Source organism: Lontra canadensis, unplaced genomic scaffold (genome assembly GCF_010015895.1).
Source record: "Lontra canadensis isolate GAN:19392208 unplaced genomic scaffold, GSC_riverotter_1.0 scaffold41, whole genome shotgun sequence".
Taxonomy (NCBI): Eukaryota; Metazoa; Chordata; class Mammalia; order Carnivora; family Mustelidae; genus Lontra; species Lontra canadensis.
In genome coordinates, this window is record NW_022631035.1 from 10,820,143 (window position 1) to 10,929,593 (window position 109,451).

Below are 109,451 nucleotides of genomic sequence, written 5' to 3' on the forward strand. Positions count from 1 at the left end.
TATATGTTTTCCTCTCCAGTTATTCTAAGAACAATATGCTTGGATTAACTTACTTATTTTTCTTCCCTGTACTCAGTTGTGAAGTATTTTGGGATTTAAGTTTGGGGCTTCTCTGCCATCTTGTTCCTCTTTTCCCCAAGTATGATGATTCTTGGTAAGATGTTCATCTTTAAATCAGGGAATCCCTGTTTGCCTAAGGGAATGTGGGTAACCATGAAGGTTTCCTACCTTTCCATCTGTGGAGATGGAGAGTGGATGCACGGAAAGCTTATTTCCTATGTATACGTTCCTTTCCCACCTGGTGGGAATGCTGATTCATCTGGGGCTTGGTCCTGTCTTATGATCCCAGAACCCCTTCTGAATGTCCCCAGTATGAATTCCATTTCAAAGTCCAAATGACCAAAAAATGAGAGTCCTCTTTTTTTTTTTTTTCCCATTCCATCCTGTCCTTGTAACTGTCAAGGTTACTCTAGATCTTGCCCTGCTCTTTTCCGCAAATAGTATCTCTTAAAAAGTAAATCTGGGGATCTGTGTTCTGGGGATAACGGCCCCTGCTGCCTGTTCCATGTGGACCACGGGGAAAGAACAGTGGTCACTTTGTTTCAGGCACGGTTAACCAGTTAATGAGTATAGCTGTGGCTTTGGAGCCCACTTTGCCCCTTGAATTTGTCCACTCTGAGTTTCCATTTCTTGGACATTGGTTTTAACTTTGTCGTTGTTAGCTCTTGTGTGCTCTAGGCTGTGGGTTTTCTTAGCTCTTATTTCTCTGTCAAACAATCACCTGCTTTCTCCTTTAGGGGCATATCAAAAACTTTGGTCTGATAGTGGCACTTTTTCCATTTTTTACTATATATATTTCATTTCTTGCTAAATATATATATTTCATTTCATTTCTTACTATATTTATACTTTATATATTCATATATCTTACTAAATATATATTTCATATATTCATATATCTTATTAAATACATATTTCTTTTCATTTCTTACTACATATATTTCATTTCTCACTAAATATATACATATACTTAGGTAATATGTATGTAAAAATTTTTTTTCCTAAATATTTATTTATTTGTTTAGTTTTAAAGATTTTATTTATTTATTGGTCAGAGAGAGAGAGAGAGAGCACAAGCAGGGGGAACTGCAGGCAGAGGGAAAAGGAGAAACAGGTTCCCCACTGAGCAGAAAGCCAGACGTGGAGATTTATTCCAGGACCCTGGGATCATGACCTGACCCAAAGGCAGATGCTTAACTGACTGAGCCATCCAGATAACCCTAGAATTATTTTAACAGTCACATGGTAACTTGCACTAAACAGAATCATAAAACTAATTCCTCACAGCTTAGGATTTGATAAACAGAAGATGGTAGAATGAGCCAATATTATTATTGTGATGCCCAAAGACACATGCCGTCACATAATATTCTATAAATATTGACTTCAAATTGTGTATGTGATTTATTTTTAAAAATTTGACATATATCTTCTTGTTTTTCATGGCCTTCTATTACTGATTTCGTGCTAGGATCAAATATTGAAGATTTTATACAGTCGGTGAAGCATCAAAACATACTTCTGGAAGTAGATGATTTTGCAAACAGAAACGGCACTGATGACCTGTCATACAATGGAGCTATCGTAGTTTCTGGCAAACAAAAGGTATGTTTGCGTCTTGGTTTTGCTTTCATTTTTAACTGTTTTTAACTAGCAGTCAACCCAGCTAGTATATAGCAATTTGATTTAGAATATTTGGGGTCATTATTGAATAAGCTGTGACGTTTAAATAAGCTTTTATAAAACATTTTCAATCTTAACTTTGAGATGAAATGATTTTTACATTTGAAAGGAGCTAAGTGTAATTGCATTATTCAGATTCAATAAAATATTAGACCTTATAAGTACCAACCATGAATTTAAAGAATTTTCTTCAATGGCTAACTACTCAAAAGACATTTTGGTATAGAGTTGACCTTTAAACAACACAGGGGTTGGGGTGCTGGACCCCTGCACAGTTGAAAATCCACATATAGCTTTTAACTCCCTAAAAACTTACCTGCTAAGAGCCTACTGTTGACTGAAAGCCTTACCAATAACATAAGCAATTGATTAACACATACTTTGTGTGTTATACATATTGTATACTGTATTCTTGCAATAAGGTAAGCTAGAGAAAAAACAATGTTATTAAAAACATTAGGTAGAGAAACGCATTTACACTACTGTATTGTGTTTATCAGAAAAGAGTCACATATAAGTGAACAGTGTAGCTTCAAACCGTGTTGTTCAAGGGTCAACTGTATGGAGAATATACATTAAGTACTATAAAAGTCACAAGAAATCTCTGAGAGAAAAGTGTCCTCAATCTCCTGTTAACATGTTTCAATTTGAGTAAAAGAGTCCAAGGGCTAAAGATTATTCCAGGTACAAGGCTGTTGAAAAATACATTTTAATTGTAAGTAAAATTCTGAGTCTTACTTAAAAGCTTGTGAAAAGCAGGAAGCCACGTTAAAGGAAGCTACCTCATTATTTCTTGCTATAAGGAAAATAGAAACCAAAACAAAAGTCTTAAAAGATACAGCACCAAATTCAGTTCCATTTAAACTAAGGACACCATAAAAACCACAGTCTTACTCTGTTGTATGTCAGAAACTAACGTAGCATTGTTTAAAAAAAAAGTAATCCCTTTGTGCCAACTGTAGGAAACCGCATTGCTTGGCAATTGCCTTGTTTTTTATCTAATGTATTTATTACATGAACCCATAGAATATATAAACACTACTGAGCCTCTTGATACATGCATAAACATTTTCATAAACATGAAGAGTGTAAATATTGTCTTAGCATAAAAATGGATCACTGGCAGTGTAACCATGAATATTTTATGCACGCTCTGCTTATCTCCTATCAAGAAAATCAGAGTTCCTTTGCTTACTCACTGTAAGCTGACTGTGTCTCCTTATCAGGGCTACATTTTTATTCCGTTATTTGGAATTTCCTCAACAGCAAGAGGACAAAATGATCTAAAATTAGTAATACTAAGAAAAATCCATATTGCTGGCTATCCAGGCAATTAATTATCTCCTTTCACAGATAAGGAAGCAGAAGCTCAGAAAGGTCACGAACTTAAGGATGGCCACACAGAGTGGGACACTACTGGGATTTTAATATAAAAACTTTTTCTTTGTTCTTTAATGACAGAATTAACCTCATTTTATTTGTCTTTATTTTATTCAAAGGATTACAGATTTTCAGTTGCTTGCAATACTTTGAGACTGCACTGTTTTCCTATTCTTGTGAATATTATTAGCAATGGGTTACTTCGAATGTTTAATTGCACACAAAATATTCGAATTGAGAGAAGCCCATATCCTTTTGTAAGTATTGGATTTCTCACTCTGAACAATTAAGAATATGGCAAGCACCCTGTGTTTTCCCTCTTTAGCTTTTAAATATTCATCATTGGTCGCTAATCCTAAAAATTTTTTGTCCTGATATTTTAAACATTATATCTAACAGAATATGGTTCTTTTCCCCCTTGGTATTATCAAGTGCTCATGGGAGAATACTTTTCAATATTATGTCATCGTCTTCTAGAGCAGCTTCTGGAAAGATACACTCTTGATGGTGGATGTGTATTGGACAGCGTGTGAGTGAGCTTGTGGGGGGGCGTGTAAACTGAATTGGAAATCAAGAATACTTGTAAAACAGCTTTAGACTTGTAAATCTAATCTAATTTGTTGGTGGACCATTCATTGACTAAATGGGTAGTAGACTGATACGAAGGAGAATTTGCCAGTCCTTGGCTATATGCCTTCTGATTATCTCCTTCACCTGCCTGTAGTTGTGTGCATTGTGGGGGTGTCTGACGCACACAGGCTGCATCTTCGGGGTTTTGTCAGCTGGCTACAGCCTGGGTTTAGATGACAGGAAGCAGTAGTGGGAGCCAGGAGAGCAGGAGCACTCTGCAGCCTGGGCTCCAGTCACCGTGCTTCCTCCCTTTGCCCCCCACCCCCACCCCAGCCCAGTCTCCTTGCTTCATCTTCATTGGCTTCTCCCATCTTTCCACAACCTGACATGAGTATTTTCTCTCTATTTGAAGGCCTGAAGGTAGTAGTGGTTTTCTGGTTAGACCCTGATACTCAAGAGGGATCTCTTAAAGGTGACTCAAATGGTTTCAAACCAGAAGATTGGAAGAACAATACATAGGATTAGAAATGGAGCCATCGGAAAAGGAAACCCATTTTGTGACAAAGGGGTTGAATTCAGTTTTGGCTTCATTGCATTCATGGTGCTGGGGGTACATGCATGAGCAGATGGACAGTAATACGTGAACGGCCAGCGATGGACACAGGCACCTATGAGTTGAAGCCACCACTGACCATGCGAGCTGGGACAGTGCTAGGGTCGGGGTAGAGGGGGAGCTCTGAAGGGAACTCTCCAGAAAGTAGAACCAACCAGCAGTAGAAAGGCATAGATGGTATCTACTCTTGGTCTTTTAGTGTCCTCATATCATTACTTGTTTATTGAGGATCAAATCGTAGACATCCCCAGAGGCACACACCCTTCTTCTCTCAGCCATTTTTATGAAGACAGTAATGAATTTTCGTCCCTGATGAAACATTCGAATTTATCCTTGGAGCCTCTAAAGTCTTAAGTAAAGCTTGAGAGCTATAGAATTATTTTGAGACAGGCTATGGCACTGCTGAACTGTGATTAGGTACAAGCAGTCCTATACCAAAGCAGGGGCCCAACCTCAGGCAGACGCTGAGTTGGGGATGGTGATTCAAAGTTGGTCTCCTTGCCCACAGGCTGAGGGGCATCAGGTTTTCTTTTTAGCTTTGGATTCCTTCCAAGCACATTCGACCAGCTGCTGATGGCTTCACATATCCATCGCTATGTCAGCTGAGAAAGACCTGCTGTTACTAGGCCTGAATGATCTGTTTCTCCAGGATCATAAGTCCCAAATTATTACTTTTTGCATTGTGACAGAAACACATGACATAAAATTCACCATCTTGACCATTTTTAAGTGTGCAGTTAGTAGTGTCAGACATGTTCAATTATTGTGAAACAGATCTCTAAAATTTTCTTATCTTGTAAAACTAAAACCTTGTACCAGTTATACAAGAATGTCCCATTGTCCCCTTTGCCCAGCCCCTGGCAATCATCATCCTACTTTCTGTTTCTATTAATTTAACTACTTTGGATACCTCATATAAGGGCAATCATATTGTATTTGGTTTTTGAATAATGTCCTTGAAATTCATCCGTGCTGTAACACTTGACAAGATTTCCTTCCTTTTAAAGGCTGAATAATATTCCACTGTATGTATATACCATGTTTTGTTTATCCCTTTATCTGTTGGTGGACACTTGGATTGTTTCCACCTCTTGTCTATTATAAATAGTGCTGCTAGGAACATGGGTGGGAAGATATCTTTGGAACTCTGATTTCAGTTCTCTTCAGTGTACACCCTGAAGTGGGTCCTGAGTTACAGTTTACTCTTTCTTTTTTTTTTTTGCTAGGAGTTAAAGCCTCATGTTAAATGATCAGAAATCATTTCCCCTCCCAAATTCATGCATAGATGTTACTGAATTAAGGCATGCATTTTTATTTTATTTTTCAGTATTTCAAAAAGTACATTTTATGATAATTAGTATTTGTTTCATTTTTTAATTTTAATTTTTATTAGTTTCAGAGGTAGAATTTAATGATTTGTCACTTGTATATGACACCCAGTGCTCATTACATTCAGCACCGCCTTAATGTCCATCACCCAGTTACCCGTCTCCCCACTTACCTTCCCTCCAGCAACCTTCAGTTTGTTTCCTTTAGTTAAGAGTCTCTTACAATTTGACTCCCTCTCTGTTTTTCTCTTATTTATTTTTCCTCCACCTTTCCTATGCTTGTCTATTTTGTTTCTTAAATTCTGCATATGAGTAAAATCATATGGTATTTGTCTTTCTCTGACTAGCTTATTTCGCTTAATGTAATACCCTCTCGTTTCATCCACGTCATTGCACATGGCAAGATTTCATTCTTTTTGATGGCTGTGTAATATTCCATTGTATATGTGTGCACGTGTGTATATGTATGCACATATGTATACATATATATACATATGTATACATATATATATACACACACACACATACACATACATATATATCTACCACATCCTGTTTATCCATTCATCTATTGATGGACATCTGGGCTCTTTCCATAGTTTGGCTGTTGTAGACATGGCTGTCGTAAACACTGTGGTGCATGTACCTTTTCAAATCACTATGTGTGTATCCTTTGGATAAATACCTAGTAGTGCAATTGCTGGGTCACAGGACAGCTCTATTTTTAACTTTTTGAGGAACTTCCACACTGTTTTCCAGAGTGGCTGCACCAGCTTACATTCCCACCAAGAACGTAAGAGGGTTCCCCTTTCTCCACATCCTCTCCAACATCTGTTGTTGCCTCAGTTGTTAATTTTAGCCACACTGACTGGTATGAGGTGGTATCTCACTGTGGTTTTGATTTGTATTTCCCTGATGCCGAGTGATGTGGGGCATTTTTTCACATATCTGTTATAAGAAGAATTAATACCTATTCTTCTGAGACGGTTTCAAAAAAATAGAAATGGAAGGAAGGAAGGAAGGAAGGCAGGCAGGCAGACTCCTTCTAGGAGACCAGCATTACCTTGATCCACAAAAACCAGACAAAAACCCCACCAAAAAGGAGAATTACAGGTCAATATTCCTGATGAACATGGATGCAAAAATTCTCACCAATATAGCTAAGAGTGCATTAGAGGGATTATTCCCCAGGGGTCCCATGGGATTTATTCCTGGGCTACCAGGGTTGCTTGACATCCTCCAATCAGTCAATGTGATAGAGCACATTACTATTTGTTTCATTTTTTAGAATAGTCACAAGTTTAAAATACCTTTTATATTTGCAGAACTTTATGATCTACTGGACTGGACTGCCAGAAGGTTCTATGTTTTTGTTTTGGGTTGTGTGCAGCATTTCACCTTACATCTCCATGAGCAGTATCAGCGATTACAAAGTAAGAGAAGGGGAAAAAAATGAGAAACTTCAGGGACTCCAGTAATTGTGATTTAAATGCTATGTGTTCAAAATGTTTTCCTGTAAGAACAACATATAAGCATATGTCTGATTTAGATAATGTAGTTAAGCATTATTTCTGTCATGTCAGAAACTTTACTTCTAAGAACACAAAATATTTTTTACTTCGAAATTGCAGAAAACTTGCAGTAATTTTACAGGGACTCAAATTAATCTGTACTTGTAAAGGGGACTATTACACAACTTTTGATGACATTATTTCCCAGTGAAAAGGAAGAAATCATTGATAATTAAATTGAGGACAAGATGTAAGACTAAAATACCCTTTCTACTGTGGCAAATAACCTTTTTGGTTATATTTGCATTTGGTCATGTCTATAATCCAAAGCAAAACCGTTAAATCAGATTTAGAGAGGTCATCCTTCACTATTCTGAGCCAGCAACCCTCATAACATATTTGGATAATGGATAATTTATTGTCCTTCAGGTCGCAAAATAATATCTCTTTTGAAGGAAGTTTATGCTTTGATTATTATGAGATCTGCTTTTCTACTCATTATGCATGAGTTAAAGTGGTGCTGGGAATCAAACTTATAAAATAAAACAATATTCATTTTCACAGTGACCATCCTTATGGAATTGCTGTTTAGACCTCGAATTCCAAATAGTATATATATCATTAAATTGTTAGAAGATTTAAACTGATTTGGTTATATTTATCTTAAAATCTCTCTCAGTGTGTTTGTTTTGAATTTGGATTTCAACTGAATCTGTGTATATCCTGTGTTTTTCTCATCAGAAGAGAGCTAAGTCCCAGCTGTGGATTTCAGGCCTCTACCCTTCTGCCTACTGGTGTGGGCAGGCACTAGTGGATATCAGCTTCTTCGTTTTCCTTCTCCTTTTGATGTATTTAATTTTTTACATAGCCAACATAACAGAGATTTATATCACAAGTCGAATTGTGTTCAGTCTGGTAAGAAACACATTATATAGACAATCTCTTATAAAGTAATTCCATGATAAATTATAACATTTGATATTTTCTATAAGTAAGACATTTTCATTTTTATTTTGTCATAAACTAAAACAAAAAAATTTCAAAGTGCATGCGCAATAACTTTTTTAAAGATTTTTATTTATTTTTTTGAGAGAGAGAGAGAGCACAAATAGAGGGAAGGGGCAGAGGGAGAGGGAGAAGCAGGCTCCCTGCTGATCAGGAAGCCCAATGCAAGACTCCATCCCAGGGTCGCAAGATCAGGACCTGAGCCAAAGTCAGACACTTAACCAAGAGAGCCAGCTAGGTACCCCTGAAAGAAGATATTTAAAAATATGTGTAATTTAATGTTTCCTTCTGTTACTACTTCAGTGTTTGACTTTGATATTATTTATATTATTTTCAGGTTGTATTTGGGCTCGGTTATGCAACATCACTTGTCTTCTTGACATATGTGATATCATTTATTTCTCGCAAGTGGAAAAAAAATAGTGGCCTTTGGTCATTTTGCTTCTATATCGTAAGTACATATACAAACATATAAACAGAGAGATAGAGTAACTTTCAGGGGAACAGAAAAATAATCATCTTTTCCTTGAGAAATATTACAGTATAATACACATTTACAATTTCTAATTATTTTCCCTTTTTCTTTTACATGTATATCTATTTCACTGTCCTTGTCTATTGTACTTTTATACCACTGAAAAGCTACATGCTTATGGAATATTTGATGTCAGATTTGAAAAAAAAATATGCAACATCATCTGGTATAATTCCCCTCATTTTATAGAGGGAAAAAAGTTGAGTACTTGTTTAAGGCCACATAAAAATCAGGGACAACTCAAGAATAAAATTGAAGTCTCAGACCTTATGTTCATTCCTGATGTCAAAAAATATGAGGTAGTAGGATGGTTAACAATCCATTTTAAAGTTTATGTTGATCAACATCTTGATTTGAGGGGGCTGAATCATACATCTTCACGGAGACCTCAACCAGTGTGCGATAATTTTATGCCTGATACAAAGAACTTAAAATTTCATTTAAAATAGATTTTGAGGATGCGTAATGTGGTAATTGATCTTTCATTATGCAGTTTGTATAAATTTAAACTATGCTAGTCTTAGGACTCACAGAGCCTATATGAAAATGTAATAGATGATGGTAAGTGCAATTGTTCTTTTGTGATCTTGGATATATTTGGAAGGAAAGTATAGGCAAGGTCCCCTCATTATTGAGTGAAGCCACACTCAGCTGTTAATTTGTTTGGACTGTTAATTTGTTGGACTCTCCTGGCCCGCAGGATGTGGTCCCTCATGGGTATCTTAGGCCCCTGTCTGGTAAAGAAGTGCCTTTCAGCCCATGGTGAAGGGATAATACTGCATCTTCTTAGTAACTGTGAGCGATACTATATTTCCTTTGATGTAGTTTGCAGTTCTCTCTTGTTCTAGTGAATGAGAAAAGAGGAAAAAACAACTCGCAAAAGAAGAAACTTGGAAGCTTAGTAGAATAAGAGCTGTTAGCTAAGTCAACCAATAGAATTGTAGTTATCAAAAATAAGGAACTGGGAGAAAAAACTAGATACATGTGATGTCATGGAAACCAAGAGGAGAGAAATAATGTCAACGTAAATAATCACGTGACACCTTTGCAGAGAGATCGTGGTGGTTGCAAAATTAGAAAGGTTTTTTGGATTTGCCATCTAAAATGCTTATTGTGCTCTGACTGAACACTTGATTGTAAGTTACTGGATTTTATTCACAATTGCTTTTTATTTGTAGATTACATTCCCCCGAAACTGTAAGTTTATTTGTAGATTACATTCCCCCCAAACTGTAAGTTCACTTAGTAGTCACTCAACATTCCCCTACATAACAGTCCCACAAAACAGTATAGTCTTCTGACCTAAAGACTTAGGAATTAGACCCACATAGGGTTTTGAATTTCTGCTTTGTCACTCACTAACTGTGTGGTGTGAGGATGTTATTTCTTTCTCTGAACCTTGAATTTCCCATATATAAGAAGGGGATAGTAAGAATGACCACATTATGGAGTTGTTGTGAGGATTAAAGCAAACAGTGCATGCTAAATTCTTTTTATTTTTTAAGATTTTATTTATTTATTTGACAGAGAGAGACACAATGAGAGAGAGGGAACACAAGCAGGGGGAGTGGGAGATGGAGAAGCAGGCTTCCCGCTGAGCAGGGAGTCCAATGCGGGGCTCGATCCCAGGACCCTGGGATCATGACCTGAGCTGAAGGCAGACGCTTAATGACTGAGCCACCCAGGCACCCCAACATGCTAGATTCTTAATGCCTGGTGTTTGTTTAATATTCAGCAAATTTAGTAGTTACAATTCTTCGTGTTTTTATTGTAATTCATACAGAATAAGATCCAGCAAAAGTTCAGTACAGTGCTCAACACACACTTGTTGACTGATAAACTGATCCTTAAAACAGAACAACGAAAAATTATCTTTATCCCCCGTCCACATTTACCAGTATTTTAAGAGAAAACAGGTCCATTGCAATCAAAATGCACACTCTCATTAAAATTATTTGTTTGGAATGGGGAAGACATGGACCAGAGAGGACAATTTTTTTTTATTATTTATTTTCAGCATAACAGTATTCATTGTTTTTGTACCACACCCAGTGCTCCATGCAGTCCATGCCCTCTCTAATACCCACCACCTGGTTCCCCCAACCTCCCACCCCCTCACCTCTTCAAACCCTTCAGATTGTTTTTCAGAGTCCATAGTCTCTCATTGTTCACCTCCCCTTCCAATTTCCCCCAACTCCCTTCTCCTAACTCCCCATGTCCTCCATGCAATTTGTTATGATCCACAAATAAGTGAAACCATATGATAATTGACTCTCTCTGCTTGACTTATTTCACTCAGCATAATCTCTTCCAGTCCCATCCATGTTGCTACAAAAGTTGGGTATTCATCCTTTCTGATGGAGGCATAATACTCCATAGTGTATATGGACCACATCTTCCTTATCCATTCGTCCGTTGAAGGGCATCTTGGTTCTTTCCACAGTTTGGTAACCGTGGCCATTGCTGCTATAAACATTGGGGTACAGATGGCCCTTCTTTTCACTCCATCTGTATCTTTGGGGTAAATACCCAGTAGTGCAATTGCAGGGTCATAGGGAAGTTCTATTTTTAATTTCTTGAGGAATCTCCACACTGTTCTCCAAAGAGGCTGCACCAACTTGCATTCCCACCAACAGTGCAAGAGGGTTCCCCTTTCTCCACATCCCCTCCAACACACGTTGTTTCCTGTCTTGCTAATTTTGGCCATTCTAACATTTTTTCATGTGTCTGATAGCCATTTGTATGTCTTCATTGGAGAAGTGTCTGTTCATATCTTCTGCCCATTTTTTGATATGATTATCTGTTTTGTGTGTGTTGAGTTTGAGGGGTTCTTTATAGATCCTGGATATCAATCTTTTGTCTGTACTGTCATTTGCAAATATCTTCTCCCATTCCGTGGGTTGCCTCTGTTTTCTTGACTGTTTCCTTTGCTGTGCAGAAGCTTTTGATTTTGATGAAGTCCCCAAAGTTTATTTTGGCTTTTGTTTCCTTTGCCTTTGGAGACATATCTTGAAAGAAGTTGCTGTGGCTGATATCGAAGAGATTACTGCCTATGTTCTCCTCTAGGATTCTGATGTATTCCTGTCTCACGTTGAGGTCTTTTATCCATTTTGAGTTTATCTTTGTGTACGGTGTAAGAGAATGGTTGAGTTTCATTCTTCTACATATAGCTACCCAGTTTTCCCAGCACCATTTATTGAAGAGACAGTCTTTTTTCCACTGTATATTTTTTCCTGTTTTGTCGAAGATAAACTGACCATAGAGTTGAGGGTCCATATCTGGGCTCTCTACTCTGTTCCACTGGTCTATATGTCTGTTCTTATGCCAGTACCATGCTGTCTTGGTGATCACACTAACAATGAAAATACAGAAAGGGAAATTAGAGAATCGATTCCATTTACTATAACACCAAGAACCGTAAGATACCTGGGAATAAACCTAACCAAAGAAGTAAAGGATCTGTATTCGAGGAACTACAGAACACTCATGAAAGAAATTGAAGAAGACACAAAAAGATGGAAGACCATTCCATGCTCTTGGATCGGAAGAATAAACATTGTTAAAATGTCTATACTGCCTAGAGCAATCTATACTTTTAATGCCATTCCAATCAAAATTCCACCGGTATTCTTCAAAGAGCTGGAGAAAATAATCCAATAATTTGTATGGAACCAGAAGAGACCCCGAATCGCTAAGGAAATGTTGAAAAACAAAAATAAAACTGGGAGCATCACGTTACCTGATTTCAAGCTTTATTACAAAGCTGTTCATCATCACTAGCCATCAGGGAGATTCAAATTAAAACTACATTGAGATATCACCTTACACCAGTTAGAATGGCCAAAATTAGCAAGACAGGAAACAACATGTGTTGGAGGGGATGTGGAGAAAGGGGAACCCTCTTGCACTGTTGGTGGGAATGCAAGTTGGTGCAGCCTCTTTGGAGAACAGTGTGGAGATTCCTCAAGAAATTAAAAATAGAACTTCCCTATGACCCTGCAATTGCATTACTTTGGTATTTACCCCAAAGATACAGAGAGGATATTTAGAAAGCTTTAGTCTAGTTGGGAGGTAGCATGGACTTTTTAATACAACTACCTGTTTAGCTTTCCATCCAATATGGTTTTTATACATTCACAATATTGTTACCTTAGGAATAGAAAGTTAATTTCTCTTTTATCTTATTGTCTTAGATGACTCTTAATGCACTGTCAGAAAGCCTACCTGGTTACTTTAGCGTTCACCTTAATCTCCAGATTTTTATAGTTTACCTGGTTACTTTAGCATTCACCTTCATCTCTGGATTTTTATTGAAAATTTTTCTGTTGGGTAGCTGAAAGTTGCATTTATTCTCATTAACAAAAACCCCTCTCTCCCTTTCTCCCTCTGAAAGGGGTGAATCTGTATGCAGGAAAATTCTGATGTATATGATGAGAACACTTACATCTTAAATATTTTCCCTAATATGAATGGACTGCATATGTCTGACTTGCAATGTATTTTAACTTGCCTTGTAGACCTCAATCATTATGTTTGACATTATGCTGCTTCATTTCAACTTGCCTACCTTGATTTCTAGCATGGTATTTGTTCCCTCAACTACCATGGGTGGATTTCTAGCCTTTCTGGCACAGGTAAGAAATACTACCAACAGTGTCATTAACTTTGAACATGCAGCCTTTTAAAGTGCTTCACCCCAAATCTATGAAGACAGAATGCAGGCTAGTGGTTTCCTGGGGTTGGAGTGGGAATGGGGATTGGCCAGAAATGCTTGTGAGGTATCTCTTTGGGGTGATGGAAATGTTATTAAGTTGAATTGTGGTGGTGCTCTCCCAACTCTATAAATTTACTAAAAATCCTGGAATTGTATACTTAAAATGAATGAATTCGATAGCATAAAAAATTAACCTCAATAAAGCTGTTTAAAAAGCTTTGCCATATGCTCTATTGCAAAACACGAGCATTGTCAAATGCTATTCAAAACTAATGGCAGATTGAAAAAATGTTGGCTCGTTTAATGGGTATTCATTATCCACTGCAAGGATAAAATCTTATACAATACCATTTATTTATTCAAAAATATATATTAAACAGGATTCTATATTAGGCACTGTGCTGGTCATTGGGGACACCTAATGAACAAGACAGCACGTCCCTCCTTTCAGAGAGCTTGGTGGAGATGAAGACAGACCTCAAACAAGTCAATGCAAAGGGCTTAAAGGATCCAAAGAAGAAGGGTAAAGTGGCAAGCACAGGATACATAGCACAGCTGACACAATCTAGAGAGTCAGAGAATTCTTCTGGGGAAGCAATGCTTAAACAGAATCCTGAAGAATGAGTTAGAATTAATTAGCAAGAGAGTAGGGCAGAAGGTAAGCATGTTCTGTGGAGAGAAGCAAAGGCATTGAAGGAGGAGATACCAGGAGGCATTAAAGTAGCCTTGATTTAACTGGAAATAAGTGTACAATGGGATGACCCCAAGAACTCAGTCAGGAACATTCCCTTTAGAGACCTGCACCATTCTGGATGAAACTTCAGTGAAAGTAGAGAAAGCTGCCCTCATCACTTGTGTTCTTGGGATCCTGGGAAAGACTTCTGTCTACAAAAGCACTTTTCATAACATAATAAAAAAAAAAGAGAGAGAGAGAGAGAGAGAAAGAATAAAACTTCTGAATTTCCAATAATAAAAAAGCACTTTTCCATTAATTGAGCAACACTTAGAATTCTCAACTAGAAATTCATTCCTTTGCTTAAAGCATTTCCTTCCTAAGATGTAAGCAGACCTATGAAGTGAGCTACATTAACCTAGATCTGTCATACATTGTTTAGGAGGAATGAGTTACTTTCTGAAGGCATTGATTGATGAAGAAAGAATGACATTATGGGACTAATTATTTTCATGGGCAAGTCACCACAGGGGTAGGAAGGGGCCCAGAAAACGCTCTTGAGGGACGTTTAGGACAAATACAGTCATCCCCTGTTACTTTTCACAATGCAGGCTCCTCTCTCTGTTATGCTTTCAGTGGACTTGAGGCAAACCCTAAACCTAAACATTAAAGAAAAAAATCGGAAAAGAGGAACAGACATATGTTACCTGTTCACCGAGAGATAGTGTTGAGTGGGGGTCCACTTTCTTTTCTGCAGGGAATTGCTTGTCACCAGTGCACACAGGGGAATCATGCTTAATGAAGGAAAAATGCAATATGTCGAATTCCATATTATTGAAATGCAAATCATGAAGTGATGAACTTGCGTTTAGGTGTTTTTCCTTTTGTCTTTGCAGAGAGCTTACGAGCACCAACCAAAATACCCAGACCACAAATATGACCCGAGTGGAGTTGATCTTCTAGTATGCCTAATAGTAAGGCGGACAATTTTTTTTTTTTTTTTTTGGAGTGGGTTAGTTAGCATTTGGTATCATAACCATTTGGTTTGTCTAATGTGTGCCAACTTTAAATATGTTTTTAATATAGTCTCAGAATAAGACTCAGAATAAGACCATTCAGACATGATTCCAAATCATGAGTTATTTTTATGTGCCTGTGTGGACTGTGTAGGTCCAGAATGTAATATCAGATTAATTTTTCACATTTATTTATTGCCATCTCCAAATTTGAGAGACCTTGTAAGAAATACAAGTGCAATGTAACTGAAATTCTTTGAATTAGAGATAAAAAGGGCAAAGTTGTATAATAAAAATGAAAGGGGAAAATGATTATATTGGTGTATTTAAGCTGACACTGACAATGTGTCACTACTTTTCTAGGCATAGGAGCAAATATGGACAAAAGTGCCTGCTCTCATTTATATTGTGGTGGAAGGAGACAGATAATATATATGGTGTCAGATGGTCAGTCAGGAAAAGCCTGATTGAGAAGCAAAGATATGTGGGGGACAAGGAGGCAATCTACAGGGATAGCTTGGGAAAGAACATTCTAGTAGGAAGGCATAGGTGATGCTGGCTTGTTCCAGGGTCAGCCAGGAGGCCAGGGTGATTGTGGCCAAATGCCCAAGGGGAGAGCAGCACAAGAGAAGGTCATGGAAGTCACAGGAGGAAGTACAGGGTGGATGGAAGGGGCTGTACAGAGCAGTCTAGGTCACTATAAAGACTTTTTATATTTTCTTTGAGTAACCGAGGAATCACTGGAGTGTTTTAAGCAAAGCAATATGATCAGACTTACTTTTTTAAAAGAGTACTTCTAGTGACTGGGTTGAGAACAGATGTTTGGGGCACAGGGAGAAGAGAAAGGAGGCTAGGTAACAAGGGAATGGGAAATCATGATGGCCTGGACCTGGGCGGGAGCGGCACAGGCAGGGGCGAGAAGTTGGGTTCTGGGTAATTTTGAAGGTAGAGCAGATAGAATTGGTTGACAGACAGGATGTGGATTGTGAGACAAAAAGAGGCAGGTGCCACCAAGCTGCATTTTCCCTCTGATTTGTAAAAATGGTTCTCATATGTATTTTACCTGAAGACAAAGGCCACCAATTTAATTCAGATGTTTAAGTAATATTTGTGAACTTGTGCCTATATATAACTGTTTTTCTTTTGTTCCTAGCCTTACTTGCAGGCTTTGTTATTTGTTTTTATCCTAAGATGCATGGAGACAAAATGTGGAAAGAAAATAATGCGAAAGGATCCTGTTTTCAGGTTGGGATAAAATTTAATTTCGAGCTTAATATCATATTTTAATGTTCCTCAGTAGTGGGCCGCACTACTGACCTGTGAATGTGGATTGATATTTGCAACGTAAGCAGGATGCCGGTTTTCATGATGTCCATGGATTCCTGGCTGATTGCCTGGTAGTAGGACTCTCAGTCAGAGATCTGCCACTAACCAGCAGAGGGAGGTTTTCTGTTCCTCAGAAATTTGATGAGTACTCAGATATGCCACTTTTTCATCTGAGATGATCACACGTCCTTGAAAAGAGGAGATGGGATGGATGTGGTTGAGCAACCTACTGTAGGTCAGAGCATTCCGTAAGATGGACATTGTACAGGGGCACCTGGGTGGCTCAGTGGGTTAAGCCTCTGCCTTCAGCTCAGGTCATGATCTCAGGGTCCTGGGATCGAGTCCCGCACTGGGCTCCTTGCTGAGTGGGGAGCCTGCTTCCTCCTCTCCCTCTGCTCTTTCCCCTGCTTGTGCTCTCTTTCCTCTCATTCTCTGTCAAATAAATTCTTAAAAAAAAAAAAAAAAAGATGGACATTGTAAAGGGGCTCTAGGAAAGGTGAACAGAGAAAGATGCTGAGGGCAAATATCCGTGTGACTCAGATGGGCTCAGAGTCAACAGAAACAATGTAGGTGACCTGATTTTTAAAGAAGGAGCAGTCATTGCCAGCACATTGGCAAGGGTCAAAGATTCCAACTGGAAGAATGACAGCAATGAGAAGGGGATTCTGGCAACTGGAATGGGAATTCTTGGTTAAAGCAGAAGCAGTATTCACAGGGCCATGACCATTACCAGCGTATTGAGAGAAAGGATGGCAAAACCACAGAGAAGCTGATTTGAGCGATGTCCTGACTAATGAGAAAACCCTATGTCCTACGTTTCATTTCTCTACAGAATTTCCCCCCAAAGTAGAGGTGCTCGACCTAAACCTGAAGAACCTGTCGATGAGGATGAAGATGTTAAAGCAGAAAGGCAAAGAGCAGCAACTGCCCTGACCACTTTGCAGGCAGGCGAGGTAGAAAAGCAAGTGACGGGGCACCTGGGGGGCTCAGCTGGTTGGGTGTTTGACATCGCGGCAGGTTATGGTCCCAGGGTCCTGGGATTGAACCCCATACGGGGTTTCCTACTAGCAGGGAATCTGCTTCTCCCTCTCCCTCCGCTCCTCCTCCCCCCTGCTTGTTCTCTCTCTCTCTCTCTCTCTCATAAATGAATAGAAAATTCTTTTTTAAAATATTTTATTTATTTATTTGACAGACAGAGATCACTAGTAGGCAGAGAGGCAGGCAGAGAGAGATGGGGAAGCAGGTTCCCCGTGGAGCAGAGAGCCCGATGTGGGGCTCGATCCCAGGACCCTGGGATCATGACCTGCGCCAAAGGCAGAGGCTTTAACCCACTGAGCCACCCAGACACCCCATAAATAAAAAAATTCTTTAAAAAAAAGAGAGAAAAGCAAGTGACAGAGTGGATGTTAATGGACCCACATTCAAGAACTATCAAGAAGAGAGGTCAATATGCTGGTTTCCATTTAGAACGTTGGGAGCTTGGTATATTATCATTGTTCTTAAATATGTAGGTCCTTCTTAAGAGTATCCCAGAAGCTCAAAGGAGCACACAGAACATAATGGTTTTATTGTTCTTTAGAGGAAAATATGCTTTGATAAGTAGAGCTGTAATTTCAAAACCAAAAAATTTCGTGAGTTGGAGAATTTGTGTGAGATTTGTTATAAAATACTGAATAGGGATTAGGATTTGAAGAGTTATTCTTTTGTCTGACTTAGATGTTGTGATATGTCCATGAGCCTAGACTCTTCTGGGAAGGCAATGAGCCAGTTTCTCTGAAGCTATACTATTATTTCATTTTTAAAACATATTTTATTTATTTATTTATTTGCAAGAGAAAGAGTGAATAAGCAGGAGCAGGAGGTAGGGACAGAGGCAGAGAGTGGAAACAGACTCCCCACTGAACAGGGAGCCCGATGCGGGGCTCCATCCCAGGACCCTGCGATCATGACCTGAGCCAAAGGCAGACACGTAACCGACCGAGCCACCCGGGCTCCCCTATATTGTTTTATTTTAGAAGATAGATTTAAGAGATTTAGAGATATTGTTGGCATCAATGAATGCAGGTTACATTTGAAACAAGCAATATAGATTACTGTCAGTTTAACATATACTCCGTTTGGGGGCACCTGGGTGGCTCAGTCCTTTAAGCTTCTGACTCTTGATTTTTGGCTCAGGTCATGATCTTAGGGTCGTGGGATCAAGTCCTGTGTTGGGCTCCATGCTCAGCGGGGAGTCTGCTCCAGATTCTCTCTCCCCCTCTCCCTCTGCCCCTCCAGGCTGTGCTTTCTTTCTGTCTCAAAATCAATGCATATATCTTTTTTTAAACATTTAAAAAATGAAAATAAAATATACTTCGTTTTATGACGTAGAGTAAGAAAATTTACAATAATGAGAACATAGGAATGTAAAGTCTCTGAAGGTTAATAAGAAAAATCACACTGTCCTCTATTCCAGAAACCTGTCATAATTGCCAGCTGTCTGCACAAAGAGTACGCAGGTCAGAAGAAAAGTTGCTTCTCAAAGAGGAGGAAGAAAATAGCAGCAAGAAATATCTCCTTCTGTGTTAAAAAAGGTTCGGAAGAATCACCTAACCTGATTCACCATTATTTCAGAAATGCCCACTGAACATCTCTGGTATAGGTACCATTGTACTTGCTAGAGCATGCATGCAAGCATTCATTCGTTCAACATATATTTCTTGAGCATGCTAGGGACCTTTGGGCTCTGGAATAGAATCATGAAGGAAATAAGGAAGTCCCTGTTTTCATAGATTTTACATCCCGAGAGGGCTGAAAACCAAAAACAGCTTATCAAGAGAAGTGTCGGTCATCACAGAAGCAAGTTCTGTATGGAGCATTCAACTGTGTGAAATGATATGAGTGACTTGGGGTTGCATTCACTTAGGGTTCAGGCAGAGAGAAGAGTGAGGGCAGGAACTCAGAGCTGGAGCTGCCTTTGGAATGATCAAGGCATGAAGAGGCAGTGGACACAGGTACAGATGCAAGGGAGGAAGTCTAAGAGGGGAGCAGGGCCAGATTGGGTCCCACTTTGTGAAATACGGTGAAGGCTTTAGATTTTTATAGCAAATCAGTGGAATGCCACTGGAGGGTTTTTAACTAGCTTTTTGTTACCCCTTAAGTTTTGAAAAAAATTAACACGTTGGCTATTGTTTGTAAATCTGGGTGGCAGACAAGAGGCTAAATTTATATTAGTTCAGATGAAAGATGGTGGTGGCTTAGACACAGGTGGGGGAATTAGGGATGGAGAAAATGTCCCTGACTTCCCAAGTTTAGGAATCACTTAAACATGTACTCAGCACATCAGCCATCTACTACCGAAAATAATCTGGCTCATTTTTCACTGCAAATGTAATCTGGGGAAAAAAAGACTTATTGACATCAAATCCATAAGCTTTTCACTAATATTTCTTATAATTATAGGAGTTAGAGAACATGGTTTGGTAACCTGAATTACATATATGTTAAAAATCTCAAAACAGTACTGGGGGGTATACATATCTCAAAAGGTTTGAATAAACAGGTTTATGATAATTCACTTTCGAGACTGATAATCAGTGATTCTCTTTCAGGTGAAATTTTGGGATTGTTAGGACCTAACGGTGCTGGTAAAAGCTCATCTATTAGAATGATTTCTGGGATCACGAAGCCAACAGCTGGAGAGGTAGTAAGAAATGACACAATGATTTTCATTCCCAAAATAGACATTTCATGATAAATGTAGGTTATATCTTTATAAGACTCTACTTTTAATAATTTAAATAGTTTTCCATAATAAATGTGTGAATTTCTATAATGTGTATTGTTTTAGCTTTTTAATTTTTATGTAGTTATTTATCTTTCTAATTAAACATTTTCTTATTGAAGTATAATTAGCATACAGTGTTATATTACTTTTAGGTGTACAATATAATGATTTCAATATTTCTATCACTTACAACAATGTAGATTATAAAGGGTATAGTGCTAAGTGAAATAAGTCAGAGTAAGACAAATACCATAAGATTTCACGGATATATTTCTTTGATGCTCAAAAAATTTAGGTATTTATTAGCTACATGTCAGTTTCTTGAGTGTGAGATTGGAGAAAAGGCTACATGTGTTTCTAAAACCAGTTTACTTTCTTAGGTAGAACTGAAAGGTTGTGGTTTGGTTTGGGATCATCAGGGAGACAACACAGTCAGCTTACCGGGATACTGTCCTCAGGAGAATGTGCTCTGGCCCAGCCTGACAATGAGGGAACATCTGGAAATCTTTGCCGCCATCAAAGGGCTGAGGAAAGGGGACGCCACAATTGCCATTTCACGGTAAAGAGAAGTCACGGGATTCTTTTGTGTCCAGAGCCAGGAAAGCTTGTTGCACTGATGGTGAATTCACTGATGAAGAATGGAGAGTAGAAATGATGTCTGCACCTTGTCCGAGAGTATCAGCAGTAGAGCAAGGATGGAGGGACAGGAGCTGTTTCCAACATCCTCGATTGAGGGATCTTAAAAAAAAAAAAATCGCATAAAATAATTGACAGTGTTCAATGAATGAATAACCACAAATAATCATCCACTTCAGTTCCAAATTCAAAATTCTAGCTGTTCTTTAGAACTTTTTATGAGATGAAAAATCTTTCCTGTTCCAAAACAAACTCTTTCTCTCTAGGATCATGAGTTTCCAAGTAGTAGTGCCTAGCTTCCTTCCAATGCTGTTGTAATCTTCTGCAGAATTACAGTTTCCAAAGATCCTCTTTTGAATGGATATTCTCCTGTTTTCCAATAGATTGGTGGATACTTTCAAACTGCATGGACAGCTAGATGTTCAGACGCAGAAATTAACGGCAGGAGCCGCCAGAAAGGTATGTGGGATGCGGGATGGTATTCTGAAGGCTGATGTGGTGGCAGCAAAAAAGGTGCTTCTCTGCTTTTCAGTTGTGTTTTGTGCTGAGCGTCCTGGGAAATTCGCCTGTCCTGCTCCTGGATGAACCCTCGACAGGCATGGACCCAGCAGGGCAGCAGCAAATGTGGTAAGAATAACACATGAGTGTAAACCTCATGTTGAAGTTGTGTTTTTAAACCAAGCTTAGATGGGGCACCCAGCCAGCTTAATTGGTAGAGCAAACAACTCTTGATCTAAAGGTTGTGAGTTCAAGCCCCATGATGGGTGTTTAGCTTACTTTAAAAATTTTTTTCTAGACTAAATAAAACCCTGATCTTGGAAAAATCTAAATCCACTGATTTCTAATTTAGTGGAGATAATCCATATCATTAGGAAAATAAATATGTCATAAATAGATTCTCTTTTGTATCATATTTATGTGGTATTAATGTTAAAAAAAAAACAACAACAACCCTTTAAGTATTTTGTTGGAATTTTAGGTCTTGTAATTTGGAGTTAATTTTTTTTTAATTATTGAGGTATATGTAACTGTTTCTTTTTTTAGAGGCTATTAACTTACATATTTTCTCCATTTCCTTTTCTCCCCCCCTTTACCAAATCTGTTAAATTTGCTTATCGTTTTTCTTAGTTTTTAAATTATTTTTACTTTCCTTTCTAGGATGTACCATTTGGATTAATAAAATCATCCAATCTAATTTCATATTTGTGACTGTCCAATAGTTTCCCTATCTCTTTAAAGAATTTCATTGTGGAAATTTTATACAAATGTAAAGAGAATCATTTATGAACCCAATATTCCCATGACTTATTTCAACAGTTACCCATATAAGGCCTATCTTTTTTCATTATACTTCTACCCACTTCCTTTTCTCCACTCCTATCAGTTTGAAGCAAATATTAGGCAGCCTTTCCTTTATTTATAAATATATCAATTAATTTATTCAAAAGATATAAAGATCTTTTTAAAAAACTTAACCAGAATACCACTAGCCTACCTAAAAATATTAAACACTTCTCTTTATCATTTATGCTATCAAAAAACCTAATCAGTATTCAAATTTCTGGTTTTTTAATTAGAAATATGATTCATTTTATCCATACAGTTTCTCCTCCATTTCTTTTTTGTCTACCCTCTTTTTTAACAGTGATATTTTTGGGCTCTTTTCAGGCAGGTGATCCAGGCAGCCATTAAAAACACAGAGAAAGGAGCGCTCCTGACCACCCATTACCTGGCCGAAGCTGAGGCCATATGTGACCGCATCGCTATCATGGTGTCTGGAAGGTTGAGGTGGGTGTCTTTCTGGAGGCTGTGCTTGACCCTCAAAATGAAAGTCCCGTGGAAAAGGAAAGATCGCCATGAACATCTGGAGTTCTTCCCATCAGTTTCTCAGAGATGCCCTTTCCCCTACATTTGAAATTGAAGACGGTAAAAAATGTAAGGGGCAGTATTTTTTCTGACATGTTTTCCTTCTTGCCCATAGGTGCATCGGCTCCATCCAACACCTAAAAGACAAACTCGGCAAGGATTACATTCTAGAACTGAGAGTGAAGGAAGCTGCCCAAGTCACCTGTGTTCATACCGAGATTCTGAAGCTTTTCCCACAGGTTGCACCACAGGAAAGGTGAAGGATTATGGAGAAATTTGTTGGCATTACCCACTTTACCCACTCAGTGGTTTCTTTCCTGCTCTGTGAGAACTTCAGGGTGATTTGACTTCATAATAAAAGTTAGGGACCTCAAAAACTGATTTACTGACTCCTCCAGATTGTAAGAGATTTGGGACCCACCCAGGAAGCTGTGTCCTCCTGCCCCAAGGAAAGCTTGGGGACACCTTACATGGGCCCCCTCAGCAATCCAAGGCTGGTCTCCAGCTCAGAGGAGGATGTAGAAAAACTGGGGGAAAGGAACTTCTCATGCCCAGAACCCTTCATGGGACAAGATTTGGACCCATGGCGCCCTCCACAGACCTCCCTGAAAATATTTAAAAGATGTAAATATTTACAATCTAAAAGATGTAACTATTTAAGGTGAATTCCCCTCTTGGAAACAAACAGCCATCGAGATACTCAAATAATCTCCCTCTAATTAGTTTTCATGCCTCAAAATGGAGAATAGAAATGTGTGTGTACACCTATATGTGTGTGTGTTTTTGTATGTCTGTGTGTTGGGGGAGTGGGGGGCAAGGAGGTGGAACTAGAACAGAATTTGGAATTCCTTGGAGGCATAAGCACACCAAAGAAGCAAGTGGCATTTCCATTTTAGCACAGCGTAAATATAATGCAATTATCAGAGACTATGCCAGGGAAAGCAACTCAGTCCTGCTACCGCACTCTTGGTGTCACGAAGTAAGTGGGAAGACCATGAGTGGCAAGCCTGAAAGAGCAGGTGCTGGGCTGAAGAGGGCCAAGCCTGGAGGTCTGGGCAGCTCTAGGGCCTCCTGGGGGCATCACACTACTAGGGAATGAGCTGAGAATGGGCATGAGGTCATCCACCTGAAAGTGGCACATGGAAGCAAGAGGCCACAGACCCCCTCTGGCTCCTCCTTTCCTCACAGGTTGGGGAAGTTTATAGTTAAAGACTTTTGAACCCTTCCCATCAGGTCCTTCTCTCTTAACCCCACATCTCCCTTTCCTTAGCTTTCTGGTCACAAGGATGAAATATTAAGTGAATGAATTAATTGCAAACTAATTTAAGCTAAGCAAAGGGGATAGTCCAGATGGTCTGCGTTCAATCACAAAAACAAAAGGTTTGCATACAATGAGCATAAATGCAATTATGCTGGTTTATTTCTAGAAGAATTATCTCTAACAGCCAGCCACCAAAGACATTTTAAGAATTTTGCATTGGTTGTTTTACTCACTTTTTATGTAAGCTGTATATTTATTTGTATTACTTTTCTTTTCATCAAAGGAAATTGATGTTAATATCAGCATTTATTTTGATGGCCATTTTCTCCCCCTTGAAACTCAAGGTCAGATATGACATTTTCATATCCCCAGGTACTTCTCCTTCTTGATCTATAAACTACCTCTGGCGGATGTCTACCCTCTATCTCAGACCTTCCGCAAATTAGAGGCAGGTAAGAGTTGCCATTGTGGGGTGCCTGGGTGGCTCAGTGGGTTAAGCCTCTGCCTTCAGCTCGGGTCATGATCTCAGGGTGCTGGGATCGAGCCCTGCATCGGGCTTTCTGCTCAGCGAGGAGTCTGCTTCCCCCCTCTCTCTCTGCCTCCCTCTCTGCCTACTTGTAATCTCCATCTGTCAAATAAATAAATAAAATCTTTAAAAAAAAAAGAGTTACCATTATAAAAGAAAACTTTTGAAGAATCAGTTCAGCGTCAGGTAATAATTTCATGGTAGGTAATTGCGTAATCCATTTTAAAAATGTGCAAATGCTTAATGGTTTTAAGAATTCTAATGGTGGGATTTAACTCCAACTGTGCTTAATCCAGTTCTCTGGAAAGAGGTTAATCTCTGTGGCAGGGACGGAAGGTACAGAAAACACACAACTAAGCTTGGCTGGGTTTACTGTGAATTCATAACTTTAACCTGACAAAGCCCCTTAGTGGGCGCTGCATTGCCTGTGTGTGCACAACCCATTCACACCAAGTGTCCTAAATTATTCCTTGCACACCCATCTCCTTCTTGCTTTTCTCCCTCGGTTGATGCCCTTGCTTTATATTTCACTAATAAAATAAAAGCCACAGAAAACCTTCCACCCATGCATTCACTTCTCTGCGTCTGGGCTGCGCGTTCTGCCTTCCCACTAAGTCCGTCCCCTCCATCGTGCATGACTCATCTTGCCATTTGAAATTGTTGTGGTTCTCTCTTCACCATCATTTTTCTGCTTCCGTCGGGGGAAGTCCCAGCAGCAGACTGTCCTGGAGTAATTTCTTATGCAGCCTAGTGGTGAAGAGAGACAAGTTCAGCATCAGCCTCTCTACCAGCTGAGAGGCACTGGGTAAAGCTACTGAAACCCTGCCCATCTAGGTGATCTGTCTCTGAGAGGGAGGTGATATCAGTGCCCACTTGGGCAGGGTCATTAAGAAAATTAAATGAAGTCATTTACAGAGTGTTTAGACTCGTGCCAGGTTCATTGTGTTTGAGAGAATATGAATTGCCAGTTTACTCCCTCCAGTCCAGACACCCTGACTTCTAGCTCTTCCTAAAGGCTACCAGACATGCGTACTCCTGCCTTAGGACTTTGCACTTGCTGATCCTTCTTCTTGAAATTCTACTACTTCCAAATACCCAGCTTGTTCTCTCACTTCCTTCAAGTTTCTGCTCAATTCTTACCTTCTAACTATGGCCAACCCCAGCCATCCTGTTAAAAACGAGTGCCTGGCACTTCCTGTTTCCTCTGCTTGATTTATTTTTCCTGTGTAGTAGCAATCATCGTTTCCTTTATTTTATATTTAAGTCCTTATTTATTTAATGCCCATATTCCTGCCACTAGAATGCAGGGGTTTATACACAAAGGCAGGGTTTTGTTTTCACTGCTACTCGGTCCCTGGTACCAAGTGTGGACACACACAGAAGATCTCAGTGTATGAGTGGAGCACTGTGAATATGTGAATACGTACATCTGGCTTCCTGGCAGGGATGCCCAGCTTCAAGCTGGGTATAGCAGATAAACTGGCTGAAGCCAGTTACACAGAAGCATTGGGTCCTTTCACAGGGAAAGGAATGGGATTGAAATCTTCCTTGTGTGTAAGAATGTGTCAATCAATTATGTAATTCCTCAAGGAACTTGTTTCCCAGGACACATATACTATGTAATAAAATGTATCAAAATGTAATATGAGAAAATTCTCACATCAGAGTTAATTTAATTTGTATTTATATTAACTCTATGACTTTTGACATCTCCCTTCTTTCTCCAAGTGTTTGTTTATTCAGCTTTATATTCTATTTATACTAATTGTGTGTATTTTTATTTTGTATAACTTTGAAAAAATTCTTGGTAATAAGCATCTTGTAAGCATCTACTAGTAATCTTTTTTTCTCCCCCAGTGAAACATAACTTTAACCTGGAAGAGTACAGCCTCTCTCAGTGCACACTGGAAAAGGTGGGTCAGCTTTTATGGTTTGTATCATTCCTATAAATTTCACATGAAAGTAATTATGCATATATTCTATTTATTTTACAACAATATCCAACTTGTTCATTCCTTTTCTTTCTGCGTTGTCTCCATTTAGGTATTCTTAGAGCTTTCTAAGGAGCAGGAGCTGGGAAATTTTGAAGAAGAAATTGATACAACCATGAGATTGGAACTCCTCTCTCCTTCAGATGACTTTTAAAAGCTCAAGCCTGTTAATACTTTGTGTCATATAAGCTTATGTTCTATGTAATAATTGGCAGTATGTATAATTTTAAAAATCACTAACATCAATATCAGGGTATATTTTGTACATTTGGTTAACAAATGAATACGTGTCAGAATTATTCCTCCCCTTAAATTTAGGAATGATAGAAAATCTGTGATAAAGGCAATATAAAGTATTAATAAATTTACCTGAAGACCAGGTAGCAGGTATTGTGGAAATAAAACCACAAGCTTGGGATTTTTTTTGAAGTTATAACTTCAAACATGGCGTATCACTTCGAAAAATGACACTTACTGAGAAATTCCCTAGCAGAGCCATACGAGGGATCTGTTCAACAGCCAGAAGCTATAGGATTGCAGCATGCATTTGGGAAGCTCGGGTTTATGAGTTTGTTTTGAAACACAAGTAAAACCTAGAAGTCTTCCTCTGAAGTCTTTTCAGAAACTGTTTTGAAATTCAGAGCGAGGAGTGCATTGGACTCACCCATGAACGAGCACGTGCATTAGATAAGCATTCAGACATACCTTGTGGAAATGAGGGACGTCACAGCAACATTCGTTCAGTTTTCTAAGATTTTGAATGCTACTTCATGATTGGGGGGAGGGGAGTGCTGATTTCCCTCACGAACTCATCAGTAGTTTTCTGTGTACAGTTGACCTTTGCACAACACAGGGGTTAAGGGTGCTGAACCCTCTGTGCAGTCAGGAATCCGAGTATAACTTTCAAATCCCCCCCAAACTTAACCACTAATAACCTACTGTTGTCCAGAAGCCTTCCCAAAAACATAAATCATCAATTAGCACAGTTTGCATGTTATATGCCTTATATGCCATATTCTTAAAATAAGTCTGCCAGAGAAAAGATAATGTTATTAAGAAAATCATAAGGAAAAAATACATTTATTGTACTGTACAGTAAAAAACCATATATAAGTGAACCTGTACAGTTAAAATCCATGTGGTTCAAGGGTTAACTGTATTTACTGCCATTTTTAAATCACTTCTTTCTTACATATGTACATAATGTGTTTTTATATCTATCACACACAGGCATAAATCATTTGTATTACTAAATTTTAAAAAAGTGTGTTTTACATGTAATTTTATTTTTCTCCTTAAATTATAGCTATTTCATTTTAAATATCATGAGAAAATTTTTTGAAGACCAAGCAGTATTTTTGATGCTCTTTTTTTTTTTTTTTTTGGTGATATGTTATATAACTTAAAACACATTGTTATGCTTATTGAGGGATTTTTGTATAATGGAGAAAAACACAGAAATTGAATAAAATTGAATAAAAGATCACCACACTTCCTCCATACCAAAAAAAAAAAGAAAAAAAAATCAGTTTCTTTTTCCTTTAGTATACTCTTTTACATAGGTGAAATCATTACAGTATATATAATTTCTTAACTATATATGCATATTTGCTAATGTAACATTGAAATTGTTTTAATTTACTTTCACACTTATGGTGAAGTTCCAGGGTTATATGTTTGTATTTTATTTTGTGTTAATTATTTGTGTTTTTTGTTCATTTATTTTTGTGTTTTAATCTTTTTCTTACCCATTTCTCACATAATTAAATATTTTACCTGCATATATTACATATCATAATTATATCTAGAACATTATGATAAATAATCAATAGCTTACTATTTATTCAGGATACTTTAGTGCCCTGTAAAAGCAAATTCATATCATAATAAGAGTTGGGTTTAGATTATTTCTAAAATTCAAGCAATAAATTCTCCTGTCTTGCTCAAATGTATGAAATCACAACATATATAACCATTTCACATAGAAAGATGATGAAATCTTTGCCTATATTCATTAAGGCAAAGTTACTAATTTTCTTAACTGTTGTAGATTACGTTTACAAAGTACTGAATAACCAACATCAGATGTATAAATATTTTAGAAGATTAAGTTGGACACAATTTGTTAAATCTATCATAAAATGGGCACCTTTGAAAACTTGGGTTTCTATTAGGAATATATTCAAGAGAAGATAAATGAGTATGAAAAGGGAAGGAGATGAGAATAAAACTAAAGAAAGGATTTTTTCAAAAGAAAAAATAGTTGTATTATCTCGAACTCTGTTGTAGACAGGTCCTGTTCTGGTTTTGTTCATTATTTTCCTACTATACCCCTTCCAAAAGCTACAATAGATGCAAAGGTAGAAGAGAGAGGTCAGAGGATCTCTTCCCTCCTGTCCTCGTTTTAGTTCCAGATCTCAGACAGTAGATGTAGCCCTCCAGGCGTATAACTTCTGCCCTTCTCCAGTTACACACATCTGCTTCTGGCCCCTCTAACACTATTGACCCCAAGAATGTCCTACTCTTACCTCATCCTTCTCACCCAGGCTCCAGCAAATCATCAGAATTATCATTTAAGTTGTTTGTTCCTAGTTTACGGCTCTACTGGTTTCTGCTCCAAGTAAGCTGGTCTTGGCTATAATTCTTTTTATTCATTTGCATAAAATGCATAAAATGATCTCTGCTCCTAGGTCCTTCTAATATTTGGTTTTGGACTCCAGTTCTTAACGCAGAGCTCCTAAGACACTAAGGGTCTCTTGGGTGATAGAAGTAACTTTTGTTCTAATGAGGTGATGCTGGTGGGCTCCAGGATCAGCACTGGCCACCAGAAAAACCAAGCCATGATTAAAAGGTTGGTACTTTCACCCCATCCTCATTCTCCAGAGGTGGGAGAAGCATTGTAAATTGAGCTGAGAGTCACTCATGCCTATCTGATGAATCCTCCAAAAAATTCCAAAAGTACTGGGTTCAGAGAGTGACCAAGCTGGCGAACACATCAATGTGCTAGGAAGGTGGCGGGTGCATCCCAGTTCCAGGGTGACTGGGGTTCTATGCTTGGAACCCTTCCAGACCTTATCCTATGTATCTCTTCATTTAGCTGTTCATCTGAATCCTTTATCATATTGTTCATTATATTAGAAACCAGTCAACATAAGTAAGGGTTCCCTTGAGGTCTGTAAGTTGTTCTACCAAATTGTCAAACCCAAAGATGAGGTCATGGGAGCCCCACTTATAGCTGGAAGGTTAGAAGTAGAGGAGATGATATGGGGTTTCATGATTGGCACCTGAAGCAGAGTCAGTCTTGTGAAACAGGGCGAGTAACTGGTGGGATCTGATGCTAACTCCAGACAGATAGTGTCAGAACTAAACAAATTGTAGGACAGCCAGCTGGTTTTGGAGAATTGTTTAGTATGGGGGGAAAAAAAACACCACATTTGGTGGTCAGAAGTATGAGAACAAAGGAAAACACAAAGGGAAAAAAAAAATTGTTTCCTTGACATTTGGTGTCAGTGAAGTGGAATTTGCTAGAACAACAGTTCTGGCTCATGGAAACACATGGTTTGGGAACAGGAAGAATGGAGGGCTGGGATGCAGGGATAAGGAGCTCTTGGTCACTGGATGGCTACCTAGTCCCTCATAGTATAAAAATGCAGCTGCTTTTTGATCAGTTACTCAGAATAGAAGTTACCAGTGGAATTAGAGATGAGAGTAGCCCCAGCTCCTGAGGAGCTGGCTCTTTGGTTATGTAAGGAAATGCAAAATAATAAGCATGCTAAATGTATAATCTCTCGGTCATTGTTATCCAGAATGGCTAAAATAAGAGAAAATTCTGAGTTGGACCTTGATGCGGGAACAAGTTCAAACTTGGGTCAGTCTGAGCTTTGGCCACCAGCCTCAAAGCTGCTCAGAAAGGGAAAAATTAAGCCAGGAAGATACCTCTAATCACCCTTTGATAACCAAAGAAATAGTCAGTGAGGTGGATGGAGGACAAAACCAAAACAAACCAAGAAACAAACTACTAAAACCAGGGGGTAGAGCATGAAGGAGATGTCTCATTTTGTGGACCGAATTATCAGCTTCCTGAGGAATCTCTACCAAAATGGACTAGGAGAGTAACTAATCTGGGGTCTATGTCTTTGGTTTTGAATGTTTCAGAGTGGAAGAGCCTTTCTGGGTTACAGCTGGATCCACATCCCACCAAAGAACGATCACAAGTGGTTATATGTGATCCAGACACACAGAACATTATTCCTGAGGGATTCCTGCTGAGCTGGATAAAGCCACCTTAAGGGTGTGCTCACCTGAGAAGGAGGACTGCCCATGTCCTCCTATAACTGCCAAGTGGAGCACTTCAGATGAAGGAGCTGATAGGCTTTGCAGGCAAGTCCCAGGGGATTGGCTGTATAGGAGCTAAGATATTCCCCCACTGAATATGCCCATTACCAGGCTGTGGTAAATGCCGTGATTAAGGGGGCCCCTGTTACATGGGTAACTTGTGTGACATCACTCTTGCAAGACTGAACAGTCTGGGAAGCTTTATCAGAGTTGCTGTCTTAGTTTCCCCATTTGGATCTCACTGATACTGAGGTCACCAAAGTAATTAAAAAGAAAATGGCGGCCACCTGGGTGGCTCAGTGGGTTAAGCCTCTGCCTTCAGCTCAGGTCATGATCCCAGGGTCCGGGGATCGAGCCCTGCATCGGGCTCTCTGCTCGGTGGGGAGCCTGCTTCCCTTCCTCTCTCTGCCTGCCTCTCTGCCTACTTCTGATCTCTATCTGTCAAATAAATAAATAAAATCTTAAAAAAAAAAAAAAAGGAAAGAAAATGGTGAGACAGAAAGGCGTCAAGGGACTCCACACAGCAGAGAGGACATCTTTAGATGGTTATTGAAAAAGGGATGAATGTGGTAGACACGGATGGTGTTGAAACAAAGGTACTGATGCAACATTATGGAAGTGTGTATGGACCAGTGAGACTTCCCGTGGGTCCCCCAACACCAGAAGGCCCCAAGCAGGTTCTTTCCACTTACCCCACTTTGGAGGAATTTAAAAAGTCAGAGGACAAAGGTTATGTGAGAAATGCCACCCAGAATTGCCTGAGGTATAGGTTAAGCAGATTAATCAAAGCAAATGTTGAAGGAGAGGCCAGGATCTTCTGGCACAGCCTGATAGGGACTCAAGGCTATAGGCACATACGTGGATAAATTGTCCAGGGAGAGGAAGGAGAGGAGGAGAAACTTTTGGGGGGATTCCTTAACACAGGAGTCAATGTACTGTGTTTTGAAACCTGTTGGTGATATCTTAATGGTGGCTTAATTTAGATCATGGAAGAGATGAAGAACAAAATGTTGATGGGATTAGGGTGAAGTTTAGATGAAAACTGGGATTTTTGAGCAAACTTTATGTGAGGCAGTTGGTTTTCCTTTATCTGACTGTATTAATTGGGTGGATATTATGTCAGACTAGCAATTACTTCCCCTACCTAATATTGTAAATAGAAGAAATGACAGTCCACCCTCTGGCCAGTCTTAATTGGACAGGCTCAATGGGGACCACTAGAATTTCTCAAGCCTACACAGGTAGTTAATTTAAAACAATGCAGAATACCTGGTGGGCAGAGAGATTACCTCTTTAATTAATGACACATTAGAAGCTGGAGTGCTGGTGGCAATGACTTCTCTGTAGGAGAGCCCCGTGTGGTCTGTGCAAAAGTCTTATAGCTCATGGAGAGTAACAGTAGACCACTGAGGCTTAAATAATGCCTCATCATTGAATACATCATCAGTTTCAGACACTGTTTCAACCACCCACAAAAGACAACAGGTACCCAGAGATTTTTTTTCCCCCCAAACACTTTCTTCTCCATCTCAATCTCGGAAGAGACCCAACTGTAAACCATTTTCACATGGGAAGGATCTCAGTTCACAGTTCCTGTGTGGTCATCTAAACTCACAGCTTATTGTCATAATTTGGTCAGAAAGAATTTGGACCTGATACAGGTCTCCAGGGTAATAATACACCACATTGATGACATGGTAATATTGGAAACGAAGAGAAGGCTTGGGATGGATTTGAGTGCTGTGGTAACTCATAGACCCAATCAAGACTAGTTAATGAATCCAGCAAAGTCCAAGGACCTGCCCTAATGATAACATCGTTAGGAATGGCCTGGGCAGGAGCCCCCTGGGATTTTCCTCGAGTGACTGTTTTTCCCTACTCCCAGGACCAAATAAGAAGCTCAGCATTTGGTTGCTTTATTTGGATGGGGAAATGCATACTCCTGGGAATATTGCTAGTTCCTTGAAAGAAAGCCATATTTGAGTGGGGACCTAAATAAAAGCATGACACATCTGAATGATAAAAAGTGATAGGTCTCGGGGCGCCTGGGTGGCTCAGTGGGTTAAAGCCGTGCCTTCTGCTCAGGTCATGATCCCAGGGTCCTGGGATGGAGCCCTGCATCGGGCTCTCTGCTCAGCAGGGAGCCTGCCACCCCGTCTCTCTCTGCCTGCCTCTCTGTCTACTTGTGATCTCTGTTTGTTAAATAAATAAAATCTTAAAAAAAAAAAAAAGAAAGTGATAGGCTTCCCAATGTCTTTGGACTCCTATGATTCCAGATCTCAAGTCTGTGGTTTGCTCTGAAGCCTCAATATCAGATGGGTCTAGGAAACATCATTGATTTTCAGTTTGCTTAGCTTTTTCTTATTATTGGAAGCAAGATGACTGTCAGAGGTAAAGAAACTTAATTTTAAATCTTATCGGTTTAAATCTTAACATTTAAATTTGAATACTTGCCTGGGGTTAGTGGCTACCATATTGGATACTGCGTTTTTAAAGTTAAGTGGTATTTCTGTCCTCATCCTGAAAAATAAGATTTCAAGGGAACTTAATTCTGATCATCTCTCCCTCCTCTCCCATATAATCCCTGCCTGATATTTTAGTCCCTATTGTGACTAATACCTTCCTTCCACCCAAACGCAAATCAATCACCATTACATTGTACATCAATATTTATTTAGTTTATCAATATATATTAGTTTTCAACAACCAACTACTTCCTTCTGGCTTTCATGCTTTTCTTCTTGAGGGGTATCTATCAGTTCTTCCAGAGATATCTGTCAAAGAACAATCCCAGATTTTGTCTGAAGATGGGACTCTTTATCCTTACATACGAATTATATTTTTGCTGTCTTACCAATCAGCCTTTGTCAAACCACCTAAAACTTAACTGACTTAAAATCACGATCTTGTTTTAGCTCCCCCCTCCCCCCATTTGATTTCTGGCATCTGGATATTCGTTTTGTTTGAATTTGATTTAAATTTTTGTTGTATTTTATTCATCCATTTTATGTCTTTGTTGAGGGAACAAATACAATAGCATAGTCCTGCAATTGGTAGAAATCTTGTGATTGTCTCTTAAAATTACACCATGTGCTATTTTGGTGCAAATGATCAACTAAAATGTAACTGGCCCAGCATTTCCTCCAGCTTTTTAAGCTTTAAGCAAACCAGGAAACTTGCAAAAGTACTCTAGGGGTGGGCTTAGAAGAGTAATAATTGTAACATTGTAAGCAATATTTTTCAGTAATAGAATAGATTTTTATTCAATTTTTTAAAAAATATTTTATTTATTTATTTGACAGAGAAAGATCACAAGTAGGCAGAGAGGCAGGCAGAGAGAGAGAAGGGGAAGCAGGCTCCCCACTGAGCCTGATTCGGGGCTCGATCCCAGGACCCTGAGATCATGACCTGAGCCGAAGGCAGTGGCTTAACCCACTGATCCACCCCAGGCACCCCAGTATTCGATTTTGTTTGACAAATTAATTTTGTTTTCATAGACAATCTTTTACAAAAAGGCTAAGCATCTGAGTTTCTTATATAATAGTAAATAATTTCTGTGAAGGAAAAAAGCTCTTGCAAGATTCTGGATATATGGATGTAATCAAATATCTAAAAAATACATAGCAGAAAGATTAGTAGCCAAAAATGTTGTGGACTGAGGCTTGGATTTCCTAACTGATAAGAGAGATTCCCCAGGTTCCATTCAAGTCTGCTGTCCCGAGATTGGCATCTATCTACCATTGCTCACAAACTCCTTTTCACAGTGCCGTGAGATATTCCCTCACTGTCAACAAAAGCCAAGGAGAAATTCAAGGTCAGTATTGCTTAGTTCTTTCAAACTGAATGATCTGTGTGCAGCCTCTGCAAATCTAAGTATAGCTTGTAATGATGTACTTATAATCGGTGATAACATTCAAAAAGACCCGGGCTTAACAGGCTTATGTAAAATAAAAAGAAGGGAGAAACTTGTACAGACTGAGTGACTTTGTAAACTCAAAATTGGTGAATATAAATAAAAAGATTAAGTCATATTGACTTATACTTTAGGCAAGTTACCTTTTGTAAAAAAAGAATGAAATAGCAAAAATGTCACGAAATTCAATGGTACGTTTACTTTCCATATTGCTGTTTTTGTCACTGAGCTGTTAGTGCTGACTCTGTGTCCTAAGTTTGAGTAACTCTTTTTGTTTGGTAACTATGTTTTTTCTTTCTTGCCCATTTTAAGCATTTTCCAGGCTTTCACTAATTCATGACTTACCGGTTTCAGGAGCCATTGATTCTTTTATCGATCCACAAATGATTTTCATCAGTGATAAACAACTTTTGAAAATATCTTATACAGAGCAAACTTCACAAATTTTCCTTCTGTTTTCAGGAGTCCTACCAATCTCTGCAGGGCTCTCAGCATGACTCAGAAGTTACTAACATGTCTAAGGAAGACTTCCATTCTTCCATTTCAAGACTCCTAACTGCATCCTCAGTTACCAAGCACATCTGCTTGTGAGTTCTTAGAATTTGCTTTCCACTTTGCAGAAAAAAATCTTAACTCTCATGTAGTGAATTCTTTACTTCGTGTTGTTTATGTAAACATTCATTCAGCCGTCTCTTTCACTTCCTTTTTTTTTCTTGGGACAAAGAAACTCTTCCTTCTCCTGTGAAATACTCTCCTCTCATCTGGTTCTAACCCAGTCCCTTCTTTTCCTCTTCCCACCAAGGAAGAACAACGCTGCATTTGTTACTTGATTTCTCCTGGGTTTTTGGCATTTTCTTGCTTACTTTTCCCTTCTCAACATCATCTTTAAAAAAACAAAAACAAAACAAAAACCTACTGTTGACCCAAGCAACTCATTTTGGCAACCACCCAACCAATGGCCTCTCTTTCATAACCAGGCTTCTAGAAAAAATACCTCACATTTTTTTTGTTTTTTGTTTTTGCCTCCCTATCTCACACCAGCACTATACATCTAAAGCCCAAAATATAGGCACTGAGCAACTTTCATGCCCTAGGCTCTGTACCATAGTGAAGATACCATGGTACTCCTCAGATGTTTATAGTCTACGGTGGGAGAGACATGAGTATGATTACTTTAAGGTATGGTGAGGTACATAAAACTATAGCAGTACACAGTGCCATGGGAGCACCTGTGAGGAGCATCCAACCCACACGGTAGGAGGGCCGGGAAAGCTCCTCTAGGACAAGTCAGACATAAGACCTGAAGGACAAGTAAGAATTAGAAGGCTAGTCACCAATTACTACTTACACCTACTAGGTCTCCCAATGATCATTTAGAAGGTCATTATGGGAAGGCCAGTTCAGAGGAGGGGTTAATTCCAGGAGAGCAAACAGAGATAAGTGAGAATATGATGCATTGGTTTAAAAAACAAAAATGAGGGGTGCTAGGGTGGTGCAGTTGGTTAAGCGTCCAACTCTTAGTGTCAGTTCAAGTCCTGATCTCAAGGTTGTGAGATTGAGGCTTGCCCTGGGCTCCATGCTGGGTGTGGAGCCTAATTAAAAGTCTCTCTTCCTCTCCCTCTGTCCCTCCCCTCTGCTTGCATGCTTGCACTCTCTCTCTCTCTCTTTCTCTCTCTCTCTCAAAGTAAAATAAAAATAAAGTAAAATAATTCAAAAAGTCATGTTTAGGTACGCCTGGAGTTGGAGGAAGGGTTAAGGCAGAGGCAGGCTGGAGAGGAGCCGTGAGCAGATGATAAAAGTCTTGTGCACTTTTGCAAAGAAGCCAGGACCCTGTGAAGGCAGCAATGGGAGTGACATAACAAAAATTGTATGTTGGAGAGATTTATGTGGTGTGAAATGGATTACTTGCCAGTTTTAAGAGAGTAGATTGGAAAAAAGTAAGACAAAGGCAATCGATCTCAAATACCTAATAAATTTATTTTTTTTATTAAATTTTTTTATTTTTTATAAACAAATAACGTATTTTTATCCCCAGAGGTACAGGTCTGTGAATCGCCAGGTTTACACACTTCACAGCACTCACCATAGCACATACCCTCCCCAATGTCCATAACCCCACCCCCCTCTCCCAAACCCCCTCCCCCCAGCAACCCTCAGTTTGTTTTGTGAGAATAAGAGTCACTTATGTCAAATACCTAATAAATTTACAGGAAAGAAGAATAGAAAGCCTAAAAGGGAAGCAATATTGGAATAAAACATTAGCTGGTAATTTCCCAAAAGTCCAAAACAAACAAAACAAAACAAAAAACACAAGTTCTTTGATTGCAAGTGGCCATAGAATGCCATGCAGAACCCAAAACCCAAAACCCAAAACCAAAAACCAAAACCTCGGCACATTTTCATGAAATTTCATATATCTGCAACTAAGGAGAAGATCCTGAAATAACCTAGCAAGAACTATGAAAGACTTTAAGTTAATGAGAATCAGAGTTAGATAAGCATGCTTATCAGCAAAACTAGATGTAAGAAGGTAGTAACATAATTTTTTAAATAAATAATTGAAGATATTTTCAGTTGTGGTCAGAAACAAAAACAAAAAAATCCAGAATGACAGCATAAACAGAAATATAGGAAGAGAAGAAAGGGCAGATCTATTGGTCAATTTACAAAGGACCAGAAATTATATTAAAATATGCTTGAAATCACAAGTACCTAAGAAATGTATGTTAAGTCATCAAGATGATAGTATATATTTTTTCAGATTGGTAATTTTTTAAAAATACCTGTAATTTCCAGGTGGGTATGTGGGATGGGTGAAATAGACAAAGGGGATTAAAAGTATATTTACTGTGATGAGCACTGAGTGATGGATAGAATCATTGAATCATTATAGTGTCCACCCAAAACTAATATTATGCTGTATGCTAATTATACTTTGAATAAAAACAAATCTGTGATTTTCAACTATGCCAAGGCTGTGGAGAGTGTAATCACTACCATTTATTGAGTGCCCACTCAGTGCTTGGTATTGGGCTAAATACTTCATATGTGATGTTTCCTTTAATCTTACCCCCCCAATTTTTCAAATCCTAAAAGACCCTGTTGCCTAGTATCCTACTCTTTGTATCTTACAGGTGAGGGAACTAAGGCTCCTGGGTGAGTCACTTGCCCAGCATTGCATTGCTAGTAAGGAGTCGAACTCAGGCTTCAAGGTCAAATATGCTGGCAGACTTGTTCCATATAGGGTGGGATATGGACACAGAAATAGCAGGTCACGGGGGAAAGATACTTAGGCTGATCTTTTTCCCTTGTCAGAGTAAGGCAGATTCAAATATGTTTGTCAACATGTGAGAGTGATCACTAGTAGAATGAAAGACTAGAAAGTTCTCACCCACGGGTTTTTCACAAGAGAAGAGAAAAGGACAAGGGGGATCTAAAAAAAAAAAAAAAAAAAGGAACAGAGAAAAAAACATGACCAGTGTAGAGAGTTGGGGAAACCACAGGAAAGCACAAAGAGCAAGAGAGCAAGGACAAAATGGACCAAATAGAATTTGTTTCTTATATTTAAAAAAAAATAAAAAAATTTTTGGAGAATATTTGCCAAAATCCAACTTAGCCACACAGCTGGGTCTGAGGAAGGACAAAAAGGAAGAACAGCAAAGTTCTTGGAAAAGAGCAGATGTTCTCAGTCTCTCTCTCTCTCTTCTTCACTCCCTCTCTCTCTCTCTCAAGCTGCTGGGGGGCTCCACTCTTCTTTCTCTGCAAATTGGGTTTTTTCCCCTGCTTTTGGACACAGCGTTGAGGGCTGCACACAGGTCCACAAAGCTAAGTACCCTGTACAATCAGCTGGGAAAGAATTCAAGGGACTGTTTCACAGCACATGAAATCTGTAAGGGGAGTATTGTTGCAAAACACATGAAGCAAAAAAGCAAGGCGAATTGTAAAATGTGTGTATCTAAAGTGAGAATCATTGAGTGAACAGAGACACACACAAATGAGGCACCATAGTATGTTATTTAAGCTACAGATGGAAGTTGGTCTGAGTATTTTACCCAGGATCTGCTAGTCACCAGCTGTGTGTGTTTGGGCAAGTCTTTTAAACTCTCTGGGCTTCATTTATCTCATCCCATAAAATGGGGGTGATTTTAATAGCACCAAGCTGATAAGATTATTATGGATTAATTGTGCTGATATTTAAGTGTATCCTGCACATCCTAAGTGCCGTATGTCCTTGCTTAGTAATTATCTCCTGCATAAAATCAGTGTTCTCCTGTCTTTTAAATCCCAGCAGGATGATTTTTTTTTTTTAAGTTGACAAGCAGATTCTGAAACTTACTTAGAAGAATGAAGATGTATGGCTTCATCGAAGAAATGCTGAAAAGAGGATTAACGAGAATGCCCTTGCTCTGTTACAGTGGTATGGAGATTACAATGCAGCACACGAGAAGGAAGAAGCCCACATTTTGAAGGGAAAGGATGGTGTCTGAAGGGCAGTGGGAGGTACATGCTTCCAGTTATGGAATGAATAAGTCATGCGGATGAAAGGGAAAGCATAGGGAATACAGTCAGTGATATTATAATAGCTCTGTACGGACAGATGTTAGCTACACTTAGAGTGAGCACAGCATAACACACAAACTTGTTGAATCAGCAGTTTGAACACCTGAAATTAATGCAACATTATGTGTCAATGTGTCAACTCTACTTCAATTAAAGAAAAGAAAAGAAGAGAAGAGAAAAGAAAAGAAAAGAGAATAGAGTCTAGAAGCCAACTAGCATCAGAAGGCATACAAAATTCTGCTAGGAAAAAAGTTACTGAAAAGCTTTTCCTCAATCATTTTCTCTGTTTACAAAATGCTGGTGATGTTATTACATGGGATAATTTTGTATCTTCTGCAGAAGACAGCAAATATGCAGAAATGCTCAGAAGTTTTTTGTTTTTTTGACAGTCTCAGGCATTAATGAGTTTGATCTGCCTTTGTTTTTTGCTTGCTGAACAATTCCTGAACTCATAATTAGCAAAAGCGCACACAGGATTGAATAAACGTTGAGGTGGGAAGTAGGTGAGGAAGATTTCATGTGATGATCATAGACGAGGTGACACAGATGAGTCTGCTCGGTTTAAGAATTGCACGCACAACACATTGTTTCCCCTTCGGTTACATATTCAGAAAGCAATCACAGCGCAGAAGCAGGGAGCAGACTTACCTAGGGCAAGCAGAAAGAGAGTGGCCCTTTCTCATGTGTCTTCTTCAGCCCAAACCAAACTCCAGGAATTACAAGAAGTTTTACAATTGCCTTGTCTTCGACTTAAATGAAATGCTCAAAGGAGATAGAGTGGCAACTCTTACCTGTTACAAATGTGTCTTGAAAAATATGGAAAACTGGACATACTCAAAGCCAGCAGTTGGTTATAGAGAAAGTGGTTTGTTTGCTGGGATTTGTTATAGAAAGAACAAGCTGGTAGATCTTGGTGACTTTACACAATGTTGCTCAAAGGATTCTCCTGCTTTGCACTCCAAGAGTGATGCACAGTTAGCTTGGATGTGATGTAACTGAAATGCAGATAAACGCAGAGTTCATGGTTTTACCCTGAAAAAAATTACATGGCTTCATTGCCATATTTCTATACCTAGATTTTAAGAACTCAAGTGGAGGGTTTTGAGCAATTTTCTGACCTGGTTTTGTATTTATACTATTATTTTTTGAAAAAAATCTTTTTTTTTTTTTTTTTTTTTTTTTTACCCTCTCTCTGACCTGCTTTTCTCTGAACTCTTTACTTTTGTTGTTTTAAAAAGACTGTCCCGAGGCCAACTCTCCCATTAGGACCTTGTATGCAAAAGCTAATTGAGAAAGGCTAGATTCTCCTTGGTTTGATAGCTCCTAATGTTTTGATAAGTCCAGCCAGCCATCTGCAGCTACAAACTCCCTGCTGAGTTGCTGGCGGGGATACAAAGAAACGAAAAACAGCGAAGAAACCACCATGTGATGTGAGCCCGGAGTTTTCTGGCAGCCCGGCTGAAGGAGGACCATAATCCTTTTCGGAAATCATTCTAAAACGGAGCTATTCGCAATAAACATGAAATTAAAAGCATGATGTAGTAGTGATCCAAAAGGAATGTGAATTCTTCTCCAGGACATGCAGAGACCTGTGGACGAACTATTTCTAGATTCTTGCTCCAGCTTTCCTGAGAGTAAGTTAATCTCTAAAATTGTGGTTGCTGTGCATATAAAACTATAACTTATGACTTCAAATAGGGAATGCCAAACATTTGGATGGGGACTAGTAAATGCAGTAAATTATTAGTTGTTTTGATTCTCCAAATCATCCGAGTATCTTCTATTGTACAGCTAAAAAAAAACCAGTTGGAGAACTAAGTGTTTTTTTTGTTTGTTTTTTTTTTTTTCCATTTCACCCCATGACTAAAGCATAGCATATATTATCTAAAAGGGTTTTGGGCGAATTGAAAGGAATATAAACTTATGTTGCCTCTTTGCAAGTATGATGATGGGCTGTTTCCCAAGTGGTTAGAATTACTTATTCTTTTTTGTTTGTTTTTACTTTTACTGCCAGAGGATTTGTAAGCACTGGGGGTAGGGAGCGGGAGGGTAGGAGGGGGGCACATGATTTTCTGAGTTTTCAATTGTTTTAACTGGCTTGAGAATATTTTCATCAAGAAAATGTAGGACAGTATTTTTATTGACCTTGTTCATCATACTACATCTTTGATCTAACTTGTTGTGCAATGTGTTTATTCTCTGAATATGAGGAAATCTATCAGGCGGGGCATGACTGGCTTTTTATAGCCATGTTATTATTTCTAGATCACACGACTTCCTATTCAGAGCAATTTAAGCTAGAGGTTTTGTGCTCCTCTGATGAATAGTAATCCCCCCCTCTACCCCGATATTTACATCAGGATGTGTAGTGGGAAAAAAAAAAATCAGTCCTAACAGACAGAAGTAAATAACCATAATTGTGACTGATCATGTTAATTCTGTAGTCATCAGTAATACTTTCTGGCACATGCATTCCTCCACAGGAAGAAAGGAGAGCAGCATATTTAACCCCCTCAGATACCATGGTTTACTAGGGCAAGGATTTCTTAATTGGTAATGTCACGCTTTCATTTGAGTTGGGGTCTCGAGGCCATCACAGTCTGCTCTGTTAACACTATCATCAGGAACTCAGCAATGAACCTTTGTTCATTTCTGGACAATTTTTGTTCTACAAGGGGGCACCTTGTAAAGGCAACTCTACACCCTAAAGCCCTCGTCCTTGTCTTATTCTCTGTCTTCTCGATTTCTTTTGTGCTCCTTGTGTTAATTTTCTGTTGCGGCTGCAACAGAGGACCTTGAACTTTATGGCTGAAAACAAAGCAGATTTATCATCTTACTGTTGGGGATGCGAGAAGTGTGATGTGAGTCTCACTGGATGAAAATCAACGTGCTGGCAGGGCTGCATTGGTTTCTGGAGGACGTGAGGGAGAATTCTGTTTTCTTGGCCTTCTACGGTTTGCTGAGGCTGCTGGCGTTCCTCAGCTCATGCCCGCCTTCCTCCATCTTCAAAACCAGCAATGGCTTGAGTCCTTTCAACAGCACCTGCACTATCTATCTTTTTTACTTCTCTTTTCCACTTTTCGGACCTTTGTGATTACATTGGGTCCCCCTAGATAACCCAGGACAATCTCCCTGACTTAGTTGATTAGCAACCTTACTCCCATCTGCTCCCTTAATTCTTAATACATCATGTAATGTAATATATTCACAAGTTCCAGGATTAGAACGGGACCATTCTTCTGCCTGCCTTATTCCTCTTCAGTTATTCCTTACCTTTCAGACTGAAATGGCAGATGCACAATATTCTCTGCCTTGAGTAGGTGACCTTCCCATTTGAGCCACCTCCTGAATACCAGTAGGAACCAGCATATTCATGGCTTTGCTCTCACCCCATGGATAAGATCAGCATTAGGCCATGAAGGTAGTAGCCAGAAACAACCTTATTAGTAATATGATGGAAGAGACAATAGCAGTTCTATGGTTTCCATCTCTTTTCAATATGGCACCAAAGAAGGATGCCATGACCCCCAAAACCCGTCTTATTGACCTATTGACTTGTGCTCCAAGCTTTGCACCAAAGCTCAAGCCAATATGCTTGGAATACTTCCTGGATCAATTCCCCTCCTACAAGGTTGGGTTCTGTTAACTAAGATGACACCTTATGTTTTCTTTATCAACTTGGATAACTCATGGATATTTGTGTTTTATAAGTCTCAGAGTAGTTTTGTTATTCTTTCTGATGGGAAAATAATGAGATAGATTTCTTGCAATTCAATTATGGAGCTCATTCTGGGAGATACACTAGTAATTCTTGGACTGCACTAGGATGACCATATAAATAATTACATCATGCTACCACTCCCAGACTGAGGGTTATATCTGAAATTGGCTGCCTTCACTAGGTTTGAAAGAGATCATTTAATGGTTGTTAGACAGCTATGTCCTGAGTTGTTGTTGTTATATAGGTTCTCGATATATAATGTCTTCTGCTGATGACTTGGCCTACTTATTGGAAACTGACAGTCTGGCTGATTGGTAGACTTGTGTGTAAGCCTAAAGGGTAGCACTCTCTTCCTGTGAGCGTAAGCCCTTACATGGATTATCCCCAAGGCCAAGGTTGAATCCATAAATAGGAAGCAATGGATGACTAGTCCACTGACAAGAGCARAACACCATGGGGGTCTACAAATCATCAGGCCTCAATTGCTTCCAGTGATATACTATTAGAATGAGGTTTTGTTCAAGGAACTCCAAATATAAATTTATCTGATTCATGTGTTCATTGTTTGCTCACTCCTTCTCCCTATTTCTACCTCCCACCTATCCACTCATATGCATGCAGGAGTAACAGACATCATGAATCTGAACATTATTTTAGGTGCTCTTTTCTACTGGCAATAAAATGGGGCCCGCTACTTCGCAAGAATCAAAGTTGTCTGTAATGACACCACACATACCCCTTTACCGAACAGACCTTACCACAATAACTATATTTTTCTGCCCATATTTTTCCAACAAAGAGCACCTTCACACTACTGGGTCCAACTCTGGAAAGTTCTCAGAATCTAGACAGCTTGAGAAGGCACAGAATTTCAAAAGTTCTTTCTATTTTACCTCTTTCACTTTTTTTTTTTTTTTTTAGAAAATCCAACATGGCTGTAAGGTGAAGAAAAAATTGGTTAAGCTATTTTTATTCTTGGCATATTAGACTCTTTTCCATTCTACTTCTTACATCCCACCCACACATCCCCTAAGGTTTGATATTTTCCCTCCACATCTTTGCAAATACCCTTTCCAGTGAATGCACCTTGTCTTTCTGCCCACACCTAGAAGAGATGCTTGCCCAGGTATGGAAGCTGCAAGGGTGGTTCTCTTTACACCCATCATGGGCTTGTCTTTCTTGAGAATTCAGTTCATCAGTGTCTCCTCGCATCTATTGCTTTTTGTTTGTGTCATGGGAAATGTGGTTTTAATTTTGTTGGGTTATTGTTGTTTCTTACCATTGGTGTAAAGATGTTCCACATTCTTCTATATCTCAGCTGTGGACTTGAACACAACAACAATATTGTATTCAAGCAGATTCTCATCACCTCCTTGATACTCCGTAAGGTGGAACTAGACGCCATCCTTCTGCTATGGCCTTTAGCCCTACAGGTCATTTCAAGTGAGAGACTATTGTGTGGTTTTCAAGGATTTCATCATAATTTTAGATTCAATTAATTTTCTCAATCTTCAATTAATATGCCTATTTTGGACAGGAGAGTCGGAAAACTTTTTTGTGTGTATTTCTTAATTTGAGGCAACATTTAATAATTTGGCTGACATTTTGTGGGGGAGTATCTGTGGTTTGGGGTTAAATCATATTCTAGTTTTATTGCAAATATATATTTCTTCTTGTGCCTTCTCAGGCAATTCTTTGTATTTGTCCCTTTGGGTAGATTTTTCAAAGGAAATTGGGTGAATCACTTTTTCACTTCCACTTTGAAGATATCAGGCTGATTTTTGTTCCGTTATCAACTCTTGACTCATTCCTTCCTGAACAACCCCACCTTTACCCCTGCAACTTAATTCTAACTTTTCCCTCTGTCCTTTAATTTTAAAAATACCATTCTTTTTTTGTCATTGTATTTGGTACTTGGCAAGCCTTTTTAGGAAATATGCATCTTCCCACTACCTTGAAAAATTAATTTCCATTGGGTTTTTACAAGGTACTTTCTTCAATATATTTTTCTCCTGTTTTTTTCTTCTTTTGGGGTATCTCTTTACCAAATACTTTACTTTTGATCTTACTTTTTTTTTTCTACTTCATGTATTTTTAATCATGTTTTTAAATGAGTTTTAACTTTCATTGAAAATCTGGCAAGATTACAAAATTTTTCTCTAGCATAGATCTTATGTTCTTTACTGACTTCAGTGGGATTTTTAAGTATGTAATTTGCTTTTCATTTTTTCTTTCTTCTTGAATTTTATTATAGTCATTAAATGGAAGATTTGAAAACTTTTCTTCTGTTTATTGTAATAAAGTTTTCTTTGGAAAGATCATATATTTTCTCTGCCTCTTGAGAGTAATCAATCTTTCCTTATGTTCTAGCATTTGGGGGTTCCTGATAATGACTGGATGGACCACGTAGTCTGAGTGGATCCCTCCTTGAGCTCCTCTGGATGCTGGTAGAGTTTCTGATCTTGCCCTAAATGGTGGATTGATCCACACAATCCTTAGACAAATTTCAACAACAACATTGGCACAGTGGTTAAGAGTGAGGTCAATAGAACTTGGTCATCTAAGTTAAATCTCTGGTTCTGCCACCATTAGCTGTTTGGTGAATCTCTTAGCCTCTGTGTGCCTCATATCCCTCATCTTTTAAATGGGGAGAATAGTAGGATCTATCCCAAAGATTTATTATGAGGATTCAACTAATTGATTTGTTAGTTAACTTGTGCTTTCCTTTGTATGTTTTAGCCTTCTGGCTCCCTTTCCTACACATGGAATTGGAAACAGCTGTTATGATGTTTCATTTTGGTTTGATTGCACAATGCTTCCTATTTCAGACCATCACATTTACTTCCTTTGCTTCTTTATTTTAAAATAAACAGGTCAGAATGATCAAGAGGCACTTAAGTGTGGGTCAGCAAACATGGGCTCTCCTCTGCAAGAATTTTCTGAAGAAATGGAGGATGAAGAGAGAGACCTTGTTGGTATGGTTCAGATTCTACATCGTCTCATATTTAGGAAAGGAAAATGTTTTTGGAGGGGGCACTGCAAATAGTTTATTTTCATTATTTAATGTTTCATATATATTCTGTTGTTAACTAACAGACTGGAAAATTTTTTCAAATTCTGGACTTCGCTATTACTTCAAATGACAGTCCTTTAAGTATATTATTATTATTTGTCTGACTAGAGACATTCTTTAAATAATCAATATTCAGAAACTCCCTGAAAAATAAATCCATATCTTTGTATTGAAGAAATAATAATTCTTAACATATGAACTCCTTTGAAATTCACGAAGGTATAGGTACAGAAGTTCAGGGTCAAAGTCAAAGAAAGACACAAATTTAATCCAGAATTAATCCAGCAAGTAACCCAAAATTAAAAACAAAACAAACAAACAAAAAAAAATTCAAAATACAAATTGTAGCCCTTCTACACATTTGTACCAAGGATACAGACAGTGTCAATTTGAAAGAAGTAATGAAATATAAACAAACAGAAGAAGAAAATGACATTTTGAACTTATGCTTCTATTAAGACAGAACTGTTTTCTTCTGATAAGAATGATCAGATGTACTATGTAGAAAATTAAGTAAATTGAGAAAAATACATTTAAAAAGTTAAAATCACTTATAATATGCCCATAGTTCAAGGGTTAGTGTATTAACATTGGATCTTATGAACATTGTGTGTGTGTGTGTGTTCTTTCAACAAATAGATATTGAATGCTTGGATTGACAATAAATAAAGCATACAAAAATCAAGCATGGAGTAAAGATTATAAAGTATAAATATAAAAGTTGAATTCTATACTATATAGATGTGTTACTTCCAACTTTTTAACTGTTTTTAATATAAGCATCACAACTGTCAATTGATCTATCTAGATAGAGAACAACACACATACTAAAATAAGATCAGATGGTAAATAAGATATTTTAAAGTCTCTGTGTTTAAAATCAAAAGTACGTAATAGGGTCTTAGCACCAGAATTTAAATGCATTCTGTTGCATTTCCAATTTCAGAATGTTATCACAATGACAAAGACTTTTTAAAATTCTTTTTATGAGCAGTGTTTTGGGACAGTCTTCTTTCACATGTACAGCATCAGCCGATAAAAATAGAACCTCACTTCTGTTTTTGAGAGCTGGAAACCAATTTCATGACACCTAACACTTCTCTACCTATCAACACACAGGTGTCAGCATGACTGTAAACTACTGGGTCATTCCTGAAGCAATCTATCCTCTAACACTCACATTAAAGGATGATAAACTTAGACTCTCAATTATAATTGGAATCAGTGCTACAGCTCTCTTTTGATGGACAATGTGTGTATTTCAAAATATGCTAATCAAAGGGCAAAAGAAAACGGAAACACTTGGAAACTGAGAGAGTGGAAAAAATGGTCCATGCTACATAACAAAAGTACACGTTTGAAGTTCTTATGGATGATTTCTCTGTGGATGAGCAGCTCTTGATTGGTTTCATTTTTCTCTCATTGCTGTGTAGGAATGGTTTTTCTCATTTCTTCTAGTATTGTTTGCATACCGACTTTCCTCCAATTTACATCAAGTTAATGACTTTCCTCAATTGCCTGCAATGAATCTGGGACGTGTAGATAATTTTAATGACTCTAATTATGTGATTGCATTTGCCCCTGAATCCAAAACAACCCAGGAGATCATGGAAAAAGTGGCTTCAGCCCCATTCATGAAAGGTATGTTCTCTAGCAGTTCTTGATGTTTTTCCTGATTTGCAGAACACACACATTTATTTTGGGATTTTGTATTATCCTCATTATCATCCATATCAAAATGAGACAGTCTGGTATTATTCAAATGTATGTTAGTGAGAAGATTTTGGAAATATTGGACAGCACTAGAGCATAGTTTTTAATTCTCTTCAAATACATAAAGAACTGAGAGGGAAATTAGACAGTAAAACCAAGAAGTCAGCAGTAGCTACCAACAAAACTAGATAGTAGGGTGTTTCTCCAAACCCCACAATATAAGTGGGGGGGAGGAATCACCATCAGCCACCAAGCCTGCATGGCATCTCTCTGGGGTATTGGGAGAGCAAAGGGGAGCAGTGGGGTATCTGATGGAGCTGGAAAGAGCCCCCTGAGAGGAAACCAGTACACCTTGCAAAGCAGAGTAGGTCAATCTGTGAACAACTGAAATAATTTTCAGCCACTATCCTGGTAGGGTAGTATTAGGCAGTTATCCCAAAGCTGTTACATATGGAAAGTGGGATATACCAAATAGGTAATTATGAAGTAGTCCCTTTCTCCCACCCCTCTGTCTTGGAAACCCAGGAATCTCAGTCCTGGAGGAAAGGAGATGCAGAGGTCTGGGACAGGAAATTTACAGGGTAAAGAATATTGTCAGGGTACCAGGGTGGTGCAGTGGGTTGAGTGTCAGACTCTTGGTTTTGGTTCAGATCATGATCTCAGGATCTGAATCATGAGATTGAGCCCACATCAGGCTCTGTGCTCACCACAGAGTCTGCTTGAGACTTTCGTTCCCTCTGCCCCTCCCCCCAAGCACATGCACTCTCTCTCTCAAATATTGTCATTCCAGATTGCTAGGAAGCCAGTGATAATGAACAGGTTCTGTGAAAGGGACTCGATTTGAGGAGACTCCCACTGGTCCAGTTGGCATACTTTGAGCTTCAATAAGAATAGTAGGTGTCATGATATGAAACTCATCCAATGTATACATAAAACCCAGGCTTCCACAACGTATTAAAAGGAAAAAAAATGCTTTTAGAATATGGTACAGAATCAGTTCTTCTTATGAAAATTTGTATATGAAGAGAAGATACCCAGTATTTATCCTATATGAACTATATTAGTGGATAATCAAACAGATGCTGGAAAGGACTATTTTATAAATGTTTCCTCTAAAACATAAAAAAGAAATGATGGCAATATAATATCACCATTTTAAAACTCCCATTGAATTAATGGATCTAGGCACTGAGTATCCATGGATACTAATAATATCTCTAAATACCAGATTATCAGAAATCCTGACACTCTGATGAAAGAACATACCACCACCTCTTGTCACCAAAAGGATTTTACCAGAGTCTGATTAAGCCTCTGGACGCAGCTGCCAGATTGCAGGAGATACAGAGAACTAGAAGCCTGTCATAATGCACTGGAAGTATGCATCCATCAGAATCCAGGCTGCAGGGAATTACATGGGCTAAGTAGCCTGGGTTTGGTCAGTAACAGTTATTAATTCTGTTGTATCTTTTAGGTATCTTGAGATGCTATCTTGAGAAAACATTCTCTAAACTTAATGATTTTATGTTGTCTTCAGAGGTTTGGCCACATTGACAGCATGGTGTCATCTTATAATTATATGATATATTTCAACTTCGGATAGGTCTGTGTATTGCTGTGTATTGCTAGGGGCATTCCTGGTGTAATAGTGGTATTGATATTATCCCAAATTCAATGCTTTACATCATTGGTTTAAAAGTTTATTTGGAAAGACATGATCTATTTGTGATAAAAGTGATTGCCCCATAACTCTGATTTTATCCAGAATTTTAGACACTCCGCCACAGTATGGGCCTCTTATTTAGGATCAGCCCTGCCTTTAGTGAATAAAGAGGTTTAACATTAAATAACTGTAACATAATTGAATATGGTCTGCTGTCATTGGACCACATAAAAATCTTCCTTATTAGCTACTTCTTTCTTTCACATGCCAGGAAGAAGAATCATGGGGTGGCCAGATGAGAAAAGCATGGATGATTTGGATTTAAACTACTCTATAGATGCAGTAAAAGTCATCTTTAATGATACATTCTCATATCATCTGAAGTTTGTCTGGAGAGGGAGAATCCCCAAGATGAAGGAACACAGAGACCATTCAGGTAATTTTCCTACTAGAAGGATTTTTGGTTTTTGGTTTTTGGTTTTTTTGCTATTATGTCATTAGCCGCTAGAAGACACATGCGATCTCTGAAGTCTACACAACCATATGCTGGATGTTCTCTTGATTTCTGAATATAAATGCAATTTATTCTTATTTAAATAAATCCTGTGTTCTTAAGTATATTGTTTTATTAAGAAATAATATTTGCTATTATTCCTATGCCACAGCTAAATATAACCTGAAGGAAAGATTCTTGCTCATTGATTCCCAAACATTTAAAAAAATGTAGTGCTGGGGTGCCTGGGTGGCTCAGTGGTTAAAGCCTCTGCCTTCAGCTCAGGTCATGATCTCAGGGTCCTGGGATCAAGCCCCACATCGGGCTCTCTGCTCAGCAAGGAGCCTGCTTCCCCGTCTCTCTCTGCCTGCCTCTCTGCCTACTTGTGATCTCTGTCTCTATCAAATAAATAAATAAATCTTTTTAAAAAAATGAAAAAATTTTTAAAATGTAGTGCTTTCATGGCAAAAACAACAGAAGATCAAAGCTCAAAAAAAAAAAGCATTCTTGGCTAACTGAGAGAATGATAAGAATGAATGCAAATTATTGATAACTGGTCTTAAAAACATTAATAAAGCAATTCTGGTGTATTCTTCTTGGGTATGTTCTTCCAAACTCTCTGGAGAAGCCCTACCATACACTGTATTATTGTGGATTTGTAGTGTCTTTTGGAACATTTGAAGTTTTGATTTTTCCTATAACCAAGATCATCCCATCCCATCATAAATGGTTGTGTTCTTCTTTTACTATAGCTCATTGTCAAGTAATGGATGAAAAAGTCACATGTGAAGGTTCCATGTTCTGGGAGAAAGGTTTTGTAGCTTTTCAAGCTGCCATTAATGCTGCTATTATAGAAGTGAGTATTGAGTTAAAGAAAAGTAACTGCATTGTATATTGCATTTTGATGCATGGTGCTATAATAGATTGCCCTACCTTAGCATTTACTTAATTGAGTCACTGAATTTATTTGGCACAATACAGAGAACAACTGCTATATGTAAGCCATTATGCTAAGCACTGAGGATCAAGAAATCAGTAGAACACAGGTACTTTTCTCCAGGGATCCTGGATATTGAGGGGACAGAAATATGGACATGAAGTCACAATAAAAGTTTAGGTTCTATCATGGAATTACACATGATGTGCAAGGCAAACAATGAAGCAGAACATACTCTAATGAGAAATATCGGGGAAGATGACTAACGGAAGTGACATTTCAGTTGCACCTTCAAGCATGAGTAAAATTTTGTTCAGGGAAGGTGGTAAATAGGAAAGCTCTAAGGAGTCAGCCAGAACTTGGAGTGTTTCAGGAACTACAAGGGGTCATATAGATTTATATGAACATATATATTTAAATGTGGAATGCACATAATTTGTTAAAACTGAGAGAAAATACACGAGGTTAGAACTGGTGTGATGATAACAATGTGTTCCTTGATACCTTCCCTTAGATCACAACAAATCATTCAGTGATGGAAGAGCTGATGTCAATCACTGGTATAAACATGAAGATATTACCTTTTGTTGCCCAAGCAGGAGTTGCAACTGATTTTTTCATATTCTTCTGCATTATTTCTTTTTCCACATTCATTTACTATGTATCAGTCAATGTTACACAAGAAAGACAATACATTAAGTCATTGATGATGATGATGGGCCTTCGAGAGTCATCATTCTGGTAAGTAACATGGCCACAATCTATCATGCAACATAGATAAACACAACAAGCTAGCTGGTTGGACTCCCTAAGCCTATGAAGTATGATATTTAAACTGGATTTTTTCCTAAAGAGGTACATCATAAATGAATGGAATAGATTCAATTAAGCATGGTAAATAAAGCTTTTCAAACCTCTTTAAATTAAAGGAAGCCTGACCCCATAGGTGTCTACTGATACCCAAGTCATTAAGAAATAAAAATGATGACACTCAGTCACTAGTTGCTAGACATGAGTACACCCAAATATGTTAAGAACATGAGGTTTCTATTGTTCAATGAAATATACATTTCAGATATTTCATGAGATAAGGTGGTTAATACTGCCCTTGAATTGAATGAATCATCACTCTGATGACACTGATGGGGAAAAAAAAAAAAAGCCTGTTATGCTCTTTCAGCACAAAACTTCCTTAGTGGAGGACTAACAGTGTGATTAGAACACAAGCCTGGGAGATAGGAAGCCATGGGTCTTCTCCATCTGAGCATTACCACCCCAAACAACCTACTTAATTTCTTAAAACTCTGTTTCCTTTTCTGTAAAACATTGTAATGGCATCTATCTCTCACTGGCTATGAGTATTAAAGAAGGGAATGTATTTAACGTGCTTAGCATTGAGCTCAAGAAAAAATTAAGCATTCAATATTAGATGACAGTTGATAGAAATTTGGGAATGGTCATAGTCTGAGAGGACAGTAGATGTAAGTTAAGAAACCAAGGAGTGATGAATGCCTGGGTGGCTCAGACGGTTAAGTGTCTGCCTTCAGCTCAGCACATGATCCCAAGGTCCTGGGATTGAGCCCCACATCAGTCTCCCTACTCAGCCAGGAACCTACTTCTCTCTCTCCTGCTCCTCTTGCTTGTGCTCTCTCTCTCTCTGTCAAATAAATAAATAAAATCTAGAAAGAAAGAATGAATGAATGAACAACAACAAAAAGAAACCAAGGAGTGAATCTCCAACTAGCAACAAGAAAAACTTAATGAATTTAGTCAAGGGATGTATTTGAGATATAGAATAGCAAAAGTATGAGTTCTGGACTGAAAAAGTTATAGTTTGAATTTGGTTTCTTTACACACTGATGTTATTCTCACTGGTAAACAAGATTTGTAGAATCTACAGAATAGTTCTGGACATATGAAATGTAGTTTTTAAAAGGATGTTAGGGGAGTCCAGGATGGCAGAAGAGTAGGAGATCTTAATTTCGTGTGGTATCAGGAATTCAGCTAGAATACCTTTCAAATCATTCTGAACACTTGCAAACTCAGCTGGAGATCTAAGGAAAGAATTGTTGCAAAACTACAAATAGAAAAGTGACCACTTTCTGCAAGACAGAATGACAAGATGGAAAAACTCACCTCAAAAACAAACAAACAAACAAACAAAAAAGAACAAACAAACAAAATCCAAGAGGCAGTACTGACTGCCAGAGACCTAATCAGTATGGACATAAGTAAGATGTCAGAAATAGAGTTCAGAATAATAATTATAAAGATACCAGCTGGGCTTAAAAAAAAGCATAGAAGGCACTAGAGAATCCCTGTCTGAAGAAATAAAAGAACTAAAAATCTAATTAAACCAACATAAAAAAGTCTATTAATGAGATGCAATAAAAAATGGAAGCTCTGGGTAGCCTGGGTAGCTCAGTTGGGTAAGCGGCTGCCTTTGGCTGAGGTCATGATCCCAGCGTCCTGGGATCGAGTCCCACATTGGGCTCCTTACTCAGTGGTGAGCCTGCTTCTCCCTTTACCTCTGCCTGCCACTCTGTCTGCTTGTGCTCTCTCTCTCTGACAAATAAATAAATAAAATCTTTTTTAAAAAAAGGAAGCTCTAACTGCTAGGATAAATGAGGCAGAAGAGAGAATTAGTGATATAGAAGACAATATGATGGAGAAAAAAGAAGCTGAGGAAAAGAGAGATCAACTACTACTAGATCACAAGGGGAGAATTTGAGAGATAAGAGATACCATAAAGCAAAATAATATTAGAATAATTGGGATCCCAGAAAATGGGGACAGGAGGTATATTGGAGCAAATTCAAGAAGAGAGCTTCCTTAATCCTGGGAAGAAAACAGGCATTCAAGTCCAGGAGGCACAGAAAAACCCACTCAACAATCAGTTAAAATAGGTCAACATCCTAATATATAATAGTGAAACTTGTAAATCTCAGAGACAGAGAGAAAATCCTGAAAGCAGCTCAGGAAAAGAGGTCCTTAACCTACAAGGGTAGAAACATTAACCAATCAGCAAACTTATCCACAGAGACCTGGCAAGCCAGAAAGGAGTGGCATCATATAATCAGAGTGCTAAATGGGAGGAAATATGCAGCCAAGAGTAGTTTATCAAGTTAGAATATCATTCAAAATAGAAGAGATAAAAAGCGTCCAGGACAAACAAACTAAAAGAATTTGTGAACACTAAATCAGTCCTGTAAGAAATATTAAAAGGGATCCTTTAGGAGAAGAGAGGGGCCAAAAGTAACATAGACTAGGAAGGAACAGAGAAAGTATATAGAAATTGTGACTTTACAGGTAATATAATGACATTAAATTTATATCTTTCATTAATTGCTATAAATGTAAATGGGCTAAATATCCCAATCAAGACACATGGTATCAGATTGGATAAAAAAGCAAAACCCATCAATATGCTGTCTGCAAGAGATTCATTTCAGACCTGAAGATACCTCCAGATTGAGAGTAAGGGGATGGAAAACCATTTATCATGCTAATGGACACCAAAAGAAAGCTAGGGTGGCAAACCTTATATCAGACAAATTGGATTTTAAACCAAAGACTGTAATAAGAGATAAGGAAGGATACTATATCAAAACTGAAGGGTCTATCCAACAAGAAGTTCTAACAAATTGTAAATATTTATGTCCCTAACATGGGAACAGCCAATTATATAAAACAATTAATAACAAAATTAAAGAAACATATCAATAATAATACAAAAGTAACAGGGGACTTTAACATTTCCCTCACTGCAATGGACAGATCATCTAAGCAGAAGATCAACAAGGAAACAAGGGCTTTGAATGACACACTGGACCAGATGGACTTCACAGATATATTAGGAGCATTCCATTCTAAAGCTACAGAATTCACATTCTTCTCAAGTGCACATGGATCATCCTCCAGAATAGATCACATACTGGGTGTACAAATAGCTATCAATTGGTACCAAAAGATTAGGATCATTCCCTGCTTGTTTTTGGACCATAATGCTTTGAAACTGGAACTCAATCACAAGAGAAAATTTCGAAAGAACTCAAATTCATGGAAGCTGAAGAACATCCTACTAAAGAATGAATGGGTCAACCAGGAAATTAAAGAAGAATTTAAAAAAATCATGGAAACAAATGAAAATGAAAACACGACAGTTCAAAATCTTTGGGATGCAGCAAAGTCAGTCATAAGAGGAAAGTATGTAGCAATACAAGGCTTTCTCAAAAAACAAGAAAGGTCTCAAATACACAACCTAACCTTACATCTAAAGGAGTTGGAGAAAGAACAGCAAATAAACCCTAAACCTAGCAGAAGATAATTAATAAAGATTAGGGCAGAATTGGGACACCTGGGTGGCTCTGTCAATTAAGCATCTGCCTTTGGCTCAGGTCATGATTCCAGGGTCCTGGGATCTAACCCCATATCAGACTCCCTGCTCAGTAGAGTCTGTTTCTCCCTTTTTCTCTCCCTCTACATCTCCCCTGCTCATGCTCTCTCTTGCTCTCTCCAAAAAAGGGAAAAAAAAAGGATTAGAGCAGAAATCAATGAAATATAAATCAAAAGAACAGTAGAACGGATCAACAAATCTAGGAGTTGATTCTTTGAAAGAATTAATAAGACTTTAATAACACTGATAAGCCTGTGGCCAGACTTACCAAAAAAGAAAAAAGATTCAAATAAAATCATGAATGAAAGAAGAGAGATCAAAACCAACATCAAAGAAATACAAACAATTATAAGAACATATCACAAGCAAGTATATACCAACAAATTATGCAATCTGGAAGAAATGGGTGCATTCCTAGAAACATACAAACTACCAAAACTGAAACAGGAAGAAATAGAAAACCTGAACAGATCCATAACTGACAAGAAAATTGAAGCAGTAATCAAAAATCTCCCAACAAAAGAGTCCAGGGCCAGGTGGCTTCCCAGCAGAATTCTACTAAACTTTTAAAGAAAAATTAATACTTATTCTTCTGAAGCTGTTTCAAGAAATAGAAATGGAAGGAAAACTTCTAAACTCTTACTACGAGGCCAGCATTATATTGATCCCAAAACCTGACAAAGACCCCACCAAAAAGGAGAATTACAGACCAATATCCCTGATGAACATGGATTCAAAAATTCTCACCAAATATTAGCCAATAGGATCCAACAATACATTAAAAGGATTATTCACCACAACCAAATGGGATTTATTCCTGGGCTGCAAGGGTGGTTCAATGTCCACAAACAAATCAATGTGATACACTATATTAATAAAAAAGAGGACAAGAACCATATGACCTTCTCAATGGGTGCAGAAAAAGCATTTGATGAAATTCAGCATCCTTTCTTATTTAAAACCTTCATAGTATAGGCATAAAGGGAACATATCATAAAAGCCATATATGAAACACCCACAGCAAATATTACTTTCAATGAGGAAAAACTGAGAGCTTTTCTCCAAGGTCAGGAACATAGCAGGGATGTCCACTATCACCACTGTTTTCAACATAGTACTATAAGTCCTAGCCTCAGCAATCAGACAACAAAAGGAAATAAAAGGAATCCAAAATGTCAAACAAGTCAGACTTTCACTCTTCACAGATGACATGATACTTTATGTGGAAAACCCAAAAGACTCCACCCCAAAATTGTTAGAACTCACACAGGAATTCAGCAAAGTGGCAGGATATAAAATCAATGCACAGAAATCAGTTGCATTTCTACACACCAGCAACAAGACAGAAGAAAGAGAAATTAAGTAGTCAATCCTATTTACAATCACACCCAAAACCATAAGATAACTGGGAATAAACCTAACCAAAGAGGCAAAGGATCTGTACTCAGAAACCTATAGAACACTCAGAAAAGAAACTGAAGAAGACACAAAGATATGGAAATATGTCCATGCTCATGAATTGGAAGAACAAATATTGTTAAAATGTCTATGCTACCTAGAGCATCTATACATTCAATACAATCAAACACCATCAACTTTTTGACAGAGCTTGAATAAATAATCCTAAAATTTGTATAGAATCAGAAAAGACCCGAAATAGCCAAAGGAATGTTGAAAAGGAAAATCAAGGCTGGTGGCATCACAACCCCAGACTTCAAGCTCTATGACAAAGCTGCAATCATTAAGACAGTGTGGTACTGGCATAAAAATGGACACAGAGATCAATGGAACAGAACAGAGACCCCAGAAATGGATCCTCCACTCTATGGTCAACTGATCTTCAACAAAACAGGAAAGGATATCTAATGGAAAAAAGACAATCTCTTCAACAAATGGTGTTGGGAAAATTAGACGGCCACATGCAGAAGAATGAAAGTGGATCATTTTCTTACATCATTCACAAAAATAGACTCAAAATGGGTGAAAGACCTAAATGTGAGAAAGGAATCCATCAAAATCATAGAGGAGAACACAGACAGCAACCTCTGTGACCTCAGCTGCAGCAACTTCTTGCTGGACACGTCTCTAAAGGCAAAGGAAACAAAGGCAAAAATGAACTATTGGGACTTCATCAAGATAAAAAGCTTTTGCACAGCAAAGGAAATAGTCAACAACAGAATGGGAGAAGATATTTGCAATGTCTTATTAGATAAAGGGCTATGGTGCCTGGGTGGCTCAGTGGGTTAAAGCCTCTGCCTTCAGCTCAGATCATGATCCCAGGGTCCTGGGATCGAGTCTCGCATCGGGCTCTCTGCTCAGCAGGGAGCCTGCTTCTTCCTCTCTCTCTGCCTGCCTCTCTGCCTACCTGTGATCTCTGCTGTCAAATAAAATAACTAAAATCTTAAAAAAAAAAGATAAAGGGCTAATATCCAAAATCTATGAAGAACTTATCAAACTCAACACCCAAAGAACAGATAATCCAATCAAGAAATGGGCATAAGAAATGAAGAGATGTTTCTCCCAAGAGGACATACAAATGGCCAACAGACACATGAATAAATGTTCAATATCACTCGGCATCAGGGAAATATAAATCAAAACCACAATGAGATACCACCTTACACCAGTCAGAATGGCTAATATTAACAAGTCAGGAAACAACAGATGCTGGTGAGGATGTGGAGAAAGGGGAACCCTCCTGCACTGTTGGTGGGAATGCAAGCTTGTGCAGCCTCTCTGGAAAACAGTATGGAAGATCCTCAAAAAGTTGAAAATAGAACTACCCTATGACCCACCAATGGCACTATTGAGTATTTACCCCAAAGATACAAACGTAGTGATCCAAAGGGACACCTGCACCCTAATGTTTATAGCAGCAATGTCCATAGTAGCCAAACTATAGAAAGAGCCCAGATGGCTATCGACAGATGAATGGCTAAGGAATATGTGGTATATATATAATGGAATACTACTCAGCCATCAAAAATTTGAAATCTTGCCACTTGCAATGACGTGGATGGAACTAGAGAGTATTTTGCTAAGTGAAATAAGTCAAACAGAGAAAGACAATTATCATACATTCTTACTCATATGTGGAATTTAAGAAGCAAAACAGGATCAAAAGGGAAGGGGGAAAAAGTAAAATAAGATGAAATCAGAGAAGGTAACAAATCCTAAAAGACTCTTGGTCATAGGAAACCAACTGAGGGTTGCTGGAGAGGAGGGGATGGAGGGATGGGGTAAGTGGGTGATGGGCATTAAGGAAGGCACATGATATAATGAGCACTGGGTGTTATATAAGACTGATGAATAACTGGCCTCTGTCTCTCAAACTAATAACACGTATATCTTAATTAATTGAATTTAAATTTAAAATTTTTTAATTTAAAAAAGAACATTAGGCACTGTTCAGTTGAGTAGGAAGACCCCACATATTTAATACTGCCAATTTAAACCAATTTATTTCTTTTCCTTCAGAAATGTTCAATTAACTCAGTGCAATAGTGAAGAAAATGGATTGCTGGTTTGGTCTAGAATGGGAGTTTTTTCTGGTGTCTCTTTTTTATTAAAATTCTGGAACTCAATACTGAAGAAAAATTTGCTCACTGTACATTTTTTAAAATGAGAAATCTAGGGGCGCCTGGGTGGCTCAGGGGGTTGAGCCTCTGCCTTCAGTTCAGGTCATGATCACAGGGTCCTGGGATCAAACCCCGCATCGGGCTCTCTGCTCGGCAGGGAGCCTGCTTCCCCTCCTCTCTCTCTGCCTGCCTCTCTGCCTACTTGTGATCTGTCAAATAAATAAATAAAATCTTTTAAAAAAGAAAAAAATAAATAAAATGAGAAATTTACAGAGAGTCAGAGAAAAGTAAACAATATGATAAAAAGAAGAGAGAAACCAAATAAATCCAATGAAGGAAGGTTAAAAAAATATCAGGACTTTTCCCCTATAAGAAAAGGCTGTGACATTCTACTGATAATGTATATGAATGAAATTAAGAAGTTTATAGAACTCAGAGAGAGGAACAATTTCAGATGAACAGATGTGATTGAGCAAAGGGTACCATTACAATTAGGCAAGATTTCCTAAAACGTGATGACATTTTATACTTTGGAGAAAAGCTAAGTGTTCATCATGGTCTCATTATAAACCAGTTACCACATTAAACACATAACGTACAACATTTCGTTTAATTATCTTATTTTTCAGTAGACATTACGGTAATCTAGAGAGATCCTGTAGCTACCTCTCAAATCATACCATTACAATGTAGCACAGAAAGCCTGAACCTACATCTGTATGATTAGAAAGCTTGTTATCTTTCCCCTATAAAAAACTTTATTCCTGTTTTTTTGTGGCAATGATAGCAAGAAAAACATATCTTCGTATCCATCTATCTTTCTGTATCTCTGTGTTGCAATGCCTACCTGTGTATCTGATCTATACCTAATCTATATCTAATCATCTCTATAAGAGGTTAGCAAGCTATTTGGACAATCTGCAAGCTAGGAATGGCTTTTATGAAAATGCCTAAAAAATCAAAAGAACAATAATATTTTATGGCACATAAAAATTTATATGAAATTCAAATGTCAGTGTCTATAAATAAATTTTTTATTGGAATGGAGTCCAGTCATTTACATGTTTCCTGTGACTGCAAAGGCAGACTTCAGTAGTTGCAAGAGACCATATGGTCCAAAGAGCCTAAAAGATTTACTATCTGGCTCAGCAGAGAAAATGTTTGCTGATCCCTGCTTCATGTTTTTCCTCCATAGTATTTATACTCTACTGAAAATGGTAGTCCAGAATGGATATATAGATTGTAGATGTCTTCCCAGAAAACCATTCCCAATTACCCTCATTGTATGACTCTGCTTATTTCTTTCTTATTTTGCAATTAGTTACCTATTTTACCTGTTTACTTGTTTATTGTCTACCTCCCCTGGTAGCATATGAACTTTGGGGACAGAGAAGTTTTCTAATCTCTTAGCTGTTACATTCCCTTTGTTCTCCATAGAGGGTAAGCTTCCCAAGTCATTTGCAGAGTAAATGCATAAATAAAATGATTAAAGTGCCAGCCCTCTGAACTGATGCTTAGTTTCTGTGCTAGGCTCTCCTGGGGTTTGATGTATGCTGGCTTCATCTTTATTGTGGCTACTTTGATGGCTCTTATTACAAAATCTGCCCAAGTTGTCGTCCTAACTGGCTTCATGGTGGTCTTCACCCTCTTTCTCCTCTATGGCCTGTCTTTGGTGAGTTGGTGAATTTAATATCTTTCTCTCTCTCTCTCTCAGAGAAAGCCTGCCAGTCATTTCTCACTGATTCTAGTCACACCTCTTCTGTTTCTGTTTGCTGTATAAGAATATTTGCATGAGACAGTATCTGGGGGCAGGGGGAGAGGAATGGATGTTATATATTTTTGTATTATGAATTTTTTTTATTATGATACTGATGATTCTCAGAGATTTATATACTACCTGAAGTTTTTCTCTCCTCTCAGATAACTTTAGCTTTCCTGATGAGCGTGTTGATAAAGAAACCTTTCCTTACTGGGTTGGTTGTCTTTCTCCTTACTGTCTTTTGGGGGAGTCTGGGATTCACTGCATTGTACAGACATCTTCCTGCATTTTTGGAATGGACCTTATGTCTTCTTAGCCCTTTTGCTTTCACTGCTGGAATGGCCCAGGTAAGAGTTAATATAACAATTTCATATTTTACAGAACATTAAAAAGTTCTCTCTGAGAAATTCATCCTCTATGTTCTAAGCATCAAAATTCCTATCCACTTTTGTAAAGATACACATGTAAGGTATTGGGGGGGGTATTTTTCTCTCCCAGCATAACTGGTTTTAAGTCATTAAAGATAGGTTGATACTTCATTATTGACGTGGTTCTGCTTTTACTTTCAATGGGTTTTCCCAACGAACATTTAACTTATTTAATGCACAGGGAACATGACTCTTAATACTATCACAAGTATTTGAAAACCAGGAATTCAATAGAAATAAATTTTTATTTTTAATTGGCCAATTGTACATGAAACTGAACCCCTTCTTGGAAAAGTTAATTCTAGGTGTGACATCATAGCCGTAAAATTCTACATGAAAGGTTACATTACATATAAACTCATTGTAACGACTATAGTGTGCGTTACAGTGTACCATGTACAATTTCTTATTATAATAAGAAATTAGTATTGTGTCTTCTGTCCAGCCATTGAAGTATTTCCAGCCTTTCATGTTTTTACTTTCAAATAGTGTCCCCTTTCTAGAACATCCCCTTTGCCCCCATCCTACACCTGATGAAATCCTTAGGCAGTCCCTCCTGTGAAGTTTTTTTGTTTGCTTGTTTGTTTGTTTGTTTTTTATTTTACTTTATTTTTTTATTTTCAGCATAACAGTATTCATTGTTTTTGCACCACACCCAGTGCTCCATGCAATCCGTGCCCTCTCTAATACCCACCACCTGGTTCCCCCAACCTCCCACCCCCCCAACCCCTTCAAAACCCTCAAATCACTTCCCAGAGTATTTGCTCACTTCTGTCAATGGGTCTCTAAGCCTTCAGTACCTACCTCCACTAACTTCCCAAATTGATTTGTAGTTATATGGATTCAGTGTCATGTCTTCCAATAGATTAGAGCTCTGTGAAGACAGGAACCATGTTTTATTTTTTTCAATCTCAGTGTTCAGCAGAAATAAGACAATAATAATTTTTTATACTCCATTTATCCCTCTAAAATTCAATGTATGTATCTTTTTTCCAGCTTATACATTTGGACTATGATGTGAATTCTAACATCCATTTGGATTCTTCCGACAACCCATACCTAATAATAGCTACTCTTTTCATGCTGGTTTTTGATGGTCTTCTGTATTTGGCTTTGACATTATATTTTGACAAAATTTTGCCCAGTAAGTAGTAACCTAATTGTGTATCAGTGCAATTTCATTCAGTGCATTTCTTTAAAATAACTGTCTACAACATACCAAATATAAATTATCAAGCATTTTTTTTCAAAATTTCTAAAATGAGCCCAATGGTATTCTGCATTTCGTTTTATAGAATTGTTTTCTAAGATCTCATTCTACCACAATATTTTAAATTGTTTCTTTTTAAAGAGACACTTGCAAGAGATGAAGGATAATTATACTATTAGTGCTTATATTAGTGCTAGATGAAGAAAGCTAGTGCTTGGTACTGGATCTTAAGGGTGTTTAAATGCTTCCCAAAGCAGCTGCCTTGATAAGCTGTTCTGTGATCAATAATCCTTAAAGAAGTGACTTATCCAACACTCAGTTGCCTCCTGTTCATATAGCTGAATATGGACATCGACGTTCTCCTTGGTTTTTCCTGAATTCCTCTTCTTGGTTTCAACACCAAAGGGCTGATCATGTGGCCCTTGAGAATGAAACAGATTCAAATTCTTCATCCAATGACTCTTTTGAACCGGTGTCTCCAGAATTCCATGGGAAAGAAGCCATCAGGTAATAAATAAATTACATGAAAGTGCAAATGGAGAACAGGCCAGGGACCCGAGTTCTGTCTGGAAAAACATAGACGTGACAAAGATTTCCTGGGTGCCTCTTTGTACCCACCTATATCCAGGCCGTTCCACTCATGAAAGGCCACAATTATTGTTAAAAGCACTCTGTTTTCCCACATCGTCAGCATTTATACTTACAAGTATCTTATTACAGAACAACAAATATCAAGGAATAAATAATCTTCATATTTCCATTTCTCTCATTTTCTTTTTTCCCCCTTCTTGATGCTGTGCTCCCTTTCTGTGACTGTTTTCTTTAGGAAAGACACTGTCATTGTATCCCTTGTTATTCTTCATCTTTTCTTTCTAATTTATTCTGTCTCTCTCCTCTTTGTTTCTTAATGGAGAAGGGGAGAAGGGAGAGGCAGGTGATGCAGAAAAGGGGAAATAAGCATCCAGAGATGGGAAGAAAATGTAAGTTAGGGTACTCATGCCATGCATATCTTCTATTTGAGATATGGATGTGTTTTATTCAGTGCTGCTTTCTTTATTTCCAAATAACTAGAAATCCCTAACTTCCCTGGGTCTTTGCTCAACATTTGTTCCTCATTCAATTTGCCATTGTCTCCTGAGGAAAGTTCCCATCACCATGGGTCACATGAGGGAAAGAGCCCCTGGAATTTTCTCACAACCCCAAAGACTTGATTTCTCTACTGTCTACTTCCACAATGCCCTTAACACATTTTTCTCCTTTTTTCAGAATAAGAAATCTTAATAAAGAATATAGAAAAGGAAAACATGAAAAAGTAGAAGCCTTGAAAGGTAATGAACTAACATCATATTTAATATGGCTGTCCGATTTGGTGGCTAGCCTCACTGTTGTACTGTCTTCATGGGGAAAAAGAACAGATATTCCAGACCACAATTCTCCTTCATTTGAGCACACTGTGTTTCCTCCTGAGTATACGTAAAGCCATAGAACAATTTTAGAAAGTCAGGGTGTGCCATGGATAACTTATGGATTTGAAAGTTGTATGACTGCATCATGAAGTTCTTTATGTTCAACTCATTACACTCCCTAATCCTAATAAATGATCTTTATTATAGTCAGCCATTTTTAATGACAAAACTGCCCTCATCCTAAAAATTGTTAATTATATGATAATATATCATCACAATGCTATAGCTATAAAGTGTATATCATGGAAGATGCAATTTTATTTGTTTGGAGATTTTTGATGACTGTTTCAATTTCCTTACTGGTTATGGGTCTGTTCAGGCTTTCTATTTCTTCCTGGTTCAGTTGTGGTAGTTTATATGTCTCTAGGAATGCATCCATTTCTTCCAGATTGTCAAATTTGTTGTCATAGAGTTGCTCATAATATGTTCTTATGATTGTCTGTATTTCTTTGGTGTTAGTTGTGATCTCTCCTCTTTCATTCATGATTTTATTTATTTGGGTCCTTTCTCCTTTCTTTTTGATAAGTCTGGCCAGGGGCTTATCAATCTTATTAATTCTTTCAAAGAACCAGCTCCTAGTTTCGTTGATTTGTTCTATTGTTTTTTTGGTTTCTATTTCATTGATTTCTGCTCTGATCTTTATGATTTCTCTTCTCCTGCTGGGTTTAGGGTTTCTTTCTTGTTCTTTTTCCAGCTCCTTTAGGTGTAGGGTTAGGTTGTGTACCTGAGACCTTTCTTGTTTCTTGAGAAAGGCTTGTACCGCTATATATTTTCCTCTCAGGACTGCCTTTGTTGTGTCCCACAGATTTTGAACCGTTGTGTTTTCATTATCATTTGTTTCCATGAACTTTTTCAATTCTTCTTTAATTTCCTGGTTGACCCATTCATTCTTTAGAAGGATGCTGTTTAGTCTCCATGTATTTGGGTTCTTTCCAAATTTCCTCTTGTGATTGAGTTCTAGCTTCAGAGCATTGTGGTCTGAAAATATGCAGGGAATGATCCCAATCTTTTGATACCGGTTGAGACCTGATTTAGGACTGAGGATGTGATCTATTCTGGAGAACGTTTCATGTGCACTAGAGAAGAATGTGTATTCTGTTGCTTTGGGATGAAATGTTCTGAATATATCTGTAATGTCCATCTGGTCCAGTGTGTCATTTAAGGCCTTTATTTCCTTGTTGATCTTTTGCTTGGATGATCAGTCCATTTCAGTGAGGGGAGTGTTAAAGTCCCCTACTATTATTGTATTATTGTTGATGTGTTTCTTTGATTTTGTTATTAATTGGTTTATATAGTTGGCTGCTCCCACGTTAGGGGCATAGATATTTAAAATTGTTAGATCTTCTTGTTGGACAGATCCTTTGAGTATGATATAGTGTCCTTCCTCATCTCTTATTATAGTCTTTGGCTTAAAATCTAATTGATCTGATATAAGGATTGCCACTCCTGCTTTCTTCTGATGTCCATTAGCATGATTAATTCTTTTCCACGCCCTCACTTTAAATCTGGAGGTGTCTTTGGGTTTAAAATGAGTTTCTTGTAGGCAACATATAGATGGGTTTTGTTTTTTTATCCATTCTGATACCCTGTGTCTTTTGATTGGGGCATTTAGCCCATAAAAGGAGTTTGGAAGTTTTCCTTCCATTTCTATTTTTTGGAACAGTTTCAGGAGAATAGGAATTAGTTCTTCCTCAAATGTTTGGTAGAATTCCCCTGGGAAGCCGTCTGGCCCCAGGCTTTTGTTTGTTTGTTTGGAGATTTTTGATGACTGTTTCAATCTCCTTACTGGTTATGGGTCTGTTCAGGCTTTCTATTTCTTCCTGGTTCAGTTGTGGTAGTTTATATGTCTCTAGGAATGCATCCATTTCTTCCAGATTGTCAAATTTGTTGTCATAGAGCTGCTCATAATATGTTCTTATGATTGTCTGAAGATGCAATTTTAAAAAGAAGGATTTGGGGATGGATTTTATTTTGAATATTGCTAGGCAAATATATACATGTTATAAGAAATTATAAAAACTTTGGAGAATGTGGGGGCACCTGCATGGCTCAGTTGGTGAAGAGTCAGACTCTTGATTTTGGCTCAGGTCTTCAGCTCAGGGTCGTGAGATCGAGCCTCACGTCGGGCACCACACACCGCACAGGTCTGCTTGAGATTTTCTCTCTTCTTCTCCTTCTGCCCCTCCCCTTGCTGTGCTCTCACTCTAAATAAAAAAATAAAATCTTAAAAAAAATTTGGGGGGCAAATGTAAAGTTAATATGTAGGCTCTGAATGGGATTTTTGTTTGTTTGTTTTTTGTAATAACGCCAGGTCTGGTATTTGACATATACGAAGGCCAGATCACTGCCCTCCTTGGTCACAGTGGAGCTGGGAAAACCACCCTGTTGAATATATTCAGTGGACTATCCGTCCCAACGTCAGGTGAGAAGATAATTACAGGCAAGGACATGAGCCCATAAATTAACTGTGCATTTTATTCGTTAATTAGTTTTGTTGGTTCATTTCAATAGTTAGTAGTTTCATTAACTGCTAGTCACACCAGGTACTTCAGAGACAAGTCTTACAAGTTTCCCCAAGGTTTTCTTTTAATAAATGTATGTTCTACTCATTCAGAAAAGTCTTTGTGGTTTTAATATTTCAAGATCAGTAGCTTTATGAATGGGCACTCTAGCTGGTTCAGATGAATTGTGAGCATTACCTTTTTAGTCAAGAGTGTACTCCATAAAGGTACAGTATGTTTAAAAGACTCTAGTGTTGGACACCCATTGTTTTTTCCCTTTAAAATATCGTAAATGAAGCATGGCGGGTTATCCTGATGCTGACTGTTAACCTTTCTGCTTCTAGGTTCGGTCACCATCTATAACCACACACTTTCAGAAATGGCTGACTTGGAAGGCATCAGCAAGCTCACTGGAGTCTGTCCACAATCCAACGTGCAATTTGGCTTCCTCACTGTGAAAGAAAATCTCAGGCTTTTCGCTAAAATAAAAGGGATTCAGCCACATGAAGTGGAACAAGAGGTAGAGGAACATATTAGATGCCACACAGCCATGAACGTGAAATTGTTTATCTAGAAAATTCTAAATGTATTTGTGTTATTGCTACATGGTTCATCATCAAAAGGGCAAAAAAGCCCTTGGCAATGAACAGCAAAACGACTGGGTCTTTAAAAACAAACATGCTGGGTTTTGGACTAAACATCTTTTTCTTTCTTTCTTCCTTCCTTCCTCTCTCTTTCTTTCTTTCTTTCTTCTTTCTTTCTTTCTTTCTTTCTTTCTTTCTTTCTTTCTTTCTCTCTGGTTAGATACAACAAATTTTAAGGGACTTGGAGATGGAAAATATTCAAGATATTCTTGCTCAAAATTTAAGCGGTGGACAAAAAAGGAAACTAACTTTTGGGATTGCCATTTTAGGAGACCCTCAGGTAAGTCAAGCCAAAATTACTGGTGAATGAGATTGAGGACTGTGGAACTATTGTATTCCATCAGACTGAATTTGCAAATGGTGAATGTAAAAGAACTGTTCAAATGAAAAATTAAATAGTAAGATATTTCTCCCAAACACTTTTACACATATATTGCTTTTTTATTTTTTATTATTTTTCTTTTTGCCAAGAATGGAGTGTTTTTTTTTTTTTAAATCAACATATATGTATTTGCCCCAGGGGTACAGGTCAGTGAATCATCAGCACTCACATTTCACAGCACTCACCATAGCACATACCCTACCCAATGTCCATAACCCAACCACCCTATCCCTCCCCCTCACCCCCAACAACCCCAGTAACCCTCAGTTTGTTTCCTGAGAGTAGGAGTCTCTTAGTTTGTCTGCCTCCCTGGTCCCATCTTGTGTCATTTTTCCCTCCCTTTCCCCCAAAACCCCCCGCCCTGCCTCTCAAATTCCTTATATCAGAGATCATATGATAATTGTCTTTCTCTGACTGACTTATTTCGCTTAGCATAATACCCTCTAGTTCCATATTGCTTTAAAAAAAAAAAAAACTTACCTGAAAGGGGAAAATGATTTTATGTTTCCCCACTGTGCAGGTTTTGCTGTTGGATGAACCAACTGCTGGGTCAGATCCTCTTTCAAGGCACCGTGTATGGAACCTCCTAAAAGAGAGGAAATCCAATAGAGTTATTCTCTTCAGTACTCAGTTCATGGATGAGGCTGACATCCTGGCTGGTGATATTCTTTTTTTTTTTTTTAATATTCCACATATAAGTGAGATTATACAGTATTTGTCTTTTGCTTTCTCTGATTTCTCTCACTTAGCCTAATGCCTTCAAGTTCCATCCATGTCCTTTCATGGTGGTTCTTGGTTTTCTCTTGTATCTTGGTGGAGAAATTAAGGATGTGGGTGAAATATGTGTAGATAAGTTCCAACACAGCTACTCTGTGTGTGTGTGTGTGTGTGTGTGTGTGTGTGTGTGTGTGTATAGGAGATTCTTGCTGTCATCCATTTGAATGTCCACATCCTCACGTACATTGTCCCACAAATGTATTCTGATCTTATTGCAAAGAACTCATTGGTTGTAAATATATAGCATACTCTTCAAATATATATATGTTTTATTCATTAGGAAAGTCAGTTGGCTTGAAACAGATCCTTCCATTGTATGATAATTTTTCTGAACATATGAGAGAATAAACTAACATAACATTTTAGTTATTGGGTAATGAGGAAATTGGCTTACATATGACCAGAATTAGAATGCAAATATTTTAGTGGATCATGCTCCTAAAATATATTATTAATGGATTTGTTCTTTTACAAACCATGAGAGAATAACCTCTTAATATGATGCATTGTTTTTCTTTTCTGCTTAGACAGGAAGGTGTTTATATCCAATGGGAGACTGAAGTGTGCAGGCTCTTCTCTATTCCTGAAGAAGAAATGGGGCATTGGCTACCATTTAAGGTACAACCTGTATTGTTGGATACATGTTAGAACATGTTGCAGACAGGAGATCTCAGTATTAGTACGTTATTAACCGTTAATATGTCAGTATTAGTATGTAAGCTACAAAATTATTAAGTTCCTTTCAAGAGTGCTACGTTAGAATGACACCACACTGCTCTCTTTCTTAGCTAGTATGAAGGGCAGGTGGGATTGTAGACATGGAGACTACATGTCTTTAGTTTAGTTTAAACTAAATTTAAACAACATTTTTTGGAAAATAGTTTCACAACACATTGTTTGCAGTGAGAAATGTAGTGACATTCCCAACCTCTCTCATCATTTTTCCAACGCTTCCTTTTTGTTCATCACGACAATGTCAAGTCTCCCTGTTCTCCCTGATTTCATAGTCTCCCTCATTCTTTTCTATCTTTCTCTTCCTGGTAATAATGAATATCATTATGAATCATTATTATTATTACTGTTGTTATGTTATTAAGTAATGTCTATCACTTATCCCATGTTGGCTATGCTCTATGTTCTTGCTAGGATATTTACATGTGGAATACTCATATAATTTATTCAATCCTTCAAAGAACTGTAAGAAGATGGTACTATTGGCCTCTGACATGTCAGGGAGTTTTAGTAATAGACCCAATCTCACATTATTTAAAGTGGTAGAATCTTTGGGCCAAGATTACAGGTGTGATATGAATCTCTCCCTATAATTCCTGCTAAAATATTAGTATTTCTTAAAAAATAATTTAGTCACTTTATCCTCAGAATTTAAAGGTATACCCTATATTATGTACTGAGGGTTTAATCTGATCAAATCTATCACTCCATCATGATTACTTGGTACAATCTAATCGAATCAATACCTTCCAACTAAAATGAACCACTCACTGTTTTCTAAGTATGTTCCATGATTTAGTTGTCTTCTCTCTGCTCAAGGTAGGACATCTGTTTGACATGTCCTCCTCCAACCCATTTTAACCAAGTTCAAATCTTGTCCATCCTTAAAGGTCTTTTCTGAATATTTTCTCCTTAGTAACCATCCTCTTTTCTGGAACCTGGGAAGCACTATTTTGAATTGTTACCTCAGGCAAATTAATTAACCTGTCTTTGATCCTCAGTAATTTTATTTATATAATAGTGGTAATGATACCCACATTGCAGTTAAGGCTAAAAATATTGAATGAATGAATATTTGACAAGGTGCCAAGTGCTTAACTGACTTACACTTCCCTCTCTCTCACTTCTTTCATAATATGCTGCTTTATATTACTGCTACATTCCAAGCTCCTCTAGGGAAGGTTCTGCATTCTTTCTGTTTGGGATCTAGGATCATGTATTACATGTAAACACAGAATAGTTTTATCTAAAATTGATTTTTTTAAGTTGTGTGATCAAAGAGATATCTTCATCATTTGATAACCTCAGTAAATTTTGATGGATGTGACTAATAATGGTGCTTCTAAAATCCAATGATTTCATGAAGAACTTTACATGTTTTCACTAAGAAGACAGATCATCTTTGAGTTGAATAAACTTTGGACCAAAAAATGATAAAATTAGCTAACATATATGGTGCAAGGCTCTGTATGATCACATGCATACTTTATTCTATTCTGTCTTTTGAATTTCTTTGAGAGCTGAGTATTAGAACATTGATTGGAATTTTGATGGAAAATTGATGCTGGAAGACTAACTAAACCTAAGTTCAGGAACATGGATCAGTGGGACATTAGGACCATGATCTTAATGACTCTATCAAGTTACTCCTGGGTCTGTGTTCACCATGTTCAAGTCTTAGTTTTTGTAAAACCCATACTTTATTGTAAAAGGGAAATTGAATCTGAGCTTTTGGATAGATGGATTGAAAATCAGGCATTTCCACCACCTCACTCCAGCCAACATCTAGCTGAATATCTCTTCCCTCCAAATAATAATACTTGAGTTATTACCCGTTACATTAGTGCCTCTAGATTATATAGTTTGGACTATATTTGGACTATTTAGTATGTCTTGATTCTTCCATTACTCTCTCTCTCTCTCTCTCTCTATATATATATATATATGTATATATAATCATCTCATAAATATTAATGAAGTGACAAACCTACTACAATTGTTTGTAGAGATGGTGTTGGATAAAAAATAGCTTTAACATGCTCTTTTTAAATGTCAGTTTGCATCTGAATGAAATGTGTGATCCAGACAGTATAACATCACTTGTTAAACAACACATCCCTGATGCCAAATTAAGGGCACAGAGTGAAGAAAAGCTTGTATATATTTTGCCTTTGGAGAGGACAAACAAATTTCCAGGTAACAGAACATAGAGACCACAGAATGATTTATAACAATGTTACTAACAATAACAGTTGTCTTAAGAATGATGGCTGACACTTTTATGCTTGCTAAGTGCATGGCAGTGTGTGTAACCTTTTGATGTTCCCCAGAGTTACTGCTAGTATTAGCTCCTGATATTATCCCCAAATCACTTATGAGTAAACTGAGGCAAAAGATGCCAAATATGCTTCAAGTGGCAACCTAGACAGTTAAGAGGTATAGGACCACATCAAGCTAAAATTAGGAATATTTGGAACATTTGTTTCAGGAATGAATGAGAGAGCCTGGTCCGGACAAGGAGGGGTCTGTGAAAACAGCATGGAGTATTAAATGGGAGTTGAGGGAATGGTACACCACCACATGTAGATGGTTTTATTATAAACACCATGACATAATATTGTAATCCAAGTAACCGAATAGTAATTACAATCAAACCATATGTTGCCAAACTTCTAAACTTACAATTTGGCTGCAAATACAGAAGCCTGGAGGCTCAGTGCCATCCACTTTTCTAGCTCGTCTCTTAATATGCTTTCATTTGCCAAGAGTTTTGAGGTAGATGGCATTTAAAAAAAAAAAGTATGACCATAAAATGTATTTACTTTGAGTTCAAGGAATTTGCCAGCTTTTAATGGACGCTAATGGCTCCGTGGCTGTCTGCTTCAATGAATAAACCTGCCATAATCATGGTTCATAAGGAAATACAGCACTAGACAGTAGCATGCTGTCATTGAAAGCTGGGATAATAGAGCCAGATTGGGTAGGTTCAAATCCCAGCAAGGCAGTTATGAGCTCCATTATCCTGGACAAATTATATTACTTTTCTGTACTTTAGTTTCCCTATTTGTAACAAAGGGATAATGATAGTACTAACTTTATAGGATTTTCATGAGGATTAAATGATTTAATACATTTAAATATATTATTAAAATATTAAAAATAAGCAGAGCACCTAGAATCATAACTGACATAGAAGTTATAGTATTTCTTCAAGTCTAAGACAGCCTCAGCTGTAAGATGTGAAATAGAAAGAAATGGTGCCACCATTTACAATGACATACCAACATTTGGGATACATGCTCATTTCAAATATGGTAAAAGATGATGAAATGTATTTATCTTAGAATCAGTGAAGTAACTGTAGTCCTAGATGTGTGCACCATGTCTTTGACATACATATACATATGGAAACAGAAATCTTTATGAAACCCACAAAACAAAGTGTTAAATGATTATTTGTTAAATGCATTTCAGAGGGGAATGCACAATTTAAAAAAAAGACTGAAAAAGAACCAACACTTAGAACTCATTAGAAATTGTGACTACTTCTGTATTTTTATTTATCTAACACACTCTTAAGATAGATACCTTTAATTTCTCCCAATATTTGAATTAGTTTATCCTTTATTCTACTTCAAATTTTCCTGAACTGCCCCCAAATTATGCCCAGTATCTTTAAGAAAACAAAAAACAAAAACAACCCTCAAAATGGCCTACTAATCCTTATAGAGACATATCTTCTTTTTAAAAAATTTTGCAGCATGATGTCTTTTATTTTTTTATTTAAATTCAATTAATTAACATATAGTGTATTATTAATTTCAGAAGTAGAGTTCAGTGATTCATCATTCTTATATAACACCCAGTGTTCATTACATCACTTGTCCTCCTTAATGCCCATCACCCAGTTACCCCATTCCCCAACGTCCCCGGGAATCCTCAGTGTGTCTCCTATAGCTAAGAGTCTCTTATGTTTTGTCTCTCAAGTCCTACCTTCTTTGAAGGCTCTTGTGTAATCTTCATACCATGGTCAGAAGCTGGAAAAAAGAGAGTAAATGCAAAGTTACATACATACTTTGTTCTTTCCTTTAACTTATATATTTCTCTAAAATAAGGAAGATTGTGAAGCACCTAATTATTTCTATAAACATTAGTTCTTTTGCATTGTATTCTATTGCCTACTAGTTATTCCTAAGAGCATTCTTACATTCTTATATTCCTGAATGAATGGGGATTTAGAATTTAATATTTCCTACCTTAGTCATTCATAGGTGCTATAGCATGTACTGTAGACTGGGGTCTTACAAACAGTAGAAATTGATTTTTTGATGGTTCTGTATGCTGGAAAGTCCAAGATCTGGGTTCCAGCACCTTTGGGTTCTCATGAGATACCCCTTTGAAGTTGCAGAGTGCAGACTTCTCCTGGTCTTCCCATATGGCAGGGAGCAGGGAGAGGAAGCCAGATTTCCTGTGACTCTTTCAAGGGTATTAATCCCATTAATGAGAGCTCCACTCTCAGGACCTCATCTAACCCTAATTATCTCCCAAAGCTCCCACCTCCTAATACCATCACACCAGAAGGTAGGGTTTCAACATACAGATTTAAGGGGATTTATGGGAGACCACAAGCATTCAGTTCATTTATTACATTCCCCATTATCAAACAGATTAATTTTTTTAAAGATTTTATTTGTTTATTTGTCAGAGAAAGAGAGAGAGAGAGTACACACAAGCGGGTATAGTTGCAGGCAGAGACAGCGAGAGAAACAGGCTCTCTGCCGAGCAAGGAGCTCAATGCAGAACTTGATCCCAGGACCCTGGGTTCATAACCTGAGCCGAAGGCAGTGGCTTAACCAACTAAGCCACACAGGTGTCCCCAGAATTAATTTTTTAAAACAGAATAAATAAAACATAATATTTCTTAATGAACTCAGCATATGTAGCTTTCCAAGAATGAAACATAGATGATTATAATTTTATACTCAAGACATGGAAACACACTGTGTAGGTTATTTTAGAAATAAGGGAATGTCTATATCATAGCTTTGTTTCTTATGAATGCTTTTGGGCTATCACACATGTTATCTATTGTTGAAAAATGTAGTTACTTAATATCATTACAAATTATATTCTTCTAATGCATTTCTGTGACTACTTTTAGATCTTTACAGGGACCTTGATAGATGCTCTAACCAAGGCATTGAGAATTATGGCGTTTCCATGACAACTTTGAATGAAGTGTTCTTGAAATTAGAAGGAAAATCAGCTACTGATGAATCAGGTAAAAAAAGAAGAAGAAGAAGAAGAAGAAGAAGAAGAAGAAGAAGAAGAAACAACTTCAATTTTACCTTTCTGTAGAATATTCTATCTTGAAAATACAGATGAGGTTGTATGTTTTGGGAGGTGCTCTGATTCAGTCTGGTCTTGGGAATTCTTAGAGCAGAGAAGAGATGTATTTCTGTCTCTTTCTTCCCTTTTCTCCCAATGCTGGTCCCCCCTCTTAAATTCCTTATTTTGTAGTATGCATTTTACTAAGGGTGTGGGATATGGCAGTACACAATATTAGGTCCTCATGGAGTAGACAATAAATATGTAAGTTCTATAGAGAGAAGGAAATTAGAATTGTATGTTGACAGTTAACCTTTCTTGTAACATTTTGAGGATATTGTCTCAATGTCTTCAGGATTCCATTGTTGTTATGAGAAGATTTGCTGTCAGTATTTTTTTGAGGATTTTTTTATTGGTTGAGTGGTTTTTTAAAAATACCTCTTTCTCTCTTTTTCCCACTGTTGAAGTTACGTACTTATGGTTATGCTTAACTTTTAGTATACATATATTAGAGCTTTCTAAAAGCCTAGAGCTGATCAGTTTCTCTAGGCATGTCTTCCAAAAGAAGTAACCTTTTTCTTGTCTTCAAGAAATGGCTACATGAAAAAAATATTGTCTCTACCAATTTTATATCCTTATATCCTTAAAATATACCAATTTTAAGGGGATAGGGAGGGTTCTATATATACTGACTTTTCTACCTTAGTCAGAAATACTGATAGTTTATCTTTTGCAATGAGTATATTTTTCTAAGCTAAATATGGGTTTCTTTTCATTGACTTTCCGAGAATGAATTAAGTCCTTAAGGCTATAGACCCAAACCTTTTTAAAAAGAAAAAACAAGATTTCTTTTATCTTTTAATATTTTCTTTTAATATTATGTCATTAGTTTTTCTTCTTGTATTATGCTTTTTTTTTTTTTGCTTTGTTTCCTTTACTTTAGTTGTTACTCTTGTAATGCCATGAATTCATTTATTAGCATCTCCTTGCCCAAGATTCTCTTCTCCAACACCACTTGGTGGAAAGACGGTCATCGAGAAATCTAAGTAATATGCATCTAAAATGACACCTTATAAATTATCGATTTTATGTTTTATAGATGCTGGAATTTGGGGAGAGTTACAAAGTAATAGGACAAAAGACATAGGAAGCCTTGTTGAGCTGGAACAAGTTTTGTCTTCCTTTAAGGAAACAAAGAAATCCATCCATGGCATGGCTCTCTGGAGACAACAGCTCTCTGCAGTAGCAAAAGTTCGCTTCCTCAAGTTAAAGAATGAAAAAAAAACCCTGTTGACCATGTGAGTACCCAGGTGTTTCAGATATGTTGGGTCAGTGCTCTCGAAATAAATTCAAGGGGAAAAAACAAACACACCTCTGAGATAAAGCACAGCAATTGCATGAGGTCATTTTTTTTTTTAACAGAAAATAATTTCTAATTGCTTGTGTGGGTATATAACTAACCTGGTAAAGCTTGGGCTTTTTCTTTTAATTCCACACAGAATCTGCTCTTATCCAAGAGTTGAAATCGTTTTTCTGAAGCATGGAAGTTAGCACTCGAGTCCCATCCCCAGAACTTTCTTTTTGCCCAAACAGCTCTGTGCCAGGCAGTATCTGAGCCTGTTTCCGTCCTCGGGAACCTGCTTCATGGTTCACACATTTCCCTTTAGCTTCGGGTCCTTCATGAAGCAATACCTCCTTGCAAAAACCCTGATCTCCAGCCAGGACTCATTCATTAAAAAATACTTGCTAGCACTTCTGCCTAACACTCTATGTTAAATATCTGTAACACTTACCAATATAAATCAGACATGAGATTTGGCTCATGAAGGTGATTAGAAGTATACTAAAATCCATAACATAAAATTAGACAATATTGTCGACCAGAACATTCAGTATGCAAAAGATTAGGTTCCAATATGGGCATCAGAAAAATCATCTTGTGATTTTTTTTTGTGAGAAATGGAGTCTGGTGTAGGAAAATGTAACAGTTAACCAGGGAGCCTGATGTGGGGCTTGATCCCAGTATCCTGAGATCATGACCTGAGCCAAAGGCAGAGGCTTAACCCACTGAGGCACCCAGGCACCCCTAAAAAATAATTTTCATAATGTATTACATACAGCTGAAGAGTTTGGGCTTTGTGACTAGAAAGGAAGTATTGAAAATTTTTTATTTGAAAAGATGATTGACACAATTAGCACAGATTGCTAGGTGGGGAACTGTGGGTGGCTCAGCCAGCTGGGCATCCGACTCCGGATTTCAGCTCAGGTCATGATCTCAAGGTCATGAGATTCATCCCTGTGTTAGACACTGCCCTCAGAAGGGAGTCTGCTTGGGGATTTCTCTCTCTCTTCCTCTGTCCCTCCCCTCACTCTTGCTCATTCTCACTCTCTCTCTAAAACAAAAAATAATAAACAGATTGCCAAATTGGACTTAATTGGGCAACAGTGCAAAAATGGCTTGGAAATAGTAGACTCTAGAGACCGGGAAAAGAGTCATTGAGGACAATATTGAAAGAGGTCAGAAGAGAGATAATTAAGTTCCAAACTTAGAAAGTGGAAGACAAAAGGTTTTTAGGCACCTAATAATGATGATATGATAGAAATTTTCAGAATTTCGGAAAAGGGACTTAAAGGAGACAGATTAGTGGAAAATGACCCTTGGAACTTGAATAAATGAGAAAATGTTGTAATTTATACAAATTGGAAACAGGAAGGGAAAATGCTTGAGTGGCATGCCAGTGTGCAGTGGTCTAGAAAAAGGAAGAAATGCAAGATGGAAACAGAGGAAAGAAGTGGGAATTGGAGAGAGATTTGAGTCCTCCCCAGCCAACCTCATGAACTTGAGTGACATGTCCAAAATGGGCAGGGCGGGGGAGTGGGGAGAGCCATTAGAGAGATAGAAAGACCAAGCATAGATATGTAGGAACCATTTCATTTCGGAAAAAAGAAACAAGGGGTGGGGTGGGGGCAGGGAGAAGCATGATTCTTATATTTGCTTAGTGTTTAGAATTTATTTCTATTTTAATATCCATTATCTACTCAAACTTAAAAATCTATAAATGTTGCTATAGATGAATTTTTTTCCTTTTACATTTTCTTCCATGTAGATTATTGCTTCTTGGTATCAGCTTTTGCCCTCAGCTTTTAGAGCATCTATTCTATGAGTTATATCAAAAAAGTTATTCTTGGGGACTGGCTCCTGATATGTACTTCCTCTCACCGGGACAACTGCCTCAAGCTCCTCTGACCCACTTACTGGTCATCAATAAAACAGGTAAACATGAAGCAAATGTAATTTTCCAGCTTTGTTCTTCTTGAGAGTTTCCCCAGACAACATAAACCATGAGGGGGTAGAAAAAATTCTGCGTGTTTTAGATCACCTATGAGGCCAAATAGGAAATTAATTTAAAAAATGAAAAATTAATGGGATTGGGAGGGAGACAAACCATAAGTGACTCTTAATCTCACAAAACAAACTGAGGGTTGCTGGGGGTCGGGGGGTCAGGAGAGGGGGTGGGGTTATGGACATTGGGGAGGGTATGTGCTATGGTGAGTGCTGTGAAGTGTGTAAACCTGGCAATTCATAGATCTGTACCCCTGGGGATAAAAATACATTATATGTTTATTTAAAAAGTAAAAAAAAAATTAATTAAAAAGAAATGTAAAATTCAAGGTTGGGGAGTTTATTTTAGAAATACATCCCGCAAGGTCACTTAAATCCTGAAGTTGATTGTACTGAGCAACAAAAGGGGATTTAGTAAGATAAATCATTGACTGATCACTGAGGTCTTTCCACAACATTTTTTAAGTTCTATGCGTTCTTGAGGGCTGGAAAAAAATCTGTTCCAAATTTCTAAGAAAATAGAAGATTAATATCTTTAAGAATTATAATGTTAATGTTAAAATAGTATTTTTACATTAATAGAAATTATATGCAAGTGGCTAGGCTCTAGGGCAAGTCATCTTGTCCTGTCTTTGATATCAGAATTTTGGTATCAGGATTTTGGTATCACAGTATCAATTCTGCCTTTCTAAGGAAATCCTTAGACAATCTTTATTATGGTATGCTTTGGGTGACATCACTTAGTTTTTTTTTTTTTTCATATTACTTATATGTTGTTTTACTTTCCTTGCTTCTTTTGATTTTTACCTTCATGGTAGGGTCAAGTATTGATAACTTTATACATTCACTGAGGCAACAGAACATAGCTTTGGAAGTGGATGCGTTTGGAACCAGAAGTGGCCCAAACGAGCCATCATACAATGGTGCTATCACTGTGTCAGGTGATGACAAGGTATGTTGGGCTCTGATTTTGCATCTTACCCATGATGCGGTACAAGGACCATTTGAGTAATACCTAACAACAGGCATAAAAGGTCAGTTTAACACAAACAGATGGGATATCTCTCATTTGTGAGTGTAAATATTTGCCCATAGCCTCCATTATAACAAGATAGAATTAAATGTCATTTGTTTTTATTCCTTATTAAATTATTTGCACTATTATTAACAATGAATTTAAACCTTATTATCAATTCTATTCCATTCTAATAATGAATTTAAATCTTATTCTCAACGGGATTTTAACTCAAATGACTCTCTGATGAATCATCTAAGAATAAGTCTGATTAATATCTATTATGAACTTCAGCTCCATTACCAGAAAAAAAGTTCTTAATTTTTTTATAGTAGATTTGTGTATATTTCTTATGGGGAAAAAAGTTCATGTCTTAGCAGTAAACTCTACACAAATGGGTCAAATCTTTAGATAAATATTTATATTCAGCTATCTGATATTAAAAACTTTCTGTTTCCTACAACTTGCAGTTCATGAATCAACAACAGTGGATCCCCTAAGAGTTTGTTAGAAATGCAGATTCTCAACGAGTGAATCGTTGAACACTACATCAAAAACTAATGATGTATGATATGTTGGCTAATTGAACATAGTAATAATAAAATTAATCAATCAATTAATCAATTAATTAAAATTACATGCCAGATGTTAGAAAAAGAAAAAGAAAGAAAGAAAAGAAATGCAGACTCTCCACTCCCACTCCAGAGCTACTGAGTTACAGCACTTGAATAAAATCTGCAGATTCCTATGCTCACCAAAGTTTGAGAAGGGAATGTCTTATTTAGCAATATTTAAGATTGGTGTATTTCTAATGAAAATTTACTTTCTGCTTCTCTTAAAAATTCCTTCCATGCGCTGATTCTGGCAGTCTGCAGCTGGAATTGAGAAACAGTTGCCCAGTTTAGAGCTGGACTAAACTTGCTTTAGACCTGGACTTGCCAACTTGCTCTAACCCTAAGCTGCTTCACCCATGTATGTGATCTACCTAGGCCCCATGGGAGTATGGGGAGAGATCCCTGTGGTAGACAAATGAAAAAAGATGGCAAGACAGTGTTATATGTGGGGCGCCTGGGTGGCTCAGTGGGTTAAAGCCTCTGCCTTCGGCTCAGGTCATGATCTTAGGGTCCTGGGATTGAGCCCCACCTCGGGCTCTCTGCTGAGCAGGGAGCCTGTTCCCCCCCTCTCTCTCTCTGCCTGCCTGTCTGCCTACTTGTGATCTCTGTCAAATAAATAAATAAAATCTTAAAAATAAAAAAAAGTGTTATATGTGTAAACCACTGTAGGTAAATGTTGCAAAGCTTGACCATTTGCAACTTATCAGAGTTAATTTTCAGAAGTAATTTCTGTGCCCATGATAAAATTAGAAATTACTTTTGATCAAACTCATCCTTGGTATGTTGTAAGCAGGTTAGTTTCTGGTGTGCTCAGAAAAATAGTTATTCAAAAATGGCATTCTTGGGGTGTCTGGGTGGCTCAGTGGGTTAAAGCCTCTGCCTTCGGCTCAGGTCATGATCTCAGGGTCCTGGGATTGAGCCCCGCATCAGGCTCTCTGCTCAGCGGGGAGCCTGCTTCCGCCTCTCTCTCTCTGCCTGCCTCTCAGCCTACTTGTGATCTCTGTCTGTCAAATAAATAAATAAAATCTTTTAAAAAAATGGCATTCTTAAGATCAATAAACATTGCTTTAAGTAATTAGATTAGCTACAATCCATGTGATTTTTTTGTGATTGAGAAAATAATAACTTTTATTCTTTTTATTTGGGCAAGAAGTAATCACAGTGTACATATGTATCTATATATAATTTATGATATATGTGTGTATATGTATATATAGAGAGAGGTAACGTTTTTTACTGTATGTTTTCCCCCAGCTTTATTAAGATAAAATTGACATACATCACTGTATAAGTTTAAGATGTACAGCATAATGACTTGACTTACAAGTCAAGTGATTTTAAAATGTCATTTTAAAGGAGATTATTTTTTAAAGATTTTTATTTATTTATTTGACAGAGAGAGAGATCACAAGTAGGCAGAGAGGCAGGCAGAGAGAGAGGGGGAAGCAGGCTCCCTGCTTAGCAAAGAGCCCAATTCGGGGCTTGATCCCAGGACCCTGAGATCATGACCTGAGCTAAAGGCAGAGGCTTAACCCACTGAGCCACCCAGGCGCCCGTTAAAGGAGATTTTTACATGCAGCATTGCTACTACAAGCTCAGTATTTGTGAAAACCTATGCTTTCATTACAGTAGCTGACTGCTCTCTGCTTCTAAGTATCCACACATTCTTAATTTATAAAATGCATGTATCGCATTTTGAAAGGAAGCCTATGGCCATGTTACAGAGACATTGCTTTGTGGAGTTTTATGGTATTGCTGCTAAAAGTCATCCGAGGCATTTCATTTTGTGACCATTTAGGCATAAAGAGCCACCTGTCCGCTGCTATGGTCAGTAAAGAGCAAAATACTGAATTCCTTGCTGTATATAGGGAATTAATCAAATAATATGAGTGATGGTGATATTAATCACATTCAATGCTTTAGCCTTCCTGTTTTGTCAAAAATTCGAATGATTTTCTACCATATTCTTTCATTAAATTTTGTATTTGCTTCCTGAGGGCTTAGAATGCACATTTATTATATTTTAGGATCACAGATTCTCAATAGCATGTAATACCAAAAGGCTGAATTGCTTTCCTGTCCTCATGGATATCATCAGCAATGGGCTACTTGGAATTTTTAATTCTTCAGAACGCATTCAGACTGATAGAAGTACATATTTTGAAGTAAGTATAAATTTTCAGAGTGGGGAGGGGCAAAGGGAGAGGGTTAGAGAGAATCTTAAGCAGGTTCCATGCCCAGCTTGGGCTCAATGCAGGGCTCGATCCCACAACTGAGATCATGACCTGAGCCAATTCAAGAGTCAGATGCTTAACTGACTGTACCACCCAGGTGCACCTGAAGTCAATATGATATTATCTCACTTATCCTGAACTTTAAGTTTTCAAGAAGACACTTGAAGTGCAGAAGTAACTTGTGAACTTGTTCTTGAATAAGTGTATGTTTTACACACATGTTGTTTACATTTACGGGTTGATACACACACACATATATACATAGACACATTATCTAGCGATGATTTATAACCTGGATTGGATGACTTGGGGTCAGTGGAAGAGTAGAAAAGACAAATAGTTGGGGAAAAAGAACTGATAGCTTCTTAGATCTGTCACCACCTGTGGCAGTAGGTAATGGGACCTCGCTGAAACAGTCTTAAAGGCCAGACAAGTGGCTGTCTCAACAACTTGACCTTCTATAGCCCTTGGTTCAGCAATCCACAAGGAAAAAAAATACAGATGAAAACGTCATCACAAAGTTTTCTTAAGATGTAAATAAGGCAATGTGAGCACAAGGTGCAGTTGACTGAGTTAAAGAGGAACAGGATGGCACATAAGCATAGGAAACCACAGGCACTTGATAAATTGCTCTCATTATCACTATTGCTGTTTGTGTTATTTTTCTTGGGATTACACTGGGTTTCCATTAAAGAAGGTTCAGCTTTGACTAGATCAGCAAGATGGGCTGAAATTGGACTAGAAGCAGTTCTTATTTAAAATGTAGTTTACCAGGCCTGCTCATATCAGGAGTCAGAATCTTCTCAGTGGGGGGAGGGCGTGCATCTCCATCATGGTGCCATCTTGAATCTCCCTTCGCCATCTTGAAGTGACACCATAGTCATCCTCTACAGCTCCCTGGTCACTCATTGTTATTAAGAATTATTCCAGTGCTGTCCAAAACTTCAATTTCCTATCCAATTCAAACACCGCAGGGTCAGTTTGTGGCCTTACAGCGGGGGTGAAGTGGGTGGATGGGCAGTGGTGGGCTTTGCCCTTTTCCCTCTTTTCTAGTCTAACATCTTGGAGTGAAAAGGAGAGAGTGACCTTGCTCTGGACTCCCCACCCCTTTTTTTCTCCACTGCTGGGGCTGGAAGCAGAGAGGAAAGATGGAGAGATTAAGACAGGAAGAAATGGTGCTCTGGAGACATCCTGCTTTCTCTAGTTGTATCTGCTCCCTGTAGCTTCTATGTACGTGGCCACCACAGCCTAGGTGACCTGTGTGATTGTCTTGGGTAGGTTTAGCTTTGACCTCAGTTCCTTGTGTAGATGGAGATGAACTTGATGATGCTGAGCAGAATTTCCCTTTGATTGCTATGGAGAGGTCCTCACTGTCAAGCTCTCCCCTTTCCCTTTTGCATTGCTTGATGTGGCCATCATGCAGGCAGTTAACAACTTCCACCCCTGCCTTAACCTCCATGCCTCTTCAGAAAGAGCTGTGAGAACTGTTGAGTGCCTCTTGCATGCTGTTGGGAAGCTACAGAGATTTGGGGTGAGGTGGGGGCTGTCCCACGTTCTTCATAGCACCAATTCACCTATTTGAATGACTTAGTTAAGATTAAGCACAAATGAACTGTGTGTGCAATTGCCAGCAGCTCACGTGTTCTGCATGATTTCAGGAGCACATGTCTTATGAGCATGGGTACCTGAGTAACTCCTTCTTCTGGATCCCGGTGGCAGCCTGTTTCACTCCATACATTGCGATGAGCAGCGTCGGTGACTATAAGGTAAGGAGATTTAACAAAGTCCTTGCATGTTCTTATTACTCAGAGACCCCTTCTCCGCTCTATGACTATACATTTATATGGAGGGGGGGGACACTCCAAATTTACGTGCTTGAAATAATGCGTCATCCCGCATTTTATTATTTTATTTATTTATTTATTTATTTTAATTTTTTATTTCTTTTCAACGTAATAGTATTCATTGTTTTTGCACCACACCCAGTTCTCCATGCAATCCGTGCCCTCTCTAATACCCACCACCTGGTTCCCCCAACCTCCCACCCCCTGCCCCTTCAAAACCCTCAGATTGTTTTTCAGAGTCCATAGTCTCTCATTGTTCACCTCCCCTTCCAATTTCCCTCAACTCCCTTCTCCTCTCTAACTCCCCTTGTCCTCCATGCTATTTGTTATGCTCCACAAATAAGTGAAACCATATGATAATTGACTCTCTCTGCTTGACTTACTTCACTCAGCATAATCTCTTCCAGTCCCGTCCATGTTGCTACAAAAGTTTGGTATTCATCCTTTCTGATGGAGGCATCATACTCCATAGTGTATATGGACCACATCTTCCTTATACATTTGTCTTTTGAAGGGCATATTTAAGATTTTATTTATTTGACAGACAGAGATCACAAGTAGGCAAAGAGGCAGGCAGAGAGAGAGGAGGAAGCAGGCTCCCTGCGGAGCAGAGAGCCCGATGTAGGGCTCGATCCCAGGACCCTGGGATCATGACCTGAGCCGAAGGCAGAGGCTTTAACCCACTGAGCCACCCAGGCGCCCCTCATCCCGCATTTTAATAAAAGGTTGGCAAATATAATGCTTTTCTTCTTAAACAGCAGTGAGACCTCGGGAAGGACAGTGGAGGAGGTATCATCCACTAACAGGGAATGGCAGATTTCATCTGGTTTATCGCTGAGATTTTGATTGGTAGCCACGACCCTCTGACATTATCACAATGCCTCTCTTGGTGATGGTTTTCGCTTTGAGGTGGTGGTGAAGTTACTCAGTGAAACAGTCCTAACCAATTCATCCCAGAAACTTTGGCTTATTGTTGAAAATGACTGCCCCTTTTAAGATGCATTTTAGCTTCGTTCAGTTGGAACATATTTGTACTAAATTTTTTTAAAGATATTTATCTAAAATGCAAATGTAATTGGAAACTCCATGATATTAATACCTCTTTCTCCTTAGCCTCCATGGCCAGCTAATGGTGAAGTCATGGAATTTGCTTCTGAAATCTACGTAAAATCTTCCCATGTTCCTCCATCTCTCCTACAACACCCTGGTCAGAGCCACTATCATCTGGACGAGCACATCAGCCTCCTTAAATGCTTACTATGGCTCCTCATTAGTCTTCTCCTTACCCATTCTCCACCCAGTGGGACAGAACAAGTACTTAAACACACACATCTGACCACACTGATGACTCACCTATGTCCCTCCATTGGTTTCTTGGCAAACCAAGGAGCAAGAATGAAATCCCTGCTGTAGCCTGAAAATCAGTGCATGAACTGGACCCAGATGTCTCTCTCCACTTTGATATGATGCCGCTATTACGTCGATAACTATGTCCAGCCAACTGGATTCTTTCCAGTTTCTTGAGAGGGCCAACTGTACCCACTACAGGTCTTCTCTCCTGTGCTCTCTGCCTACTGTGCTCCCTACCTGTCACCTGTGCAACTCCTACTCACCACTTAGACCCCCACTCAGGCCCTTCACAAGGGAACCTTCTCTGACAGACCCCCTAATTACAATTCACCTCTTCTATGACCCTTATCTTAACACTTTTACTTTTACTTCTTAAATTTTAGTTTTCACAATTTTAATTATGTAGCTATCACTACACCTGTTTGCATATCACCTTTATTTCTTTTGGCCTCTGCAACTTGACCTCCACCAGGGCCCCGTAACCAACACAAAGCACATGATGTGCTCAGTAAACATATATTGAACATATTAATGAACAGAAAAAGTTCAGCTCTCTAACACATCCTAGCTATCATTCTCTTTCCTGATTTTTTTCCAGGTACACTTCCCTTTCCAGAATATTTATCTCCATTCTAACTTTTTTCCTAAAGAATGTCTTTATATAGACTCAGCATTGCTTTTGTGCTTCTGTTAAAATTCAAGTAATATTTTAAGCCTTGTGTTAAGACAATCACCACAACAATATAACTTAGAGTGGGTCACAATATCAAAATCTACTTACTAGTTTTCATACATAATAATGAAAAATGTGCTTTACTTCAAGACAATAAGTTTCTTATTTTTATCTTATTAGTTTTAACAGACATCTTCTTATGCCAACCTAAAAAGATAGTAATAAAATTGACTTGTTAGAAGATCATTTCTTAGACATAAAATAAAATGCCAATTATAAAAGGACTGTTTATACCCATCATAAATTTGAAGAATCTTACAGGGAATTTGTAGACCTACATCTCTGGAATCTTTGTACGATTTACAAGTCTCCATTAGTGTCCAAAGGAAGAATAGCTTTGCAAAGAAAAGAAAAGGCATCTTAATGAGGCAATGTCCAGTCATTCCGTGATGGAATGTGGGCTGGTTTTGTTGGTGCATTTCTCCTTTGGACAATGAGGTCACCATGCAATTTGGACTACCACTGATCCTCCCTAAAGGAGGAGTATGGCCAGTAACAGTGTCATTTATTGTATCAATATAATACATGAAAGGAACACACACACAAAAATGAATGATTATGTGACCACATATTTGCAGTTTCTCAAGCCTCAACTACTCAGCACTTTTGATGATTCTTCCTTTTCTTTCCCAGAGAAAAGTTTACTCCCAGCTACGGATTTCAGGCCTCTACCCTTCTGCTTACTGGTTTGGCCAGGCGCTGATGGATATTCCCCTCTACTTCTTGATCCTCCTTCTGATGCAAATAATGGATTATGTTTTTAGCCCAGATGAGATTATATATATAATTCAAAACCTGTTAGTTCAGGTAAGTGGCAAAAATTATGAGATAGTTTTATTAGCCTATATTTCATGAATGCAATGACATTATTTTTTTAAAAGATTTTATTTATTTATTTGAGAGACAGAGATCACAAGTAGGCAGAGAGGCAGGCAGAAAGAGAGAGAGGGGAAGCAGGCTCCCTGCTGAGCAGAGAGACTGATGCGGGGCTCGATCCCAGAACCCTGGGATCACGACCTGAGCCAAAGGCAGAGGCTTTAACCCACTGAGCCACCCAGGCGCCCCTGAAATGACATTATTAATCTTAAACTAAAGAATTTCAAATTACCTTTGCTATAGCATAGTTTGGAAAGTTGAGGTTTCAGTATGAATGCTTTCCTAGGTTTCGATTTACCTTATCCAACCTTAATATTTCTATTTTCAGATCTTATGTAGTATTGGATATGTCTCATCTCTGGTTTTCTTGACATACGTGATTTCATTCATTTTTCGCAATAGGAGAAAAAATAGTGGTATTTGGTCATTTTTCTTCTTAATTGTAAGTATGCACACAGTACATATTATTTGATTTTCAAATAATTTTTAAATAATTTTAAGAATATGATTTTTAAAAGCACAATCCACAAGAAGGACAGTGTCAAACTGAAAAGTTTCTGCAGAGCAAAGCAATCAATAAAATGACAGGGAAGCTTATGGAATGGTGAAAATATTTATAAACCATGTATTTGGTAAGGGGTTAATATCTAAAATATGTAAGGAAATTGTATAACTCAATAGCATAATAATAATAATAATAATAATAATAATAATAGTAACAGGTATGTGAAAACAAGCTCAGTATGACTCATCATCAGGGAAATGCAGATCAAAACCCCAATGAGATATCACCTCACACCTGTTAGACTATCAAGAAAAACACAAAAGATAAGAAATGCTCTCAAGGATGTGGAGAAGAGGGAATACTTTACACTGTTACTGGGATTATAAAGTGGTGCAGCCACTATGCAAAAAATATGGAGTTTCCTCAAAAATTAAAAAAATAGAATTACTGTATGATCCAGGTATGTACCTCTGGGTATCTATCTGAAGGAAATGAAATCATTATCTCTTAGAGATGTGTGCTCCCCATGTTTATTGGAAACAACCTAATTTTCCACTGACAGATGAATAGATAAAATGTAGTATATACATACAGTGGAGTATTATTCAGCCATAAAAAGGAGGAACTGCTGCCCCTTGTAGGATTAACCTTGAGGAGATTAGGTTAAGTGAAATAAATCAGACAGAAAAAGACAAATACTGTGTGATCTCATGTATGTGTGGAATCTAAAACACCATCCTTATCAAAACAGAAAGGAATGCTGATTACCAGGGGCTGTGGGTGAGGGAAATGGGGAGATGTTGGTCAAAGGGTATAAACTTTAAGTTATTAGACGAAGAAGTTGTTGGGATCTAATGTACAGCGTGATGATGATAGTTAACAATACTGTATTATACACTTGCAAGTTGCTAAAAGAGTAGATCTTAAGTGTTCTCATTGTAACAACAACAAAAAGGTAACTATATAAGGATAGGGGTGTGTTAACTAACCTTATTTTGGTAATTGTTTCACAGTGTATATGTGTATCAAAAGATCACATTGTACATTTTAAACTTACACAATGGAATATGTCAATTATATCTCAAAAAACAGCGTGGGGGGAAGGAGAACCATTTAAGGATTAAACTAATTGGAGCGGGAGACAAACCATGAGAGACTTTGGACTCTGAGAAACAAACTGAGGGTTTTGGAGGGGAGAGGGGTGGGGGGTTGGGTGAGCCTGGTGGTGGGTATTAAGGAGCTCACATATTGCATGGAGCACTGGGTGTGGTGCATAAACAATGAATGATGGAACACTGAAAAAATTTTAAATTAAATAATAAATAAAAATAATTTAAGAAAATTTAAAATGCTATAAAACCACTGGTAAGGAACACTGAATTCTGTTAAAGATGCATAAAGTTGAATAACTTTGGGAATCATAAATATATATAAAATATATATTTACATATAATATATGTAATATTTATATATATTATATAATATATAATATATAAATATTTATATATATTTAAGATATATATATAATTCACAAAGTATAATATTTCCTTTTATAAAGTGAACATAACTTTACTACAAATCCTAAGAAAAAGAGAGTAAAAAAGAAAATCATTGATAAATTAATTTGGAAAATCAAAGACAGTTCTCTAAATAAAAAGATGACAAAGCAGAAGTAAATTAAAAGAAGAAGACTAGTTCAGTATGATTTATTTCAAATTACAATGTTGATCCTCTATTAGGAGCTATCAAACTAACAGAGGAAAACTGTATCAGTTAAGAAAACACTATACCATTCCTTTAAAAATGTCCAATAAAAAGTATAAGCACAGGAAGGACAAATTACTAAAAACCAATGACAAATATTATAGGACATAGTAAACTTATGCAGCTATTCACCTAATATCAGCAGTAAAACAAGGACACCTACAGTAATTAATTAAAGCACCCAGTGTGCATGAGGAGGTCTAACATACACACCCATCCCTGTTTGTAAGAGCATAAACTGTCACCATCTTTTTGAAAAATAACCTGTTAGTAACTGTTGACAGTGTGAATCCACATAAATCTTAACTTGTATTTACACTTCTCAGAATCTTTCCTAAAAGACTAAGAGTGTTGGAGCAACTGGTGGGCACAGTTAGTGAGGCACCAGACTCGGTTTCAGCTCAGGTCATGACCTCAGGGCTATGAGATTGAGCCCCATGTCTGGCTCTATGCTCAGTGTGGAGTCTGCTTGAGGATTCTCTCTCCCTCTCCCTCTGCCCCTCCCACTTGTGCTCACACTCTGTCTTTCTCTCTAAAACAAAATAAATAAATCTTTAAAAGATAAAGATAAAGAGTGCTAATAGATAAGGATTTAGGTAGACCATTATTTATAGGAGCAGAGAAATTGGAACAACATATTTTCTGAAGGCAAAATTGTTGAATTCTTGCACATCCTTTCAAAGAAATACTATGCAGCTGTGAAAATGAATACTGGTATGTTTAAATCCAAACAGATGTCTGTGATCTCCTGTGAAATTAAACAAAAGGAAAAGACTGAGCAATGTGTGAAAAAGATCCCTCTTGTCAGAATCTGAATTTCAGCAAGAACTCCAAATGATTTGCAAGCACATTGAATTTGAGAGCCCTGTTGTGTCTTAAAAATATCATAGTCAGTCAAATACAGAATTCTGACACAATCTTGTGCTGCAAAGAAAAAAAAATGGTGGTAATACTGCCTTGTGAGGAAAAGCTGAAAATAAGAACATTTACAAGATGAATTCCCACCCTCTTGGAAAACATCCTAAAATTCAGATTTTTTTACGCATTAGTGAAATTAAGCTGCACTTGTTCTTTTTTTCCTTTTAGATCACCATCTTCACAATAGTTGCTACAGATATAAATGAATATGGATTTCTAGGGTTATTTCTCTGCACTATATTAATACCACCTTTCTCACTGATTGGTTCTCTGTTCATTTTCTCTGAGGTAAGTAATTTCATGCCTGTCCTTAGGTCATGAAGTGTGCGGCCACTGGAGATAGCCTAGAATACTGTAAAAATCTTGGTGGAGTCCTTATCTACAAAATTCAAAGTCTCTGTCTTTGGAAAGATCATTCTTTTACAAAGGCAAGAGTCACATTATTTAATAAGAAGCTCTGCCTTGGTTCATGAAGGTCAAAGGCATCTTTGCAGAGGTGGAATTTTATAGTTCTCATGATAACCCTCTCTCCTGGGAACAAATGACCCTGCTGGGAGGCTAATGAGCTGTGCTTTTTCTGTTAATTTTGGACATACTGGTTTTAAGTTTCCTAATGGGCATACAATGGGAAATGCCAAATAGCCAGCAGGATGTATGAATCTAAAATCCTGCTTGTGGTTGCTCGACACGCATCAGCGCATAAATGATATCTAAAGCCATGGCACTAGATAATATAACCTACAGAACAAATATAGTTAGAATAAAAAGTGGGCCAAAGATTTGGCCTTGAATCCAAACTTTAAAGATTGGTCAAAAGAGTCAGCAAGTCAGGTTGAGGAGGAGACCATGAGGTAGAAGAAAAAGTGAAGGATGGTTGTGCACCAGAATCTCTTCTCAGAAACTCTCCTTAAACACTTAAAATGTCTGTATGGGCAGATATGTTCCAGGTGGCAATAAAGAATATTTTAGGCAGAAGAGAGTGATTCAACCATCGAACAAGAGGTCTAGAAAGTTGATGACTGAGAAGAGACCACTGGATGGAGACCACATGGAAGTCATTGGTGATATTAATCAGATAGAATTCAAGGGAAAGGTGAACACCAAACCTAACTAGAGTGAGCTTAGTAGATACTGTGAGATGAGAAGGTAATGCAGGGGTAGAGACACCTATTTCTAGTTTTGCTGAAAAGAATAACAGAGATGGAAAAGTAGATGAATGAGAAGAATACATTTCCGTTTAAGAAGGGAGATAACATGCTTATAAGAGAGAAGTTTCTGATGAAAAGAGAGACATGAACTACCTAAGAAGTCTGACTCCTTGAATAGCTGAGGAAAAAAAAAATATATATGGTATAGTGCCCAAGCAGAGAGGTTGCTTTCCATCATAGCAGGAACATTCTATCTCTTTATCAAGACCATAGCCAGAGGCAAATAGTTTAGTTGCTTGGATGGTAATAAGACACATGATTCTCCTCTGAGTGATCCTACTTTCTTATGGAAAGAGATGACGTTTTTAACTTTGAGTGAGGTGAACAGGGGTGTTGGGATGTTGAGGATAGAGGAAAGGATGTGAACAATTATTTCAGAAAGTAGGTCAGAAGAATTGACAGGCAGTGCTAAAAGATCCCTTGCCCTACTTTCCAAGTGTAGTCAGCAAAGCTGATAGTTTTTCTTATCATAGTCTCCTTCCCAGATACCGTTCAGGGCAGGCGGAGTTACTTTCAATCAGGGTTAGTGTTTTGCCAAGGGAGTCTGACAAAGAAAAGAATAACTAAGTAGTGGTTCCTTATAAGGAAGGATTGTAGCAACAGACCATGGATTCTATGCGGAATGAAGAATTAAGGAAATGAGGGGGTTTATGGACAGCGAGACAGTGGTGGGGTTGGTGGGTTGGAGGGTCACCAACTCCAAATTATGGAGGGTCACCAACTCCAAATTATGGAGTAAGGAGAGTAGAGTGACAAAGCTGAAAAAATAAAATATGGTAGATAGGGCAAAGATAGGGGGCTTAAAGTTGATTTTGGGTGTAGTAGTGTTTGGAAGCAGGTGACAAAGTCACATAGGAGAATAAGATCATTTGAAATAATGTCAGGGTCCTGGCAAACCATTCAAGGAGAAGAACACAATCATCTTTTCTAGATGGCTGTGATAGAGACGGATGGCTATGATAGAGATTTACTAAGTCAGCTCACCATTGCTCAGAAAAAAGTCCTGGGAAATGAAGCTCAAGAAGCAAAACTGGCCTTTTACTCTTTATTTACTAAGAAGTCGGGGGACATTTCAAAATCTATTGTGAATCTGATGAAAATCGTGCACTTACATGTTGTGCACGAATATTATGTGTATTATGCATGTGTTGTAAATCTAATGAAAACCATGCAGAACTGTAGGTGAAGAGCTTTGTAGCATGAGTGATTGTCATGGTTATTCTTAAGAGTGGATGGAGCAAGGGACGAGCTATGTAATGGTTCTTAGGGAAGGAGCACAGATTTAGGAAGAAAGGCAGGTAAAAGTTAGAGGAAAGGGTTTGTCTTAAGATAAATCTTGCCTATGGCTTCAATGGATCCTGCCAGCACCACCCAGTGTTTTTCCTAGGAAGGCAAATCCTGCCAACTCCCAGTGTTCTAAGAGCATCTGAGCCTCTAGTCCAGCACAGCGGAAGAGGTCACTGAGTGACCCTGCACGCCAAGAAGACACATAGCGAGGTCAGAAGTAGACTTTTACCTGATGCACCAGAGAGAACACTGGCAAGGTCATTTAAAGGACATTGGTGCATCTTATGTGAGATGAGATTCGAGAACAGATAAAGGTTCATCTAAACTTACCTTTCCTCATTTTACAGATTTCTCCTGACTCTATGGATTACTTAGGGGCTTCAGAACATCAAATCGTGTTCCTGGCACTGCTAATAGTAAGAATACATTCCATTTAGATGTTCTTGCATGAGGGGGACACATTTGTTTGCTTAGCATTAAGTTAAAAAGTTTAACTTCGGCACTTGAAAACACAGTATTTTAGGCATCTGAAGCAACACACACACACACACACACACATACTTTAAAATTTGGACTGCTATTCTTATAATAATCATTTGACATGGAGTTTAGAGCCCAAACTCTCAATGGTGTGATTAGTCCTGGTGCCAACTTACTACTGTCTAGTCTGTTGTGGCTTCTCTGAAGAGCTAGCTCTGAGAGTTTCACTGGACATTAAAAGATTGTCTTTCAAACTTGTCAAAATGTTATCAGATCTGTCTTTGTACATACAGTCAAACTCCTTAAATAAATTCCAGTATTGAACTTGTTGTTTTTTATGGTGATTTCTAACACTGATTGTTTTTTTCTCCCCTTAGCCTTACCTTCACTTTTGCATATTCATTTTTGTTCTCCGGTGTCTGGAAGTGAGCTTTAGAAAGAAATCAATGAGAAAAGATCCCGTGTTCAGGTTGAGAAAATTTAAATATGATTTCATGTTTTATTTTAATCTTCATTGTTTAAAAATATTTTAATATGCCTAAGCTAATTAAGTAAAAATTACCGCACAGGATTTTTTTTTAGGAATTGTGTACTGTACAAAATTATTCTAATTCATGATACTTTAATGAGCTTACAATCTAGGGAGGGAAACCACATTAACACACATGAGACACTGAAAAATTAAGGAATACCATAATTTCACTGACATACTAAAAGAAAGTTATATACGGAAGATAAAATCTTTAAAATAATGGGTAAATATAGATAAACAATTGGTAAGTATAGCCAGTCCAGGAAGGTAGAAAAAAGCAGAAGCTGATATAAATGCTACCTTCCTATAGATTGAGAAGACAGCTGGAAAGAACTTACAGGTTTGTACTGGCAGATAATGAAAAATTAAATTAAAGCTAAATTTTGGAGGGTTTTGGAGTACAGAAGCATAGGGAAGACTTTGCAAATTACATAATGGGAAATCAAGACAGCTATGTTTTGGAAACCTCGTCTAACTCACAAAATATGAATCCAGTTCAAGTGTAAAGTAGGTAGTAGGGCAGGAGCATGACAAGGTGACAGCCATATTTTAGGAGATCGGCAGACAGCAACCATTTGCGATGGCATGAAGGAGGGAGATGAGCATAAGCAGTAATCAGTGGTAGGGGTGATGAAGGAAAGAACTGGGTGGATAGCAGTCAGGAAGGAGTGATTCTAAAACATATCTCTAAGAAGTGACAGTGCTCACTTACTGGTGCTTACGTGTCCTGGATTTTTCTGGGATGCATCTCGAATTCCAAATGTTTCAACCCACAGTTCTCTCAAAGTCTTCAGAATTCCAAATTACCTGTGCCAAAATTATGGTTCCTAGATGCCTTTCTCACACAACTATGCCCCAAAATCATTTGCCAGAGAGTGTGTCCTGTTTTATTTATTTATTTTTTTAAAGTCACAACAGTCGAAGAAAAGTAAAACTAGGGAAAAAGCAAGAGTAGCATCATTTGACTTGTTGATGGAAACCAGGCTCTTTGCAAGGCAGATGGCGCAGAGCTGAAAAATGGGGGTTGTATTGTTCTCAGAGTGAATCTTTTCACATAATTGAGAGCAGTCTACAGCAAGCTCATTATTTTTGCTGCAAGTTTTTCAACTGGAGACCAGTAATTCTCACACTGTTTTGATTTTAGAATTTCCCCAAGAAGCAGTGGCATTTTTCCAAACCCAGAAGAACCCGAAGGAGAGGATGAAGATGTTCAGATAGAAAGAAGGAGAACCACAAATGCTAGGACCATTGCAGACTTTGATGAGGTAGAATGATGAACAACGTTCATCTGAATATTTTGAAAAACACTTTGCAGTTCTTCTGTCCTTACAGAGCTCATTCCTTGACTTCGCGGAATATGCAATGTCCCCAGAGATAGGAGAACCAGGGAATACACACCCATACCCACAGGCACAAACTTGTTAATTGCTTTTCCGGGGTTGTAGTTTGGGTAAGAAAAGCTACACATTACAAAACCTAAGGAAGTAAGACTTTGTGAGTTTCATGGACTGAGTAAAGCTTATTGCAAGATGAGAGTCCATCTGAGATGTTTGTGTGTTTGTGTGCATGTGTGCGTGTGTGAGTGTGTGTCTGAACAGTCCTACTGATTTGGTGGATGTCTCTGGTCCTCTTTTCTGAGAAAGGTCAAGCATAGATCATGCAATACAATACAAATGTTATTTCCCTGCAGGAATATAGATTGGGAGAGTTGACTTGAACATGGCAGTTTCTGGGGAAAGAACTTGTCTGAGTCATGATTCTGTACAGGGAAAAATGTGGTTGTAGGGAATGTGGTGCACTCCCTCATTTCAAGGTAAGAATAAAGCCCCACTGTTATTCTCTTGTCTCTACAGAAACCCGTCATCATTGCTAGCTGCCTGCGGAAGGAATACACAGGCAAGAAGAAAGACTGCTTCGCTAAGAGGAAGAAAAAAGTGGCCATAAGAAATGTCTCTTTCTGTGTTAAAAAAGGTTGGAGACACTAGATTTAATGTTTAAAGCTATCTTGACCTCCTGAGACGAGGTCTTTGGGAGGGAATAATAGTATCTGAATTGGGGGCCATCTGTTGATAATCTCGAAAGGCAGCCTGTCACCCACAGGCACGTGCAGAACCCTCCTGCTTAAACGCCTCGATTACGATAACAATGTTTTCTCTTGGTCTGAGAAGACAGTTCTGCCTGTTCTGTTGAAACAGGCAAACAAACAAAAAAAGAACAACTGCCAAAAAAAAAAAAAAAAAGGCAGTCTTTCTGTTAAGAAGGATGCTGTAGCTTTTGAAGGAGTATCGTTAATTTCAAAACAGGAATGCACCCAGGAGGAACTCACTGGGGTGCAGCAGTGCAGTCTCTATTCTAAAAAACACATTTTGGGGAAGTGTCCGTTAAATGCGACAGACTTGAGATCAAAATTTGTTTCCATTCCAGTATCTTAGTGGCTTGTGACGATGGGTAAGTTATGTATCCTCCTTACCCCTCAGTTTCTTTGCCTATAGAACGAAGCCAGTAACAACACCTATTTGTGTGTGTGTGTGTGTGTGTGTGTGTGTGTGTGTGTGTGAAGAACAAATGAATTAATACATCTGTGCACTCGACAGAGAGCCTGACACATAGTGAGCCCTCCAGGAGTATTTGCCTCTAGGTTTATTATAATTATTTGACGTTATAATTCTAAGCATACCTGTTTCTTTCAGGTGAAGTTATAGGGCTCTTAGGATACAATGGAGCTGGCAAAAGTACAACTATTAAGATGATAACTGGAGATACAAATCCAACCGCAGGACAGGTCAGTAAACCACACAGAAATAGGGTCCTTAATGCTGCCTCGAACAAGCTCTAACCTGTGAACATTGATGATAGTCTCAAAAATACATAAATGATCCTTTCTTATGAATCCATTGAGTTATGCATAGAATGAGAGGATGAATTAAAAACTTCTCACCTTAATTCCAAAACTAGTAGCACGCCATGTTACTGACACCATATGTTCCATTGAATGAAAAGTAGTGACATTAAAAGGAAATGTTTTGGTAAAAGTAAAGCTGAATACTAGCTTTATTCGGGTCAGGGATCTTTGGGTTTTTTTACTTTTTATTTTTTGACTTATGGATCCTGAGAATTTGTTGAATTAAATTGCTAAGATCTGGGATTTATTCAGAAAACAGACCATAGATTGGGGTGGGGGGGAAGGATTGTCTAAATTCCCAATCAAAAACTAGAATGGTGGGGCACCTGGGTGGCTCAGTGGGTTGAGCTGCTGTCTTTGGCTCAGGTCATGATCTTGGGGTCCTGGGATCAAGTCCCGCATCGGGCTCTCTGCTCAGCAGGGAGCCTGCTTCCCTCTCTCTCTCTCTCTGTCTGCCTCTCTGTCTACTTATGATCTCTCTCTGTCAAATAAGTAAATAAAATCTTAAAAAAAAAAAAAAACTAGAATGGTATGTGAATGCTACTTGGCCGTACATCTAGACCAAGTGGGATAAAATGATGGACAGACGTCCTCAGGGACCACAACACTGAGGAGGAGCTGCTGCTGACGTTTGACCGAAGGTTGAGGGCAGAGGGAGGGGCCATGAAGAGAGATTTTCTAGCAGTGTGAATTGCAACAGAGGTTTCCAAATTGTCTCTCCTCACATAGCAGACAGAACGGCCCATAAAAGATGCCACTGAAGTCATGTCACTCTCCTGCTTATCATCCTTCAGTTAGAATTGATCCAAAACCTTTAGCATGGCCAAAAAAAGGCCCTGTGAGATCTGGGCTTTGCTCACTTCTTGCTGACATTGGCCTTTGGTCATTGTCCTTCTGTAGGACCTTCCATTGGCTACAGTGTTTCTCCTTCGGGTTTGCACTTAGTTACCTCCTTCTTGTCACTTTGAAATTTACCTCCCCAAAAGGACTTTCCCTGACTCTACTCATGGCAACCTTGGATCCTCCTTTTTTATTCTTTATCCTGTTTATTGCCTGGAAAGCATTAAGCAGGGGATATAATTCATCACCATATGGGTCTAGTTGTTTTTATTTTCCATTTCTCTCTCTAGAGTGAATGCTCTGTGAGCCCACATTAACTAGTTCTTTTCTCCACTGTATTTGGAAAAGACAGCATAGCGTTGAGGTCAAGGGCTTGGATTCTGAAGGCAGAGTCCAGCTTTAAACCCCCAGGTTTACCTTGTGTGACCTTCTGCAAGTTTCTGAACTCTAAATCAGTTTCTAAAAGTGATACCTGAGTCATATAGGGTTTTTCTAAGGATAAAGTAATTCAAAACACATAAACTGCTTAGATCCTAGCACACAGTAAGCACTGGTACACATCACTTATTTATATTATTGTAAAGCACTGTGATTGGCTCATAAAAATAATAAATGCTATTTATTAGTATTTATTGGTTTCTATGTGCCGGACTAGTGCCAAGGACCTTTCATTTATTATCTTAGTTCAGGATTTCCTAAGCTTGGTGCTGGTAACATTTTGGGCTAGCCCCGTTTTTTGCATGTGTAGACCATCCTATGTGGCATGCCTAGCCTCTTGCCATGTGATCCCAGCAGCACCCAATGTACCAACCACAAACATCTCCAGACATTACCAAATGTCCTCTGGGAAGATCGCCCCTGATTGAGAAGCACTGCCATTTTTAATGCTCACAATAAACTTGTGCAACAGACCCTATAATTATAGCTCGTTTAACATTGGGGAAATAGAACCTTCAATGAGTGTCTACTCCTTTGAACGTTGAGATCAGTGAGGGAAGTCAAACAGCGAAAACCCAGCAAGCCACCCTGAAGCCAACCAAGGTAACAGACTTGGAAACAAACCCTATAGAGGTATAGGACAATGTGGAATAGCTTCCTTTTGATTTATTGAGGGGTTTTTTTTGTTTTTTTTTTTGTTTTTTTTTTTTAGTTTTTTACCATCTTTCTCCTACAGCTAAGTGATCACTGATTTACATTTGCACTCTTGGCAGCTATGTGTGTAAGACGAGGACATCACTGAATTTTGCACTCATGTGCCATACACATGTATACACAATTTTGGACTGAATGCGAAAATGAACTTTCTGTGCAGGTGATTTTGAAAGGGAGCAGTGAGGGGGATTCCCTCGGGTTCCTGGGATACTGTCCTCAGGAGAATGTGCTCTGGCCCAACCTGTCAGTGAGGGAACATCTGGAGGTCTTCGCTGCCATCAAAGGGTTGGAGAAAGGGGACGCAACAGTCACCATCACACGGTACATGGGGGGTGACACACACGTTCTCCACTGGGGGAATATGATAGGAATGACGTTCACAGAGAATTAAGAAAGGGAGATTCTAACCGATGACACCGCACCTGTGGGAGAAGACAGCTATCAAGAAGCCAGTGGAGTGTTGTATTTTCACATGTTAAACCTAGAGAGAACAATTTTATTGATTATTCTTAATATGGAATATTAGTCCATATTAGTCATTGAAAAATATGAACTTGACCACTATTAAAAAGCTCCTAAGGCATCTAGGTGGTTTCAATTGCATGATCATTCAGGATACTCTTTTTAAAAACGTCTCTAATGTACTGTTTGTTCCGATTTGCCCATCCCCCACACACATTCCCCTTAGTGTGGGGTTCATGTGGATGGACCCACTGTGTTTCCTCCAGGTTGGCGGATGCGCTCAAGCTGCGGGACCAGCTGAAGCAGCCCGTGAAGGCTTTATCTGAGGGAATAAAGAGGAAGGTAAGAGGGGGGCTCAGCGTCACTCTGTGCACCCCAGGTCGGTGCCAGACTTGTCCCTCTCATTGCAGCTCTGCTTTGCGCTGAGCATCCTGGGAAATCCATCGGTGGTGCTTCTGGACGAGCCCTCCACCAGCATGGACACCGAGGGGCAGCTGCAAATGTGGTGAGGGGATGTCATGAGTCATCCCAAGGGAACTTGTGAGCCCTATAACAACTGATCTTCAAAATTGTGGTTTATAAGGCAGAAGACAACCCATTATCAGGAAATGCAATATTCAGGGGAGAAAACTCTGATGCCCCTATCACAGTCAATTTGTATTAAGAAAAAAAAGATAATTCTAACACCATAATCCTCTTAAGAATCTTGTTTTCATGATAGATCTTTGGGATATGCATGGCCCATTTTTATACTCAACCACGTCAATCTATTATTCAGTTTCAATTTCTTTTTTTTTTTTTTAAGATTTTATTTATTTGACAGACAGAGATCACAAGTAGACAAAGAGGCAGGTGGGGGTGGAGGGGGCCAGGCTCCCTGCTAAGGAGGGATGATGCAGGGCTCCATCCCAGGACCCTGAGATCACGACCTGAGCTGAAGGCAGAGGCTTAACCCACTGAGCCACCCAGGCGGCCCCAGTTTCAATTTCTACAGCATCACCTGATACATAGTTCTTACAAGGAAAAAAAATCTCAAATTCTTAGGACTATACAGAAATCTGCTGTTTTGTACTTTAGGGCTTATGTGACTTTTATCATGCTTTTAAATAAGTGTTCCTCATTTTCTTTCTTCCCACTGCTCTCTCAAACATATTCTTGGAACTCAGTATTTTTCTAAATGAACTCTTACCCAATATCATCTTCTACCTTCAGCCCCAGCCATGTTCTGAATTATATACTCTGCCCAATAGTTTGGGTATTTACATGACGTTCTCCCTCCAAAATTCATTTCTTTGTCTAAGTCGAATTCACTAGTTGTTTCCTCTGTGCCTGTGAAAGGTATTTCAAAGTCTTCTTATCTTATCTTGAGCATTCCCAGCAGCTAACATTGCCCCTGACCTCCCTTTAGGCAGGCGATCCGGGCCACCTTTAGGAACACGGAGAGGGGCGCCCTCTTGACCACCCACTACATGGCAGAGGCGGAGGCCGTGTGTGACCGCGTGGCCATCATGGTGTCTGGAAGGCTGAGGTGGGTGCCCATTCAAACCCACCCGTGGCCCCCCAGAGGGCCCTGAGCAAAGACGTTGCATTACACAGTGTTATCACTGGCAGGGGCTGGGGTGACTGGCTACTCCCGCTCCGCACAGCCCTGGCCTCCTGGGGCTGAGAGTGGACGGCAATCCCTCTGTCTTCTCCTTCTCTTCCTTGACTTCATCCTCATCCTACCTCCAGGTGTATTGGTTCCATACAACACCTGAAAAGCAAATTTGGGAAAGATTATCTGCTCGAGTTGAAGGTGAAGAACCCTGCCCAGGTGGAGCCCCTCCACTGTGAAATTCTGAGACTTTTCCCCCAGGCTGCTAGGCAGGAAAGGTAAGGACAGGTGTTGGCTTGTTTCATCCTTTTGTTTTTCCTGTTATGACGAAGAGAAATAAAAGCTTTACTTGATCATTCTTTTGTTGCTGTTGTTGTTAACTTTATGATAATTGTGATTTAATTAATTAGAGACTACCTCTAATTAATTAATTGTGATTTTATTTATTGATTAATTATTAAAGAAAGGCCCAATTCTAAGGGAATTTCCTTCCGCAAAAGGGAAATAAGAGAGCAAAGTACTGATTGGGAAGCTGATTGTTGTAAGGGAATTCAGATTCCTGGCAGCTCTATCATGTGCCAGGTCTTAAGGCATGCATGGACCTAGGTCATCGAGATCCTTTCTAGAGGGTAAAAACATCCCCCATTAAATGTGGCCACTTGTTCAAAGCCGAGACCCGGTGCCAGGCATCAGTAAAAGCTCAGTGAGTGGTGGTTCTTAGCATTATTATTATTATTTAATTGCACTTGAGGTCATTTTCATCATACCAAATCCTAGCAGTGGAGCCAGAAGCTGGTCTTAGTTCTTTGTACTTAAATGCTTTCTCTTCTCACTAAGGAAGAAGGATGATAAGTAATCCTGCCTCTTCCCTTCTTGGAGTACTGCTCGTCTCCTCTGTCTCCCATTCCTCCTGAGAGTAAAAGGGAGTCTTACTGTGAGAGCCCCCTCCTGCTTCTGCTTGAGTAAAGTGACTTCTTGTTGATTAAAGAACATTCCCACTACCACTGTGTCCATGGGTCTGTAGACTCGTACATTGAAACAAATTGTTAGTGACATTGTTGCTGCTTTTTAGACATGCAGGCATCCATGGTTGTCTTCTTGAAATGTGGGGCTCAGTCTCCCTCTCCTTTCCTCGCAGGTACTCCTCCCTGATGGTCTATAAGTTGCCCGTCAAGGATGTGTGTCCCTTATCGCAAGCTTTCTTCAAATTAGAGATAGGTAAGAGTGACTTTTTGGAGATAGGACTCTGGGAAACTGAGAAATTCAGATCTTGGATAAAACCAGTGTAAGAGGTACACGGGCATGAAATTGCGCTGTTATACCAGAAATAAATTAAGACTTTTAATCCAGTGGTTCTCAGTCACCAGTGATTTGGTAATATCTGTGGATATCTTTGGTTGTCACAAGTGGGGATGAAGTTGGGGAGTGTGACTGGTATCTTGCAGGTCAAGGCCGGGTGGTGCTAAACATCCCACAGTGCACACATGTCAGCTCCCTCCCGCAGCAAAGAGGGATCACATCAGAATGTCATTAGTGCCAAGGTTGAGAAGTTGGGACTTAATTGAATGAGACTCTAGAAGGAAGAGATCTTTGGCATTTGGGGCTGGAGTGTCCACAGATTCATTAAAAAAAAAAAAAAGTCATTTGTTTTTGTCTGTATGTACTCTTTGATAGTGTTTAATGTTGATTAGGCAGTCCGTGTCTGTTGAGGTGGGCTAACCCATAACTCTTCTCTAGACTCTTGGATTGTGATCTTTGTATACTGCATTGACGTATCAGTATACAAAGCTCTGATTTTGCCTATCACACCAGTGTATGAAATCTGATAAAAAGCTGAACCCCCCCCATCCCTCTCTCTCTATTTTTTTTTTAAGTAGGCTCCACACCCAGAGTGGAGCCCAACATAGGAGTTGAACTTAGGACCCTGAGATCAAGACTTAGACTGAAATCAAGAGTCCGACCCTCCACCAGCTGAGCCGCCCAGGCGCCCTCTCCCCTTCTTCTTGATCTGTGCTTTCTTACTTGTCACCTGTCAGTCTTTAGAAGCCCCAGACATTCTAGTTCTTAGAGAAGTGTTTCTCCTTGATACAAGGTTACGATTGCCCCAGATAGCTTTTCTTTTTTACTTTCTCCTCAGCTGGTCACCTTTGCTCTAGGGTCCATGTAACCATTTTCCATGGTCGTCATTCTGGCCTAGTGACCAATTTTTTAACCATTTTCACCATCCTGGCCTGGTGACCAATTTTGCATCATTCCCATGGGAAAGATTCCCACAACTGGTTCAGATCAACATGAAGTGTTTTATGACCAATTAGGAGCAGGGAGGGAGATATTCCAGAAAGGGCTGTGTCTCTAGAGTACAGGGAGCCCTTTCTTCAGAGTCTTCTAACGTTTCTGCTTTTAAACATGTTCCCTCCCACCTCAGATTCCTTCTGCTGTGTTTCATTTGCTAAAACTAAAGTTCTGCTTAGGAGATGGGAAGGATCCCTAACTTTTTTTTTAAGTTTTCTACCCCACTGTGTGGTGGATCCCTAACTTTTTTTTTTTTTTAACAGTTTTCTACCCCACTGTGTGGTAGAAATGTAAGTTAGCATTTTTTCCCCCTCCAGATGTTAGGTGAGACACAGTTATCTTCTCAGCTGAAACACAGCTGAATGAGGTAGGCCCCATAGTGTGCGAGCACAGTGCATGCCCCATGACAATTCCTGTGTCCTGCCACATTGGCTCATTCTCCCGTAGCATCAGATCACTTTGGGGTATTGCAAACTGCACAGAACTCCACCCTCATGAGCCCCCTCCAGGTCAACATTGCCTAATGCTTGGAGACTTGAAAGTAGGGAGATGGGTGGGTTGGCTTTCTCTCCTTCTTATCTTATTCCCTCCTCTGCTCATCTGCTGATGTTTTGAGCCTCATTGGTGTGGAGTGTAAGGGGAGGGAAGAAGAGATAGTATGACAGCAGAGCTTGATTTGCTCATTAGAGCTGGACTATGGCATGAGGGCCCTCTGTGCAGAGAGGAGTTCCTTGAAGATTCCCTCTTCCCTCCCACCTAGAATCTCTGACGAAAGCTACTCTGAGGTGGGAGATGCCTTCTCCTCCTGGTCTCTTGGTCTCTTACAGCCCCAGGACCACTTCTTGGAATTCCCTTCCCTTTCCAAGAGATCTCTTAGAGGACCTCCCATTGGATGCAGAGGCTTGGCCTCTCCAAACTCTGAAAGTACAGGGCCATCACTGTGCACAATTGTTGACGTGTTCCCAGACTTGAGGCAAGGATCCAATCCCATGTTCCCAGGTTGCAGGCCAATCCCACCACATTCTCTGTCCACTGAGAGGAGAAAGGAAATGCCACAGCAATGTGACAACTGCCCACAAGAAACCTTTGCTTTCTAGTCTCACCTCTCAGTTCATTATTTTTTTCCTCTTATGCATCTGCACGTTTGGGGATCTTATTCACAAACCACACTGTTAATAGATGGTCAAACTAGGATAATTCGGAAACTTTTGGTTTAGGCAGGGACCATTTGCCAAGGGACAAGGCACTGTGTGATGACCCCGGGCTAGACACAGCAGAAGTGTTGACGTTCTCAGGTCCAAAGGGACTAAGAAAGGAAGCGGTGGCTGGAACCCAGGAGTAGAATCATGTAGAATTTGTGATCTTGTGAGAAGCAGTGACTTTCAGTCAAGGGGCAAAGTTGAGGGAGGGAGTGAAGGAATAAAGGCTTTGACCTCCCCACTCCTCTCTCCCTTCTCATGAGCTGCCACTGGTGGAAACCACCAGAAAGGACCTCGTAAGTCAGCCAGTGGAGCAAAGAGCAGAGTAGAGAGGTTGAAGGCAGATATCGAGGGGCACATGGTAGCATTCCAGAGCAGAGGGAACATCTCTCCACTCAGCCTGCATAGGTGGTATGGGACCTCACACCATGTTTTCCAGTCTGGAGTGCCCCTGCCCAAACTCTAAGATAATGAGAGAGTATTTCCATCCTGTTACAAGACCACAGGGTGAATTTGCCTTTCCATATTTAGCATATGTGCTGCCTAAGCAAGCACATATCTCAGACAGATCTAGTCCGAGAGTATTTATTACCTTATCTTGCATATTTAAAATCTATTTATATGTAGATTTTGTGCATAACTTGGTAAAACTCTCCAAATAAAAAATAGATGAACTCCTAATGTCTGTCCGTCCTTCTGCAGTTAAACAGAGCTTCGACCTGGAGGAGTACAGTCTCTCCCAGTCCACCCTGGAGCAGGTGGGTCGGTGTGAGTGACTCTGTTTCATCCGTGCACTATAAAGGGACACTGTGTGCATATGCCTTGCACTCACTCAGAGTGACAGAAGGCAGTGTGACCTCTCTCTCTCTTCATTTCTTGTCCATCTCAGGTTTTCCTGGAGCTCTCCAAGGAGCAGGAGATGGATGACTTTGATGAACTTGACTCTTCGGTGAAGTGGAAGCTTCTCCCACAGGAAGACCCTTGAAGTCCCAAATACCCTATTTTTTAAAAAAATCTTATGCCTCTTTTTAAATATAATATTTTATATCATTAATATATCTTATCTCAGATATGATACAAAATGCTTTTGGAATTCATGTCACCATTTTTCTCAATAACATGACGTCTATCAGGACTAAGGAGGAAAGTCAGTGAGAACAATCTTGAAACTGACCATGGGGGCCTCTGTGCCAACAACTAAACCCCACGTGTCATAGGGAAGTAAATTAAAAATGCATTTGTTACAAAATGTTTGGGCTTCTCAAGATGATACAGAGATTGCTTTATTTTCTTTGCTTAAACATCAAAATATTGAATATTTTCTTATCCTTTTGAATGAAGTAAGGACAAAGTAAGACCCAATCTTGATTTAGGGGGGATAGAGCCAGTGACTGCAGAATAACATGGTATTTGCTTTTTTTTTTAAGTTTTTATTTAAATTCCAATTAGTTAACATGCAGTGTAATATTAACTTCAGCTGTACAATATGGTGACACAGCACTTTCATACAACACGCACCGCTCATCCCAACAAGTATTTGCTTTCTGTAATTCAGAGTTTGTTTGGTTCTTTTTTTTTTTTCAGCTTATTCATAATACATGGATTTTCCTTTTCTGTCATTTTTCACATTTTATATTGTACAGTCTATGTTCTGTCTATTGTGACTATCAAGGAATTTGAAAACCTGTTAAAATAAGTAATTTCAGTAAGAATTTGAATAATCAATTTGATGGAAGTTTAAAAATGATGTATCTCACAATTTTGAAACATATTTATGATTTGATAGGTTTTCTTATGATGTAAGGGTATAGCAGATCTTAATTTCTCATGTTTATGTGTCTTATGACTTCTTTAACTGGTGACCTTCTAAATACCTTAAAATCTGTGCAATATACTTATATGTTCTTATTTAGGTAAGTTTTTTGTTGTTGTTCTTGCTACTGTTGTTGTTAGCTCTTATGGACTGAATTGTGTTCTCCCGAAATTCATAGGTTAAAGCCCCAAAGTCCAGTGTGGTTGTATTTGGAGATAGGGCCTTTAAGGAGACAGAAGTTCAGTGAGGTCAGAAGATTGGGGCCTTAATCCAATAGCACTGGTATCTTTATAAGAAGGGGACGAGATCCCCTATCTCTGTGCACTCACAGGGAAAAGATCCCATGAGGACACAGCGAGCTGGCTACCCACAAGCCAGGAAGAGACACGTCACCAGAAACCAAGTTTTCTGACACCTGGCCTGGGAGTCACCATTTGGAGATGAGTTGTCTGTAGAGCTCCAGGACCATGCAGGACCGAGTCATGAAACACACAGCTATGCAGAGTGCAACACAAAACCAAAAAAATGAAACCCCTACAAAACACTGTGGTTTTAAGCTACTGAGGTTATGGAGACAGTGGGGTTGTTTGTTACAATAGACAGTCAATGTTACATTAACTAACTCAGATCATGTTAGGAAATGGGTGGGGACAAAACCCTGGAGTATTTCTTGATGGAATTGCCAAAGACTATTCTAAGCTGCTGTTCCCAGTCCTTGCCTGAATCAACTCTACAAGCATGACTCTTCCTTCAATTTCAACCCATTTGTGCCACACCATCCTCAAAGTACAGGCAAACAACAGTAACTTCCAACCCAAGACGGGATGCCTCTGGGTGAGTCTACCCTTCTTTGTATTGTGAAAATCCAAGAAGGGATGACCTAACTGAGATATACAAAGTTATACTGAGTGAATTTTTGGAGTATTTGAAGTCGAAAGTAAGAATAAATTATTCCAAGGGATTATTAAATGAAAACATCACAGTGATTATGAATAAGTAGTTTTAATAAGAGTGGATTTATTTTTTTCATCCTAGATGTGCTTTTCTCAACAATGGCACTGTTGATGTTTTGTGCCAGATAATTCTTTGTTGGGGGAGGGAGAAAGGAGAGGCTATCCTGTGTATTGTAGAATATTCAATGGCAATTCTGATCCGTACCCACGAGGTGCCAGTAGCAATCACCACCTGAGTGTGACAATCAAAAACGTCTCCAGATATTGTCTTAATCAAATTATACGTCCTTAAATCGACTGCTTGGTAATTTTATGATCTTGGAGCAAAGTAAAAAATGAATTAAAGACATTGGGTCTTGTTCCTTTGGGGGTATTGGCATGTTGCGTTAAATACTCTGGACTAAACTATAAAAAGTGTTCATTTTGAAGAAATCTGAAAACTTGCAATAAAAATGGCCAACAATACATTTTAAAATTTGCAGGTGCTAGAGTAACTTCTGTTTGAAGTTCATGTCTCCTTGAACTCTTTAAAGAGAGCACAAGCCTCAGGAATGTGTTGCACAAGTGTCTGTGAATGATCTCTGTGAGGGAAAATGAAGAACCATGCAAACTGTTGTGTCCCAAAGCAGTGGGACCTCTGAAAAAGCAAGTGTGGCAAAGAGCATTGAAAGCTAAATGAGGCAGTTTTTTTCCAGGTGCCTGGAAAAAAAAATATATTAATGATAATAGAAAGATTATTAGAATTCTCAGTATGTAACTGGCTCAGTTGGTTAAGAATCTGACTCTTGATTTTGGTTCAGGTCATGGTCTCAGGGTCATGAGATTGAGTCCCACATCAGGTTCCACACTCTGTGTGGAGTCTGCTTGAGATTCTCTCTCTCCTTCTCCCTCTGCCCTTCCCCCCACTCACATGCCTCCCCCCCGCAAAATTAATAAATCTTCAAAAAAAAAAGTGTGGAAGTAATATACAAAGGGATTCATAATACGATCCTCACCTTGTGCGTCACACAAAAAAACAAAATGCAGGTGGATTCAAGAGAAAATGTGACAAACAAAACTACAGAATGGTTGGAAGGAAATATAGAAGAATATATTTTGACTTCCAGAAAGGAAAGTGTTCCTAAAACAGGACACACAGAGACACACAATCATAGAGTAAAAATTATAATGTTCAATCACAACTAAATTAAAACTTCAGTACAACAAAAGAGATGATAAACAAAATTAAGATTAAGAAAGTTGGAGAGCTGGCAAATGTGTAAAGAAGTTGTCTGAAACAAAACAGAAAAAAGATTATCCAGAATAAAGATCTCCTAAAAATACATTCATTTTATTTCTTTATTTATTTTTAAAGATTGTTTTTATTCATTTGAGAAAGAGAGGACACAAGTGGGGGAAGTGGCAGGCAAAGGGAGAGGGAGAAGCAGGCTCCCTGCTGAGCAGGGAGCCCAATGCAGGACTCGATCCCAGGACCCTGAGATCATGACCTGAGCCAAAGACAGATGCTTAACCGACTAAGCTACCCAGGTGCCACCAAAATATGTTAGTTTTAAAAGTCAAATAGGAAGGTGGGCAGATGATACAAAAGGAGAATTCACAAAAGAAGAAAGCTGACTGAGAAGATACTTGACTTCTTTGGAAAGCAAGGGAAGAGGGTCTCAGAGAGCAACGAAATACTATATACTCATATCAGATGGGCAGAGAGAATGGCAATACTCAGCATTGCAGTGGATATAAGAAAATAAGTTCTCATAGTTCAGGTGGGAAAAGAGAGAACACTGGGGATGTGGACACACACACACACACACACACACATATTCATACCCAGCAATTCTACAATTTCTCTTCTAGGTCCTTCCCCTAGACATATTCTCACATGCATTAAGGGTCTGCGTTATTCTAAGTGTGATCATTACATTGATTGTCAAGAGGCACAGAAGCCTCCCAGCTCAAAATTCTGGTAAGTTTTCTTTTTTGACACTGCAGTATTTTCAAACAAAGTGAGGATTATGTTTTCATCACAAGGAAAAGAGAATCTGAGAATTTCCCCACATCAGTGTAGTATCAACAAAATAACCTCAGAGAATCAACAAAATACTACTTAAAATGTGAGATAAATCAGTTTCTGAAGATTGATACTTATCAGTGTATTAACATGACTAAACATTATGGAGAATCTGTTAGATTGCAGTTGTATTAATATGCATTTATGGGAACAAGAGACATGAACTTTTTTTTTGAGAGAGAGAGAGAGAGAGAGAGCATGTGAGTGGGGGGAAGGGCAGAGGGAGAAGGACAGAGAGAATCTCGAGCAGATTCCACACAGAGTGTGGAGCCCGACGTGGGGCTCAATCTCATGACCCAAACCATGACCTGAACCAAAATCAAGAGTCAGATTCTTAACCAACTGAGCCAGTCACATACTGAGACTTCTAATAATCTTTCTAATAATCTCTTTCTATTATCATATATATATATATATATATAAAGCCCACGTGAGCTTTTAGGGTTATTAGGACATAACGGAAGCAGTAGAAGCAAATCCATTAGGATATTAATGGGAGACACACAACCAAGTGCAGGACAGGTAGGTAGATGAGATGAATAATATGTAATCTAAAATACCAGGATAAAGTCAATTTGAAGATCTAACTGGCTTTATGAGGCAACTGATGATTTGGATATCATCTCATCTAGGAAGAAGAGAGACATTCTCCTCCCCTCTGTTGACAGCATCCATGGTCACTGTGATGTTTCTTTCTTTTCTCCCACCTGAGTATCCCAAACTTCTGACCCGTGTGGTCATTCACAGTGTGCTCCCGATCAGCACTGTAGCTGCTATTGGCCTGGGACATGTGGTGGCACATTTCCAATCCACTAGGCTCCCATCCAGGGCCCTAACCATGCCTCCCAGACTATTTTGTTGAACTAGAAGGATTTTCAACTCTATTAGGGGTAAGCTGTAATGGCTTTTGGGGAAAAAAAAAAAAGCCCAAGAAGCTATCTGTTCCTTAGACAACCAGAGCTGTTTTCCCTCTAACTTCCTGAAGTTTGCCCTTTACACATATTTCTTCTTCCCACAGCTTCCTGTTGTTTTGTTGACTCTAATAAGGCACTGGCTCACGTGCAGGGAAGGAAAACTTCTCAGGACCTCTCCTCCCTTAAATAGAGGTCTCATAAGGTAGACAACATGCAAACATAACACACTCTCTTTTCCACCTGAGCCTAAGCAAACACTTTTGTGCGTTAGCTCTAAGAAGGGCTCTGTCCACCTCTCCACTTCAGATTTGCCTATATATTCTGTTTGTACCCTAAGGTGATGTTGTAAACCATCCGGACTGAAAATAGATGAACTCCTAATACATGGCCGTCCTTCTGCAGTTAAATAGAAATTCAACCGGAGGAGTACAGCCTCTTGCCACCCAGCCTAGAGCAGATGGGTCAGTGTGAGTGATTTTATATCATCCGTGGA

The 109,451-nt window shown here is 38.5% G+C and overlaps 2 protein-coding genes across 3 annotated transcripts in view; both read left to right on the top strand.

Annotated features, from left to right (window-relative positions):
- Positions 1-26,864, top strand: part of ABCA6 (ATP binding cassette subfamily A member 6) — a 59,805-nt gene extending 32,941 nt beyond the window's left edge. The window contains exons 21-39 of one of the 2 annotated variants that reach the window (XM_032870754.1): positions 1,532-1,665; positions 3,243-3,380; positions 6,960-7,067; positions 7,887-8,060; positions 8,488-8,601; positions 13,203-13,319; positions 14,969-15,046; positions 16,242-16,333; positions 17,247-17,367; positions 18,870-18,987; positions 20,005-20,096; positions 20,561-20,739; positions 21,200-21,275; positions 21,349-21,443; positions 22,485-22,604; positions 22,798-22,938; positions 24,316-24,395; positions 26,327-26,382; positions 26,513-26,864. In XM_032870754.1, coding sequence (XP_032726645.1) covers positions 1,532-1,665; positions 3,243-3,380; positions 6,960-7,067; positions 7,887-8,060; positions 8,488-8,601; positions 13,203-13,319; positions 14,969-15,046; positions 16,242-16,333; positions 17,247-17,367; positions 18,870-18,987; positions 20,005-20,096; positions 20,561-20,739; positions 21,200-21,275; positions 21,349-21,443; positions 22,485-22,604; positions 22,798-22,938; positions 24,316-24,395; positions 26,327-26,382; positions 26,513-26,614 — 2,135 coding nt within the window. In that variant the 3' untranslated portion in view covers positions 26,615-26,864. The remainder of the gene's footprint in view (positions 1-1,531; positions 1,666-3,242; positions 3,381-6,959; positions 7,068-7,886; positions 8,061-8,487; positions 8,602-13,202; positions 13,320-14,968; positions 15,047-16,241; positions 16,334-17,246; positions 17,368-18,869; positions 18,988-20,004; positions 20,097-20,560; positions 20,740-21,199; positions 21,276-21,348; positions 21,444-22,484; positions 22,605-22,797; positions 22,939-24,315; positions 24,396-26,326; positions 26,383-26,512) is intronic. The other variant, XM_032870755.1, reaches the window with a different exon arrangement.
- Positions 26,865-40,520: 13,656 nt separating this feature from the next.
- On the top strand, positions 40,521-105,131 carry ABCA9 (ATP binding cassette subfamily A member 9). Its single transcript, XM_032870756.1, has 39 exons — positions 40,521-40,902; positions 45,863-45,964; positions 47,496-47,703; positions 49,710-49,874; positions 50,684-50,787; positions 51,383-51,609; positions 60,373-60,514; positions 60,763-60,948; positions 62,026-62,173; positions 62,578-62,746; positions 63,506-63,567; positions 66,017-66,127; positions 66,551-66,726; positions 67,011-67,130; positions 67,753-67,891; positions 68,537-68,627; positions 70,798-70,937; positions 73,903-74,022; positions 75,169-75,367; positions 77,177-77,343; positions 78,231-78,364; positions 81,069-81,206; positions 82,934-83,041; positions 85,836-86,009; positions 86,407-86,520; positions 89,434-89,553; positions 92,108-92,176; positions 92,618-92,709; positions 93,917-94,037; positions 94,626-94,743; positions 95,463-95,554; positions 97,827-97,987; positions 98,395-98,470; positions 98,539-98,633; positions 99,537-99,656; positions 99,860-100,000; positions 100,861-100,940; positions 103,916-103,971; positions 104,103-105,131. The coding sequence occupies exons 2-39, from the start codon at positions 45,869-45,871 to the stop codon at positions 104,196-104,198; spliced, it is 4,875 nt and encodes a 1,624-aa protein (XP_032726647.1). The 5' UTR covers positions 40,521-40,902; positions 45,863-45,868; the 3' UTR covers positions 104,199-105,131.
- Positions 105,132-109,451: the final 4,320 nt, after the last annotated feature.

Coding starts and splice junctions, on each gene's coding strand:
- ABCA9 (XM_032870756.1), top strand. CDS start 45,869: ATGATCAAGAGGCACTTAAGTGTGGGTCAGCAAACATGGGCTCTCCTC. Junction 83,042..85,835: donor GCAGCGTCGGTGACTATAAG/GTAAGGAGATTT, acceptor TTTCTTTCCCAG/AGAAAAGTTTACTCCCAGCT. Junction 99,657..99,859: donor ATGGTGTCTGGAAGGCTGAG/GTGGGTGCCCAT, acceptor TCCTACCTCCAG/GTGTATTGGTTCCATACAAC.